General features: G+C 43.5%; 2 protein-coding genes across 3 annotated transcripts; one reads left to right on the top strand and one right to left on the bottom strand.

The window, feature by feature from the left end:
- Positions 1–33453: 33453 nt before the first annotated feature.
- Positions 33454–46639, top strand: LOC101872447 (microtubule-associated proteins 1A/1B light chain 3B). Of its 2 annotated transcripts, XM_034073683.1 has the most exons (5): positions 33454–33597; positions 36918–36973; positions 41621–41727; positions 44808–44868; positions 45987–46639. In XM_034073683.1, the coding sequence occupies exons 1-5, from the start codon at positions 33558–33560 to the stop codon at positions 46110–46112; spliced, it is 390 nt and encodes a 129-aa protein (XP_033929574.1). In that variant the 5' UTR covers positions 33454–33557; the 3' UTR covers positions 46113–46639. The 2 variants fall into 2 exon arrangements, with proteins under 2 accessions (XP_033929574.1, XP_033929575.1); XM_034073684.1 differs by having other exon boundaries at positions 44808–46639.
- A 1874-nt stretch (positions 46640–48513) lies between these two features.
- Positions 48514–132423, bottom strand: LOC117438195 (zinc finger CCHC domain-containing protein 14-like). Its single transcript, XM_034073677.1, has 13 exons — positions 131860–132423; positions 104228–104351; positions 70166–70239; positions 63114–63185; positions 62822–62931; positions 59277–59371; positions 59125–59179; positions 57769–58042; positions 56293–56384; positions 55293–55420; positions 54554–54694; positions 53022–54467; positions 48514–51734 (listed from the first exon to the last, which is right to left on the bottom strand). Exons 1-13 carry the CDS (start codon positions 132421–132423, stop codon positions 51679–51681), a joined length of 3231 nt encoding a protein of 1076 aa, XP_033929568.1. The 3' UTR covers positions 48514–51678.
- Positions 132424–144179: the final 11756 nt, after the last annotated feature.

The raw sequence follows: 144179 nt of genomic DNA, 5'->3' as shown, positions 1-144179 counted from the left end.
CCCCTTTTGTGGATCCCCTTCCCCGTGTGAAGGAGGATGTCATGGTTTGAGCATGTTTTGAGGGTGTTTTTGTTCAAGGTTTTTTCCAGCCAGGTGGAGGAGGGGAGTCCGGGAGGAAGGAGAGACAGGACACCTGACCCAGGCTAGTCAATGAGGTATTCCATACCATAGCACGTGATGCCCAGGAGGTATACTGGGAAAGAGAAAGCTGGAGGGGTAGAGCTCTGGAGAAAAATGGAGGAAGGAGCACATGGTGCTCGGCCAGGCAGGGTGGAGTGAGTTATGGGTCGGTGGCTGGTGGGGTGTTGTATTCTCTTCACTTGCTGTTTGCTGTATCATTATTATTTGTAGTAGTAAATGGCAGTAGGGGTTTTGTGTTATGCCTTAGCAATTAAACCGTTCTTATCTCAATCCGTGGGGGCTACATTCTTTGGATTCTCCTTCCTAACTCTCCGGGAGTAGGGGGACTTGATTTAAACCACGACAGAGGAAAAGAAGGAGATAGTGCAGTTGGTACAGCAGTCTCTTGCTTCTCAAGAGCTCTGAGTCTTTTCGAGAGTTGCTGCAACTGGGTGTCTCCCGGGTCCCCTGACGTCTGTCGATGGGGTGAACAACCGGATTCATCCTCTGAACCATCATCAGAGTCAGGAAGAGGAGGGTACAGGTCTGGCTCTGCCTCAGGTGATTCTGGATCTGACTCCCATTCAGACTCCGGATCATCCTCATCCTTAGCAATGATAAATCTCCGCACATTTCTGGCATTCTGCACATTATCGGGTCTAGGAGGTTTTTGGACTTGTTCACCCCTTTTAGAAAAATCAGTCACAGTCCTTTTTGGGGCACTTTGCGGCACTACAGGAGGTGCAAAGGCCATTACAGAGGCATTCTGTCCTGCAGCTCTTCCCCTGCTACCCTCTGGGTCTGTAGCCATCAGAACAGACTTGACTGCAGTCTTTTCAGATTTCACCTCCTTAACAGATTCTATAATTAACCTCCACAATGTGGAGTGCTTCTGAGCCTCTTTAGACCTGTTGCTAATCTCGTTCCACAGTGCTTGACCAATCCGGTCCCATTCTTGAACCCCAAACACATCTTCCAGTGAGGGCAAAAAGCCATGGTCGCGGGACCACTTTAACAGCATCTGAAGGGCGGCACTATCATATTGCAGACCTCTCTTAGAGAGAAAGTGTTGGAGGAGCTTCATCACTGCCTGTTCCTCTTTGGAAAGCAAGTGCCCCATCTCCTCCCCGGCCGCTCACCTGATCAGGGTGAGATTTCCAAGCATGCAGACGTCTGACTTCCAGCGCCGGGGCAGCGCTGCTTTCGGCTGGCTCATCGCCCCCTCCTTTCCTGTTGGTCCTTCCACGCTGCCTCCGCAGAGTACCGATCTGAGGGTCCCTGTTCGGGTGCCACTTGTTGACGCGGGAGTCACGGACAATGCAGAGACGATGTCGTGGTTTAAAACCAAGCCCGCACAGCTCGTTACTCACTCCCCCCCCCCTTGCTCCCTCAACTGCCGGAGAGTTAGGAAGGAGAACCCAAAGAATGTAGCCCCCACGGATAGAGATAAGCACAGTTTAATAGCTAAGGCACAACACAAATCACTACTTCCATTACTACTACAAATTATTATGATAAAGCAAATAACAAGTGAAGAGAATACAACACCTCACCAGCCACCGACCCATAACTCACCCCACCCTGCACGACCGATACCTCCTCCATCCCCCCAGAGCTCCAGCCCTTCCGGGTGTCCCCTGGTTACATCCTGGGAATGACGTGCTATGGTATGGAATACCTCTTTGGCTAGCCTGGGTCAGGTGTCCTGTCTCTCTTTCCTCCCAGCCTCCCCTCCTCCCTGGCAGAGCATGAGCTCAGAAAAAGGCCTTGGACAAAACCAAACATTAGAGCAGTAACTCAAAACATGCTTGCTATCAGCAACCGTTCTCAGCCCAAAAGTCAAAACACAGCACTGCACCAGCTACCAAGAAGGTGAAAAAATGATTGCTATTTCTCAAATAGGACCAGGACAGACGATCAATGTGATCAAGCAATTGCCATTTATTAAGCATCAGACATAGTCTTTTATACATAAATCTGCACACTGGTTACATGATAATTGGTTAACATGCCTTGCCAACAAGCTTTTCATTGGGCATCACACAAAATTTCCTAATACAGGCAATTACATATATTTCTGTCTAGCTTTAACCTCAACATCCTTACACTGCTGTTCTGCATCCTGTCTTTTGTCTTTTCTTTACAATTTTCACTTCCCCACAGCCATTCCTATATAACTTCCTCAAGGCCTGGTACTTTTCCATTCCTAGATAAGCCCGACTCATGCTAATTAAATCGATACAGTGTAGGGTGGGAGGAGTTAAACTAACTGATAAGCAGAAGGACAGGATGATTGCTATGTCTGTAATGTTAATTAAGCTGGTGCTTCAAAGACTGCCAGAAGTGTTGAAGATTGTTGAGAGAAGTAAACAACCCTCAAAGACCACCATCACATTTTTGTATGCATGCATGTGGGAAACTTTCTGGAAAATTATGTAATTCATGTGTAGCCTCATGAATATGTATGTATGATCAGTGACTATATAAGGATGGCCTGAGTAGCAGTGGAGTGATAAACATTACGAGGAGCTATCCCCCATGTCTCCCACTCCCATGTCATGGTTTAAAACAAGCAGCAGAGAGCTTGTGCAGTCACTCACCCTCCTTGCTCACCCAACTCCCAGAGAGCTGGGAAGGAGAATCCAAAGAATGTAGCTCCCACAGGTTGAGATAAGAACAGTTTAATAACTAAGGTATAACACAAATCACTACTTCCATTACTACTACAAATAATAATGACAAAGAAAAAAACAAGTGAAGAGAATAAAACATCTCAGCAGCCACCGACCCATAATTCATCCCACCCTGCCTGACCAAGCACTGACCGATACCTCTTCCATCTCCCCAGAGCTCCAGCCCTTCCGGGTCTCTCCCGGTTATCTCCTCGGTATAACGTGCTATGGTATGGAATACCTCTTTGGCTAGCCTGGGTCAGGTGCCCTGTCTCTCCTTCCTCCTGGCCTCCCTCCTTCCCTGGCACAGCATGAGCTCAGAAAAGGCCTTGGACAAACCAAACATTTGAGCAGTAACTCAAAACATACGTGCTATCAGCAACCGTTCTCAGCCCAAAAATCAAAACACAGCCCTGCACCAGCTACCAAGAAGGAGAAAAAAATGACTGCTACTGATGAACTCAGGACAAACAGAAAAGTAAACAGGAGGACCTCCCTGAAATAGAAGAAATCCTTAATCAGGTATATCTGGGAGTATGGGCACCTTAAGTTCCAGGTAAGGTGAAAAATGCTTTGCCTGTTAAAGTGGAAATAAAAAGGGGGGCCTGCCCAATTACAATAAAACAATATCCCTTAAAATTAGAAGATCAAAGGGAATAAAAAAAAAAGTCATTGATAAATTTTAAAATATATATTATGAATCAAATGTGAATTGTAATATAATATTATGGACAGTATCTGGACAGTAAAGAAATAGGATGATAAAAGTTGCAGATTGATTCAAGATCTCAGAGCAGTCAACAAAATTGCAGAGGATATTTATCCAGTAGTAGCTAATTTGTATGATTCATTGACTAAATTGAATAATAATCAGAAATGTTTTGCCATCTTGGATTTAAAGGATGCTTTCTTTTGCTTACTATTGGCCAAAGAAAGACAAAATTTATTTGCTTTTGAATAGGAAAATACTGATACGGGAAGGGAAACTCAATTATCTTGGATGGTATTATTTAAAGGGTTTAAAACAGTCCAGCAATTTTTGGAAATCAGCACGAGAACTAGAAACATGGAAGCCACCTACTCAGACGGGGACTCTGTTACAATATGTGGATGACCTATTAATTGCTACAGAAACAGAGGAAGAATGTATCCAGTGGACAGTGGAATTATTAACTTTTCTGGGACTGAACGGTTATTGGATATCCAGACAAAAGGCCCAACTAATCCAAACCCTAGTTTCCTACCTAGGATATGAAATAACAAGAGGACAGAGAGAACTTGGAGCTGCTAGAAAAGAAGCCATCTGTCAGACTTTATGACCGTCAACAAGCAAGGAGCTCCGGACATTCCTGGGAAAGACTGGATGGTGCAGACTTTGGATCCATGATTATGGTGTTCTGGTAAGACCACTATATGAACTGTTGAAGAGAAACCCTCCCTCTTTAGAATGGACTGATTCAGCAGAAGGGGCTTTTAGAAATCTAAAACCAGAGCTAACGAGAGCTATAGCTCTGTGACTTCCAGATGTAACTAAATCCTTTTGGCTATATTCCTGTGAAGAACAGGGAATAGCTTTGGGGGTCCTTGCTCAAAAACCAGGACTCTACTAAGGGCAGTGACGTGTTTTACAAAACAGCTGGATGAAGCAAGCAAAGGATGGCCCAGATGCCCAAGGGCTGTGGCAGTTGTCATTAATATTGAAGAAGCTCGCAAATTCACCTTGGGACAAAAATTACTGTGCTAGTGTCCCATGTTGTATCAGCAGTTCTGGAACAGAAAGGAGCCCACTGGTTATCTCCTTCATGTTTTTTAAATACCAGGCCACCCTTGTGGAACAAGGTGATATAGAAAGTGTGGTCACTAACGTTGTCAATCCAGCATCCTTTTTGCAGGAACAATCGACAGAACCACTAACACAAGACTGCTTGGCCACCATAGAGACTGTATATTCGAGCCGACCAGACTTGAAAGAAAAACCTCTGGAAGATGCTGATTCTTGGTTTACTGATGGTAGTAGCTTCATGAAGAATGGTAAACGAAAGGCAGGATATGCCATTACCACCACTTCACAGGTAATAGGGGCTAAACCTTTACCCTCGAATACCTCTGCCCAGAAGGCAGAAATAATAGTGTTAACAAAAGCCCTAGAATTGGCTAACGATAAAAGGATAAATACTTGGACAGGTTCTAAATATGCATTTGGTGTGGTTCATGCACTTGGTGCTATCTGGAAAGAACATGGACTTTAGAACACACAAGGGAAACAGATTAAACATGCTACAGAAATTCTACAATTACTGGAGGCTGTTCAGCTACCTGAAGAAGCAGCTGTTATGTGCTGTAAAGGACATCAGCAAGGTGACTCTGATCAGGAAATTGGAAATAATTTGGCCAATTTTGAAGCCAAACGAGCAGCTGAACGATCACAAATCATGTCCTTAATCCCTGATGGCAAACTAACAATTGAAAAATCTAAACCTAGATATTCAAAAGAGGACAGAAAATTGATTGAGGATCTAAAAGGACAGGAAAATAAAGAGGATTAGGTTCAGATACCTGATGGGTGAATTGTAATCCCCTATAACCAACTCTGGAAGTTAGTTCAGGGAGAACATAATAAAACTCATTGGGGTAGCAACTCTTTATATAGATATTTAGACAAACAAATTGTAGGAAGAAATCTATACAACACAGTTCAATCAGTGACAAAACAATGTCAGCTATGTCTTAAGAATAAGCATAAAACTGAAAATAGAAATCAAATTGGGGCAATTGTGAGAGGAAGTTACCTAGGACAGCAGTGGCAAATAGATTTTTCTGAATTATCAAGAAAAGGGGGTTATCAATATTTGTTGGGGTTAACAGATACTTTTTCCGGCTGGCCAGAAGCATTCCCTTGTAGGATAAATAATGCAAGACAACTGATTAAAACATTATTTAATGAGATAATACCTTGCTTTGGAGTACCAGCGGCAATTTCTTCCAACCGAGGTTTGCAGTTTAGTGCAAAATTGTTACAAGAAATTAGCAAGAATTGGAAATTGATTGGCAAGTATATGTTCCATACAGGCCTCAGGCCAGTGGACAAGGAGTGAACCAACTGATCAAACAACAAATTAGTAAAATATGTCAGGAAATGAAAATATATTGGTACCAAGGTTTACCACTGGCTCTATTAAGAATTCAAACTAAACCTCGGTCGAAAGAAGATGTTAGCCCATTTGAAATTTTATATGGAAGACCATAACAGTCCCAGTTTAAAGGAGAAAGTCTTCAGGAAGTGGGGGAAGGTGATCTCTGACAGTTTTTGATCAATCTGGGAAAAGAATTGGAGGAGATAAATAAGAGAGTAGCAGGGACAAGAGCAAGAGGTTTGGATTATCCAATTCACCCTTTCAGATCTGGAGACTGGGTTTATGTTAAGAATTTTTCAGAAGATCCTCTACAGGATAACTGGAGTGGACTGTACCAGATATTACTGATCATCTTTACAGCAGTGAAGATAAAGCAACAACCTGCTTGGATACATTATTCAAGAATAAAGAAAGCACCGGAACCAGAGAAGACATGGCAGATTGAACATTCAGGACCCTTACGTATGAAATTGCATCGGTCATAATTTGGACTCATATGATAACTGGTGCACAAGCTTGAGACCAGAATTTATGCCTGAAATTAATGCAAAATGTTACTGAAGTTTTAATCGTAGTGACTGTTGGGTGTGTGCACAGTTGCCTAAATCAAGAGAAAGCCTGGAACTCCCATTAATTGGAGTTCCAATTCCTAACACTGTTTCATGGACAAATCTGTGGGTGAACACTAGCAATTTGTATTCAAACGAAAGGTTAAAATTTGGAATAGTTAATCCTAATCCAGGCAATAAATATTACACCTGTGCACAAAGATGTATTACACCAGCAACCAGGGTAGGAGACTATACTTGCTTAAATGCCACAGATGTAGACCACCATTCAAATTGCAATTACACTATTAATATAGATGGTATTGTAGTTCAGTGGTGGCCTTTTCCTAAAGGGAAAGGATGGTATTGGTTATGTGGAGAAAATGCTTATAAAACTTTACCCCCCAACTGGAAGGGGGCAGGCACCTTAGGTGCTGTAATACCCAATTTTACTATTATCGACAGGTATCCTTTCGGAACCTGGATTAGAAGTTTCGTTAAACGGATTAAGCAAAGGTTTAACCCTATTATTGAACGGCACACTGCAGTTCATAGTTTTGTGAGAGGGCTAATTCCATCTTAGGGTGTAAGTGAATTAGAGAAAGCAATTGTAAATATCTCAGCAACCATAGAGGAAATGGAAAGTAAATACATTGATATAATGCAGGCAGAACAACAAGACATAACCAGCCTATCTAAGGTGGTATAAAACCGAATGGCTCCAGACATGTTATTGGCATCACAAGGAGGAGTTTGTTCCATAATCAATGAAAGCTGTTGTTCCTACATAGACCAAAGTGGCAGAATTGAAACAGATCTGGAGGAAATTTGGAAACAAACTAAGATATTTCATGAGACGGCCATGGATGACACCTCCTATGGTTTCGAAGAAATATGGAAAAAGTTAACTTCATGGTTACCTAATCTCTCCTGGTTGAGGCAACTGGTTGCAAGAATATTGATGTTAATTATTTTAATATTGATTACTTGTAGTATGATACAATGTTCCCTCTGGTGTTGTAAACTATCTATCATCAATTATGAAGATTGGAAAAGGAATGAAATTAAGCACCGAGTAGAAATGGGAAATTATTTCAAAGGACTTTGATGGTAATGGTAATATATAAAATGTTGCAAAAGAATTTGAAAAAGGACAGAAAAAGGGGGGAATTGAAACAAGGGGAACACAAAATGGAATATATAAACCTTTAGAATTAGTTTTAAGCAATGTTAAGTTCAATGGCTTTGTAACAGTAGCAGTGGAAAATTACTGAGGTGCATAATACATAGAAAAAAAATAGAGTACAGATAGAGAACATACTGGCACAAGATAAATCATTACAGTTTATGTGGTCTTAAGAAAAACAGTCTTGAAAAACAGGACACAGGGATAAGGAGTATCTGGGAATAGCAGGTGTCCAGGATAGGCTACGGGTATACTAACTGATAAGTAGGAGGATAGGAGGTCTATTATGTCTCTGGTGCTAACGATCCAATCAGTGGAGTGCTTTTGCCATTTCCTTCCAGTCAGGCTGATTTCAGCCTCCAGTACAGTCAATTCTTGGGATCCTCCTGTCACTCCAGAAATATAGATGGGTTCCACCCCTTGACAGCTTGATGGCATCAGGGTACACTGTGCACTGGTATCTACTAGAGCCTTATGCTTCTGTGGGCCTGGTGTGCCAGGCCATCTGATCCACACAGTCCAGTAAACCCGATTGTCCCCTACCTCCACCTGGCTGGAGGTAGGGCCCTTCTAATAATCATCACAACGTTGGACACTTAAGTCTTGTAGAAAGGGATTATTCTTCTTTATCACAGAAGTTGGAGTAAATTAATCTCTTCCACTTCATCTGGGAACCTGCTCACCAGAGACTGAAGCTGCAGTTTTCATGGGATGATCAGTCTTGGCCCTTGCTCCCCTCTTCAATTTGCTCACATGTTCCTCCAAGGCTAAAGTAGGTTTTCCATCCCACTTCATCATGTCTTCTCCGAGATCCCGCAGGTAAAACCGTAGGGTGGCCTGTGGCGTATGCCTTCTATATCTTCTTTCTCAAACAATAGGATGCCTTTTGTTAATAGCTGAGACGTGTTGGTACACATGATTAGCTGGATAAATCAGATAGATTGTCCCTCAGTTGTTTGAGATTCTGGGACAGTTTTTCCACAGCTGAGATGATGGAAGGGGTGAGATTGTCTTCAAACTCTCGGAGTATATGAATCGTTTCATCCACTGTTAGTGGTACTATGTCATTCCAGATTACTGTTGCCAATGAATGGGCATATGATGACAGTGCATTCCGGGTAATTTTTCGCCACATGGGTCGTGTACGTTCTACTGCAGCTGGGTCTATGGGTATATCCCCGTTATTTGGCTTGATGTGATAGATCATCTCTACCATGGCTGATTCCCTCAGAGACTGGATGCCTTTGTCTAAAGTAGTCCACTTGGCCGAACAACTCATAACATTGTCCTTGTATGGAAACCTTATTTCACAGCTACCAAGAGCCGCCTCCAAAGACTGAGGGACTTTTTCTCTCTTGCAATTGTTTTGTCAGTTCCCCCTTCTCTAGCAAGTGATCCCAGCTGCTTGGCTTCTGTACCTTCTAGTTCACGACCATTGGCCCCATTATCCCAGCATCAGAGAAACCAGGTGATGATGTGATCCCCTGGTTGACGGGTAAAATCTTTTTGCATATTCTGTAGCTTGGTTGAGGTCCGAGGTCGAGAAGCCACCTCTTCTGCTTCTTCTTTGTCATGTGATGATGAGTCCTGATCAAATGCTGGACCGCGTGGTGAATACATTGTTTCTTCATCTTGCTTCACCCTTCTTGCCTCTTATGGAATACCCCTTTGGCTAGTTTGGGTCAGGTGTCTTGTCTCTGCTTCCTCCCACCTTCCCCTCCTCACTGGCAGAGCATGAGACTGAGAAAGTCATTGATCGGAGTAACCATTACTTAGCAACAATTAAAAACATAGGTGTTATCAGAGTTGTTCCTAGGCTGAAATTGAAAAAACACAGCCCTGCACCAGCTACTAAGAAAGAGAAAAATGACTGTTGTAGGTGAACTTCAGACACAGCCTTTCAGGATTGGAGAGACAGTGTGTAGTCTTGGATTCTTGCCTGGTGATGACACTGCTGAGCTCATCTGGTTTCATCAAAGTTCATTCTTTGTTGGGATGATGATTGGATGGAAGTCAGGGTCAGTTGATGGTTGCCTGAGGAGAGTTCTGCTGCTGCTGCTGTCTTTTCCCATGAGTTTATTCTCTGCTCATGTTTATGACAGCACATATCTTCTATTTAAAGCCCAGAGTGGTGGAGATGGACATCTATATATATAGAAGTGCTATATAGCAAGCAACAGCATATAATTGAGTTTATTGGCTGTTTTTCCCCAAAATTAAATCCCCTTGAGGTAAATATTGGATTTCCCCATCTTCCTGCATTACCCGCCAAGTATATCTGGGTCCCTGATTTGTAGAAAAACTCTAAGAACTTGCCAACAAAGTTTAAGTGGAGAAGCAGGTATTGCGGTGCAGGTAGACATGGGGTATAGCTCCTCCGAGCGTGTCTCCTTCAAGCACCAAACAAGCTGTGATTATATAGTCATCAAACATACATATTCATTGCATTGTATGCATATTCAGAAAGCTACTTATACATTACGTCACTCTAGAAAATTCCTCCCGCATGCACACAATAATGTGGTACTGGTCTTTGGGACCCCTGGTGGTCATTTCTTCCTCATCTTCTTCTTCACCTCATCCTTTGGCTGAACTTTAGGTTTGGAAAGTCCCGTTGTCATGCCAGGAAACACTAGTTTGATTCTACCTGGTTATTGTAAAACATTTCCCTAAGGTAGTTCTTCACTGTCATCTACCACAAAGCTCTTACCCATTGCTGTTGTTACAAATCTACCAAGCTCAATGTTACTTAACCATAAAGCAGAACTGATTTTACTTATTTACAGAAGATTATACTTCATTTTGTATTTCTTTGTTTCAATACCCCCCTTTTTCTGTCCTCTTGCAAATTCTTTTGCAAGACCCCTTTAAATTGTTCCATTGCCATTTAAAGATTTTCTGAAATATTTTCCTGTTTCTACCTGGTGCTTAATTTTGTTTCTTTTCCATTCTTCATAATTTATCATTGACTGTTTATAATATCAAAAGAAACATTGGATTGAAATATAAATAGCTACAACTATAATTATCAATATCATTATTCCTATTAACAACTGCCTTAACCAGGAGAGATTTGGTAACCAAGATGTCAATTTTTTCCAAATTTCCTCAAATTCCCATGAGGCATCATCTTGAGCAACCTCATGAAACACTCTAACCTGTTTCCATATATCCTTTAGATCAGTTGTGATTCTTTCACTCTGATCTATGTAAGAGTAACAATTATCACTGATCACTGAACAAACTCCTCCTTGTGAGGCTAACAATATAACTAAAGCCATTCGATTCTGTATAACCACTTTAGATAGACCAGACAATTCTTGTATGTCTTGAATGGCATCTACTGTCATGTTTTCTATAGTTTCTATCATTGCCAATATATTTACAAGGGATTTTTTTAACTCACTCACTCCTGACCATGGAACAAACCATCAGGCAAAAATATGAAAAGCTGTATTTCAGTCAGATATCCTGTTTGAACTTCTTTTGGTTCATTTAACAAAAATCCTAATCCACATTCCAGAAAGATGTGTGTTAATGATTGTGAGATTAGGGACTACTGCACCCAAGGTGCATACTCCTTTTCAGTTAAAGGGTAATGGTTTATATGCATTTTCTCCACATATCCAGTACCATCCTTTCCCTTCTGGACAGGCCACCATTTCCCTGTGAACCAATCAATGTTTATGGTCTTGTTACAGCTTGAAAAGTTACCCACAAAAAACTAAAATTTATACAGTCTATTTTTTCTAATCCTCTTGGTGGATTACATCTCTGTACACAAGTACAATATTTTTTTTTTCTTTGGGCAGGGATTTACTATTTTAAGTCCTTGGTCTGAGGTATGATTTCCTGAAAATTTAGTATTTCGGTATAGATTCACCAAATATGTATTTTGGGAATGGGTACTCCAATTAAAGGGATTTCAAACCCATCTCCTGATTTAGACAGTTGAGTACAAATCCAACATTTGCTTCTATTAATGAAACTAGTTACATTTTGAACCAATGACACATAATAATTATTGTTCCAGAAGCCTATGTTTATAGTTATATAAATTCAAATTATGATCGACACAGTTTTATATGTATAGGTACTAAAGACTCGACCTGCCATATTTTCTCTTATTCTGGTGTCTGGGTTCAGCAGTAGCAGTCATTTTTCTCCTTCTTAGTAGCTGGTGCAGTGCTGTGTTTTAGCCTCTGTGCAGTGTTGGATTGTTGCCTGCTGATGATACCGCAGAACTCGTCTGGTTTCATCAAAGTTCATTCTTTGTTGGGATGATGGTCAGAGGGAAGTTGGGGCCAGTTGCTGGTGACCTGAAGACATCTAGTTGGTGGGCTATAAAAGTGCTACATAGCAGGCAACAGCTTACAATTGAGTTCATTGGCTGTTTTCCCCTAAAATCAAATCCCCTTCAGATACACACTGGACTTCCCCATCTTCCCACATTATGCACCAAGTACGTCCGGGTCGCTGAGCAAAAGCAATATCACAAGTGGGTTTGCCTTTACCTGAAGCAGGAATAACCCAGACTGTCTTCCCTAGCAAATTCTTTATGTGCACCACCAGAAATTTGTCCCCTTCTAGAGTATGTAAAAGTTCTGACTGGGCTGGGCCAGTCCTGCTGGGAGATCCTCTGGTGTTGACCAACCAGGTGGCTTTTGGTAAATGTGTATCCCAATGCTTGAAAGTTCCCCCACCCATTGCTCTCAGTGTAGATTTTAACAGCCCATTGTACTGCTGGATTTTCCCAGAGGCTGGTGTATGGTAGAGGATGTGCTATACCCACTCAATGCCATCTTCTTTGGCCCAAATGTCTATAAGGTTATTCCAGAAATGGGTCCCAATGTCTGACTCAATTCTCTCTGTGGTGCTGTGTCACCACAAGATTTGTTTCTCAAGGCCCAGGATAATGTTTTGGACAGTGGTGTGCGGCACAGCATATGTTTCCAGCCATCCTGTGGTTGTTTCAACCATGGTAAGCACATGGCGCTTGCCTTGGCGGGTTGGGGGGAGTGTGATATAGTCAATTTGCCAGGCCTCCCCATATTTGTACTTCAGCCATCATCCTCCATACCAAAGAGGTTTTAACCGTTTAGCTTGTTTAATTGCAGCACACGTCTCACACTCATGAATAACCTGGGCAATAGTGTCCATTGTTAAGTCCACCCCTCGATCACGAGCCCATTTGTACATTGCGTCTCTGCCCTGATGGCCTGAAGTGTCATGGGCCCACTGGGCCAAAAATAATTCCCCTTTATGTTGCCAATCTAAGTCCATCTGAGCCACTTCAGTCTTAGCAGCTTTATCCACTTATTGGTTATTGTGGTGTTCCTCAGTGGCCCGACTCTTAGGTATGTGGGCATCTACATGGCGTACCAGGTTCTGCACGTGGAGCGTGCAGCGATATCTTGCCACAGTGCAGCAGCCCAGATGGGTTTACCTCTGCGTTGCCAGTTGCTCTGCTTCCATTGCTGCAACCACCCCCACAGGGCATTTGCCACCATCCATGAGTCAGTACAGAGATAAAGTACTGGCCACTTTTCTCATTCAGCAATGTCCAGGGCCAGCTTGATGGCTTTCACCTCTGGAAACTGACTCCATTCACCCTCTCCTTCAACAGTTTCTTCAACTTGTCTGGGGGGACTCCATACAGCTACCTTCCATCTCTGATGCTTTCCCACAATACAACAGGACCCATCAGTAAACAAGGCACATTGTTTTTCACTGACTGACAGTTTATTATATGGTGGGGCCTCTTAATCGTGCATCATCTCCTCCTCTGGTGACATTCCAAAATCTTTGCCCTCTGGTCAATCCATGTTAACTTCTCAGATTAGTGGACAACTGGGATTTCCTATTTGAGCTTGTTGTGTAATTAGTGCAGCCCACTTACTCCATGTAGCATAAGTTTCATGATGTGTAGAGGGGACCCTGCCTTTGAACATCCAGCCCAGCATGGGCAACTGGGGTGCCAGGAGGAGCTGTGCTTCAGTGCCAATCACTTCTGAAGCAACTCTAACCCATTCACAGGCTGCCAGTATCTCTTTCTCAGTTGGGGTATAGCTGGCCTCAGATACTCTGTATCTCTGACTCCAAAAGTTGGGTCTCCCCGTAGCTTTCTGCCAGAGGCTCTAGGTAGGACCATTCTCCCTGGCTGTATTGTAGAGCACATTTTTTATATCTCGCCTGGTCCAGACTGGTCAAAGGGCTACTCCATGAATTATCTCTCTTTTAATTTGCTCAAAGGCTTGTTGTTGCTCAGGGGAAAATTTGAAATAATTCTGCTTCTGGGTCACATGATAGACAGGGCTTACAATCAGACTGTAATTTGGGATATGCATTCTCCAGAACCCCACAACACCCAAGAAACCTTGTGTTTCTTTCTTGTTAGTTGGTGGAGACATTGCTGTTATCTTGATCACATCCGTGGGTATCTTGCGGCGTCCATCTTGCCATTTTATTCCCCAAAATTGAATCTCCTGTGCAGGTCCCTTGACCTTAGTCCATTTAATGGCAAAACAGTCTTGTAGCATTATTTGAATTATCTTTCTCCCTTTCTCAAAAACTTCTTCCGCTGTACCTCCCCACACAATGATGTCATCAATGTATTGCATATGTTCTGGAGCTTGTCCCTGTTCCAGTGCAGTCTGGATCAGTCCATGGCAGATGTTAGGGCTGTGTTTCCACCCCTGGGGCAGTCGATTCCAAGTGTACTGGAAACCTCTGCACGCAAAAGCAAACTGTGGCCTGCACTCTGCTGCCAAAGGAATTGAGAAAAATGCATTGGCAATATCAAGTGTGGCATCCCACTTGGCTGCCTTTGACTCCAGTTCATACTGAAGTTCTAGCACGTCTGATACGGCAGCTCTCAAGGGTGGTGTGACTTCATTCAGGCCACAATAGTCTACTGTTACTCTCCACTCTCAGACAGATTTTTGCACTGGCCATATGGGGCTATTAAAGGGTGAGCAGGTCCTATTGATCACTCCTTGGCTCTCCAGTTTATGGATCAGCTTATGGATGGGAATCAGTGAATCTTGTTTGGTGTGATATTGCCGCTGGTTTACTGTTGTGGTTGCAATTGGCAGTTGTTGGTTTTGACCTTCAGCAATCACACACCATAAGGATCCTCTGACAGATAAGGCAAGGTCTCTCAGAGACTCTTCCAAGCCTCTCTTCCAAGGTCCAAGACTGCCTTCCAAGGTCTCTCTTGGAAGACATACACAGGGACTGTGAGAATGAAGATCCTAGGCCCACTGTAGGAGAGGATATGGTTCGAGACAGTCTTAAGAACCTGAACATATACAAGCCCATGGGACTTGATGAAATCAATCCATGGGTCCTGAAGGAGCTGGCAAATGAAGTTGCTAAACCACTGGCCATAATATTTAAAAAATTATGGCAGTCAGGTGAAGTTCCCAACGACTGGAGAAAAAGTAATATAACCCCCATTTTTAAGAAAGGAGAAAATGGATGATCCAGGGAATTACAAAACAGTCAGTCTGAACTCAGTGTCTGGCAAAATCTTGTAGCATATTCTCCTGAAAGGCATGCTAAGGCACATGAAAAACAACTGATGACAGCCAGAATGGCTTCACTAAGGGGAAATCCTGCCTGACCAATTTGGTGGACTTCTATGATGGGGCTATGGAACTGATAGACAGGGGTAGAATAGTTGGCGTCATCTACCTGGACTTGTGCAAAGCATTCAACACTGTCCCACACAACATCCTTGTCTCTAAATTGGAGAGACATCAGTTTGATAGGTGGATCATTCAGTTGATAAAGAACTGGCTGGATGGCTGCACACAAACAGTTATGGTCAAGGGTTCAATGTCCATTTGGATACCAGTAATGAGTGGTGTCCCTCAGGGATCAGTGTTGGGACCGGTCTTGTTCATCATCTTTGTCAATGACATGGACAGTGGAATTGAGTGTGCCCTCAGCAAGTTTGCTGATGACACCAAGCTGTGTGGTTCAGTTGATGCGCTGAAGGGAAGGAATGCCATCCAGAGGGACCTTGACACGCTTGTGAGGTGAGCTGATGCCAACCTCATGAAGTTTAACCGTGACAAGTGCAAGGTCCTACACCTGGGTTGGAGCAATCCCAGGCACAGCTACAGGTTGGGCAGAGAAGAGATTCAGAGCAGCCCTGTGGAGAAGGACTTGGGGGTGTTGGTCGATAAGAAACTGAACATGAGTCAGCTTCAGTGTGCGCTAGCAGCCCAGAAAGCAACTGTATCCGGGGCTGCATCAAAAGAAGTGTGACCAGCAGGTCAAAGGAGGTGATCCTACACTTGTACTCTGCTCTTGTGAGACCTCACTTGGAGTGTTGTGTGCAGTTCTGCTGTCCTCAACATAAAAAGGACATGGAACTGTTAGAACAAGTCCAGAGGAGGCCACGAGGATGATCAGGGGACTGGAGCACCTCCCGTATGAAGATAGGCTGCGAAAGTTGGGGCTGTTCAGCCTGAAGAAGGCTGCATGGAGACCTCATAGCAGCCTTCCAGTATCTGAAGGATGGCTATAGGTATGCTGGGGATGGACTATTCATTAGGGACTTGTCGTGGTTTAAACCAAGTCTGCACAGCTCGTTTCTCACTCCCCCCCCCCCCCCCCCCCCCCTTGCTCCCTCAACTACCGGAGAGTTAGGAAGGAGAATCCAAAGAATGTAGCCCCCACGGGTTGAGATAAGCAGTTTAATAGCTAAGGTATAACACAAATCACTACTGCTACTACTACTACAAATAATAATGATAAAGCCAATAACAAGTGAAGAGAATACAACACCTCACCAGCCACCGACCCATAACTCACCCCACCCTGCCTGACCGAGCACTGACCGATACCTCCTCCATCCCCCCAGAGCTCCAGCCCTTCTGGGTCTCTCCCGGTTACATCCTGGGTATGACGTGCTAAGGTCTGCAATACCTCTTTGACTAGTTTGGGTCAGGTGTCCTGTCTCTGCTTCCTTCTGGCTTCCCCTCCTCCCTGGCAGAGCATGAGCTCAGAAAAAGGCCTTGGACAAAACCGAACATTTGAGCAGTAATTCAAAACATACTTGCTATCAGCAACCGTTCTCAGCCTGAAAGTCAAAACACAGACTGCACCAGCTACCAAGAAGGAGAAAAATGACTGCTACTGCTCAAACCAGGACAGGACTGTAGTGATAGGACAAGGGGTAATGGGTTAAAACTTAAACAGGGGAAGTTTAGATCAGATATAAGGAAGAAATTCTTTACTGTGAGTGTGCTGAGGCACTGGAATGGGTTGTCCAGGGAAGTTGTGAATGCTCCATCCCTGGCAGTGTTCAAGGCGAGGTTGGACAGAGCCTTGGGTGACATGGTTTAGTGTGAGGTGTCCCTGCCCATGGCAGGGGGGTTGGAACTAGGTGATCTTAATGTCCTTACCAAGCCTAACTATTCTGTGATTCTATGATTCTGTCCTTGACTGGTGTTTTCCTCTTCAATTCACGCACCCGTTCCTCCAGAACTGAGGTAGGTTTTCCATCCCACTTTCTCATGTCTTCTCCGTAATCCCACAGGTACAGCCATAGGGTTCCCCATGGAGTGTACCTCCTATATCTTCCCTCTCAGGTAATAGGGTGCCTTCTGTTAATATCTGAGATGCCAGTCTGTACACGTGGGGAGCTGGATAGATCAGATTGATCGTCTCTCAATTGTTTGAACTCCTGGGTCAGTTTTTCCACAGCTGAAATGGTGGAAGGGGTGAGATTTTCTTGGTACTCTTGGAGTTGATGACTCACTTCATCCACTGTTGGTGGTGTTGCCTCACTCCAGGTCATTGATGCCAATGAGTGGGTGTATGATGATAGCGCACTCTGTGTAAATTTCTGCCTCATGGGTCATGTCCATGCAACTTCATCTGAATCTACATGTGCTGGATGTCTCTCTCCATCTGGCCTACGATAGATCATCTCTAGAACAGCTAATTCCCTCAGGTACTGGATGGCTCTTTCTGTCCTTGTCTACTTGGCCAAGTGACTCATAACATCGTCCTTGTAGGGGTACCTTTCCTTCACTGCTGCCAAAAGCAGCCTCCAGAAGCTGAAGGCTAGTTTCTCTTTTGCAATCTCTTTGTCATTTCCCCTTTCCCTAGCAAGTGATCCCATCTGCTGGCTTCCTTATCTTCTAGTTTGTGACAATCGGCCCCATTTTCCCAGCATTGGAGGAACCAGGTGATTATGTGCTCCCCTGAAAGACAGCTGAAATCTGTTTGCATTTTCCACAGCTCTGTTGAGGTCCAGGATCGAGATTCCTGTTCCTCTGATTGCTGTACTAATTTCTCTCATTCAGATATCACCCCCTCTAGTACATGCATTTGGCCTTCATCTTACTTCACTGCACGTGTTGCTCTTCATGGCTCTTGCTTGCTTTTCCCCTTGCTTATAGGGGCAAGTGATATTGGCATTAATTGGTCCTTTGGTTCAGCTGTGGTGTCTTTCACTGTGGTTGGAGTGTCTGCAGTGGCTGTTGTTGGGGTTTGAGTAGCTTCTGTCCTTGCCTCTAGAGTTGGGGGAGCTACTGTGCTTGGGGTTTGAGTAGCTGTGTTGACTGTTGCTTTGCCATCAGATCCAGAGACATCTTTTTTTTGCTCCTTACAGAGCAGGGCTCTGTAGGTGTAGGCCAAGCTGTCCTTCTCTGGTATTGCCAGGACAACAGCACACCTTGTCTTAAGTGCTCTGCTAATTTTTCTGTATTTCACACTTGTTCAGGGGTGAAGTTCCGAAGCACTGGAGGGGTCAACTGTCCTTGGAGCTGCTCATACAATTCCACACACCCTGCCACTCACGCATGTCCAGCCTCAGGGAAGATCTCTTGATGTCCCTCTTAGATAGTCATTTAATCTTAGGCAAGACCCTAGCCTGACCCTGCTTAGCTTTTGAGATCAGACAAGATCCAGCATTCTCAGGTTGATATGGCCATTGCTTAAACGCATGCAGTATTTGGGACAACATGCTGATTCCCATCAAAAGCAGCAGGCAGGTTTCAAGGGTATGCAAAAAATATTCCAAACCTTTAGAATTCTCAAATAGCCCAGTGAGGGAGCAGAGGGTGTGAGGGAACCTCTCCTTCATAGATTAACCCTCCTAGGGAAAAAAAAAAAAGATGTGTAATTGTAAAAAAATTCCAGTTACATTCCTCCCATAGTATAGAGGTCATGTCCACCCTGAGAATGCATACCAGCCCAGTTTCATGATTAATGATTCTATTGTATCACAATCTATTACCATGAAGTACAGCAAAATGAGAACTTTAGCCCAGGACCCAAAACTCTTAAGCACTAAACCAGCAAATACTGGCTGCAAGTAAGGTGTGAGATAATGAAACTCTGAGACCAAGTGCAGCAACTCTGAGAGCAGATAAATCAGCATTGTGAGGAGTGACTATTAATCCAAAACAATGAATGCTTATCACAAATACAATTAGACACACACTGGTTAGATCTGTTGTCATCTCAACCCTTTGAGCCCCACAAAGGTGGGTGCCACAAAGGACTGTAGTGTTTTAAGCCCAGCCAGTAACTCAGAACCATACAGCCACTCACTCACTCTGCCACTTCTTCCCACCTCCTCCCAGAGGGATGGGGAGGAGAATTAAAAGAATGTAACTCCCAAGGGTTGAGATAAGAACAGTCCAGTAACTAAGGCATAATAAAAAACTACTACTACCACCACTAATAATAATAGTGATGATAAGGGAAATAACAAGGGGAGAAAATATACAAATAAAAGGGAAAGGAAAAAAGAATAAGTACAAGTGATGGACACTACAATTGCTCACTACCTGCCAGCAGATACCCAGCCTGAACCAAGCAGCGGTATGGGCCTTCCAGGTGACTCCCCCAGTTTACATCCTGGGCATGACTTGCTGTGGTATGGAATACCCCTTTGGTTAGTTTGGGTCAGGTGTCCTGTCTCTGCTTCCTCCCGGCTTCCTCACGGCTTCCTCCCAGCCCCTCCTCACTGGCAGAGCATGAGACTGAAAACTCCTTGATCGGGATTGGCACTTTCCCCTCTCTGTTATTGGATGCATTATCTGAAACTACCAGATTTGTTTGTGATGATAGGGAAAACAGTAAAAGTACATTATCACTGTAGGCTTAAATTGTAGGTTTAAACTAACAATAGTGTGTGTGGTTTTAAACTAACATAGTAGAATAGGCCAGACTGTTCTAACTTACTAACATGTAGAAAGAAAGGAATGTCCGGCTGATGGGGAAGGAACATCTTGGGACTGATAACAACTAAGGAGACAGTAAATAAGACCAAGGATGCCAGCCTTCAAAATAGCAGTGTGGCACCCAACATAGAGCGAGACTGGAACAGAACAGAAGCAAGGACATACCAACTGCTAACTCAGCACTGGGACCTTGCGAGCATGTGCAAGCACTAAGGTAATTTGATAAACACATTGAGGAAGACCCCCACTCAGCAAGAAAGGGCATACATAATCAGGATGCAAATATTATCATTAGTTCCTGGAAATCTCATTAACATATATAAATAATTTCATGGAAAAGCTGTGAATATGCATGAGTATGATATATAGCTGCTGCCGGCAAGTAAAGGCTCACCTTTGCAAAACAATTTGTGTGTGTGCCCAGTGCTGCAATAAAGAATGCTGCTTTATAAAACTCCAAATTGAGTCTTAGAGAGCTTCTCTGACCACCTTTTATGGTAACATCATCATCTTTTCCTCTCAGATAGCCTTTCTTTGATTTTTTAAGCTGGAAAATAGCTTTTCTAATCCTGATTTCAGTGTTTTCTACCTTCTTCCTTTCTGTCTGGACATTGATTTTGCAGGATAAACTGATTAGTGGACAGACTGGGCTCTTCAGGGAAAATCCAGAGCACTGCAGAAAATGCTGTGGATGATTCAGGAAGTGTTTTGCATCCTTCTGCTTTAGAGTTGAGCTTGGTGCCTTCTCTTTATGAAAAAGAGTATGGTACTTCTATAACACACTGTCTTTGCAATGTGGTATTAGTTAATCCAAATGATCAGCTGTGGTCATGAGTGCCTGAGTTCACCAAAGACTTTATGGCATTTCTGCTAGAAGCAGTCATTGCTCTTTCTGCTTTGGCCACTGTCCAGCCTGAACAATTTCACTGTGCCCAACACTTCTGCCAGCTTAGTTCACAGAAGCATTATCCTGTCCAGGACAGATGATGGGACACACAGTCAGGTGTCTGAGATGCTATTACTGGGTTTGCTGCAATCACAGGCAGCTCACTGAACCTCTATGTGCCTCAGTTTCTCACAATGTAAATAAGGAGTGTGTTCACTGAAGCCACAGGCTTCAGCTTGTGAGTGTTGGGAAAAAGGAGGCTTAAATAAGTTGTAGCTAGTGATGTGAGAAATTAATGCCAAACTGCTGATGCTCTTTTTTCCTTCCATAAGTTCACTTGTCTCGAAAGCTAAGCAGGGTCGGGCTCGGTTAGTACTTGTATGGGAGACCACCTGGGAATCCTGGGTGCTGTAGAAGCAGACAAGTTCTGTGGTATCATCAGCAGGCAACAATCCTGTTGACGCAGGAGTCCCAGAAAACGCAGAGACGATCAATATGATCAAACGATTGCCAAACTTTATTAGATACAGTGCTCTTCTTATACCCTTACACCCTTACGTAACAGCCTTGGATACTGAGCTCTAATTGGTTAGCCTAGAGGTTACTATTGCTTACAGAGCTAATGTTTACAACTTGTTATAATTGTCATTAAATACCTTACTCTAAAAATACAGTGGGAAACTACAACCTTGGCAGGGATCATTGTCTGCACAAAAACATGGAAAATTACAGAGGAATAACAAGACAACTCACCTTGTTTATGCCTGCCAAGAATCTTCTTATTTTAGAGTAACAAGACTCAGGGTATCAGAATAGCTCACTATGTAGCCTTGGCTCTTTAAGAACCCCACACAATCCAACACTGCACACCATCTCTCCAGCTCTGAAAGACTGTTACAAGAGATGGAGCCCAACATCATGGACTACTGAAGATATCATAAACTCCCATGTTACAGTATCTATTTTGTTGAGGGTATTTTGGTTTTCTTCTGGAGTGATCAGCTCTCAAATCCCTGAAACAAGTCAGCCAGGATAGGCTATTTGGAAAACTAAAGTTCTCCTTAAAACCTCTTTGCATCTAATAATATATTTTATTACCTCCCAGTACAGGTCTATTAGCTTCAGTAAAACCACAGCTATTTATGTCCTCTGGAAACCTGACTCACTGCATGCATAAGGCTGTCTATCATAGACTATTCAACTAGTGTCTTGAGCAGTTTCCTTTCAAGTCAGCCTGCACTTTATCTGTGCCCTGGCCACTCACTGCCATCTAGTAGGTAGAGTTTCTGCAAGTCTGAAGGGGAGTTGTAGTGACTGTATGTCAGGACTTGTTCTGCTCTTTGCTGCTGTTGATTATTCATCAGGTTGAACTGTGTTGCCATGGTCATCTGGAATGGGTTGCCCAGGGAGGTTGTGAATGCTCCATCCCTGGCAGTGTTCAAGACCAGGTTGGATGAAGCCTTGGGTGATATGGTTTAGTGTGAGGTGTCCCTGCCCATGGCAGGGGGGTTGGAACTAAATGATCTTAAGGTCCTTTCCAATCCTAACTATTCTATGGTTCTATGATTCTATGTGCGCAACTGTTGTGGTTTAAGCCCAGCCGGCAACTCAGAACCATGCAGCCACTCACTCCCCCCCCCCCCCCCCCTTGCTCCTCCTGCTCCTGGAGGGATGGGGAGGAGAATAGAAAGAATGTAACTGCCACAGGTTGAGATAAGAACAGTCCAGTAACTAAGGTATAACACAAACCACTGCTGCTACCACCAGTAATAATAATGATAAGGGAAATAGCAAGGGAAGAGAATACAACTGCTCACCACCTGCTGACTAATACCCAGCCCGACCTGAGCAGTGATCTAGCCCTTCTGGGTGACTGCCCCCAGTTCTACATCCTGGGCATGATGTGCTGTGGTATGGAATACATCTTTGGCTAGTTTGGGTCAGGTGTCCTGTCTCTGCTTACTCCCAGCTTTCCCTCCTCCCTGGCAGAGCATGAGACTCAGAAAGTCCTTGGTCAGAGTAAACATGACGTAGCAACAACTAAAACCATCGGTGTTATCAGCACTGTTCCCATGCTGAAAATCAAAACCACAGCACTGCACCAGCTATTAAGAAGGAGAAAAATGACTGCTAGTGCTGAACAGTAGCAGTAGCACTCTTAATATTTAAATGTGTGGAATTGCTTAAATCCTAGGAGTATTAAAAATCAGTGGAAAACTTTGTTGTATTCTGTATTATTCCACAATTTCCCTGTTATGCCTCCTGCAGTCACACTATTGTGAATTTGCTAAGAGGTTATGGATCTGTTTGAGTGAAAGGTAGTACATAAACATAAGTTGTTATTGCTTACACCAACCGATTTACTGTGTTTCCTTGTGAAACCAATGGCTCCCATTTAAAATGTGATCCTGAAGCCAAACAATATTTGCTGGAATAAAAATAATAGCAGTACCTGATGTCAGGGTTATGGTACATGGCAATGATGTCTTGGGCTGTGGGATTGCGATGAGATTTTAGCCAAACATTCTAAGAAAATGGTGGTTTTGTGGTGACATTGAACAGGTATGTTGGTTTTGATTTATCATCCAAAAAAGCATCTGTCTATTAATCTCAAAAGTGTTGTATTCCAGAAGTCTTGTGAAATATGTGGCCAGATAGATAGAAGAGAGTCAGCATTCCCACTGAGGGACAGGCTCATCTGTTGTTAGATCTCAGAGAAAACCCACACATGGAAAATGTTCTGCAAGTGATTTCTTTAGCTTCACTTTTCTCAAGTTACATTTTTGTAACTCTCAAAAAGAGAGATATTTTGTCCTTCTCATCACTTCTTGCTAGAGTTCTCCTAACTCAAAAGGTGACTTCTGCAGAGAAATGTGAAGTTTGGGAATTTGTTCACAGGGTAATCTTATCTTAGGACAAATTAAAGATCAAAAATTCTCAGAAGACTTAATTTAAGGCATTGAAAACAATTCACTACAATCTATTTCTGTCTGAAAATCTCCATATTATCTAGGTAATGGTTGCACACTGTGTTAAAAAATCAAGGCCCACATTGATCTTTACCTGAGCTAGATCAATAATGACAATTCATGTGAAAATAACTAAGGGAAGGTATTTTTTTCAGGTTTAAATTCAAGTTACTGTCAGCACAGTATCCTTTCTTCCTTTTATTTTGTGAGGATTTTCTGTCTGTGTTTCTGGTGAATTTAATACTGCTGACAGCTGCTGAGCTAATAGCCCTAGACACTTAAGTGCTGTCTTCCAGCAAGGGTGTAGCACTGCAGAGGAACAGCTTTGTGTATTTGATGCGCGGACAGACTCCACAACTAGTTAAAGTTGCAAAGTAGATATGCTTTTATTCAGCGCTGAAGTGCATGGGGATAGCTCCTCCAAAGCATGCACATCTCAGGGTTGTTCTCCCTTTACATTTATTCTCTTAAGGTATACATAGACATGAGGTTGCTCAATACGCCTATACATATTTATTATCTATCCCCGCTTCGTATTGTAATGAGCCGGAAGGTCCTTTGCGCCTGCGCAGTGCCCCTTCTGGTCATGGGCAGGGGTCTCAGGATGAAGTAAATGAGTCTTCCTCTTCTTAACCTTTTCACCTTTTAATCTTCAGACATGGACTTAGGGTTAGTCGGCGCCCAGTCTGCTTCTCCTGCCACTTATCAGTAGGAACAAACATCTGTGTTTTTGTCATGGTTTTAAGGCTTGATCACCCAGTCTGCTTCTCCCCGGCTTATCAGCAGGACCTTTCATCTGCTTTTGTCAGCAGAACTAGCATCTGCTTCTTCCCCTCCAGCAGTAATCAATGCCTCGGCAAGATGGCAATGGCAGGTATTTAGGACAGACAATACTTTTGTTTAAGCAAAGGAATTCCTTTAACTCCCTTGTACAATTTCTCTGTATTACCCCCCTGTACATTGGTTACCCGTGTATCATAACCAATCATTGTAACTGGGAGTGTGTGAAATACGAATTCACTTCTCTGAACAAGATAACAAGGTTTTATTGAAGGACAAAGTGAATAAAGCAAAAGCAAACAGCGCTGGGCGCGTGACTGTAGCCAGAGGCGCAAATGATTAGTGCTTGTTACAGGTTTATATACTTTCACAATTCCATTAGTCACAGACATATTCATAATCCCTGCATGTAGGCAGGGAACATTATCATTAAGTCCAGTAATTTAGTATCATAAGTCTCCTCCTCTTGGCATCTGCGCACTGCTCTTCAATAACTGTGGGCGGGGGTCTTGAGGATGAAGTAAGCAGTCTTCCTCATGTGAGTAGGGGTCTTCAAGATGAAGTAAGCAGTCTTCCTCACAGTGTACTTTTCACCTTTGGCGCCCCAGTCATCACACAACTTGCTAAAACCAGCCATAGCTGTAATTATTCTAATAACTAACAAAGATTTTAAACAGTGTGACCTTCCTGCAAAATTTATAGCAGGACGGGCAGACAAGGAGTATCCCAAGCTAGCAGATGGTTGGGAGGCTCTGTCTCTGAACTGACTGATAAGTACAAGGATGGTGTAAAACAACTCCTTCATGTTTAGTGGGGTCACTAAATCTTGTTATCTCACCACAGACTTACAACACAAACATTGTTCTTTAAAACTAAAGACACTTTAGAGGACCAGTGTGAAACAATTAACTCACCTTTAGTGGGGCCACTAAATTCCACAGGCTAACAACATAAACATTGTTGTCTTTCTACAGCCTAAGTTAAGCTAAAAAGTACTTTAACTCTATATTTTACAGGCATCAGCTTTTCTTCTATCAAGCATGCAACCCCCCCCCTTTTCTTCTTTTTAACTTTACAGATTCTTCTACTATACGACTCCGGTTTGCTCATCTTATGTCTTTATCGAGCTTTGGTTTTGTTACTATAACCTTGTATAGTTATATCCACATAACTGTGAAAAACTAAAGAATAAGGTATTGTTTATTAAGATATATGTTAGGTATATATATATGTTAAGCCCAATATAAAGGTTAGACAACAAAAGATATGAAATTGCTTATGCACACAGTTAACGGACACAGTTTATGCAAGATAAGATAAACCACAATCGCTTACACCAATTAAACCAGAAACCGTTTATGCAAACATAAGATGACCACAAGGTGTTACAGAAACTGGCTTGCAAGATGTTCCAGGAACTGGCAGAAATAAGACAAACCACTCCATATAAGGACATAAATGAAGGGTCAACTATGGAACAAAGGAGGAAGACTTCTTACTTCGGCCTCACCGACCACCGGGAGGCAGAGGTCGACCCCCTAGCAACAGCTGAAGCATGCGCAGAGTACCTCAACTACGTCATGAACACGGAAGTAAAAGATGTATAAGGGAGGGCTTTTTGAACTGCTCAGTACGGCAGTAGGCGGAGCGCAGACTCCCCTGCCGTCCAGCGCTGTCTTTGCTCATATTCTACTTGCTATAATTAATAAAATCCTAATTGGATTATGATCCGTTGTGGTCTCAATTTATAACAATTTCTGGTGCCGTGACTCGGATAAGGAACGGTGAGCTTTGGTCCTCTGGGGAGGCGCCCCGCGACATTTCGCGGCCCCGCGACCAACAGCTTACCTCAACCTTACCGACGAACCTAAATTCTAGAATAATGAGCAAAGGAAAAACCGGTAAAATCCCATAAAAATTCTGTGCACGGGAGTCCGGACGAAGACTCAGGACGCGTAAGTATTTTGCGAAATTCGCAGAGCGGAATTGTTCGCGGCGAAATTGTTCGCAGGTTTGCCGTTCGGGCGGGATTGGGTTTCCTGGAATATAACGAATGAGAGGTTCGATATACTGAACCAAGCGAGTGTGGACCCTTAAGTACTGCGTTTTCCATCTCCCGCGAGGGACTGGGCCAGGAACAAGGGGGAGCGAGTGAGTGTATATTTGTGGATATTCCAGAAGATGGGGGGCGAAGGGCAGCAAGCCTTCGACTCACATGAATACCCCTTAGATAATTGGAGAGATTTCCCTGAAACCCTAGGGAAAGATAAGCAAAAAATGATAGAATATTGTACTAAGATATGGGGAGGGAAGACGGGTCCCAGTAGAGGTCCCAGTCCCGGGGGCCCAGGTAGAGGTCCCCGGAGTAAGACAATGGGTCAGAGTAAGAGTCGTAATTATAACCCAGAAAAGGATCCAAGGAGAGATCCTAAGAATAAAGCAGGGAGCAGCCCACCGGATGCACCACCGGACGGTCCCCTGGGGTTAATGATAAAGTACTGGGACATTCAGCCGTCCCAGGAAGGAAAAAAAAAAAGTAAGAAAAAAAAAAATGGTCCATTACTGTATGGAAGTATGGGCAAAAGAAAAAAATTCGACCCGATATTTGGGTCCGCAAGACACAGTGGGTGTCTTGTACAAAAAGGTTTTATGCACAAGAGGCAGCGGGCGTCCTATGGTTTACAATCACAGGAGGCAGTGGGCATCTTGTAGTTAGGATCCTGCAAGACACGGTGGGTGTCTCGTAGAAAAAGTTTTGGTTTTTAGGCAGCAGACATCTGATGGTCTGAATCCTGCAAGATACAGTGGGTGTCTTGCAGAAAAGGTTTTGAGGATTTCAAAGGTATGTGCTGTATGAAAGTAATCTGACCATTCTGAATCAATCCATACTAAGCTGGGAAAACTGCAGGAGAATATGCAAAAGCTTAAAATTGTTGGAAGTGGATTGGATAAGGAGTTACTGGATGGTTCAGAGATATACTTAACCAAGGCCTTCTCCAGGTAACATGGATAGGTCTGTCATAAATAATAGAATAAAAGAATTTACTCACTTTATAGAAAAAGGGGAAACTGATACACGGGTAACCAATGTACAGGGAGGTAATACAGAGAAATTGTATAAGGGAGTTAAAAGAATTCCTATGCTTAAACAAAAGTATTGTCTGTCCTAAATACCTGCCATTGCCATCTTGCCAAGGCATTGATTACTGCTGGAGGGGAAGAAGCAGATGCTAATTCTACTGACAAAAGCAGATGAAAGGTCCTGCTGATAAGCCAGGGAGAGGCAGACTGGGCGATCAAGCCTTAAGACCATGACAAAACCACAAATGTTTGGTCCTATTAATAAGCGGCAGGAGAAGCAGACTGGGCGCCGACTAACCCTAAGTCCATGTCTGAAGATTAAAAGGTGTAAAGGTTAAGAAGAGGGAGACTCATTTACTTCATCCTGAGACCCCTGCCCATGACCAGAAGGGGCACTGCGCAAGTGCAAAGGACCTTCTGGCTCATTATAATACGAAGCGGGGATAGATAATAAATATGTATAGGCGGATCGGGTGAGCCCGGGTTTTCGCTGTATCCCAAGTTTTGGGAGCCAGGACGGACCTGCTAGGGGGGCAGGTGAAGGGTAAGCGAACCCACCAGGTTTCTGCTGTATCTCAGATTCTGAGAACCGTGAGGAGAGTAAGCGGAACCATAGTGTGAGTGGGGGATCCCATGTGTAACTTTGTGTTTTTGTGTGACTGAGACGTAGCATAGCTACAAAGCGAGTGTGGAGTCCCAGTCCGCGGTTCCGTGTCTCCGCGAGGAGAGCGGCCGGAGACGGACGAAGCGTCTATATTTTTTTTGTACCTGTGTGTCCTGTCTGTGAGCGGGGGGGCCTGGCTGCCCCTCCCGCTATCCTGTCTGTGTAACCCTGTGTGTGTCCCGTCTGTGAGCAGCTTAGAAAAGGGCGGAGGGGGAGTGTCCGGCTGCCCCTCTCGCTGCTTTTTTTTTTTATCCTGTGCATCTTCTTGTGTGTGTATAGCCATTAAATTATAGATACCCAATCGGTAATTCTCTGAGAACAGAAATAAAATGATTATTTTGTGGAAAAAGCCACAAAAGTTCTGGAGGATCCTCTGGGAGGGTAAAAAAGGAAAACTGGGAAAATATTTGTAAAAAAAAAAAAAAAAAAAAAAAAGTATCAGAAAATTTGAAGAGGCATGATTGTAAAGGAAATTTTGCTGTAACCGAAACTATGATCTAACAACAGGGGAGCTGATCTTCAGAACCCAGAGATATTATTGTACTGACCCCCTTAAGAATATCATACAACTTGTGTGTAGGTGCTCTCATTTTTATAAGTGCATTTGCAGAGCACTGGGGATGAGAAGCTATAGAGATCTATAAAAGATTGGCTGAAATGGGAGCCGGTCAAGACAAGGAAATTCTGAAGAAAAGCCCATTGGGTTACATTTTGGCACATTGGAAAGAACTGAGAGGGTCTTCTGGGGCCTCTGTAAACAAGAAAACGTTGGTAAAATATTGTAACCAATGCTGACCTTCATACACTTTAGAAGATCAGGAAAAATGACCTAAAATGGAACTTTGAATTATTATATATTGTTATAATTAATGTTGTTTTTGAGGTGATAAGGAAAATGGAATGAAGTAATGTATGCAGATATGACAGAGTGCAAAATTAATATACCTCTTCCTGATGCCTTAATTTTGACTTTAGAAAAGGACAGGAAAAACTAAAAGCTAAAGAAATGTTGTTCAGATTGTGATATTGGGGAAAGATGTTAAGAAGTTAAGATGTTAGAAGGAGAGAGCTCGAGCAGCTCCTGTGTTTGAGCATGGAATGGGTGCCGGGATAGGCAAACAAATGGAAACAGACATGTTGACAGATGGGACTGAAGGGTTGTTGGATAAATGTGGACTGGGAGTAAAGGAGGAAACATGGAAAGTGGATAAAAAGAAAGTGGTTGCTTTGAAACTGGTGGAGAAGGAATGTTGAACAGAGGTGGGGGAGTAGGCTCTTCTGTGGAACCGGATCTGTGTGTGTGTTATGAGGAATCTGGACCCTGGAAGTGAGACTGCCCTGGAGGGGAGTGCCATGGGGCGGCTCCAGTGAATGAATTAGAACTAGAATTACATAAAAGCTGAAAAGAAGAGAGTTTATCCCCTCGTTGGGAGGGACCATTTCTTGTTCTTTTAACTACAGAAACGGCGATAAGAGCTGCTGAAAAAAGGTGGACACATGCGTCTCGAGTAAAGGACCCATAAAAAAAAAAATGGAAAGTTGTGACTGAACCCAGAGACGCCAAGCTGACCCTCTAGAGGACTTGGATAAGTAACTGAGAGAATTCATATTGACTCCTGTAAATCTGATATGAGAAATGAAGATATAGTTGAAATTATTTTAAGAAACCATAGGATAAGGGCCAGTATTAGTCCATGTCCTCCTATATGCAAACACTGCAATTTGTATATTAGACCTAAGTGTCCCAATTGTTTGAAGCATATTATTACTCATAGGAGAGACCATGAACAATTTTTGACAAATCAATTACAGTTCTTTTTGCATTCAGTGTGAAATTACCACCTCGTTGGAACAGTTGTTGTGGGTCAAATACTACTGTCATAGTAGCCGACGGGGAATATACCTTTAACCTACCAGAGAGGGCAAGACCGGAGGGAGTCCGTGCTGCAGCTGAAAAGGTCTGCCGAGGGCTGCAACCCCTGGGGCTGTGACCGCTGAGCACTATGATCCTGACCGGACCTCTTTTGGTGTCGGTTCTGATAGGAACCATATGAGAAGATGCGGTGGCTTTTAAAAACATTCACAACAACTATAGTTGAATGTATTACCACAACTAGATGAGGGAGAATAACCTCTAAAACCTTGGTATATCACACTGTTTATGAATGCAAAGGAACAAAGATAGGCAGTTGCATATATAATCAAACCCAGTATGAATTGTGTCAGGAAAAACAAGCAAAACTGTGTGTTATGATCCAAAGGAACTTCCAACCTTGTATTGGGGTAGAAATGAGAACAAATTCAGAAGAAGGGAAATTAATTGGAACAAGTGAAGTTATAACCAATTTGAGTACCTCACTGCCAATGATTTTTGATGCATATGATATTATAGATGAGGATTTAGATACTAATTGTGGAAGTCTAGAATGGAGGCAGTACTACAGTAGCCAACCAAAATATATTTGCCCAGGTGGATACCAATGTCATATAAATCCTGATTATGTACCTAATCAAACAGCTAGGTATCAGTCATCACACCTCTGTGGAAGAAAAGGATGGTCTTGTGTATGCTGGGATACTGCAGGCTAGGGATGTGATTATCAATGTAAGACTTTACAAGCTTCAATAGCAAGAATACAAACAAACAATAACTGTACAACCCGTGCCTGCAATCCAATAAATTTAACTCTCATAGATTTGAAAAAAAAAAAATGGAAACAGAAGCAAGTAACTAAAATTGGACTTAAAATATATGGAACTGGGGAAGACCCAGCTGTGATTATTAGTATTAAGATCAAAAAAAAAAAAAAAAAAAACTGGAGTCCAATATGAAATTCTCACAGTTGCTAAAAATCTCCTTGTAAATCTTGCTGAAAATATATCTAAAGCATTGAATGTAACTAACTGCTATGTTTGTAGGGGAACTAACCAGGGAAAGAGATGGGCCTGGGAGGCAATGGAGAGTAATATAAGCGACCCTACAATCTGGAAAAATCGAAAAGGAAACAAAAGGAGACAACAATGGATCTTGCAAATGGGTATAATCGGAAAAAGTTGTTGGCAAAATTTAGAAAATGGTGTAAAACCAATAGGAAATTTACTTTGTGAAGGGGGTTATATGTGGAAGAGAGCAAAGAAAGACTGGGGAAGATGGGGAAATCCCATAGAAATAAATCACCAATTCAGTAACTGGACTAATGAAACTAACATACCAAACAGTTGGCCTACTCCAAATGGATATTATTGAATCTGTGGTAAAATAACTTTTGCATTTTTACCCCAAAATTGGACAGGTTCATGTATATTAGGAACGATCAGATCTATTTTCTTCTTATTAAGGAGAAAACAATATAAAAGAGAGTTACAAAATGGAAAGACAATGAGTGGCCACCTGAATGAATAATCTATTATGATTTGACAACTTGGGCAGAAGATGTATCCTGGGGATACAGAACTCCTATATGTATGTTGAATAGAATTATAAGGTCACAAACTGTGGTAGAAATAGTAGTAAATAAAACAGAAAATGTATTAGGATTAATTGCAAAGCAAAATACTAAAATGAAAACTGCAATATATCAGAATCGTGTGGTTTTAGATTGCCTGTTGGCTCAAGAAGGAGTGGTCTGTGGAAAATTTAATCTTAGTGATTGCTGTTTAGGATTAGATCTATTGTTCTTAAAAGAAGGAGGGTTATGTGTAGCTCTCAATGAAGAATGTTGTTCTTTTGCTGACCATACTGGAGTAGTCCAGGACACCATGTCTGAACTCCGGAAAAGGTTAGATCAACGTAAGAAAGATCGTGAGGCGGGCAGGTCATGGTATGAAAACTGGTTTAATGTTTCACCTTGGCTAACCACTTTGTTGTCCACTTTAGCAGGACTGCTTATCATGTTGATTTTGGGACTTATATTTGGGCCTTGTATATTATGCTATATTTTACACTTTATTAGGGAACGATTTGACATAGCTAAACTGCTTATTTTAACTATGAGGTCTGGGGCAAATTATAAGAGTGTATCTATTGATGAGGATGAAGATTGTTGTGAATATATTATGTCACGTAGGGGCTACACTGATTGTAATTGTGAGGTATTACCCTGTGAGTGTTCTGATAAATGTTGGGATTGTAGAAAAAGGTTTATTTGCAGTGCTGAGAATGAAAGCAGCATCTAATAAACAATAATAGGATAAAAAGAAAAAGGGGGGATTGTGAAAAACTAAAGAATAAGGTATTGTTTATTAAGATATATGTTAGGTATATATATATGTTAAGCCCAATATAAAGGTTAGACAACAAAAGATATGAAATTGCTTATGCACACAGTTAACGGACACAGTTTATGCAAGATAAGATAAACCACAATCGCTTACACCAATTAAACCAGAAACCGTTTATGCAAACATAAGATGACCACAAGGTGTTACAGAAACTGGCTTGCAAGATGTTCCAGGAACTGGCAGAAATAAGACAAACCACTCCATATAAGGACATAAATGAAGGGTCAACTATGGAACAAAGGAGGAAGACTTCTTACTTCGGCCTCACCGACCACCGGGAGGCAGAGGTCGACCCCCTAGCAACAGCTGAAGCATGCGCAGAGTACCTCAACTACGTCATGAACACGGAAGTAAAAGATGTATAAGGGAGGGCTTTTTGAACTGCTCAGTACGGCAGTAGGCGGAGCGCAGACTCCCCTGCCGTCCAGCGCTGTCTTTGCTCATATTCTACTTGCTATAATTAATAAAATCCTAATTGGATTATGATCCGTTGTGGTCTCAATTTATAACATAACCACACGTATGATTTGCAAAAGCCAATACATTTATGTGTTTATCACAGAGTGTACTACCTTGTAATTTTTGTGTATAAATATAATGGACGAAATCAGCATGGGGTGTGCTTGATTTGTGGAAATTCCACCTAGCACCCAGCCAGCGCTGCAATAAATAATGCCTGCGTCTTAATGATACATTGGTGTTAAGGAGTTTTATTCTTCCGACTTTCGGTGACACTCTCTGAGACAGCCATGGCTGTGAGGTTACAGTGGCAGGGCTCTCTGAGACAGTCATGGCTGTGTCACCGAGCAGGAACATGACAGAGCTCGAAGAGTGACCACGCACCCCACGGGACTATGCATCGGGGAGCACCACCCAGCCGGGCGGCGACAGACGGCCCATTCCGCCACACTCAAAATGTCTCCGCAGCCATATCTGCCCCGCCTCGCCGTGACGCGCGGCGTCAGATGACGGTGGAGTCGCAGGTCGGCATTAAGGTTGTTTGCCGTCGCTGTGTTGAGCCGCCGCCATGCCCTCGGAGAAGAGCTTCAAGCAGCGCCGCACCTTCGGTGAGCCCCCCCGGGAAGGGACGCGGCGGGGTCGGGTCGCTGACAGGGTCCGCCGGCTGTCCTGGTCCCCTCTGGGCCTCCTCGCTCGGAGGCGGCCGGCGGGGCAGGCCGGTGGCGGCTGCTGCCCTGGCTGCAGGATGGAGGGATCGGCGAAGCGGGGAGGGGACAGGTCTGAGTAGGAGCTTCGGAGATCTCCAAGCAGCCCGGGCTGGGGCCGGCTTCCGCTGACAGCGGGGCTCTGCGGCCGGAGCGGGCCCGGCCGCCCTGCTCCGATCACCGGTGTCGTCGTGCCGCTCCGCGAGGGCTGCGCGGGTATCCCTGGTGCTGGGGAGGAAGGGGAGTCACCGTCCTGCTCGGCACTGAGATGGAAACACCCCCCGGGCCGGCTTCCGCTCGCCGGTAAGACGGGCGAGCCTGGGAGCTTGTGCTACGTCTCTGTTTCGGGTGTCCGGGGGTGATGAATGAGGTGTGGAGGTGAACACAGTACTGTGTCAGGGTGAGCTCTGCTTTGGGAGAAGGGCTTGGGATGGGGAGATGGCCTCTTCACATCCATTATCGACTGCAAAATTCCCAGGAGCTTTACGTTGTGTGTCAGGAGCTGGGCCTGCCCGTCCTTCCGATGTGTCTGCTCAGCGTCCAGCCTCATCTGTGCTATTAAGAGGAGAATTAAGCTCCACTTGAAGTTTGGTATTTGGTGTGGGGTGAGGAATTCTCTACCCAGGGAGCCATGAGTGGATCAGGATGTATGCCTTCTGTCTCCGTTTAGTTATTGAAAACTATCAAGGCATTGAAAAGAGCTGTGTAATGATGGCTGGGGAAATGAGATTAGTCTCTTTCTAGAAGGAACAGCCTTGATAGAGCAGTGCCAACACTTCTTTCTGTGCTTAGGATGGGGCCAAAGCAATCAAAGAGCTTGGTATCTGTTCATGTGTGTCATTGAGGTAGGCTGAAATGCTCCGAGGATAACAAGAACTGGCAGCATAACCTATTTCTGCACGAACTATAAAATCCCATATGTAAAATGGAATTGATGGAAGTAATTGATCCAGATTTTCTGTTCCTTCTGCTTTTGGGTTAAAGTCAAGCAGCTTAAGAGAGCTTTCTGATATGCTCACCCTTTGCCATAAGCCATTCTCTGCACTGAAACAGAGAGAATTTTGATCTAACAAAGTCTCTGTTTAAGTTGCCCCTTGGAGTCTTCCAAAACTATTGTTGACCCCATTGCCTGTCAGCAGCCTCTATTGCAGGTATTAAGTTCAGCTAGGATGGCAGTCAAGCAGTTGCCACTGCAACTAATGTCATCAGAGAACAGTGTTTATCTGTGGCTGACAGAAGCCTGATTTTGAGCATGCCATATGCAATAATCTCAATGATTTGTCCGGTTTATGTTCCTGCTATTCCAGGGAGTTCTGTTGAATAACACTGCAGTGAACAAACCTGTTTCAGTTGCAAAGTTAATTAAATCCTGTGCTTTCTAGGTTGATGGTTGGTCTCATTTCTCTCTGTATCTCTTGTGTTTCTGGTTGATCTTAAAAATTATTTTAATTAGCTAGTAATCTCTGCCTCTGCCCTTGGAGTGTTAATGCTGGTCTGTAAGAGCATGGTCTGCACTGTGGGATGTGAAGCAGGATGGCTTTCAGGTTCTCAGTCCTGCAGTCAGGTGAAGGATTTACATGCTCCTTGCCTTAGTTCAGCTTGATTCATCTCCAGCTCAAAACTGTGATCCATGTGAGTTGCATATCCTTAACCAGGCTTGTAAAAAGGCACATGGATGTATTTCATGCACCCAAATTTAATATGGACTAATGGAGAGCTGAGTGATGTTACTGCTGAGCAAGGGGACAGGTAATGTGTCCTGTGCATTAGCATACCAGCAGCAGGTTGGGCTGATGGGTGCTGATCTAAGCTCTTCCTCTCCTATGAGAAGCACTTCTCCCTAGCTGAGTGTTTGTTAAAACTGTGATGCAACATTAAATCTCCTCTCTGAGAAGTGTTTATAAGATGGAGATGACCTGGAAAGCCCCGACCCACTGAAAAAGACTGGTGAGGTTAAAATTGAGTTTGCTGAATCTGAAAGTAGTCAGTGTATAAGCAGATGCAACTGACTTTAAAAGCAACTGCACCTATTTACTTTGTCTGGGACATGTACTTTAGCCTGGTTTATAATATCTGTGCTGTGTTATTAATATTTATGCTTGAGAGGTAAACTTTATCCTGAAAACTGGCACAGGGAGTAGTGCAATGTCTAGGTACAGAAGAACCTACCAACGGCTTCTGCAACAATGGGTGCAGCATAATCAAAACAGAAAACTGTAATTTGATAATACCAGAATGCACAGGGTAAGTTGATGCTGCCAGGCTTCGGCTGGTCTCAGCTGTCACATAATTGTTTACTATTTCCTCTTCTGGAATCTCATAGAAATTGTACAGAATACTTAGTCATTAACTTGGTGTGCTGGGTTCAGCAGTAGCAGTCATTTTTTTTTCTCTCCTTCTTGGTAGCTGGTGCAGTCTGTGTTTTAACTTTCGGCCTGGGAACGGTGCTGATAGCAGATATGTTTTTAGTTACTGCTCAAATGTTTACTCTGGTCAAGGACTTTGTGAGTCTCATGCTCTGCCAGAGAGGAGGGGAGGTCGGGAGGAAGCAGAGACAGGACACCTGACCCAAACTAGCCAAAGATGTATTCCATACCACAGCACATCATGCCCGGGAAGGTAACTGGGAGTTCCCTTGAAGGGCTCTCTCTCTTCCAGGTCAGGCTCATTTTGGTGGGTAGTATCGTATTCTCTTCCCTTGTTTATTTCCTCTATCATTATTATTATTGGTCATAGCAGTAGTGATTTGTGTTATACCTTAATTACTGGACTGCTCTTATCTCAGCCCATGGGAGTTACATTCTTTTTATTCTCTTCCCCATCCCTCCAGGAATGGGGGGGGGGGAAAGACCGGGGGGGGGGGTGAGAGAGAGACTGTGGTTGGGTTTTAAACCACGACACTTAGGTGGTATAATTTGGTGCCATAAATTTGAGATTAAATGTTTGCTTTAGTGTGCAGAAAATGAGGGGGGTGCGGGGAGGAAGCTGTCTCCTTCAACACTTTCTAGGATAGATAGTGTGCATGTAGTACTTGTCACATTGGGTTAAGGAGCAAAGTGTCATCAGTCACAGGAGAGGTTTTACTTGTGACAGTGCTGTTCCATTTGAAAACTACTTTGCCTGAATTTGCTTTTGCTAACATGCAGTTTTCAGTGGTGGAGAAATAAGGTAATAACAGCATTAAGTGTGGAATTTTGAACAGGCTTTTTATAAATCTCTTACAGAGCAAAGAGTGGAAGATGTACTGCTGATTCGAGAGCAGCACCCAACTAAAATACCAGTAAGTCTGATTCTTTTCATTTTTCACTTCTATTTCCAGTCTCATATTCCTCTTAGTCAGAAACGTGTGAAAGTGCTGTCCTGATGAGACCAGATGAAAGTTTGGCTGCTCAGGGTCACTAAGCCTGGATTTCAGAAACATTCTAAAATGAGTAGCCAGCAGTTGGTGTAGCAGAGCAAGGTACTAGATGGGACTGGAGGAAGTGGGGTTTCCTGTGTATTGCAGTTGTGTGTTGTAACTTCAAAGAAAACTATACCCTTGCTTGGTTCTGAGATTCCATTGAATGCTCAGCTCTCCTCATCTCTGTTTTTCTTCTCCAAAAGAAGATTCTGCAGGGGCTAACCAAGGAGAATACACAGTAATGTAGAGACAGATCCACCTTTTATCACCAATATGTGCTGAGACAGAAATGTTTGTCTTCTGGGAAATGGGCTTGTGCTTGAGGGCCCAGAAATGCTGCTTGGCTGTTAAACCCCTCACCTCTAAGAGATCAGCCCTTACCTTCTTATTCTTTAGCTGGTCGTCTCCAAATGCTGCCTGAATATTTGTTTTCTTTTACTTATGGCACCCTAGAGGTTACAAATGCAAAGTAAAGCATCCTAGGAAGCAAAAGGCATGGATCATAGAATCATAGAATAGTTGGGATTGGAAAGGACCTCAAGATCATCTAGTTCCAACCCCCTGCCATGGGCAGGGACAGGACCTTGCACTTGGCATGGTTAAACTTCATGAAGTTGGCATCAGCCCACCATGTTCTGTTGATGATGAGTTCTTTGCAGCTGGTGGGCTTTGTGTGATGGGTGTCACTGGAGTAAGCAATAAATACATATGGCTGGAACAGGGATGGTCTTAGGAGATCTTGGGGGATGGAAGAGAGAACTGTATTGGATGCATCAGCCTTTAGTACTCAGTGATGAGAGCTGATGATCCCTGTGAGTGTAAATTCTGCTGTGAGCAGACTGCTTGCAAACTGTCTGCACTTCCAGTACAGCTTCATTAACAAAGCAGCTGTTGCTTCCATGTTGGATAGAAACCAAAAGGTTTTCAGCTTCTGTTCAGCTTTAAACTGTTTCATCTCAAAGCTGCTGCTGCTGTTTTACTGTGCTGTTAGGCATGGGAACAAGTTCTGTTTTGCAGCAGATTTTTTTTTTGTTTTTTACTTTTCTGGAATGTACAGTTTTCCCAAAAGGATGTTTCCTGACCAAAGATTGCTTTTATAGAATCATAGAATAGTTAGGGTTGGAAAGCACCTTAAGATCATCTAGTTCCAACCCCCCTGCCATGAGCAGGAACACCTCACACTAAACCATATCACCCAAGGATCTGTCCAACCTGGCCTTGAACACTGTCAGGGATGGAGCATTCACGACCTCCCTGGGCAACCCATTCCAGTGCCTCAGCACCCTCACATTAAAGAACTCCTTCCTTATATCCAATCTAAACTTCCCCTGTTTAAGTTTTAACCCGTTACCCCTTGTCCTGTCACTACAGTCCCTAATAAGAGCTCCTCCCTGGCATCCCTGTAGGCCCCCTTCAGATACTGGAAGGCTGCTATGAGGTCTCCACGCAGCCTTCTCTTCTCCAGGCTGAACAGCCCCAACTTTCTCAGCCTGTCTTCATACAGGAGGTGTTCCCAGTCCCCTGATCATCCTCGTGGCCTCCTCTGGACTTGTTCCAACAGTTCCATGTCCTTTTTATGTTGAGAACACCAAAACTGCACACAATACTCCAAGTGAGTTCTCACGAGAGTAGAGGGGCAGGATCACCTCCCTCAACCTTCTGGTCACACTTTTACACCCACCTTTCACAGATCACTGTAGCCCCCAAGCTCTGTGACCACAGATGGAAAACCACTGATTTATAGCAAAACTCTCATTTTAAGTCAGCCATGGACATACTACTTGCAAAAATCCAAAGGGACCTACACAACTTGGTGAAAGTACAGTGATGCAAACTCCCAGTGATGACAGAGGCCTACTGGGATCCTTGGAGTTGCCTGTCTGTGTCCTAGCTTTGAGATAAGATGGCAGTGTCACGCTAGCTGGTAAATCCCTCCCATGCTGTCAACATCTTTCATTTTGCTGTTGGAAATGTTATCTATTGGTTATGGTCTGCCTTTTGAAAAATAATGGTGTGGGGTTTTTTTTCCCCAGAATGAGCCAGCATTTATTTATACTGCTGTAAGGAAGTCTTACTCCAAAATAAAAAAAAAAAAATAATTGGCTTGCTATCTCTTAATCTGTGCAGATTCTGAATATCGACACAGCCAGGCCCTGTAAGCACGGAAATGTTCCAAACAGATGGTGTCACGTTGCGACCATTGCTTTAAAAGCAACAAACCCCACATGGCTGTGGAAGCGGGAATGCACAGATTCTGAGATCATTTCTTAAAAGCAGGAGCTATATACAGTTGCTGGGCAGGGTGCTGCTTAAATTGGCAAATCTGCAACTTCCTTGTGAATTTGGTAGTTACTATCTAGAAATCTTGAATTAATCATATCAACTGAATCACACAGCTTGGTGTCATCAGCAAACTTGCTGAGGGCACACTCAATTCCACTGTCCATGTCATTGACAAAGATGTTAAACAAGACCGGTCCCAACACCGATGCCTGAGAGACACCACTCGATACTGGTCTCCAGCTGGACATTGAGCCTTTGACCACAACTCTTTGCGTGCAGCCATCCAGCCAGTTCTTTACCCACCGAGTGCTCCACCTATCAAATTGATGTCTCTCCAATTTAGAGACAAGGATGTTGTGTGGGACAGTGTCAAATGCTTTGCACAAGTGCAGGTAGATGACGTCAACTGCTCCACCCCTGTCCATCATTTCCGTGACCCCGTCATAGAAGGCCACCAAATTGGTCAGGCAGGATTTCCCATGAGTAAAGCCCTGCTGGCTGTCACCAACCACCTTGTTGTTTTTCATGTGCCCTAGCATGCCTTCCAGGAGAATCTGCTCCAAGATTCTGCCAGGCACAGAGGTGACACTGAGTGGTCTGTAATTCCCGGGTCATCCATTTTCCCCTTCTTAAAAATGGGCGTTATATTTCCCTTTTTCCAGTGATCAGGAACTTCACCTGACTGCCAGGATTTTTCAAATATGATGGCCAGTGGCTTTGCAACTTCATTCGCCAGCTCCTTCAGGACCCATGGATGGATTTCATCAGGTCCTGTGGACTTGTGTACGTTCACGTTCTTAAGATGTTCTCAAACCAGATCCTCTTGTACAGTGGGCCCAAGGTCTACATTTTCACAGTCCCTTCGTCCGCCTTCCAAGACTCAGGTGGTGCTGTCAGAGCCTTTGCCAGTTTGAAGACAGGCTGAGAAATTTGGGGCTGTTCAGCCTGGAGAAGCTGCATGGAGACCTCATAGCAGCCTTCCAGTATTTGAAGGGGGCCTGTAAGGATGCTGGGGAGGGACTATTCATTAGGGACTGCAGTGATAGGACAAGGGGTAACAGGTTGAAACTTAAACAGCAGAGGTTTAGACTGGATATAAGGAAGAAATTCTTTACTGTTAGGGTGGTGAGGCACTGGAATGGGTTGCCCAGGGAGGTTGTGAATGCTCCATCCCTGGCAGTGTTCAAGACCAGGTTGGATGAAGCCTTGGGTGATATGGTTTAGTGTGAGGTGTCCCTGCCCATGGCAGTGGGGTTGGAACTAGATGATCTTGAGGTCCTTTCCATCCCTAACTATTCTATGATTCTGTGATTCTATGAATCTATGTAGGTGTCCTTGTCCATGGCAGGGGTGTTGGTACTAGATGATCTTCAGGTCCTTTCTAACCCTAACTATTCTATGATTCTATAATGAAGGATAGCTCGTTGTATATAGAACGAACCTTTTGCTTATAACTAAGTGACCTCGATCCCATGTGAACTCTGTAACAGTGGTAATGAAGAGAACTCTTCAGGCAATGTTTAGGGAAACCAGTTAGAACCAACTAAGGAGATGGCAAACAGACAGCAAGGCTGGCCAACTCTGAAGTTCAACAAAAGGACAAAGTGATGAAGAGGAAGATGAAGAAATAACCACCAAGAGTCCCAAAGACAAGTAGCACATTATTGTGCGCATGCGGGAGGAGTTTTCTAGAAGAGTGATGTCATGTATAAGTAGTGTTATGAATATGCATGTAATGTCATGAATATGTATGTTTGATGACTATATAATCACGGCTTTTTGCTCTTGAGTGAGACACGCTTGGAGGAGCTATCTCCCATGTCTCCTGGAGCCACATTAAAGAATACCTGCTTGTAGACTTAAACTTTGTTGGCGAGTTCTTAGAGTTTTTCTACAAATCATGGATTTCCTTGTTGCTGGGCAATTCAATGCTAGATTAAATGATTCCAGCAAATTAACTGCAGTTGTAAAACTGCACTGAAGCTGTGAATGTGTGCTGCTAAATCCCTGTTTGTTCCCCCTTTGAGCAGTGACTCTTGTGAGCATAACAAGGGGAGCACATGAAGACAATAGTAATTGTTTCTTTTCAGATGTGAGAGGCTGCATTCACAAAGGAGGGGAAATGGAGTTTAGCATAAATGCTCATACTTTGTTGTGTTTAGAATGGTGGGGGGAGATAAGAGCACCAGACATGGTTTCTGCCTTTCACATATTTTGCTCCTTTCTTTTTGTGTTTTTCCTTAGGTGATCATTGAAAGATACAAGGGAGAGAAGCAGCTTCCAGTTTTGGATAAGACCAAGTTCCTGGTGCCAGATCATGTCAACATGAGTGAGCTAATCAAAATTATCAGGTAGTATGCTGTGATTTCAGTGTAAGTTGCATCAGCCTAAGACTGTTTCTTTGTTAATTCCCCATCTGGTGCATGCATTTGGGAACTCTTTAAATAAAATTTCATCTAATGGGCCCTTGGTATCATCACTAGGACAAATTGGTACTTTGGCTTTGCAGGAAAAAAAAAACCCAAACCTCTGAAAATTGCTGAGCTGTTAGTCTACTCTCAAGAGAAATAACTGTCTCCCTGAGACATATGAGAGAGTCTCTGAATCCCCATCTAACACTGGTGCCTCGGGCCCAGGGCTTCAATGCTTCCTGCTTGGCTATTTTAGGCTGCCTTCTTGGTGTTCGGCTTGGGAGTCCCTCTCTGGAGTTCCTGCCTCTTCCCACCCACTCGAGGGGGAGTGTGAGCTCACAGCCAGAGCTCTGAGCTATTGCTCAGGGTAAATGTTGGCACCCTTTGATCCTGAAATGAGGTTTCCCTCAATGATGGTGTTGAGGCCTGAAGAAACTACCCCTTCAGGCCAGTGTCTTTGTCCCAGCTGTTTGCACAGACTGTGGCTTGAGAACTGCTCAACTCTGGTGCTGCAGCTTTACTTACAAGAGCAGGCAAAATAGCCATGGAGTGGAAGTTGTGTGGTCAAAATTTCTGCTAGAAGTGCATTTCTCCTGGTTTAGAAGGAATAGTTATTGATTAGTAAAAGTTCTCAAGTGGTAAACTTGGAAGTTAGCAACAAACCAGAGTTTGCTTTTTGTTTGTCATGGTGTAGCAGGGAGCTGGTTCCTGGAGGCCATAAGCTGTAAAAACTGAGAGTTATCCAGGTTGTCCAGTCCCCTGCCTCTAAGGCTTGTACAGAAACTGTCTGTTGCGAACAAATCCCAGCTCTTACACGAGTAAGAAAGTGAGATAGGGTTTTGGAAGCAGGATCTAGATTGCCCAAGTTTTCTGGAATTTCTCATGAACATTAAAGGCCCTGGGCAAAAAGGTTAACAGCAACCTGAAGGATATTTCCCAGCTTTTTGCTTTGGCTTTATTGTTAATAGATAACTTGGTACCAGCTGGACTTGGTCCTCTGCCAGCCCCTCTTGTGCATAGCAAGGTCTGTCCTTCCCAGCCCTCAGGCAGCTGCTGCCTTTTCCCAGACTGGTGTCTTTGGGGTGATGAGAGATTGGGTTTGGAAGGGTCCCTTTCCAGGGCTGTGTCTGGAAGGCTAAATAAAGCCTTGTTCCCAGCTGCTGCTGCCCCTCAGCAGTGAGCAGAAGTGACAGGAAGCTTTTTTTGATCTGTTGTTCTTTCCTTCTTTCTTTGCTTGTACCTCCACATAGAATCATAGGATGGTTAGGGTTGGAAAGAGTTGCGGTCAATGGCTCAATGTCCAGTTGGAGATCAGTAATGAGTGGAGTCCCTCAGGGATCGGTGTTGGGACTGATCCTGTTCAACATCTTTGTCGCTAACATGGACAGTGGGATTGAGTGTGCCCTCAGCAAGTTTGACAGTGACACCAAGCTGTGTTTCGTTTGACACACTGGAGGGAAGGAATGCCATTCAGAAGGACCTTGACACGCTTGAGAGGTGGGCCAATGCCAACCTCATGAAGTTCAACCATGCCAAGTGCAAGGTCCTACACCTGGGTTGGAGCAATCCCAGGCACAGCTACAGGTTGGGCAGAGAAGAGATTCAGAGCAGCTCTGCGGAGAAGGACTTGGGGGTGTTGGTTGATGATATAATGAACATGAGCTGGCAGTGTGAGCTTGCAGCCCGGAAAGCCAACCATATTCTGGGCTGCCTCAAAAGGAGAGTTGCCGCGGAAAGGACTCAGTCAGAGACCAATATGATCAGACAAGAAGCCATCTATTACAAAGCATTAACTCCTTATATACTATTGCTTACACACACCTACAGCACTTTGGCATATCATGATTGGATACTTGTCTTGAAGACCCTTAGTGACTAACATATAATTGGTTAAGCACAGGTGTGAGAACTTGACCTCGAACACTTGCCAACAGTCCACAGTTCTCATAACTCAGTGAATTACAGCTTCTTCTTATCTTGCTTGTTTAGGCTTCCTTGAGCCTCCCATGGCCTTGCTGTATCCCTCGGAGTTATTCAGAGCTCATGTACCAAATATCCATTTTCCTGTCAGAACACTGTCTCCAGAGAGAGTGACCAGCAGGTCAAAGGAGGTGATCCTGCTCCTCTTCTCTGCTCTTATGAGACCTCACTTGGAGTATTGTGTGCAGTTCTGGTGTCCTCAACGTAAAAAGGACATGGAACTGTTAGAACAAGTCCAGAGGAGGCCATGAGGATGATCAGGGGACCTGGGTACCACCTGTATGAAGACAGGCTGAGAAAGTTGGAGCTGTTCAGCCTGGAGAATAGAAGTCTGCGTGGAGACCTCATAGCAGCCTTCCAGTATCTGAAGGGGGCCTACAGGGATGCTGGTGAGGGACTGTAGTGACAAGGGGTAACAGGTTAAAACTTAAACAGGGGTGGTTTAGATTGGATATAAGGAAGAAATTCTTTACTGTAAGGGTGGTGTGGCACTGGAATGGGTTGCCCAGGGAAGTTGTGAATGCTTCATCCCTGGCAGTGTTCAAGGCTGGATTGGATGGAGCCTTGGGTGACATGGTTTAGTGTGAGGTGTCCCTGCCTATGGCAGGGGATTGGAACTAGGTGATCTTAAGGTCCTTTCCAACCCTAACTATTCTATGATTCTATGATTCTATGAGCTAAGGTGTGAGCCAAGGTGCCTGAAGGCCTTGTGTGTTCCCTGGTTGTACTGGGATCACCTTGGCTTCTCCTTTTCCCTTCAGTTTAAAGTCCTTGTCAAGTGGAGCTTTTCCAGAGGAATAAGGGCTTCTGCCAGTGGATACGTCTGACTGGGCTGAGTAGTTGAACTTAGTAGAACTTTGCGGTGGGAAGCAAATGACTTCTCCAGTGGTGGGGTTGCTTTGGGTGGGGTCATCTTACTGCTGCCAGTGGTGGAGGACTGTTTTGTCATCTGTTGTAAAGCCTTTATGAAGTCTGTGGAAATGCCAAGTCATCACTGTCACACTCCTTCCCCCTCTGCTCCCCTAACCTCTCCCTCACAGGCGACGCCTGCAGCTGAACTCCAACCAGGCGTTCTTCCTCCTGGTGAATGGACACAGCATGGTGAGTGTTTCCACACCCATATCCGAGGTGTACGAGAGCGAGAAGGATGAGGATGGGTTCCTGTACATGGTGTATGCCTCTCAGGAGACTTTTGGAGTGTAGTCTTCCATCTGTGACATGCAAGTGGCTTCTAGCCTAGCATTCTGATTTGCCCTTGGCTTTCACCCCCATTCTTCCCCACACACCCCCCAGGAAAAGAAACATATGTCACCTATGCTCTCAGTACCTTAGCATAATCTTGCTTTAGCAGGTGTCTCATCTTACTTTACTTTTTTTGTGACTATTAAACAGTACAGACGAGCACCTCCAGCTTTGAAACCTGCTGTAATATTCCACACAGGCACATTTCCATTTCTGGACTTTATGAATGGAACCCGATTGTGCATGTGACCATTGCAAATAAAGGGACACTTGATTAACTTTTAACAAGCAAACAGGCACCAGGGAGTACCTAAAGTGTTTTGTGACAGTTTTCTAGAAAATCTACCCGATTCCTTAAAGCTTTCTTTTTTTAAATAATGGGAAGGCTTCTTATGAGAGCAAATATGTTTTAATGTTCCAAAGTGGAGCTTTGTATTCTGCAGCTCGATCAGACTCATGTCAGTGCTGCAGTGATTTAAGGCAAGCGCTTGAAGTGAGCTGGGGGAGTCCAGCTCTTTTTGTCTCTGTTTTTTGTGGCACCTCAAATGTAGGAATGGTGCCAGTTTCTGAAATACTCATACCAAACACCACAGCTTTTTTGTAGTTTTAGGAAGTGTTTAACTGTAAAATACACACCTGGACAGGTAACATTGAAATAAACTCCAGTCTGTTATGAATTTCCAATTCCTGTGTGTTCAGTGAAACACTGTTCATATGAGCTTGCTTCCTAAAGACTCCCCCCCCCCCCCCCCCAGCCTGAAGGTTTGACCGTTCCCTTGCTCAGAAAAGCCTGCCAGGAGGAGTTAGTGGAGGGACCTGCCAGCACCACTGGGGCTGCTGGGATGTGTGTGGCTGGCCATGGAGCAGGCCCGTGCTGGCTGACACATGAGCAGCACCTGTCCTCGCTCCTTCTGTTGGCAGGGCTGGCATGTTCAAGCCCTCCAATGGCTTTGTTGTACCCCTCCTGTTCTACCTAGTGCTGGACTTGGAACTGCCACTGGAATTACCAGCCCATGCAGCTTAACCAGTCTGGCACTTGTTTTGGGTCATGGAGAACGGCTTTCGGAAGCAGCTCAGCCCCAGGAGCTGCTGTCCAGAGATGAGCAAATAATTTTTGCTGTCACTGATGTTTCCTGCCACTTGCATGGGGTTGGGAAGATCCTGGTATTAGGCCTGTCCTGAGCAGAGAAATGGTATGGTGTAGGACCTGTTTCTCCTCTAGAGTTGCTGTCAAGTGAAGCATATCAGGATGAGATTACTCATATATATTATGTGTCTGTGAACTAACTGCATCTTTTACTGGACACTAATTTACTATAATGGGGGGAAAAGAAGCAATACTACTACTGCGCCTCAGCACTCTAGCTCAGCAAGGTGTACACTTTGTACTACCTACACATCTCTGCATGCATCACCTTCACAAGGCTGACTGACTTGGGATTTTTTTTATTGTTTTGTGTTTGTACTCTAATGTAAACTTTTAAATGCAGCTTCTTCTATATTTAGTTTTGTGTAAGAAATTGTTTAACTCATAACTGACAACCATACTTGTAATTACATGATTGATACTCCTGTACAAACTGTTTTTTTAAACTTAATACAGTGCCAATACAGATTGATTACATCCCAATGGCTCATGTGGTTATTTCTAGACAGCTTACTTAGGTACAGGACCTGATGGTGCTGATCACTGAGCCCAGGGTGTATCTGCATATCTCCATTTTGCTGCTCCTGCTTGACCTACCTCTCCCTCAAAGCTTCTGAATCCTTATGCTCTCACAAGTGGGATTTTGCTCCTCGGGAATGAGCCCAGGCACCAGCCACAGAAGGTTTAAGGATACAGCAAGTTGGCAATTCCTCTTGCTCACTCCCATGCAGTCAGCACATGAGGGCTGACAAGAGATGGCTGAGTGGAGCCCAGAGGCTCAGCTGCCACCTTCTTACAGAACAGGGGCCAAAGCTTTCCTGCTTGTCCCCCCATAATGCTGCCTTGGGTAGGCACCAGAGCTGGGCTACAGATACTCTTGGCAACAAACCCTTTCAGAGAAGCTTGGCTTCCTTGGCTCAGCTGGGAATGGAGCATTTGCAAGCACAATATGTCTGTGCTTCACAACCAGATGTCTATGGGTGGAGAGACAGCAGCAGCAATTAAAGGAATCAGTAAGTGCCAGGCAGGAGAAGCCCCCACACAGATGAAGCCCCTTTAAACAAACCAACCCCCCCCCCAAAGCAAAACAAAAATACAAAGGGATTCTGTTTAACTCTTTATTTTCCATACATTAAATTTACTCAGATAGATAAAAACATTCTAAAAATGTACAATTTTACTTTTAACAAAGTATAATAAAACATAAAAATCCCAATACCAGAATACCTGACATTTACAATTCAAAATCAAATTAGCTGAATATTAAATATTTCAAAAACTATTTAAAATATTTATAAAGTTACATGCGCAATTTGTAATACTAGAATTGACAGAAGTAAAAGAAACAAATGGCTCAAATGGAACAGGAGTTTCATTCCTAGTGGAAAGTTATGTCCAAGAGAAGCTGTTAAACTGCACTTGCAAATACGCAGGATTTGCTTTCTGCTTCAGTACCAACATGGTTCTTCCTTATGTTAAGAAAAATGGAAGGGAGCAAAGGGGTAGTTCCAAGGGTTTGGTACAGGAGGTGTTGTTGGGCCATGGCCTCACCCACCCAACATATTTCTGGGCCTCTTGAAGTGCTCAGTCACAGATTTCTCTGCCCACATCCCTCTCATTTAATGGCATTCCAGACTAAAAACCAGGCAGTGAACCAATGCTCTGGGGGTTCAGACGATGTCAGGTTTATTTTGGGGAGGAGCATTGCTCTGAATGCCACCAGGCCCTGTTTCATTTCCAAGTACCCTCTCACCCTGCAGCTTGCCAGCCAGCAATAGCACAGAATGGAACTGCGGTAATGGTAAAGGCCTAGCATTAGTCCGTTATTTTTGGAAGTCTAGCACTTAATTTGCTAAGATTTACTGACCATGGTATGAAAAGGTTTCACATAAAGGGGAGTGCAATATGCTGTTTGAAGAAGTCTCATGGAACTCTGATCCATACCCCACTTGCTAACATAAGGCTTCCTTCTTCACCCTCCTGCTGTTCAGTGGCAACCCTAGCCTATTTATTAATGCTTAACTTGCAGGCTGCCAGTGCAAGGAGGAGCTTGCTGGAAATTCCATCCTATTTAAAGTATTTCCATCACCAACACTCCCAAATGGAAACCACTTCTGAGAAGGCACCGCACATCACTCACTCATAAAATCATAGAATAGTTAGGATTGGAAAGGACCTCAAGATCATCCAGTTCCAACCCTCCTGCCATGGGCAGGGACACCTCACACTAAACCATATCACCCAAGGCTTCATCCAACCTTGTCTTGAACACTGCCAGGGATGGAGCATTCACAACCTCCCTGGGCAACCCATTCCAGTGCCTCAGCACCCTCACAGTAAAGAATTTCTTCCTTATATCCAGTCTAAGCCTCTGCTGTTTAAGTTTCAACCTGTTACCCCTTGTCCTATCACTACAGTCCCTAATGAATAGTCCTTCCCCAGCATCCCTGTAGCCCCCATTCAGACACTCCCTTGAGCACTAACTTTTATGTGCCCCTGCAGGAGAGAACTCAGGAGTCCTTTCCACCTTACATTTAAAAATCACTTCTCTTCCACAGTGAAATCCATTTTGAGAATTAATTCTTTTGATACTTCTAGGACAGACAGGAATAAATAGCTTTCTTTGAAATCTTCATCTCTCAATGTATAAAAATAGGCTTTAAGAACTGTTTCTTTCAGCCAATGAAGCTGGAACTACAATTCTAAACCAAGCTGCCTTGCTTTTTGGAAGTAAAAAGATGGATTTGTGCCTTTAAAAACAGTTGTAAAGATTATTCTATGGAACTAAAGTGCTCTGTTCAGACTTACCAACTTGGGATGTTCTTGGTACTTTAAAGTGGACAGCATTTGCTCACAGATCTGGAACTTCAGCTCACTGGGTATAGGGAAGGCTTGGGAATTGCTGTTGGCTCATCAAACACTCATGCTGATTTAAGGTACTTGAGACCTCTGATGTTGAACTTACTCTAAACCCAGACTCCATCACTTAAAACTGTTACCTAAAAGTACACAGAAGCCAGTTTAAGAAACATCAGGCTTAACTTTACACAAAGGAAACTATCCCAAAAGAAAGCTCGGAAGAAAGGAATGAAAGTTTGCTGAACAGAAGTTCAGTTTTACAGTCCTTTTGTTACAGTTTTGAGACTGTGATAAATATTAGTCAAGACACTGTTCCCAGCCTTAGGCATTAAACCAAAATACAACTGGCACAGAAATTAGTATTAATTTTTTTTGCTGTTGATTTTTGCTATTTTGAGAGGGATTGTAACACTTGCTTGTGTGTTGAAATACAGTTTATTTAAACACAATTCAGTTTTAAAATATTGTTTAAAAAAAAGTGAATCCCCCCCAATAAAATAAGGTTTAGCTTTCAGCACATGTTCCAGGCCACTGGAGAGACCCTCCAAACTGTAAAGAGTAAACATCACCACTGAAAACTGCATGTTTCCTTAGCATAACACAATACGACAGATTGTTCCTACCATTGTCTCAAGCTCATTAAGGCAAAGTAAATTGCATTGTCAGTTTTCATCACTTCAGTGTTGTAGGTCTGAAGGTTGGTTGTTAGAATTCAGGGAACCTCCTCTACGACGGGCAGAGTGAAGGAAGAATCTCCACAGTGCATGCAGTATTGCAGGACGTGAGCTGAGCTGGGGATACACAAAACTTTCTTCATTGCATAGGAATAAAAATGAATCTTTTTTTTGTTTGTTTTAAAACTGAATGTTAGGCAAATTTAGATTTGGGTTTTCATGAAGCCAAATCCACTACAAGCCACAGATCACTACCTGGACTGAGCCTGCTTCTTGGCCATTTCACGTTGCTGTGCCTCTTCAGCAACGGTCCTTATTCTTGCTCACCTCCCTGGTGAGGCTGACAACCACTCTCTGAGAACACAGGACTAAAGGATGGCCCAGAACATTTCTTTCCTATGAACATGGTCCAGAAAGGTCTCAGCTGTCAAGCTAGTGCGTCACCCCCTCACATGAATGTTTCATTGCTAAGGCCGCTCAGGGCAGCTCTACAACCTTCTCCAATACAACTTCCCTTGCTTCCAAGCAAACCTGGCTGCACCACTACAAATACTCTTTGTCCTGGTGTGGTTTAAATGGGTGTAAGAAATATCTCCAAGTATAAACAAAGCTTCAGACTTTCAAGGTGTCTTCTCAATTACAGTAAGCAAATGTCGATATTATGTCAGATGTTTTAAAGAGAAGGCCTCACCCATCTAATGCCATCAGATTCCCTGGGTGAACCATGAGGATTAGTATCTTCTTTCAACCAGACAGGACCAAACTGTTTCAAATTAGCAGTTCAAGATTTGTTTGGCTTCTTCTCAAGTCCTACTTTAGATTTGTCACCCACAAATGATGTACACTAAGTAGTTAGCACCAAAGTTAGTCATCTACAATCTATTGCAACGGAGGCTGATGAGTAATCCTCCAAAGTCTTGATAATAATGTTTACTACCTTTTACATGTTTGACTTCTACCACTTCTGAATCCTGTAGCAAAAGCCTCAGGGTAGGAGTCAAAGGGGTATTTTTTATATAAAGTAAAGCAAAAGCTTACAAACTGCTGCCAGAGGGTTTGTGGTTTTTGGTTTGTTTTTTTTTTCCTTTTAGGATGGTTTAAAATTCATTTACAAAAGCAGAATAATAAGGTTTCTGTGAAAGAGACCTAAATACAGTAACAGGACACAAAGGTTTTGTGTATTACAGGAATATATCCTTGAAGCCTTTATAACTCTGGAGTCTCTGGGACTTGGACCCTTGAAAACTAAGCTTATTCCACTGCTGGGAACCTAGCACTATCTAGTAATAAGTGAGACAATGAAGTACAAGTTTGTTTCCAGAAGGAACCAAAACTGCCATGTGTGTTCTGGAAGGGAAAGGAGAGACTTCAGATTGTGTGGTTAAGTCACATAGCTTGCTGGTGCCAACTGTTGAAAGTTGGAACTTTTGCCTCTTGCACTGGTCTCAGAGTGACACTGCTAAAAGTGCAGAAAGCTTTAAGAGTTTTACATTCTTCTGTAGTGTAATCCTTAAAAATCCCAGAGATCAGTGCCTGATCACTTTTGAAAAAAAAGTAGACATTTTACCTAGCCCAGGGGTGCCAGAGTCCTTCTGGCAAAAAGCCACTCCCACCTTCAGCCTCCAGCTTCCATTTCAGAATGTAGCTGCCCTGGATTTTGACGTTTCACCTTCGGAAGTCTGCATATGGCAATGTGCTCCAGCAAAAAGAAAGTACCTCGGATGTTGTACTTGCATCAGGCCAGCTCCACCATCCATCAATCCTATGACATGTACTCAGAAGTTCCAACAAGATCCCAGTTTGAATTTGGCAATCAAAAATGGGTTTGATGCACCCTTAAGCTAGATTTTCTACCTAGTCTAATAAAGTAAAGCACCTTTGAATAAAAAAAATACATCAAGCTTAACAGCAACTGGAAGTTTCAGCTTTGTTTTTCAGTCTCCTTATATCTCCATGGCTTACAGTATTTTCTTGCCAGTTGATAAAATATCAGTCAGTGGAGTCAAGACCTTCAGAGGGAGGAGCATAGTTTAGCCTAAACGTACCTGGGGGAGAGGAAACAGAGGAATTAAACAACATCAACCCCCTCACATCCACTACTTCTCTGCACTTTCTAAAACAATCTGCTTCTTAGACACAGAACAATATTACAGTAGAACACTGGCTTGCAGCATGTCACTGAAGCTGCAGAAGAGGCTGATAAACATCTATCTGCAGCTGGTGGAGCTAAAAATCAAAGCCTGGTTTTACACAGTCAGCGTCACTGGCTTAGATATAGTTTTAGGGCTAGCAAAAATTCATTTGGGATAGTTTAAATGGAAATTTAATTTATGAAATAAAATTCAGCTTAATAACGATTGGACTGTGTTTCTGAATTTCTCTGAATTAGGACTGATGAGGCAGTGTCACTTCTTCCCCACTGGCCACTATCAAAATATTATCCACAGAAACACCATTAATTATGTACATTTTAGCAGTGCTCTCAATTGCTGCCTCAAAATTAGAGTAACTTGTTAATTTATAGTATTCAAATACTTGTCTGCACCATATAAAACCAAATACAGACACCCACTACAGACAAGACACTGTGTAAAATGAGCACCTCAGTGCAGTTCCCTCGAGTCAAAAGTTCATATTTCATTTTTTAAACCTATACCACATGCGAATTATCCCACCACAGTATGTCAATCAAAATAAATTAAAATGGGACTAGAAAGTGCTCTCAGCAAAAGTAATGTTTCTCTCTTAGTGGTTTCCCACCTGGAATTAAGGATTGCAGCTCTCTCCTGAAGAAGCCTGGGCTATAACTGTGTAAGCAATATGCCCTAAAAAATAATTATAGCAGCAAACACAGGACCTTCAGGAACATCTGAACAGTAATTCTTTAGGTTACTATTTTGGGGAGGAAGGGAAAGGGGGAACAGAGCTGTTCAGCTGGTAAACTTCCTGGGGAACTTGCCATTAGAACCAAAGATGACCTGGATGGCAAGGTACAAGCAGCAACAGTTCAGCTGCAACCTGTCGACAGAAGCTCCTTTCCTCCCTCCATGCTTCTCCCCTTGCCTTGCAGAGCACCCAGGTCTGACCCTGGACCTTACTTGGGCCCTATGTCCTTGCACTGGGTCTGCAGAAAACCAAGTTCAATTTACAAATACAGCTAAACCCCACCAGCTTTCAAGAACAAGATTTTTGCTTATGCAAATCAGAAGTTAAAGACAGGGCACTGCCATCAGCCTCCCTCCAGCCCTCAGGGCATGCACCCCTTCCCCTTGGCTAAGCACAGCACTCCATGTGTAAGCCATGTCCTGCATCAGTCCCTCTTTCTGTTTTACCTTGTCGATTGAAATCCATCGGAGGCTGTTTGCAGTCCTGAGCTCTGTGACCACTGGCCCCGCAGTTGTAACAGGAGAGATTCCCATTTTTTTTGTAACTTGAACTGTTGCTGTTTCCCATCATTCCCTGTGCCTGATACACCCCTGCTGTCCCTGCCATAAAGTTCTGCATTGGCGGTACTGCAAACGTCGACTGTCCAGTCATCACAGAGTCCACTGCTATACCGCTGTTGTAAGTGGTGTGGACCATGGGGAATGCTGTGCTGCTGTTGTACTGCTGCGTGTTGATGTAGCTGTTACTACACAAAGGGTTGAAGGGCAAAAATGGAAAAGTAAACATTGATGGGCCTGAAAATGGATGCTGAAAATAGTTAGTGTAGCTGATGGTCATACCACTTGATCCACAGTTCCCAGTACACCCGCAGGAGCTGCACACCATGCACCCAGGCGGCTGCAGCTGCTGGTGGTGATGGTGGTGGTGGTTCTGGTTTGGTACTGGGATGCTCCCTGCGGATCCGCTGCTGCTACTGCTGCTGTAGAAGTTGTTCTCGGCAACAGAGGAGAGCGTGGGGCTGGGGCTGGAGCTGGGTGTGGGGCAGCTGGGCAGATTGGCCGTGGTCACAAAAGACATGGAGGGGTGGCTGCTGGAGGAGGCTGTGTTGCTGTTTGCACAGAAGCTGCCTTTCATTGGCACCACTGGCACATTGCTCATTGCAGAGAAGGCAACTTTGGTGTTGGCTGTGTACAGAGCAGTTCGAGGATTTATTATTGAAGGAGACACTGTTATTTGCATATTACTGGAGCAGGAAGTCTGTCCAGCAATGGCAGAATCAGTAGGAAGAGATGAAGACACCAGGAGTCTGATGGGTGGACGAGCCACATGGAAGACTGTGCTGGATGTTACAGTGGCAGCAGTACTAGTTTCTACTATTAATCCTGGCTGCTGAGCTGTTTTTATCACTCTGTCCAGAGTTGAAGCATGCACAGCTTTGGTTCGAGGACCAAAGTTAATAGTAGAAGTGGGTGAGATGTTCTCAGTAGCCCCTGACAGCACTTGCAAGGGCTGGTGGGGAGAAGATGTAGACATAGCATCCACCACTGTATTTCCAAAGCTCTTTTCCACTTTTATGCTGCTCCTAGATCCAGGAGAAACTTTATTTCTCTCTTCTAAAGATAAAAGAGAATGCATTGACGATGAAAGTAGCTTCATGTCTGCATTGCCATGCTCTGATTTATGCACTGAGTTTAGCATCCGAATGGGGGTGATGTGAGTAGAGGCTGCTGACATCATTTGCATGGGCAGAGCATGGTGGCTGGACAGATTGGAGCCCGTGTCGTTTTGCACTGGTAAGACCTGAGCTGTGGGTCTGGCAGAGCTGGAAGTGAAATGGTTCAGCAACATCACTGACTTCTCCTTTTCTGAACCACCTAAGTGAATCTCTAAACCTAGGGACAGAAACATCTATAAATACAATTATTTCATTAGACAAAGCTGTGCAACACAGGCACCCTCTTTGGTTGGTTCTGCTTACGTCTGTCGTTCTCCTCGGCGCTGTCCGAGCTCTCCTCCCTTGTCTGGATCCCCATGGGGCTGGAAGAAGAGCTGGAGTACTCAGAAGAGCTGCCCTCAGGGGGCAGTGGGTGGGCTGGCTGATCCACATCCACTCTCAGCTCTGCAGATAAAGGATGTACAAGCCATCAGGGAGCACAAACAAGAATGGTAACACCTACTTGGCAGTACCTAATTACAATTGTTTCATGACACCATCTAACATACAGTGATGGTCAAGATTTACAGACACATGCATCAGCTAAGGAGCAGAAGTCTGGAGGCAGGAAGTTGCTGACTCGTGCAGCCAGCCATTCACATGAAGCCACAAGGAGGAAACTACTTTTTATTGCACTACATATACACAGAATCTCAGACTGGTTTGGGTTGGAAGAGACCTTTAAGCTCATCTAATTCCAACCCCCTGCCACAGGCAGGGACACCTTCCACTAGACCAGGTTGCTCCAACCGCTGTCCAACCTGGCCTTGAACACTGCCAGGGATGAGGCAGCCACAGCTTCTCTGGGCACCCTGTGCCAGTGACTCACCACCCTCACAGTAAGGAATTAAACTTTTTGATTGCTCCCATTAAGCCAATGACATTTTGGAAGAAAAAGCTTATGGCAGGTTGGTGAAAAAGCACAGTAAGAATGAGCTTACTCTTGTGCAAGGACACATTCAGCCTTGAGAGCAGAGCAGTGTCCTCTGCTCCTCTTTCTTACCTGCAGCATGGTTGCCACGAATACTCTGGATTTGCCCTATGCGTGTAGTAGGGGGAACCCTTGCCACGCCACTGCTGGTAACTGAAGAAGGTGTTGTGGGGTTTAGGCACCGTTTCTCTGACTTTTCTCTATAGGGTAATGGAGAAACATATGAAGAAACAAACTGGCTAAATCACAATAGATAAATCAATTTCGGAATGAAACTGAAGCAGACAGAGACCACTAAATAATACACTAAATGCTATGCTAATTTGAACTGAAAACATTTGGAAATCACATCAATCTTGGTATAGTCCAAATATAACTGCTGGCAAGAAGCTACTAATGCTTTTATTTGTACAAGGGAAAATATTATCCAACAGTGACTAAGTTCTACCACATAAGCACATCCTAAAGCCTAGCCATGCACACCAAAACCAAAGAGAAAAGCCAAATGCAGCCCAAAGTTTTCTTTTCGTAAACACACTTTGGAAAAACTGAAACTGATGAAAAGTGCTGTCAAGGAGCTTTGATAAATGGGCATGGATTTGGGTTTTTAATTACTTTTTAAGTAACTGCAGTAACTTCAGAATAAACATTTCCCTCTAAGAGGAGATGCAAAAAATAGGACAGTCTGTTGCATCAGTTTCCCCAAAGGGTTATTAATACTGCACAAAGCACTGGCAATATTATGTCACCTTCTTTATATCACCTTCACCACATGAAGCTGTGGTCTTCCTGAGACCAGGTGACAACAGGTATTTATGTTACAACTGGGTCGTTGTATCCTTTTAAAACAGAGTTCACAAATTCTTTCCATTTGGTGATTCTTACCACAACCCTGAATAGGCAACAGTAAACCACTAAGTACTAAATATTATCTAGTAAGAGCTTTTCAAAGTAACCAACACAACTTCAGAGGAAGGGAGATAAGCATTACCTATATTTACAGCTGTGAATCCTGGTAGGCTTATGCACTAGAAAGCAAAGACCATCACAGAAATCTTACTTCTCCACTTACTTCTCCAACTCTAGCTGGGTCTTGAGCTTCTTCTTTGCTCCCATGGTGAGGGATTCAAACTTATTCAGATCTTCCTCAGTAAGACTCAGAAACTTGTAAAGAAAAAAATGTGAGCTTAGTTTTACAGCCTGGAATATTCTTATGTACATTTTCAGTAGAGATGAATTCTGAAAAGCAACTTTAAAGCAATTTTTTTAACATGTGTTAATTCAAAAAACTCTCTAGTTTTTAACTATAGAATCAATGTAGAAAAAAGTGTGGGGGACCAGAACAAAAGAAAGAACATATGTAGATTAATTAGGTATGTGCTTATATTAACTACTCACAATAAAGATGAAGTAATTTGTGTACATAATTTAAATAGAACTTTGTGCTATAAAGGGTTTAAGGATATGATTCTCTGAATACAAAACAAAACCAAACCAAAACAAAAAAAACCCAAACAAAAACACTCTAGTTTACCTAGTTGTGTCATTTAACACAGAAATCAATGTGCAATCATCTCATCAGCTTAATTAGAAAATATACTCCAAAATTAAATCTTAAAATAAAATATAGACATAGAATATGAAATTGAAATATACACATTTATAATATAATGTAATGAAAATTAAAGGCAGCAAAGTATGCATAACAACACATGCTTTTTAAAAACATGCTAGAATATGCACAGTTTTGCTACTTTATTAGAGAAAAAAACCCTATATATTTCCCTCACATAATGAAGAAAATTGAATCAGAACTCTGGTAACAGATTAGAATTAAATCCAAACATACTACAACCAGCAAGCACAAAGCCACCCCAATTTAGACTTAGCTCAACCTAAGCATTTGCTCCACTGGAGGGCGTTCAAGACAGTAAGAGGACATGAATTTTATAGATGGAGCTGGGTAAATGCTGTAAAGGTATTCCATTTAGATAAAAGCCAGCACACAAAGATACCATTTGTGACTCTTACTATGTAAATACAAAAGTGATTGGTTTTCCACAAGAATTTCTGCAGAAAAAAAACCCACCTCACATTCACTTGCAGGTACATGCCACACTAATGTTCATGTCAAAAGTCTATGAATTTATTCTTTTATAAATTGGGATAACCAAATATTTTCAGAGAAAAATCCACAAAGAAGCAGAATTAAAAAAAAAAAACTTTACAAATTTTAGTTATGCACTGCATATCAAAGGGATGAACAGGGAACCAAAGCATAGCTCCTAAGGCTGCATGCAAGTTGGATCTTCAAGCAGTTTTCTAAATAGGAGGCAGCTGTGGAACAGCCCAGGTCCCAGACACAACACCGAGCCAAAATAGAAAGGCTTTCATCAAAATATTATTGCTTCAAGAGAGCAAAACCTTCACAGTATTTGCCAATAACTCCTGCAATTGTTGATGCAGATGTTTGCAGCCTCTGTCTCTGCACTAGAGAACATAAGTATGATTTAAAAACTGGCTCCCTTTGCTTAATCTACTGCCCTACCTTTTCCATTGTGAGCTGTTTGAAGACAGGATAGTATTTGTGCAACCGCAGTTTCCTGAGCCAGTCTAAGATCCCATTTTGCTCCTGTGTCTGAGGGGTCTGTGGACTGGAAGACATTAACATGGGTGAAGAAGAGGTGTCCATTCGGGTGCGATAGGCCAATGATGAGCCAGTACCTCCTGCATGGGAACAGTGGGGTAGTGCAATGGCAGCAGCAGCTGAGTGCTGAATGTGATTCTGAGAAGACTGAATGCCAGTCACTCCACATATAGGTCTGCAAAACAGTAACATAATTCAGCTTAGCACATTGAATCCATCTCACCCATAGTTCAGCTACTATGGCCATACAAATCTACCACTTCAGGATTTCTGGTAAAACCTGCACTGTTGGATCCCAGTTACAGATTTATCTCTCTGCTGTTCAATAGCACAATAAAACCAGTGCAACTTAGGGCAAATAGTGTTATCTTTAGCTTAAGCAGAGGTTTCCTTCTATAATCACAGATAGTGTATGTTCTACTACCTCTGCGATTTAAAATAAGTTTAGAGATAATGGCCATGGTTCATTGCAATTCTTTGCATTATTAAAAAGAAGCCCAAATATAATCCTGTGGGAATTTTTACATGTGGAGGTAGCAAAATAACCCACAATATTGGCTCCTTGGAGGGTCCTGGGTTTTGTTGGAGAAAATTAAAATTGCCTCTTAAGAGGCAAGTTAAGTTCTAAGTTTGCTAAATCTTAACAAAAGGCAAAAGAATTTCTTTCCTCCTTTTCCAAAAGCTGATTTCTACCTCCCTTGGAAGAGGTCTCCTCCTCCCTCTGAAATGAAAAACCCCGATGTACAAGGAAACATTCAAATATGCTCTACAGAGAAAAAAAACCTCTCAGAGATGCTCTAGTCTCCCTTTGCCCACAAAGACCCGTACTAGGGATGACACACGCCTACAATTCGGATTCAAAACAATTCTTTCTAAGTATGCAATTGAGACCATTACAACTTCTGCAGCAAGTAGTGTATCACAAAGACATCATCCATCACCACAGCTCAACACTGAAGTGTTAAAGCTTTAACACTTTAACTTTAAAGTGTTGAAGCTTTAAAACTTCAGAGAAAAGCTGCTTAGAGCAAGGTCTTCATAGGCTTTTTCTGTCAGCAGGAACACTGCAATCCTCTGATCTCATCTCCCATGTTAACACTGGTCAAAAGGTTTCCCTAAATTCTTCCCTCTGAATATACACATTTCTTAGGGCAAGAGAGACACTGCTGATTTCATAACTGCCAGTGACAGATAGTTCCTGAGGCGATGGGGTTTTACAACTAATCAGAACAATTTTAAACATAAGAAATGTTTCACCGTCCAGATGTTCCCAGTGAAGCTCCTACTTTATAAAGGGAGGGGTCACCAGGATCTAAAAAACAGGAAACAGAAGTTACAAGTGGCATTGGTTTATGAAATGTGTATCAGTACCAAAAAAAATTAAACATTGAAACTTTATTTAAACTTACTTGAACTCTGTAGTTGCTGTGAAGGAGATGAAGTGCTGAAGAACATTCTAACGTGGTCATTTTTCACCACATGGGAAGGTAATGGTGCCAAACACCTGCATGTTCATCAAAAGCAAACAAACCCCCCCATTCTGTTATATTTGATTTGCAGCCGCCTATACAATCAAGATTACAGAATGTACATGACATTTTGAAATTGAATTGGAAATTTTAAAATTAAAACATAAAAGACCTTTCAAATTAATATCACCATGTAATACTGAATCAAAGTATGGATATTCTTATGCTGAATACTACTTAAACATGTTACCATTGTGTTGCTTTCAACTCTGTTGAGTATTTTGGTAAGATGCTCAATTTAGGAACACTGAACACCTGTAAGGCAGAAAATGTTCAAATATAAACTTGAAATTTTCCTTTCAAATTCATGAATCTGACAACCATAAATTATAGATAGATCTGTTATTTAATTTTCTCCTCTTGGAGATAAAGAACAGAGGCCCAGTCTGGCAGTGTAGGGAAAAAGTCTGTAAAACTTATGTCACATTTTCTCTGGGATTACCATGCCTCTTCTAGGGGAAAATATCCTAAAACTTTGCAAAGTACAAAGTGTGTTCTATCAACATGACTAAACTTATAGTCATGCAAAAACTCAGGCCAAATCTTCTATAGATTTAAAAAATATATAGAAAAATGTTTTAAAAAAGGGACAATTTTGACCATATCTTTGTCAAGTTTAAAAAGACTTTGAGTAAAAAGTAATACAACTATACACATGCACACAAATGTGCTTTCCAACTTGAAAAATCACAGTTCATTTCTGAATATTTCAAATATGTAGCATTTAACAGAACAGCTTCTTTCTCTGCTCCAGAGACACAACCATCACCCTGTGAACATAGACTGCTTCTCCATTAACCTAGATTTGTAGAAACTGTTGCTTGTTGAACTGCAGCAACATACATTCTGTCTTACCCTCCCTAATTCTTATCAATAGGCTGTGATCATCAAAGCACAGAAAGTACTATTTAAAATCATAGAACCATAGAATGGCTCAGATTGGAAAGGACCTTAAGATCATCTAGTTTAAACATTCCTGCAATGGGCAGGGATGTCTCACATTAAACCATGTCACCCAAGACTCTGTCCAACCTGGCCTTGAACACTGACGGAGCATTCATAACTTCATAGGGCAACATATTCCATTGCCTCACCACCCTAACAGTAAAAAACTTCTTCCTTATATCTAATTTAAACGTCCCCTATTTAAGTTTGAACCCATTACCCCTTAGTCCTATCACTTCAATCCCTAATGAAGAGGACCTCTCCGGCAACCCTGTAGGCCCCCTTCAGACACTAGAAGGCTGCTATGAGGTCTCCATGCAGCCTTCTCTTCTCCAGGCTGAACAGAATCACAGAATCCCAAGGGTTGGAAGGGACCTTGAAAGATCATCTAGTCCAACCCCCCTGCAAGAGCAGGGAAACCTAGAGTACATCACACAGGAACTTGTCCAGGAGGGCCTTGAATATCTCCAATGTAGAAGACTCCACCCCAACTTTCTCAGCCTGTCTTCATACGGGAGGTGCTCCAGTCCCCTGATCAACCTTGTGGCCATCTGGACTTGTTCAAACAGCTCCATGTCTTTCTTATGTTGAGGACAGCAGAACTCCAAGTGGGGTCGCACAAGAGCAGAGTAGAGGGGCAGGATCACCTCCATTGACCTGCTGGTCACGCTCCTCTTGATGCAGCCCCAGATATGGATGATTTCTGGGCTGCGAGAGCACACTGAAGCTGGCTCATGTTCAGTTTCTCATTAACCAACATCCTCAAGTCCTTCTCTGCAGGGTTGCTCTGAATCTCTTCTCTGCCCAACCTGTAGCTGGGTTGATTGCTCCAACCCAGGTGTAGGACCTTGCACTTGTCTTGGTTGAACTTCATGAGGTTGGCATTGGCCCACCTCTCAAGCATGTCAAGGTCCTTCTGAATGGCATTCCTTCCCTCCAGTGTGTCAAACGAAACACAGCTTGGTGTCACTGTCAAACTTGCTGAAGGCACATGCAATCCCACTGTCCATGTTAGCGACAAAGATGTTGAACAGGATCAGTCCCAACACTGATCCCTGAGGGACACCACCCGTTACTGGTCTCCAGCTGCACATTGAGCCATTGACCACAACTCTTTGCCTGTGGCCATCCAGCCAATTCTTTATCCACCAAGTGCTCCATCCATCAAATTGATATCTCTCCAGTTTAGAGACAAGGATGTCATGTGGGACAGTGTTGAATGCTTTGCCCAAGTTCAGGTAGATGATGTCAACTGGTCTACTCCTGTCTCTCAGTTCTGTAGCCTCATCATAGAAGGCCACCAAATTGGTCAGGAAGGATTTCCCCTTAGTGAAGCCATGCTGGCTGTAACCAACCACCTTGTTGTATTTATGTGCCTTAGCATACCTCCTAGGAAAATCTGCACCAAGATTCTGCCCAGGCACAGAGGTGAAACTGACTGGTCTGTAATGCTATTTGCCATGAAAAATAATCTAGGCATGCACCTGCTGGCTCTGACTGTGGAAAACCAATATCTGTGGTGGCTCTGCCAGTGGTCTGTCATAACTTAGGGAACATAGATGTTCAGCAGAATCTCTAATAAGTCAGTATTTTAAAATGCCATTTAATACTTTGCATAGATACAGACAGTAGTAGATGAAAATAATTAAGTCCCTCAAATTTTCCTAGCAAAACTATTTCAGTATTTAGAAAGAGAGAACTGATGTGACCTGCCACAGATGAAGATTTTTTTAAACAGTGATTTAGATTAGATAATGGCCAAATGATTTGTGATAATTCGAGAAGGTACTAATGCTTTAAAAATATCTGTTAATGGCTCCCACAAATGTAATGCTATTACATATACATACATACCTATCTTTTAAAAAGTAAAGTAAAATAAATACCATGACAGCCTAAAACAACTGAGATAAAAAGACAAAACCAAACCAACCAACCAACCAAACCAACAAAAAAAAAACAAAGAAAAAAATCCCACCTCTCTAAAGGGGTGGTGGTGGAGGAAAATCCCCACAACCCATCCCTCAATACAGAAGGATGACTATTCAGGAAGCTATCTTTTTACTGAGTTTTGGGGTGTGGGTTTGTTTGTTGTGGGTTTTTTCTGTTTGTTTGTTTTGGGTTTTTTTATTAAAGCAGTTTGGGCTATTTTTTGATCCCAAACCAAGCTTCTGCAAATCCCATGATCCTCTATTTGTTTTGGACAAGGAATGAGAACATGTCAGCTCTCCAGGAAGCTTAATACTGAATATTATTACCATCTATGTTTCTGAAGAAAGAATTTCTAGAAAATTCTCCTGCACTGGAATTAGTAGAACATCAAGAAATAATGCTTAGGATCAGGCTGCAATTTCTTGAGAGTAACTTAGAATATGAATGTATTATTTCTATTTCCTGGTTGTTTGTTGTTTTTTTTCTTTCAGTTGGTGAAAAAAGTCAAGTGTCAAGAAAAACCCACAACAACAGAAATCTTAGCATACCTAAGGTCTGATTCCAGGTCCATGTGGTTCCGTTCTAGGTAAAATGAATCTGGACCAGCTAGGCAAGGAATGCATTTCTCCAAGTTTTCTTCTGGATACAGTTGAGATAGCTAAATGTATAAAACAAATAAGTGAAAAGAAGACTTGTTACTCATATGAGATTAGATGCACAGTAACTTTTAAGTCAAACATTTTATGAAATTCAATCTAATTTAAAAATGTCATTTAACAAAACTACATGCAGGAATAAAACATCTTTCCATGTTCAAAGTACTTTTCATATTGCCTTTACCTTTGAAATAAATTCAGTCACTTCAGTGGAAGATTTGGTTACCAATGTCATTGAAGAATCAGACCACAGGACCTTAGGAAGTAAAAAGTATTCAGTTTAGTAACTAATGGTCAGGGATTTAAATTTGGTTTCAAAAGATCAATAATAGGTATCAAATGTCACCCCCCAGACTGCAATAAAGTTTGCAATGTGTGACAGCAATAAGGAAAATATTTTTTTTTTCTTTGTGGACAAGTAACTATTACTCAGTTCTCCCTCACTGCCCTGTTCTTGCTGTTATTATACGTAACAGCTATTCTAAATGCTTAAAAAAGCACTCCATAGTTTACACAGCTATTGCAAGTTGCAGACGTTGGATTAAGCAACAGACTACTAAGTAATAGATTTTTCCTCTCATTACTATTAAAGAAAACACCTGCTTTGTAGAATCTGATATACAATATGAACCACTCTGTGGAGACAGTGTTCTCACAGGAGAATGGATATTTGGTACATGAGGCAATTAGGACAGCTAAGGCCTCCTTGGAACTTAATCTTGCAAGTCGGATTAAGGACAATAGAAAGGGCTTCTTCAAATACATAGCAAATAAAACTAACACAAGAGGCAATATAGGCCCACTGCTGAACAACGTGGGTGCCCTGGATGCAGCGGATATAAGGAAGGCAGAGGTGCTGAATGCTTTCTTTGCCTCTGTCTTTACTCCTGCAGACTCTCCCCAGGGGCCCCAGATTCCTGTAGCCCCAGAAGGAGTCAGGACAAAGGAGGAGTTTGCTTTGGTAGATGAGGACTGGGTTAGGGATCAGCTATGCAATCTGGACATCTATAAATCAATGGGTCCAGATGGAATGCACCCACAGGTGCTGAGGGAGCTGGTGGAGGTCATTGCTAGGCCACTCTCCATCATCTTTGGTAAATCGTGGGAAACGGGAGAGGTGCCTGAGGATTGGAGGATGGCAAATGTCACACCAGTCTATAAGAAAGGCAAGAAGGAGGACCCGGGTAATTATAGACCGGTCAGCCTTACCTCCATCCCTGGAAAGGTGATGGAACAACTTATTCTTGACTCCATCTCTAGGCATATTAAGGATGAGGGGGTTATTAAGAACAGCCAACATGGTTTTATGAAGGGGAAGTCATGTTTGACCAACCTTACAGCCTTCTATGAGGAAGTGACTAGGTGGAGGGATGATGGTAGAGTGGTAGATGTGGTTCTTCTTGATTTCAGTAAGGCATTTGATACTGTCTCCCACAGCATTCTCATAGATAAGCTAAGAAAGTGTGGGCTTGACGATCAGGTAGTGAGTTGGATCAAGAACTGGTGGAAAGGAAGAAGGCAGAGAGTTGTGGTCAATGGCACGGAATCTAGCTGGAGGTCTGTGACTAGTGGAGTCCCTCAGGGGTCGGTGCTGGGATCAGTGCTGTTTAATATTTTCATCAACAACCTGGATGAGGGAACCGAGTGTACCCTCAGCAAGTTCACTGATGACACTGAACTGGGAGCAGTGGCTGACACACCAGAAGGCTGTGTTGCCATTCAGTGAGACCTGGACAGGCTGGAGAGTTGGGCAGGGAGAAACTTGATGAAATTCAACAAGGGCAAGTGTAGAGTCTTGTATCTGGGGAAGAACAACCCCATGTACCAGTACAGGTTGGGGGTTGACCTGCTGGAAAGGAGTGAAGGGGAAAGGGACCTGGGGGTCCTGGTGGACAGGAGGGTGACAATGAGCCAGCAATGTGCCCTTGTGGCCAAGAAGGCCAATGGCATCCTAGGGTGCATTAGAAAGGGTGTGGTTAGTAGGGCAAGAGAGGTTCTCCTCCCCCTCTACTCTGCCTTGGTGAGGCCGCATCTGGAATATTGCATCCAGTTCTGGGCCCCTCAGTTCAAGAAGGACAGGGAATTGCTTGAAAGAGTCCAGCGCAGAGCCACAAAGATGATTAAAGGAGTGGAACACCTCCCTTATGAGGAGAGGCTGAGGGAGCTGGGTCTCTTTAGCTTGGAGAAGAGGAGACTGAGGGGTGACCTCATCAGTGTTTACAAATATGTAAAGGGTGGGTGTCAGGATGATGGAGCTAGGCTTTTTTCAGTGACATCCAGTGACAGGACAAGGAGCAATGGGTGTAAACTGGAGCATAAGAGGTTCCACATTAACATCAGGAAGAACTTCTTTACTGTGAGAGTGACAGAGCACTGGAACAGGTTGCCCAGGGAGGTTGTGGAGTCTCCTACGTTGGAGATATTCAAGGCCCGCCTGGACAAGTTCCTGTGTGATGTACTCTGGGTTACCCTGCTCTTGCAGGGGGTTGGACTAGATGATCTTTCGAGGTCCCTTCCAACCCTCGAGATTCTGTGATTCTGTGAGCTCTGAATAACTCCGAGGGATACAGCAAGGCCATGGGAGGACCGAGGAAGCCTAAACAAGCAAGATAAGAAGAACTGTAATTCACTGAGTGATGAGAACTGTGGACTGTTGGCAAGTGTTCGAGGTCAAGTTCTCACACCTGTGCTTAACCAATTATATGTTAGTCACTAAGGGTCTTCAAGACAAGTATCCAATCATGATATGCCAAATTGCTGTAGGTGTGTGTAAGCAATAGTATATAAGGAGTTAATGCTTTGTAATAGATGGCTTCTTGTCTGATCATATTGGTCTCTGACTGAGTCCTTTCCGCAGCAAATGGCGCCCGAACAGGGACCCTCTATAAGTTCACATTGAAACGGAAGAGGGTGTGAATCGCTGGGCCACAAAGAAATCGGCTGGAATCGATCTGGCTGGACCAAGATCGGGAGGCAGAAGCCTCAGAGGAGGGAATCCTCGGATCAGAGCCTTGTGAGCCCGGAAGACACTGCACAGTGCAAATAAGGTGAGCAGCCGGATGGTTGGAAGGGAGCTTAAGGATGGGAAACCAGTTAAGTAAAGAAGATGAAGTAATGCTTAAGCTCTTCCAACATATCCTTTCTGTGAGAGGGACAGACTATGATGAAGCTATGCTAAAAAGATTGTTGCTCTGGAGTAAGGAGAAGGAGTTAATTGTGGGAGTCAGCGAAGCTTTTAATTTCGAGACTTGGGAAAATATTACTAAGGAAGAAGCCTCTGATTTACGGATGTTTTCAGTCCTTCTTAAGATGAAGGGAGCAACCCTTAAAGAGACAGACTTAATGTTGAAATGGTCAAAGACATGTTACACAGAGATTGATGAGTCTACCGGATTTGAGATATCCTTGTGGAATGGGGCAGGAGTTAAGCTGTGGAATGCAGCCACGAAAGGCAATGATGCTGTGAAAAGTTTGTTACTCATTTGGAGAACTGTTTTAGAGACATTAAAGTAAAAAAATGAGATAATGAAGACCAGCGCGCCCCTCCATCCCCCCTGTCCTCCCTCACCGAACCTCCACTGGTTGCCGTCACAGCTGTGAAGACTGAGGACAGGGATGAAGACGATGCTTTTGACTCAGACCCTATGGACACTGAGAAGGAGCCTGTGCACGTTCATCAGTTTGCTGTTGCTGCTTCTGAGATTCTGACACCTGATCATTCCGATGCTGACCTGGATGGTGCTTTTGACCTGGAGCCTATTCATCCAGAAAAGAAGCCTGATTTATATCCCCCAGATCCTCGTGATAAATGGGCATCTGTAAAGGGAGAAGTGAGATGGGTGGGGGATGTAGATGTACTGTGCAGTTTCCCGTGGTGTGTGTGCTTCCCACCCGAGATGGGAAGGTCTTTTGTATGCTCTTATCAGGGGTATCGGGCAGAATGTGTCAGACCGTGGAGTAGGGACCCCATATACAACTCCTTTGATACAGTCTCTCTGTGATACTCATGTACTAGAAGTTGGTAAATATAAGTATGTCCATGTTTCTATCAACCCTTGGAAACCTTTATAGATATTGCTGGCAACTTCTACCAACATAGGCTGGCCACCTGTGTCGGAATGAGTGTGCATTTTGGTCAGTATAAAAGCCCAAGCCTCATGCGATGTGAGGGAGGCAGAGCCTCTGTGGGGACGCCCGCTAGGTTGAGCCTGCCACCTCGCACTGCAATGATGCTCCTCGGAGCTGGTTTCCTGATAGTCTTCACAAGGTCCTTGTGCTATGCTCTCTATGTGGGACTGTGTAGTGGGAACAATGATTGTCTGGATTTTGTGTTTCAAATATTGTAGTTGTGTGGAGTGTGCTTGTGGGATCCCATATGTGCATATGTGTGTGTGTGTGTGTGATGAGGGCAGACAGTGTTCTATGTATTTTTTGTTGTCAGGTTCATGTAAAAGGTTTAACAGGTAGCAGTTCAACATTTCGGGCAAGAAAGGGTTAATGCAGAAGTGCGGCAGGTATTTATAGTTGCTGCTGCTAAGGAGGCTGCTGCCGATAGGCCGGTGGTTTTAGCTGTGCAAAGCAGGGTGAGTGACTTTGAAAAAAAGAAAAAAAAGGGCAATGATAACTCACTCTAGCTGTTATTAATGACTGTAGTTTTGATGTGTATTGCTTCAAGCTTGTTTTCCAGACAATATGGTCTGAGTCATAGGGGTTAGATAGGGGTTAGAAAGTATTGCTTTTGATTCTGCATGTGTGATTAAAAAAAAAAAAGGTAATGCTACAGCAAACTTGACTGTTAACACTGTAGAGTCTATTTCTGCAGCTGCTTCACATTCTGACTGAGTCCTTTCCGCGGCACCACTCACCACAGCAGAACACAGCCCATTTATAGTTAAACAACTCCATATGCCATGCAAAGTTGAAGATAGCAGTAAATCACCCCACTGCAAAGAAAGGTATAGCCTTAGAAAGGAAACCTGCAGTTCCTGCTCTAGCTATGCTCTTTAGACACCATCTTGTATATGTCCTAGAAGAAGGAAAAGGTTCAGTATCTCTTCCCATATGTATTAAGTCATTACATTCTTGGATACAAAGGCATTTATTGCTTGGTAGATGATTAGTTTAACTGAGCCAAAGCCAGGATTTCTTGGCACAAAGGATATCAACATGAGACTGGCCAATGATAAATGCCTTCAGACTTCAAATATCTGTTCATGGCATTTGGGAAGCATATGGATCTTCAGCAGTTAGAACTGCTAGGGGAGAAAGCTGGGTTTATATGTTAAGAATCAGGAGACCATCTTCTCAAACGACACTAGTTTCAACAATAACTGAAAACATACAGAAAGTTTTTCCACCCATCAGAATGCTACCAAAAAGATTGGTGAGAGAAGAGTATTTCAAAATACATTACATAATGGAGGAATTTCCTCTCTAAAGAGCTGTTACAAAAAAAAAAAAAGGAAAAGATAAAGAGAACTTAAGCAGTTTCTGGTTTTACAAATCCTGTGGGGGTTTTTGTTGTTTGGTGAGGGTTTTTTGTTTGTTTTCTGTTTTAATATTCATGATAAATTAATGCTTTTTTAGATTCATGATAAATATCAGAAAAAATAGAACTTTATAGATTTGTAATAACCCAATATTTGTTATGACTTCCATTTTGCCAATTTGTTATAATTTTTAATACTTATAAAACAAAAATATGAACCATAAATGCAGGGAAGTGATGCTGAAAACACTAAACTACACTATTGACCTTCTATTCCCAAGCTGCTAAGCAAAACATTTAATAGTTGGGTTTCTAACAAAGCAAACAGCAATTTATTAGCTTAACTAAACTACACACTGTTCTTTGAGCTATAAGCTGTCAAGTGAAATGCTGGTAAAAGTGATTTCTGGTATTTATAGAAAAAATTATAATAGGAAAAGATTCTTTACAAGATGCTAATATGCAACTGGAATCACCAAAACTGCATACTTCATAAAGACTTTTAAAAATCCCTTGAAAAACTCCTTTCTAATATTGATATTTGAAACAATCATGGGATTTGGAAAATTCAGAACTTTATCCATGAACCAAGTCACAGAGTTTAACACTGTCAACACCACAAGCAGATGCTGAACTGATGCTCTATCTTGGGTGGTAGTTTTAGCTAATAACTTTTTCTTTTTGGTAAAAGTTGTAGAGAATTGAAATTCTGCTGTTTGCTTTTAGGCTCTCCTTTTCTCACCAATTGTTTGGTACCACTGCCTCATTAAGCAAACCAAAGACATTTTCTGGGCTTTGCATTTTGGATTTTGGAATACATCATTCCAACTAGATGGGAGACAAGCAGTTTGTCATTCTTGCTTGCCAGCACCCAGAATTCAGTCTCCACTATTAACACAAGGCTTCACAGAATGAAGTCATCCTTCCACAGAAACTGTTAGCAATGACCGGACCTCCAAAAGCTGAGTGAAAAGGGGGGGGGGGGGGGGGGGGGAAGCCATTTCTAGCAGCTTGTGGCTAACCACCCTCATTCAAAAGAAACTATTCTCATTTCCAGTTTGAATTAGTCTGACTTCAATTTCCAGACCACAGTTCCTGTTATGCCTTTTTCTGCTAGATTAATGCCCCCTTTACAGTATAACATTTTCTTACCTTTGAAAATGTTTTTATATGATACTGAAAATCATCTTTCAGTCAAGTTCTTTAAGTTTCTCACTACATGGCATTTTCCTCAAGCTTTGAATAATTTCCAGAGCTATTTTCTGTACTCCTCAACACCCCTTTTATAACCAGTAATGCCTGAAGGATACACCAGTCTCACATTCCCCTCAGCGCTGCATGCAAAGCTAAATGACCATCCCACCTCTTTCTGTATGTGCAGCAGTGCCCAAAGTGCCTTAAATTTGCATTTGTCCAGATTAAGACTTAAATTCTTTCCAGTTTCAGCACATAGATAACTGTTCTATAAGTGTGGCATATTTTCCCCTAAATATATACTTATACTTGCTGCATTAGAATCTATATCTACTTTGCCTGTATCCCACTAACCAATCTCTGCATCATCCACATATGTTCATAACCAGCATTTTATGACTACTTCCAAATCATTGATTAAAAAATACTACCATCTATCTCATAGAAGCTCCACTAGACCAATTTCTGGGATCTAGCAATGAGGTCTGAGAACTTAAATTCTCCTTAAGTATTATTATCCTCCCTTCTTTAATAGTAAAAAAACCCAAACTTACCTCAAAGGAATATTCAACATTTCTTTCATTCTTCTTGTGTGCCAGTCCCTTTAGTTCTACTTTTTCAACACTCACTATGAAAAAACAAAGAGATCAGAAGAATGAAGCAGATATTCTTAAATGCATGCGAAAGTGATGTCTCTCTGAGAGTGCCAGGACTTGCTTTGAGAGCACCTGATGCTTGTGGAAGTCCTTCAGGTGCACAGCTCAGGATTACTTCGCTCAGCAGACAGGAACGTTGACAAGACCACTATGTGATGCTTTCAACTCCAGCCTTAGCAAGGCTTAATCTCAACAAGCACCCAAATAATACACTAAACACAAAGTTCCTCATGGCCTTATCATATCACTCATCTATATAATAGAGTGCTAATCAAAAGTAACAGGACACTCTTACAAAACCTATGACCTGCGGACTTTGCTGTCACCATCCTAGCTAGCTAGGCCGTGGCAGTTAAACCTCAGGTGTAAAGGGTGGGGCCAGTTCTGCGCATGCTGTGCCTCACCTAAAAAATCCACTGCGCAGCCTGGAAGGGCTTACTCTCACTTGTCTGTATGGACAGGCGAGGGTCGAAATGGCAGGTGACAAGGTGCATTGGTAGCTGCAGATCCAACCTTGCATGCGGGCAGACTAGGGTATGGGTTGCTTGAGATTGCCCCAGGAGATGACAGTCCTAGTTGGACACTTCCTGATTGCCTAAGAAGCCTTTTTTCCAAACAGATTTGCATATCCCACTTGCCCTTGGTCATCCTGCTTGTAGTATGTGTGGGTAAAGCCCTTCTCAAATCTTTGCTTGCCAAGCCAAGCCATCAATCAAACGTGCATGGACTTATCTTAATAAAATCAAGAAGCAAACACCAACCCTCCAAGTGTCCACTGTTAAGTCCACCCCTCGATCATGAGCCCATCTCTATGTTGCATCTCTGCCTTAATGGCTTGAGGTGTCATGGGCCCACAGGGCTAAAAATAATTCACCCTTATGGTGCCAATCTAAGTCCATCTGAGCCACTTCAATCTTAGCAGCTTGATCCACTTGTTGGTTGTTCTCATGTTCCTCAGTGACTTGACTCTTGGGTACATGAGCATCTACATGGCATACCTTCACTACCAGGTTCTGCACCCAGGCAGCGATATCTTGCCACAGTGCAGCAGCCCAGATGGGTTTACCTCTGCATTGCCAGTTGCTCTGCTTCCATTGCTGCAACCACCCCCACAGGGCATTTGCCACCATCCATGAGTCAGTACAGAGATAAAGTACTGGCCACTTTTCTCCTTCAGCAATCTCCAAAGTCAGCTGGATGGCTTTCACTTTGGCAAACTGACTTGATTCACCCTCTCCTTCAGCAGTTTCTGCAACTTGTCTTAGGGGACTCCATACAGCTGCCTTCCATCTCTGATGCTTTCCCACAATACAGCAGGACCTATCAGTAAACAAGGCATACTGCTTTTCACTTTCTGACGTTTTATTATACGGTGGTGCCTCTTCAGAGTGTATCACCTCCTCCTCTGGTGACATTCCAAAATCTTTGTCCTCTGGTCAATCCATGTTAACTTCTAGGATTCCTGGATGACTGGGATTTCCTGTTCTAGCTCACTGTGTGATTTATGTGGCCCACTTATTCCATGTAGCATCAATTGCATGATGTGTAGAGAAGACCCTGACTTAGAACATCCAGCCCAGCATGGGCAACTGGAGTGCCAGGAGGAGCTGTGCTTCAGTGCCAATCACTTCTGAAGCAACTCTAACCCATTCATAGGCTGCCAGGATCTCTTTATCAGTTGGGGTATTGCCTCTGTATCCCTGACTCCAAAATCTGAGGGGTTGACCTCAAGCCTCCCCTGGAGTTTTCTGCTGGAGGCTCCAGGTAGGACCATTCTCCATAACTTCTCAGATTCCTGGACTGGGATTTCCTGTTTGAGCTTGTGTGATTTGTGTGGCGCACTTATTCCATGTAGCATCAGCTGCATGATGTGTAGATAAGACCCTGCCTTTGAGCATCCAGTCCAGCACTGGCAACCGGGGTGCCAGGAGGAGCTGTGCTTCAGTGCCAATCACTTCTGAGGCAGCTTGAACCCCTTCATAGGCTGCCAGTATCTCTTTCTCAGTTGGGGTATAGCTGGCCTCAGATCCTCTGTATCCCTAACTCCAAAAGCTGAGGGGTCGACCTTGATTTGGAGAAACTCCAGGAACAAACTCGCCAACAAAGTTTTTAAGTTGACAAGCACGTATTCTTTATTGCAGTGCCAGGAGACACGGGGGATAGCTCCTCCCAACATATGTCCCTGTATTGCTACACAGGCCATTCTTATATAGCCACTGGGCATACATACATATTCATGAGGCTACGTATAGATTACATCATTTTCCAGAAAGTTTCCCCTTATGCATACAAAAATGTGGTGGTGTCTCTGAGGGTCGTTTACTTCATCAGTTCTGGCAGCCTTCGAAGCACTCCCAGTAGATGTTTATACCAGTTTGTTTCGTTAACACCACAGGCATAACAATCATCCTGTCCTACTTATCAGTTAGTTTAACTGCAGCCCATCCTGGACACCTGCCATTCCCAGATACTCCTTATCCTTATGTCCTGTTCTTCTAGCCTGTTTTTCTTATACTCATTTTGTACTAAGGTCATAAGGGCCTAAAACTACATCAACTACAATGGTTTATCTTGTACAAGAATTCTAAGTATGTTCTCTAGATGTACTCTTTTTTTTCCTGTGAATCAGGCACCTCAGTAATTTTCCACTGCTACTGTTACAAAGCCATTGAACTTAACATTGCTTAAAACTGATTCTAAAGGTTTATATATTTTATTTAGGGATTTTGTGCCCCCCTTGTCTCAACCTCAAGTCTCCCATGGAGCTTTCTGCCAGAGGATCCAGGTCGGACCATTCTTCCTGGCTGTGCTGCAAAGCAAATTTTTCACAACTTGCCTGTTCCGGACTGGTCCAAGGGCTACTGCATGAACTATCTCTTATTTAGTTTGCTCAAAAGCTTCTTGTTGCTAAGGGGCCCATTTGAAATCATTCTTCTGAGTCATGTGATAGAAAGGGCTTGCAGTCAGACTGTAATTTGGGATATGCATTCTCCAGAACCCCACAACACCCAAGAAACCTTGTGTTTCTTTCTTGTTAGTTGGTGGAGACATTGCTGTTATCTTGATCACATCCGTGGGTATCTGGCAACCTCCATCTTGCCATTTTATTCCCAAAAATCAGATCTCCTATGCAGGTCCCTTGACCTTACTCCGTTTTATGGCAAAACCAGCTTTCAGCAGGATTTGGATTATTTTCCTCCCTTTCTTAAAAACTTCTTCCGCTGTACCTCCCCACACAATGATGTAATCAATGTATTGCATATGTTCTGGAGCTTGTCCCTGTTCCAGTGCAGTCTGGATCAGTCCATGGCAGATGTTAGGGCTGTGTTTCCACCCATGGGGCAGTTGATTCCAAGTGTACTGGAAACCTCTGCACGCAAAAGCAAACTGTGGCCTGCACTCTGCTGCCAAAGGAATTGAGAAAAATGCATTGGCAATATCAAGTGTGGCATCCCACTTGGCTGCCTTTGACTCCAGTTCATACTGAAGTTCTAGCATGTCTGGTACATGTCATGGTTTGAGCATGTTTTGAGGGTGTTTTTGTTCAAGGTTTTTTTCCGGCCAGGTGGAGGAGGGGAGGCCGGGAGGAAGGAGAGACAGGACACCTGACCCAGGCTAGGCAATGAGGTATTCCATACCATAGCACGTGATGCCCAGGAGGCATACTGGGAAAGAGAAGGCTGGAGGAAAATGGAGGAGGGAGCACATGGTGCTCGGCCGGGCAGGGTGGAGTGAGTTATGGGTCGGTGGCTGGTGGGGTGTTGTATTCTTTTCACTTGCTGTTTGCTGTATCATTATTATTTGTAGTAGTAAATGGCAGTAGGGGTTTTGTGTTATGCCTTAGCAATTAAACCGTTCTTATCTCAATCCGTGGGGGCTACATTCTTTGGATTCTCCTTCCTAACTCTCCGGGAGTTGGGGGACTTGGTTTAAACCACGACAGTATGGCAGCTCTCAAGGGTGGTGTGACTTCATTCGGGCCAAAATAGTCTACTGTTACTCTCTACTCTCTGCTGGACTTTTGCACTGGCCATATGGGGCTATTAAAGGGTGAGTGGGTCCTACTGATCACTCCTTGGCTCTCCAGTCTATGGATCAGGTCATGGATGAGAATCAGGGAGTCTCGGTTGGTGTGATATTACCGCCTGTGCACTGTTGTGGTTTCAATAGGCACTTCTTGTTGTCTGACCTTCAGCAACCCTACAACAGAAGGATCCTCTGAGAGACCAGGAAAGGTGGACAGCTGCTTAGTTTTCTCTGTTTCCAAAGTAGCTGTACCAAAAGCCCACCGGTACCCTTTTGGGTCTTCGAAGTACCCTCTCCTTAGATAATCTATGCTCAGGATGCTTGGAGCTTCTGGACCAGTCACAATGGGGTGCTTTTGCCACTCCTTCCCAGTCAGGTTGATTTCAGCCTCCAGTACTGTCAGCTCTTGGGTTCATTCTTTCATTCCAGAAATACAAACGAGTTCCACCCCTTGATAGTTTGATGGCATCAGGGTACACTGTGCAATGGTATCTACTAGAGCCTTATACTCCTGTGGGACTGATGTGCCAGGCCATCTGATCCACATAGTCCAGTAAACCTGAATGTTCCTCTCCTCCACCTGGCTGGAGGCAGGGCCCTTCTAATAGCCATCATAAGATCTCCACTTACTTCTTGTACAAAGGGATTAGCATTCCTATTCATAGGAGTTGGAATAAAATCAGCTCTTCCACTCCATCTGGTAAGCTGTTCACCAAAGACTGGAGCAGCAGCTTTCTTGGGAGGATCATCATTGACCGTTATTTTCTTCTCCAATTCACACACCTGTTCCTCCAGAGCTGAGGTAGGTTTTCCATCCCACTTTCTCATGTCTTCTCTGTGATCCCACAGGTAAAACCATGGGGTGCCCCGTGGAGTGTACCTCCTATATCTTCTCCCTCAAACAGTAGGGTGCCTTCTGTTAATAGATGAGACGCGGGTCGGAACATGTGGGGAGCTGGATAGATTGTCTTTCAATTGCTTGAACTCCTGGGACAGTAGTTTTTGTACAGCTGAAATGAAGGAAGGGGCTAGACTGTCTTCAAACTCCTAGAGCTGATGACTCTCTTCATACACTGTTGGTGCCACTGCCTCCCTCATTCTCATTGTTGCCAGTGAATGGGCATATGATGGTAACCCAATCTGTGTAAACTTTGCCACATGGGTCATGTACATTCAACATCATCTGGATCTACGGATGCATTCCCGGCATCTGGCCTACGAATTATCTTCTCTAGAATGGCTGATTCTCTCAGGTACTGGAAGCTTCTCTCTATCCTGGTCCACTTGTCTGGGTGACACATTACATTGTCCTCATAGGGAAATCTTTCCTTCACCGCTGCCAAGAGCCACCTCCAGAGGCTGAGGGCTCATTTCTCTTTAGCAATCGCTTTGTCAGTTCCCCCTTCCCTAGCAAGTGATCCCAGATGCTTGGCTTCCCTACCTTCTAGTTCATGACTGTTGGCCTCATTGTCCCAGCATCAAAGCAACCAGGTGACAATGTGCTCCCCTGGAAGACAGTTGAAATCTTTTCACATATTCCGCAGCTCAGTCAGGGTCAGGGATGGAGAAGTTACCTCTTCCTCTGATTCCTGTACTAATTCCTCTCATTCAGACGTCACCCCCTCTAGTTCATGCATTGGGTCTTCATCTTCCTTCACTACACAAGTGTCCTGGGTTCAGCTCTAACAGTTCTTTTTCTCCTTCTTAGTAGTTTGTGCAGTGCTGTGTTTTCACAATGATGATAACACATTGACGTTTTTAGTTGTTGCTAAGCTGAACCCAGGACAACGAATTGCTTTTTGTGCTTCTCATTTGCTTTTCCCATTGCTTATAGGGGCAACTGATATTGGCATGGATTGGTCCTTTGTCTGTCACTGGGGTTGGAGTGGCTGCAGTGTCTGTTATTGGCTTTAAGTAGCTGCTGTGCTTGTCTCTGGGGTTGGGGTAGCTGATGTGCTTGTTACTTGGGATGGAGCAGCTTAGTTGTCTGTTGCTTTGCCATCAGATCCAGAGACATCTTTTTCCTGCTCCTTAGAGAACAGGGCTCTGTAGGCATAGGCCAAGCCCCAGCACATTGCAGCAAGTTGTCCCTCTGCTTTTGCCAGGACAACAGCACACCTAATTTTTCTGGATTTCGTACTTGTTCGAGGTGAAGTTCCAAAGCACTGGAGCGGCCAACTGGCCTTGGAGCTTGCCCATATGATCCCACACATCCTGCCACTCATGACTGTGCAGCCTCAGGGAAGATCTCTTGGTGGTATTCTTAGGTAGTGTTTAAACTTAGACAAGAGCTGAGCCTGACCCTGCTTAGCAGGGTGGTATGGCTGTGGGTAAAACACAAGCAGCATACTCAGCAACATGCTGTTTCCCAGCTAAAGGAGCAGGCTAGTTTCAGGGGCATCAAAAAGATATTCAAAATTTTTAACATTTCTGAAATCTACTGTAAATAGCATGGTGGGGGAGAGGAAGGTGGGGGAGGATATCTCCTCCATAGGTTGGGCCTCTGGGGGAAGAGATCTAATTGTTAACAATTCCTATTACATGCCTCCCAAAGTACAGAGGTGATGGCCATGCTGAAAATGCATACCAGATAAGTTAGATCAGTTTCATGATAATTGATTCTATTGTATTACAAGCCATTATCAAAGTACAGTAAAATGAGAACCTTACCCCAGGCCCCAAAGCCCATAAACACTAAACCACTCAATACTGGCTGCAAGTAAGGTGGGATATAATGAAACTCCAAGATGAAGTGCAGCAACTGTGAGAGCAAAAAAATCAGCATTGTGATGAGTGACTATTAATCAAAAACAATGAATGCTTATCACAAATATGATTAGACACACTCCGATCAGATCTATTGCTATTTTAACCCTTCAAGCCCCATAAAAGACTGTCGTGTCTTAAGCCCAGCCCATAATTCAGAACCACGCAGCCGCTCGTTCATTCTCCCACTTCTTCCTCTCCCCATTCCCAGAGGGATGGGGAGAAGAATTGAAAGAATGTAAATCCCATGGTTGAGATAAGAACAATCCACTAACTAAAGTATAAAGAAAAGTACTACTACTACAAACAATAATAACAGTGATAAGGGAAATAACAAGGGGAGAAAATATAAAACTAAAAAGGGAAGGAAGAAAAAAACCCCACAAACCAGCAATAAACACAAGTGATGCACAACACAATTGCTCACCACCCACTGATTGATACCCAGCCCAACCCAAGAAGCAATCTGGGCTTTCTGGGTAGCTCCCTCCAGTTTATATACTGGGCATGATGTGCTGTGGTATGGAACACCCCTTTGGCTAGTTTGGGTCAGGTGTCCCATCTCTGCTTCCTCCCAGCTTCCCATGCCCCTCCTCACTGGCAGAGCATGAGAGACTGAAAAGTCCTTGATCGGAGGAAGCATTTCTTAGCAATATCTAAAACATTGGTATGTTATCAGATTAAAGTTGAAAACACAGCACTGCATCAGCTACTAAGGAGATAAAGAACTGTTACAGCTGAACACAGGACAAAAGTAAAAACAACCAAAGAAACAAAAAAAAAACCCACAGAGAAACAACTTTTTTTTTTTTAACTATATGTACTATTAAAAGCATGGGGAATTGTTCAAACAGCTGTCTGTACCCAGTATCACTAAAAATGATTCCTTGACCAGAAAAAGCCTTTATATGGAATTAAGGACACATGATGCTATTGTTTCTCAGGATGCTGAATTCAACAAAAAAGTTACTGCTTCTAATTCAGGAGATAGTCAGAGATAGTATATCTGCATTACTTGACATTCAAGCTTTAGTTCTGGAACTAATCAATGGGAACTCATCCACAAGCAGTCTAACTACGTTCTCCACATTAGGCTTTGTTGTTGTGCATGAGGCAGGAACCACTCAGAGCAGCTTGGCAGGGCATTAGTCACAACACAAGATCTCAGAGACATACCTTCCTGTCTGCTCTCCCAGAACTTCCCTGTAAAATGATCCAAGAAAAGTGCTTGTGTGTCAGTGTACACACCTTACTTGCTACTAGGCTTTCTAAGCTGCATTGGCAGAGGAGCACAGAAGACTTTTCATCACAGAGATTTAACCATAATTATCTAGGAATTAAGGCAGGCAAGTGAAAGTGTCAGATGAGAACACACATGACATATGAAAGTGGTAGAGAAATACAAAGGAGGCTGTGGCACCCTTTGGGTTACAAGTGCCTTGTAGCATCATTCAGCAAAAGACAGAGTACTGCAAAATACCCACACATAAATATTCCACACCCTATGCACCCAGGAGGAGTCAGATATTTCAATAGCTGAGCATCTGTCATTTGCTGAAGTCTAAAGCACAAAACATCTTCATTCACTCATGCATTTTCTGTAATAAAATTTCCAGAGTGTGTTTTGTTTGGTTTTTGTTTGTTTGTTTGTTTTTTACTGTATTTGCTGCTTTATTTTAAACACAAAAGAGAAACCTTATTCATGTAGTTTTCAATTGTACATAGAATTGTATTAAGTATGGAAGCTTGCATTTTGAAATACTACAGCAGACTGGAAGAAAACATACCCCCTGGAGAAACTACATCTTTTCTCCTTAATCATAGAATCATAGAATAGTTAGAGTTGGAAAGGACCTTAAGATCATCTAATTACAACCCCCCTGCCATGGGCAGGGACACCTCACACTAAACCATATCACCCAAGGCTCTGTCCAACCTGGCCTTGAACACTGCCAGGGATGGAGCATTCACAACTTCCCTGGGCAACCCATTCCAGCACCTCACCACCCTAACAGTAAAGAATTTCTTCCTTATATCCGATCTAAACCTCTGCTGTTTAAGTTTCAACCCGTTACCCCTTGTCCTATCACTACAGTCCCTAATGAATAGTCCCTCACCAGCATCCCTGTAGGCCCCCTTCAGATACTGGAAGGCTGCTATGAGGTCTCCACGCAGCCTTCTCTTCTCCAGGCTGAACAGCCCCAACTTTCTCAGCCTGTCTTCATACAGGAGGTGCTCCAGTCCCTGATCATCCTCGTGGCCTCCTCTGGACTTGTTCTAACAGTTCCATGTGCTTTTTATGTTGAGGACACCAGAACTGCACACAATACTCCAAGTGAGGTCTCATGAGAGCAGAGTAGAGGGGCAGGATCACCTCCTTTGACCTGCTGGTCATGCTTCTTTTGATGCAGCCCAGAATGCAGTTGGCTTTCTGGGCTGTAAGCGCACACTGAATCTGGCTCATGTTCATTTTCTCATTGACCAACACCCCCAAGTCCTTCTCTGCAGGGCTGCTCTGAATTTCCTTATTGCCCAACCTGTAGCTGTGCCTGGGATTGCTCTGACCCAGGTGTAGGACCTTGCACTTGTCATGGTTAAACTTCATGAGGTTGGCATCAGCCCACCTCACAAGCGTGTCAAGGTCCCCCTACTCCCTAGTCCAAAATGTCCAGGTGAAAGAAATTGAGCAGGTTTGAAGACATTTTATTCAGTTCTGTTTTCTTATTCTAGCCTGGGATTTTTACCCATTTGGCTGGTATTAGTGCATTTGTCATCAATCAGTTGAGTGTTTCCATGAAGACACAGACAAGTCCCCTTTCCTCACAACCAGGCATTCAACCCTCTGGCTTTCTTGATGCCAGCCACTGACCAGCCTCTCCATCTGAAAGAGCAGGATATTGGACCTCCTCCTCCCAAAATATCAGCAGCTACATAAAGTGAAAGACTGAGTCAAACATTTTCAGATTAGCCATTCCTGGCAGGTCACGGTAAAACATGCAGTGGATATGAGCAAGAGCAGAAGAGATATCATTTGTGGAAGACACCTTAATACCACATTGTAGGTTGGGTTTTTTTGTAACTCTTTTTTTCAACTTCCAGATCAAGCCGTTAAGCAGTAAAAGGAACCCTGGATAATCAGTAAAAGGACTGGATAGATCAATGTCTCAGACTACACTGAGATTATTTTTCATTCCTCCTGAAAAAGTAAAAATAAAATTGAGATAATCACATAAGTGCTGATCAAAGGCTACCTTTTTTTCATAACATCCAATATTTCAGCTCTAACATCAGCACTCTAGAATTAAATCAAACACCCATTCCAACTTCCACTAGTTTTACTGTGCATATCAGTATAATTTGTACCAGTATGTTTTATCTTTGATCTCATGAATAGCTTTACAACAGCACCTTTCTTTAAGCCATTTTCTTTACCAAAAGAAAACATATATGAGAGTCTAGAGCTTCTTCTGTACAACACTAGATGAAAACCACAGAAAAGACTGCAAGCCAGGAGCACATCACAAGAGCTGAGCAACTGGATTAAAGTGAATGACACTGAAACTACCAGGAAGAATTTACCACACCATCTGAAAGAGTAATTATACTCCATATCTGTCATGGTTTGAGCATGTTTTGAGGGTGTTTTTATTCAAGGTTTTTTCCAGCCAGGTGGAGGAGGGGAGGCCGGGAGGAAGGAGAGACAGGACACCTGACCCAGGCTAGGCAATGAGGTATTCCATACCATAGCACGTGATGCCCAGGATGCATACTGGGAAAGAGAAGGCAGGAGGAGAGAGTGGTAGAGGAAAATGGAGGAGGGAGCACGCGGTGCTCAGCCAGCCAGGGTGGAGTGAGTTATGGGTCGGTGGCTGGTGGGGTGTTGTATTCTTTTCACTTGCTGTTTGCTGTATCATTATTATTTGTAGTAGTAAATGGCAGTAGGGGTTTTGTGTTATGCCTTAGCAATTAAACCGTTCTTATCTCAATCCGTGGGGGCTACAGCAGAGGTTTAGACTTGATATAAGGAAGAAATTCTTTACTGTTAGGGTGGTGAGGTACTGGAATGGGTTGCCCAGGGAGGTTGTGAATGCTCCATCCCTGGCAGTGTTCAAGACCAGCTTGGATGAAGCCTTGGGTGATATGGTTTAGTGTGAGGTGTTCCTGCCCATGGCAGGGGGGTTGGAACTAGATGATCTTGAGGTCCTTTCCAACCCTAACTATTCTATGATTCTATGATTATTACTATTATTAGTGGTAGCAGTAGTGATTTGTGTTATACCTTAGTTATTAAACTGCTCTTATCTCAACCTGTGGGAGCTACATTCTTTGGATTCTCCTTCCCAACTCTCCGGGAGTTGGGGGAGCAATGGGGGGGAGTTGGTTAACGAGCTCTGTGTGGCTTGGTTTAAACCACGACAATCAGAAACAACACATTTGTAACATGACTTTAAGTGACAAATTAATCCTCCTTTAAGTTAAAAGGCAGACTTAAGACTACTAACTGCAATATTCCACAGGAAATAATTGCACATCTTAAAAAAAATAAAATCAAGGACACCAGTTTGCTTTTGGCAGCATATAGGAAGCAGCAATACACTGGAATTCTATCACCCAATCAAACTAGTAGTTTTAATGTTCCTGCTATTTCCTCAATTTGTCTTATTTAACTTTCCAACTAAGTGACCTTCTTAGGATTCTCAAGAAAAAAAAATATTTTTTAAAATGTCTGTATTTTAGCTTTTAATATTTAATTGAATTCATACATTGTTTTGAGCCTACTGAACGATACTGTCAGCACTTCAGCGAACCACAAATGTCAATCAACCTAAAGAATGGTTTTGCAACTTCACTGGATTAAAAAAGTTTAAATAAAAAAGCTGTCTGCACTGAAGGCTGGAGAAGACTCCCATCTGGACAAGAAAATGTAAACCCCAGAAGAATCAGTCAGCTGCTTTCAAAATCAAGCTACAGCTTCAAACACTAATTTGAAGTTTTTTCTTACTTCAGGCCAAGAGCACTAGCGTTTGCATTACTGCTACCAGGCTGTCTGCATTGCCACTGAAGAGAACTGCCTTACAATTTGCCTTTTTTCTTTTCTATGGCCAGAAAAAGCTTTTGCAGAATAAGTTATCCAGAAAGAGCTGCTGCATTGGACATACTCGTGCAAAAGCTCCACTGCCTTACCAAATCTGAGCACCAATACATGGCACTAAACAGGTGCTGTGCCTTGAAACGTATACTTACAAGGTGTCCTGGATTCAGCAGTAGCAGTAATTTTTTCTCCTTAGTAGCTGATGCAGTGCTGTGTTTTTGACTTCCGGCCTGGGAACAGCATTGATAACATCGATGTTTTTAGTTACTGCTCAAATTTTTAGTCTGACCAAGGACTTCCTGAGCCTCATGCTCTGCCAGGGAGGAGGGAAAGGCAGGAGGAAGCAGAGACAGGACACCTGACCCAAACTAACCAAAGAGCTATTCCATACCACAGCAAGTCATGCCCAGGATGTAAACTGAGAGTATGAGGGCTGTGTATTGAGGGGTGGTATTGTATTCTCTTCCCTTGTTATTTCCCTTATCATTGTTATTATTGGTGGTAGCAGTAGTGGTTTTGTGTTATACCTTAGTTACTGGGCTGTTCTTATCTCAACCCGTGGGAATTACATTCTTTCAATTCTCCTTCCCGTCAATCTGGGAGAGGAGTGGGGGGGGGGGGGAGTAAAGAAAGGGGGGGAGTGAGTGAGAGGGCTGCGTGGTTCTGATCTACAGCCTGGACCTAAACCACGACACAAGGATATGCTGCTGAAATATATAAAATAATGCTTTGGGCAAAAGGAGAGCTATGATACAGAGACAAGAGTCTGCAAGAGTTTGACATTAGCTAGGGACAACTGAGCAACAGGTAAAATCTATTCCTTAATTTGAGCAGATCTAATCAAGCAAAGCTGTATCTCTTTGTAATATCAGGCAGAACATATCCAGAAAGGAACACTTAATTACGTTTTTTAATACCATGGAAACACTGGCATTTTCAAGCATGATTTTAGGTAAATACTTGCAACACTGAAGGCTTAAAGGTATCCTACAACAAATTCAGACTAGTCGCAGTGGATGGCTCCTATGACTGGAGTGTTGGAATGGAAGGTTACAGGCTTTTTAGAAAAGACAGGCCTGGTATAAGGGGAGGGGGAGTTGCCCTTTATGTTAGGGATAGGCTGGAGAGTATGGAACTCTGTCTGGGGACAGGTGAGCAGTTAACAGAAAGTTTGTGGGTCAGGGTTAAGGGGAAACCAATGATGGGACACATTACTGTGGGGATATGTTACAGACTGCCTGATCAAGAGGAACCTGTGGATAAAGAACTCTACAGACAAATAGGAAAAGCCTCACACTCTCAGGCCCTTGTTCTCATGGGGGACTTCAACCACCCTGACATCTGTTGGGGCAACGGTACGGCCCGGCACAAGCAATCCAGATTTCTCGATTGTGTGGAAGACAATTTCCTTCTGCAAGCAATAGAGAAGACGACAAGGAGAGGTGTCGTGCATGACCTTGTGCTCACGAACACGGAAGGGCTCGTTGGAAATGTGACTCTCCATGGAAGTTGGATGCAGTGATCATGAGATGGTAGAATTTGCGATCCTCAGAACAGTGAGAAGAGCACACAGCAAGCTCACTGCCCTGGACTTCAAGAGAGCAGACTTTGGCATCTTCAGGGACCTGCTTAGTAAGGTTCCATGGGACTTAGCCCTAGAGGGCAGAGAGGCCCAAGACTCTTGGTTAATATTCAAGGATCATCTTCTACAAGCTCAGGAGTGTTACATCCCGACTAGAAGGAAGTGCAGCAGGAGGGACAGGAGACCTCCTTGGATGGATAAGGAGCTGCTGAGAAAAATTCACAAGAAAAAAGAGGCTTAGAAAAGGTGGAAGCAAGGACAGGTGGCCTGGGATGAATACAGGGATGTTGTCTGGGAAGCTAGGGACCGGGTTAGGAAAGGTAAGGCCCAGTTAGAGCTACACTTCGTTAGGGATGTTAAAGATAACAGGAAGGGATTTCATAGGTACGTAGTGCCTAAAAAACAGACTAGGGACAAAGGAGGTCCCCTCTGGAAGCTTTAAGGAGAACTGGCTACCCTGGATTTGGAGAAGGTTGAGGATCTGAATGACTTCTTTGCCTCGGTCTTCACTGGCAAAGGCTCTGACCGCACCACCCAAGTCATAGAATAGTTAGGGATGGAAAGGACCTTACAGCCTGGCTTCACTAAGGGGAAATCCTGCCTGACCAATTTGGTGGCCTTCTATGACGGGGCTACAGAAATGATGGACAGGGGTGGAGCAGTTGATGTCATCTACCTGGACTTGTGCAAAGCGTTTGACACTGTCCCACATGACATCCTTGTCTCTAAATTGGAGAGACATCAATTTGACAGATGAACCACTCAGTGGATAAAGAACTGGCTGAATGGCCTCACACAAAGAGTTGTGGTCAATGGCAAAATGTCCAGCTGGAAACCAGTAACGAGTGGTGTCCCTTAGGGACTGGTGTTGGGACTGGTCTTGTTTAACATCATTGTCCCTGTCATGGACAGTGGGATTGAGTGTGCCCTCAGCAAGTTTGCTGATGACACCAAGCTGTGTGTTTTGGTTGATACGCTAGAGGGAAGGAATGCCATCCAGAGGGACCTTGACACGCTTGTGAGGTGGGCTGATGCCAACCTCATGAAGTTTAACCATGACAAGTGCAAGGTCCTACACCTGGGTGGGAGCAATCCCAGGCACAGCTACAGGTTAGGCAGAGAAGAGATTCAGAGCAGCTCTGCGGAGAAGGACTTGGGGGTGTTGGTCAATGAGAAAATGAACATGAGCTTCAGTGTGCGCTCACAGCCCAGAAAGCCAACTGCATTCTGGGCTGCATCAAAAGAAGCATGACCAGCAGGTCAAAGGAGGTGATCCTGCCCCTCTACTCTGCTCTCGTGAGACCTCACTTGGAGTATTGTGTGCAGTTCTGGTGTCCTCAACATAAAAAGCACATGGAACTGTTAGAACAAGTCCAGAGGAGGCCACGAGGATGATCAGGGGACTGGAGCACCTCCCATATGAAGACAGGCTGAGAAAGTTGGGGCTGTTCAGCCTGGAGAAGAGAAGGCTGTGTGGAGACCTCATAGCAGCCTTCCAGTATCTGAAGGGGGCCTACAGGGATGCTGGGGAGGGACTATTCATTAGGGACTGTAGTGATAGGACAAGGGGTAACGGGTTGAAACTTAAACAGCAGAGGTTTAGATTGGATATAAGGAGGAAATTCTTTACTGTAAGGGTGGTGAAGTACTGGAATGGGTTGCCAAGGGAAGTTGTGAATGCTCCATCCCTGGCAGTGTTCAAGGCCAGGCTGTATGAAGCCTTGGGTAATATGGTTTAGTGTGAGGTGTCCCTGCCCATGGCAGGGGGGTCGGAACTATATGATCTTAAGGTCCTTTCCAACCCTAACTATTCTATGATTCTATGTGCTCAAATTTTGTTGCTTGGTGCCTAGGGGACTGGTGCATTTTTAAAGGACTTCAGAATTTAATTCCCCAAGCTAGCTAATGTACATGTAACAGTAGCTAATTTACTATTTTCATACAACTGTTCAAAGCATGTGAAAGTTATGAATACAGCTGTGAATTTGCTTGGAGATCCAGCCCCGTGTCTGACTCGTCTTCCTTCTCCGATTTATCTAGAGTAGACTTCACTTTTGAAAACTATTCCTTACAAAGTGACCATAAGCCCAAACACTCAGTTCAAAGGCAGCTTCAGTAACTACTGACATACATTCTTGTACAGGCAATTAAAATAAGCAGGCTGCCCATATCTAATTACACAGCCCATGGTAGTAAAAATATCTGTGTAATCAAGAGAGATGTTCAAGTTAGTATATAAATACTTTTACTTATTAATAGTTTATTGTATATTTAGTCTAGTTTTATCTGATTATTTTATTTGCTGTTCTTGGATTCCTTTTGAAGAAAATATTGTCTTTCTTATTTTTTAAGATGTTAGCTTATCCTAGAGAAGTTTTATACTTCCCTAGAAAGAATTTTCTCTGGCACGTAATTCACAAACCCCCGCAAACCCAAGGCAAGCCAGATGATTAGTTCTAATCCAAATGCTATATTTGTTAGACAGATTGGTTGAAACAAGAGCTGCTAACTGAAAAAGCGAGAGGGGAAATGCAACCACAAGCTTTTCAGCCATCACCTAAGCAGCATCAGGGTGGCAGAGAAAGAAAGGAAAAAAAAAAGTGGGTAACTGTACAGCAAACCCCTTTGATTGTTACAAAGGTGCAGTTTTGCAGCTGCTTCACATTCCTTTTGCATCAGAATGTTTCTGCCTTAAGGGATCACTTTAACCTGTCAAGAACTGATAACCTTGGGAGAGGAGGTATATTTGTGTCCTCCTACCTACAGGTTCAGGGTGGCTGCCTGCAGAGTTTGTCAAGCCTTGCCATGAGCTGGACAGACAAGTGGAAGAACTCGATGCCTCAGCTACAGGAGCTGATCATGAATACCCCAAACAAAATGAGATAAAGGAAGAGAAAAACGAATTATTACAAACATCACTTGCAGGTAACTGAAAAGTAGCAACTTGAATATGTGTGCTTGTAAATTATTAGAGGTTGTGATTTTGTATAAAACCACCTATATTTACTAGCCAGTTGGTAATAGGAAACTACTTGTAAAAGAGATGTTAGAGCATGCAAATTTACAGCAGCTGCTAGAAAATGCTAAGGCAAAAGCTAGAAAGATTCTAAGATGATGGCAGTGTTATAAAGCAGGTAATGGAACAAATTAAGAGGATAGGAGAACCCCACTGTAAGAAATTTCTTTGGTTAGTCACTCACTGCCATCAGCATCTTCAACATGCTGATATACTCTGTAATAGTTACTCTGCTAATGTAAATCTGTGTGTGCTTTGCTATAGTAGTGACTTGTTACTGGATGAAGCAGGTGAAACTCTGCACTGACAACAGGACTGATGTTGACCAAATGCCTGCTACCACAGTCAAGGGCAAGACTGGGTTGGCCCCTGTGTTTGCCACCAAGAACCTTTAGCTCTGCTGCTGGCTGCAACCCATCAGGCATGGAGCAGTGGGAACACATGCCATGCCAGACCTTGATGTGAAGGATGACCTCCCTGTTATCAGAGAGCCATCCAGGGAAAATGGGCAGGCTCAGAAGCCTGTGCGTGGCATATGTAGGAAATAGGACCTACTAAATACTTCAAATTTGTCTGGTTTTGATTCTCTTTCCGCAATATAGCAATTGTGACATCTGAGAATAATAATGTTTTCACTTCCAGAAATTAACAAAACAATTGCTTGTCAGGAAAAAGATAACAAAAATTTAACAGTGACAGAATATCAGAAGGAAGGTGTTTTCGGAGTTTTGGTATCAAAGTCATTATGTGGAAAAATTAAATTCTCAGTTTACCTCTATAAGAGGAGAATTGGAACGATGTATTTATGATAAAGAAACTAAGGTAAACAGACAAGTAAAAAAGGTGAATAATTCAGAACAAGGTTGGGACACAGTTTGGTCAATGAGTATTCTGCAGAAATTCCAATATATTGGAAACACACCTTGGTGTTTTAAACGGACAGGGAAACAAAATGCAACAGGAGACATAAATGCCTTGCTGTCCATGGATAAGGTTAGTCGAGATATTATCAGAAATATGCCCTGGTGGAATTGTACAAAATTTTGGATTGTGATACTGACCCTGAAAAGATTACAATACTCCCAGTTAAGATTGCTTTAATGGCCGGGTGTGCATGTCGGGGACTAGAAAAACAAGTAACGTCCCAGATAATTATATAGGCTGTAGGTATTCAGCAGTGCATAGTATGGGACATTTTGTCTGGGCAGCTAGTGATGGAACCTGGACTACCCATCTATCCATGGAAGGTCCAGCTAAAGAAATTACTCTGGGACTACCTACTCTGTCCAATTTGGAAGAAATCACCATTTAAAGGCAAATTGGAAACCCTGCAAATTCGAACAAGAAGAGATATAAATTATGATGATGAAGACACTTGGCAGGAACCCTCCATGGGAGTTAAAGTAGGATGGGTTTTAGAATCCCTATTTGCCCAAGTGGCAGCATATCGAAATAGAGAAATGATTGACAAGTTGATTGGTCAAACGGAAAGATTAGCTAGAATAACGAAGAAGGGATTCAGAGATTTCAATTTGCAATTACAGGCGACAACCAAAATGACCGTGCAGAACAGAATGGCATTAGACATGTTGTTACTTAAAGAGCATGGTGTCTGTGGATATTTAAAAGACAGAGTGGACCATCGCTGCGTTCATGTTCCCAATGTGACTGCAGATATAGAGCATGATATTTCCCAGCTGACCAAAACTGAACAAGAAGCAGAAAAGGGAAGATATTGAACAAAATTGGATTGGAGCATTATTTGATAGTCTAGGCCTTCATCTTACTGGATGAGTTCGTTCCCTCATACAAACTGTAATCATGATATTAATTGTGTTTTTGATGATATATCTGATGTATATTTGTATCCGAAGGAAAATAGCCTGCAGCAGTGCATGGACCCATCGAATTATAGGAGCAGTAATGAGAGTATCCAAAATACCCAACACCCCCACCTACCTATCAGGAAACAGATACTTAAGTTCAAAGAAGTGAAAATACTTGCTGAAGATGAAGTATTTTCAAAGGGGGGAAATGTTAGAAAAGGGTGAAATTTTATGTTAAAAATAATTATATTTGAAAGTTTGTAAATCAATAGAAGGCCTTTATATATTGTGATTTTGCTGTTCTGTACCTTAGTTAATCGTTTTGTACCTTAGTTGTAACTTTGCTGTTCTGTACCTTAGTTGTAATTTAGGCATGGGTGGATTTAAGAAAGTATTGTAAAACCTTATCCAAGCAGAACATGCAGACTGACCAGAGGCAGCCAAGTGAAAACAAGAGAATGCTGGCATCCACATAATGGTTGGGTCCTGTCCAAAGAATGGACAGGTGAAAAGGACAAAGTGAGGAAGACTTCTTACTTCATCTGAAGAAGACTCCTTACTTCATCAGGACGAACACCAGACGGGGACTACGCAAGCGCAGAAGAGGCTGATGTCCTAATAGACTGATGAGGCAATCCCTGATGCATATGTATGAGTTAAGGTAGAAATTTAGGTTTAATATGCATTAATTGCGAAACTTTTGATGTATAAATTGTGAGTGCGATGTGATGGGGTCAAAGCCAGATTTGGGCAAGTGCCCCTGGTTTCCCAGCGCTGCAATAAAGCACCTCATAGAACCATTCCGGTGGTTATGTATACATTCTTACGCTAACATATTCACTGTCAAAACTAAAACTGCAAAGTCAGTTTTCCATGTAAAACACTCTTGGTAGTGTAGGCCCTTTCCTAATGACAGATTTTGTGCTAAAGTGTGGCAAACCCCAGAAATGCCAGGCTTCACTAAACCTCACTTGAAGTACTGTGTGCAGTTCTGGTGTCCTCAACATAAAAAGGACATGGAACTATTAGAACAAGTCCAGAGGAGGCCACGAGGATGATCAGGGGACTGGAGCACCTCCCTTATGAAGACAGGCTGAGAAAGTTGGGGCTGTTCAGCCTGGAGAAGAGAAGGCTGTGTGGAGACCTCATAGCAGCCTTCCAGTATCTGAAGGGGGCCTACAGAGTTGCTGGTGAAGGACTATTCATTAGGGACTGTAGTGATAGGACAAGGGGTAACAGGTTGAAACTTAAACAGCAGAGGTTTAGATTGGATATAAGGAAGAAATTCTTTACTGATAGGGTGGTGAGGCACTGGAATGGGTTGCCCAGGAAAGTTGTGAATGCTCCATCCATGGTAGTGTTCAAGGACAGGTTGGATGAAGCCTTGGGTGATATGGTTTAGTGTGAGGTGTCCCTGCCCATGGCAGGGGGGTTGGAACTAGATGATCTTAAGGTCCTTTCCAACCCTAACTATTCTATGATTTTATGATTCTATGTTCTCATCCTTCCTCTCCACCCATTTCTTCATTTCCAAACCAGACCAGTATGTCATGTCAGTGCTCAGTACCAAGGAAAATGCATCTCCTCCTTGACTTACTGCCATACTTGAAACCAGAATTTGTTTCCAGTTTCCAGTATCACCAATTCCTCTAATGTTAACTCAAGTCCAAATGCCTGGTATCTTTTCCTTACTGTAGTCTGATTCTTTTGAAAACAGCCTCTCATGCCTGCAGAGAAAAGCTACAGTATCAGAATTCTGACATCAAAAGTCAAGCAAGAAGCACAAGATTTACTTTAAGCTCTCATGAATTTTCCGATGGACACACACACACAGAAAAATCTGTGGGGGATGTAAACATTTCGAATTTGTATATGAAACTACCAGTAAAAACTCCAGCTACTGATACAATTACTGTACTTTAAGCTTATCACCCTCAAAGAACCACCTTTTGGAAAAAACAATCTAAATGTAAAGGTATGTGAAAATGAAAAATATGCTCTGGAAAATGGGGGATTTAACAATAAACTGATATGGGAAGGGAAAGAATATCTACCAGCTAAAAATTAACCACCTATAAAAGTTTATGAAGCACGCCATACACAAGAAAGTTGCCATTTTGTCATTAGTACACTTGTGACAGCATGTAAAAAAATGGGCAAGGACATTATGGTTTTCTAGGAACACATGAATCACTTATTTTCCTCTTAAAAGTGGTTTTTGGTTTTTGTCCAATTCAGTTTGTAAGGATAAGTAAACCATTTATTTTAAATTCCTGTATCCCTCTGTTTAACATGGCAGTGAAAAGGGTTATTTAAACAGACACTTCCAGATGTTATAAGGGGTGCTAAGTTCTGAAGAGATAAAATGAACAGCTGAGCATTTCGGAATGTTTCACACAGCCCTTAATCTTCAAGCAGCAGACATAGAAATGTCCAGTCCTAGAGAGAGCTATTTGCCATCAGGTTGCAGCAGGAAATGCCAAGAGAGAAGAATTAGCAGTTAATATTCACCATCATTTTTTCTTGAAAATGTTTTCTATCCTTCAATAAGTTGTTAGATTTCAAATTTCCTTTCCCCCACCTCCTCACTTTATAAAGGATTTTCAGTATAAATGCAGGTTTAAGCATTAGTGCCAACAGGTAAAGTTTTCACAACTCAATTTATTCTGACTCTGCTACATTTTTTCCAGATGTGCTGCATTAAGCCATTACCTAAAGATGAGAAAAACTGGATTTTCTTATTTAATAGAATTTTAAATAAAAGCTCAAGTTGTTTATGCTGTTTCCATTACTGACAGAAAGTCACGCTATTGTTTCCATAGCTGTTGTGGTAATGGCTCTTCATTTCATCTGTATTAGCAACTGATGTGCTATAGCAGGCACTTCCAGGACTTCATAAACATGAACTGCTATACAAGAGAGTCCATCTAGGAATGTACATGCCTCAGTGTTGCCTCCTGTGCTTCTGAAGAGACACAAAAAAGGCAAATAGTAATAAATATGAGTTTAGAGTCTCACATTAGATATTGACAACTACATTGCATTATCCAAGATCAGGAATCTGTCTGAAGAATGCATTACAGTGAGGCAAAATCCTTGCCATGGCTGAATTTACCAGCATACTATTCAGAAAATTTTCTTTTTTCCAGAGTTGCTTGATTCTGATTCATTATAAACAGAAATATCATCCAACTCCCACTAAAGCAAAATTCAACAGGCTTCACAGTACTAAAAAATTAAGTACTTCATTAACAAACCTTACTTTAGCAGAAAGCTGTTCATTTTCTAGTGTTTCATAAGAGAAATATATTGCACAGTACACATATATAGAACAAAACTTGATACAAGAATAAATAAAAGCAAGATGAAATCATAAGGAACAAAGATTCCTTGTCCTCATGGGGGACTTCAACCACCCTGACATCTGTTAGAGGGACGGTATGGTCAGGCACAAGCAGTCCAGGAGGTTCCTCGATTCTGTGGAAGACAATGTCCTTTTGTAAGTAATGTAGCTGACAAGGAGAGGTGCCATGCTTGACCTCGAGCTCACCAATAGGGAAGGGCTGGTTCGAAACGTGATGCTCCAGGGGAGTCCTGGTTGCAATGATCATGACATGGTAGAGTTTGAGATCCTCAGGACAGTGACAAGAGTGTGCAGCAAGCTCACTGCCCTGGACTTCAAGAGAGCAGACTTTGGCCTCTTCAGGAACCTGCTTCATAAGTTTCCATGGGATATAGCCCTAGAGGGCAGGGAGGCTCAAGACTGTTGGTCGATATTCAAGGATCACCTGCTACAAGCTCAGGAGTGTTGCAAGAGGGCAGCAAGATGGCCAGGAGACCTCCTTGGAAGGATAAGGAGCTGCTGAGGAAACATTAAGGGGAAAAAGTGGCTTCTAAAAGGTAGAAGAAAGGACAGGCCGCCTGGGAAGAATACAGGGATGTTGTCTGGGAAGCTAGGGACCAGGTTAGGAAAGCTAAGGCCCAGTTAAAATTAAAGCTGGCTAGAGATGTTAAGATAAGAGGAAGGGATTCTATAGGTACATTGTGAATAAAAGACAGACTAGGGACAATGTGGGTCCTCTCCAGAAGCTATCAGGAGAACCGGCTACCCTGGATTTGGAGAAGGCTGAGGTTCTGAATGGCTTCGTTGCCTCAGTCTTCACTGGCAAAGGCTCTGATTACACCAACCAAGTCTTGGAAGGCAGATGTAGGGACTGTGAGAATGAAGACTTTGGGCCCACTGTAGGAGAGGATCTGGTTCAAGACCATGTTAAGAACCTGAACGTACACAAGTCCATTGGACCTGATGAAATCCATCCACGGGTCCTGAAGGAGCTGGCGAATGAAGTTGCTAAGTCACTGTCCGTCAAATTTGAAAAATCCTGGCAGTCAGGTGAAGTTCCTGATGACTGGAAAAAGGGAAATATAACCCCCATTTTCAAGAAGGGGAAGATGGATGACCCAGGGAACTACAGACCAGTCAGTGTCACCTCTGTGTCTGGCAAAACCTGGGAGCAGATTCTCCTGGAAGGCATGCTAGGGCACATGAAAAACAACAAGGTGGTTGGTGACAGCCAGCAGGGCTTTACTCATGGGAAATCCTGCCTGACCAATTTGGTGGCCTTCTATGACGGGGTCACGGAAATGATGGACAGGGGTGGAGCAGTTGATGTCATCTACCTGGACTTGTGCAAAGCATTCAACACTGTACCACATGACATCCTTGTTTCTAAATTGGAGAGACATCAATTTGACAGATGGACCACTCAGTGGATAAAGAACTGGCTGAATGGCCTCACACAAAGAGTTGTGGTCAATGGCTCAGTGTGCAGCTGGAGACCAGTAACGAGTGGTGTCCCTTAGGGACTGGTGTTGGGACTGGTCTTGTTCAGCATCTTTGTTGATGACATGGACAGTGGGATAGAGTGTGCCCTCAGCAAGTTTGCCAATGACATCAAGCTGTGTGGTTCAGTTGATGCGCTGAAGGGAAGGAATGCCATCCAGAGGGACCTTGACACGCTTGTGAGGTGAGCTGATGCCAACCTTATGAAGTTTAACCGTGACAAGTGCAATCCCAGACACAGCTACAGGATAGGCAGAGAAGAGATTCAGAGCAGCCCTATGGAAAAAGACTTGGGGGTGTTGGTGGATGAGAAAAAGAACATGAGCCAGCAGTGTGCGCTTACAGCCCAGAAAGCCAACCATATCTTGGGCTGCATCAAAAGGGGAGTGACCAGCAGGTCAAAGGAGGTGATCCTGCCCCTCTACTCTGCTCTTGTGAGACCTCACCTGGAGCATTGTGTGCAGTTCTGGTGTCCTCAACATAAAAAGCACATGGAACTATTAGAACAAGTCCAGAGGAGGCCACGAGGATGATCAGGAGACTGGAGCACCTCCCGTATGAAGACAGGCTGAGAAAGTTGGGGCTGTTCAGCCTGGAGAAGAGAAGGCTGTGTGGAGACCTCATAGCAGCCTTCCAGTATTTGAAGGGGGCCTGTAAGGATGCTGGGGAGGGACTATTCATTAGGGACTGTAGTGATAGGACAAGGGGTAATGGGTTAAAACTTAAACAGGGGAAGTTTAGATTGGATATAAGGAAGTTCTATACTATGAGGGTGGTGATTCACTGGAATGGGTTGCCCAGGGAAGTTGTGAATGCTCCATCCATGGCAGTGTTCAAGGCAAGGTTGGACAGAGCCTTGGGTGTCATGGCTTAATGTGGGGTGTACCTGCCCATGTTAGGGGGGTTCAAACTAGATGATCTTAATGTCCTTTCCAACCCTAACTGTTCTGTGATTCTATGATTCTATGACACTACTGTAAATAAAACCTCCAAATACCTCTGTCAATTGTCGTGGTTTAAACCCAATCACAGAGCTTGTTCACTCACTCCCCCCCCTTTCTCCCCCAACTCCCAGAGAGCTGGGGAGGAGAATCCAAAGAATGTAGCTCCCACGGGTTGAGATAAGAACAGTTTAATAACTAAGGTATAGCACAAGTCACTGCTGCTACCACCAGTAATAATAATAATAATGATAAAGGAAATAATAAGTGAAGAGAATATGACACCTCACCACCCTCCGACCCATAACACACCCCACCCTGCCTGACCGAGCACCGACTGATACCTCCACCAACCCCCCAGAGAACTAGCCCTTCTGGGTAACTCTCCGTTACATCCTGGGCATGACGTGCTGTGGTATGGAATACCTCTTTGGCTAGTTTGGGTCAGGTGTCCTGTCGCTGCTTCCTCCTGGCTTCCCCTCCTCCCTGGCAGAGCATGAGGCTCAGAAAGTCCTTGGTCAGACTAAACATTTGAGCAGCAACTAAAAACATACTTGCTACCAGCAACCGTTCCCAGCACAAAAGTGAAAACACAGCACTGCACCAGCTACCAAGAAGGATAAAAAATTACTGCTACTGCTGAACCCAGGACACCAATTTTGATTAATTAACAGGTTCAATAGTTAATAAAGTAGGGACTGACAGAGATGCCCAAGCAGTATGATTCTACCACCTTGTTGTGGTTTAAACCAAGTCCCCCAACTCCCGGAGAGTTAGGAAGGAGAATCCAAAGAATGTAGCCCCCACGGATTGAGATAAGAACGGTTTAATTGCTAAGGCATAACACAAAACCCCTACTGCCATTCACTACTACAAATAATAATGATACAGCAAACAGCAAGTGAAAAGAATACAACACCCCACCAGCCACCGACCCATAACTCACTCCACCCTGCCCAGCCGAGCACCATGTGCTCCCTCCTCCATTTTCCTCCAGAGCTCTACCCCTCCAGCTTTCTCCTTCCCAGTATGCATCCTGGGCATCACGTGCTATGGTATGGAATACCTCATTGACTAGCCTGGGTCAGGTGTCCTGTCTCTCCTTCCTCCCCTCCTCCACCTGGCTGGAAAAAACCTTGAACAAAAACACCCTCAAAACATGCTCAAACCATGACATTATCCACCCCTTATTCCATACCATTCACGTCATGCCCAGATCTCACATTTCCAATACACAATCACTCTTAAGTCCACCCCTCGATCATGAGACATCTCTATGTTGCATCTCTGGACTGATAGCCTGAAGTATCTGGGCCCACCAGGCTCAAAATCATTCACCGTCCCCTTCAGCAGTTCTACAGCTTGCTGCTGGGGACTCCATACAGCTGCCTTCCACTTCCAATGCTTCCAAAGGACTGGAGGGGCCCAGTGGATCAGATACCTGGCCATACTGTCCCACATGCCCTGCCACTCATGACTGTCCAGCCTTGGGAACAGTCTACTGGTGCTCCTATGTACTTGTCTAAACTTAGACAAGACCCAGACCTGACTCTGCTTAACTTTTGGGATCAGACAAAATGGTTGTGGATGGAACACACTCTGTGTGTGTGCCACCATGCCGAAAACCATCACAATCAGCAGGCAGGTCCCAAGGGCACCCAAAAGCCATTCATAACCGTCAGAACTCTCAAATGATGCTGCTGCACTTGTCACTGGGGCTGATGTAGCTGCCGTGCTTGCCAGCTCTCCCACTATCAGCTTCTCTTCTCCCGAGTCCAGATCTTCCTCCTCTGCCTTGCTGGGAAGTGCTGCCTGGTCTCCTGTATCCTGCTGGGGATCGGCGGGTGACTTCCGGGGAATATTCTCGGATGCTGCGGGGTTCGGAACGGCCGCGGGACTCGGTTCCTCCACTGCCTTGCTGGGAAGTGCTGCGTAGTCTCCTGCATCCTGCTGGGGGTCGGCAGGGGACTTCCGGGGGACACTCTCGGCCATCGGAGGGTCGGGAACGGCCGCGGGACTCACCTTCCCCGCTGCGTGATCCCCCTGCTCAGCTACCGCCCTGCTCCGCTCCTCCCCCGCCTGCTCCCGCTGCTCTGCCACAGCCGTTTGGCTCCCCGTGCCGCTCTCCCTGGCAGCCTCAGCTGCCGGCAGCTCCCGGGGCCGCTCCTTCCTGGCTTCACGCAGCTCCACACAGACGAGGACGAGGACAAGGACGGCGAAGAGCAGCGGGACGGCCTGGTACAAGTCCAAGTCCACGGCCACGTCCATCCCCCCCTGCTGCCGGAGCCCCACCGTATTACAAGCCTCCGACACAAACACAAACACATCCAATCCATACACCAAGTACCCGGTAAAATCCCGAAACAGCGAGATCCAGAGAAAAACCTCTAAGAGCCAATAAATCAGCATTGTGACAAGAGACCATAAATCCGCTCAGATCTGTTCTTATCTCAATCCCTCGGGCCCCACGTTGGGCGCCAAAAATGTCGTGGTTTAAACCAAGTCCCCCAACTCCCGGAGAGTTAGGAAGGAGAATCCAAAGAATGTAGCCCCCACGGATTGAGATAAGAACGGTTTAATTGCTAAGGCATAACACAAAACCCCTACTGCCATTCACTACTACAAATAATAATGATACAGCAAACAGCAAGTGAAAAGAATACAACACCCCACCAGCCACCGACCCATAACTCACTCCACCCTGCCCAGCCGAGCACCATGTGCTCCCTCCTCCATTTTCCTCCAGAGCTCTACCCCTCCAGCTTTCTCCTTCCCAGTATGCATCCTGGGCATCACGTGCTATGGTATGGAATACCTCATTGCCTAGCCTGGGTCAGGTGTCCTGTCTCTCCTTCCTCCCCTCCTCCACCTGGCTGGAAAAAACCTTGAACAAAAACACCCTCAAAACATGCTCAAACCATGACACACCTTTACTGAGTCAAAATAAGCAAGAAGCCCAAGCAAGACTAAAGAAAAGGAACCACTCAGCAGCTTCAAGATAATGCCCTTAGGCATATGCTTGATATAAACATTATTTTAGGTATGTGAACAAGGCATATGGTATATATACAATTAAAAGTGCTTATGTGAGTCATGAACTCAAACTGGAGCCACTGGTAACCATACGCAGCATGACTTTCCACTGAAGTCAACTCACTGCAGCTCTTGGTCAAGCCCTAGACCTTTTGGTCTTCATGTAAAGTGCCGGTGAACCACAAAAGGGCTGCTCTCATGAAGGAATCTAAGCCTTGACTTCCAAACATCAGTAACAAGCACCTTTGAGTATTTGCACAAAAAAGTTATGACAATTATTGCATGAGTAGGCAGATCAGAACCCTCCTTTTCATTCAGTTACAAGAGCCACAGAATCATAGAATCCCAAGGGTTGGAAGGGACCTCGAAAGATCATCCAGTCCAACCCCCCTGCAAGAGCAGGGAAACCTAGAGTACATCACACAGGAACTTGTCCAGGCGGGCCTTGAATATCTCCAACATAGGAAACTCCACAACCCCCCTGGGCAACCCACCCCAGTGTTCCGCCACTCCCACAGCAAAGAAGTTCTTCCTGATGTTAACGTGGAACCTCCTATGCTCCAGTTTACACCCATTGCCCCTTGTCCTATCACTGGATATCACTGAAAAAAAACTAGCTCCATCATCCTGACACCCACCCTTTACATATTTGAAAACATTTATGAGGTTACCCTTCAGTCTCCTCCAAGCTAAAGAGACCCAGCTCCCTCAGCCTCTCCTCATAAGGGAGATGTTCCACTCCCTTAATCATCTTTGTGGCTCTGCGCTGGACTCTTTCAAGCAATTCCCTGTCCTTGAACTGAGGGGCCCAGAACTGCTGCTCTGCTTTCCTCCCCCCTTTGCATCTTGTGATAGCAATCCTTGACCTCACTTGACAAGTCTTGTTATGTGAAAAGGGCTGTAACAAGGAAGACAGTATGTAACTGACTCTGATCTCTAGAGAGTACAAAAGTTAACTTATTAGCAGTTAACAATATAAATTTGCCAGAGTTCAAGTGCAACCCCAGGAATGTGGAACTCCCAGCTGTGACACAGCCCAAAGGTGAGCTACTACCTGGTTTCAGGGGGCAGATAATGGGCTTCAGTGCCTGCCTACATAAGCACAGAGTACAACTGCACAGTCAGAAAAGACTTTGAATGAAATGCAATGGTTTTGATTTTTTTAAAACTAAATTAAAAACTCTTGAGTATTGTCTTTATTGCCAAATCAGACCTGCAACCTTAAGTGAACTACAACTCTAGAAGACCAAGCTGCGTGATTTATGCAACATACAGGCTTCAAAAAAATTCTTAATATACAATAATCTTCTAGCACAGGGGAAGCATCAAAACATCTTTCTTTTAGAGTATCTTGGATACTTTAAAAATCAAATCCTTGGATTTGATTGCTAGAATTAACTCTAAATACTTGATACTCATAAAACAACCACTGTGTTTGAGGCAGTAAGTCGGGAATACAATGCCTTGTGTTTGATCGAACAACCTACATTGCTGAAGTTTAGCGGGAGAGTTCTACTTCAGAGAAAAGATGAAGGAAAACATATACAAACAGCTAAAAAAATACATACAGTTAGTAGAGGGAGATTTTTCCTGAAGGATTAACACAGCCTAAATATTTCTTTAAACCCTACCGCAACAGTAGTTGACCCAATATTATTGGAGACGATGTATATAATTTAAAATAGAATAATCCAGCTACACAACTGATGCAGAACAAGGTACTATAAAGTCTGGACCCTGAACCAAAAGGATTTCATAGCTTTTTTTCCTCCACCTGTATTTTCTCCCTGCCTTCAATAGGCTGAACAACTGGTGACCAGTATTTCATGAGAAAAAGACTGCTGATTGCCATTAACTAAGAGAGCTCCTGCAGTCTAGCATCTTGTAAAAAAGGATGAGTCAAGGAAGTGGGAGACAAAAAAAAGGTGCAAGATCATACAAATACATTTTGCCAAGAAAAATAAATCAGGTAGCAAAAACAGTGGTTCAAAGTTCTGGACAGCTTATACCACACATTTCTGCTGACTACTGTAACAAAACAATTCAAATACTAAAGCTTGCAGCACATAATCAGTTTAACCTACCTACAACTTGTATCCTACCCAAGGTCAACAGGATTGCTGCAAACAAGGATATATTTTGCAACCTGATATTAATCCAAAATTATATCAATACATTACTGAGATGCACTTTCTCTCAAGTTTGTTTTCCTCACGTCCACAGACTGAAGCTCCTTTTGTCCAGTATGTCATGTGCTATTCTATGTATTTATTCTAAACTGGGACACTGTTGAAGCTTTGCAGGAACCTGTACATGGACTAACAGCATACCTTCAATTAAGCAAGAAGTTTTTAGTACTCCTTCTGAGCATAGTAATGGAAGAAGAGATTGTAGAATAAAGCCTACTGCACCCACTTCACATCTAAAAGCTTTATACCTCTCCATCCACAGAAAGCAGTTTGTGCCTATCATTAGATATGTGTTGCAAGAATTGTGATTCAGCTTCACTATATAAGGATCATATTTCAACAGTTGCTTCATTTGAAGTCAGAGTGGCTTTTAAGGTTTTGTGTTGCAACAGCAGAAAGGCAAGATAAATATACAGGAAAGACAAGAATAGGGGATTTTTTTTCACTTTGCACAAAATGAGACTTGTTCAGTTGAGAAAACCATCTTCCAGATTGCTTTACGGACGAAAGTAGTAGTAAGTGCCACCTGCAAAACTTCACAGCAGCAATGAGCATCTTATAAATACCAAGACAGAACTTCCACTGCAGAAAACTTAAAACAGAGGCTGTGAGAAATCAAAACTTTACTCAGTATTACAATAAATTACAGTATGAAGACTGCACAGTAATATTTTGCAACTTACACTGCCTTTATAATAAAGATTCTTTTGTTCTGCACTTCAACATCTGGTCTAATATACTTTATTCCACTGTGCTTTTGGAAAATATGCTGTGGTCACTGAGCATGTTTAATACATTGCTAAAATATGTCACATGCACAGAGTAGTACTTGCCTACAGTGCTATTTATCTATTGGCCAAATTGTTCTGCTTGGAACCATAAAGTAATTAATGACAACTCTGGGGGAGAGGAAATTCCTATCACTTTTGTATCTTAAAATACAAAATAAGCTGAATTTTTCATTCGTCCTTGATAACTACTCTCTTTTGGGAATTGCCACACAAAGTCAGAAGAACTCTACTTCCATAGGCTTGGTACAAATTAGCTCTGTGAATGGGACTTCCCCTAGGTCTGATAGCTCCTTCTGGACTTTGGCATAGTAATGTCATTTCCTTTAGCTACCAGCACAGGATTGCCCACAAAACAGAAGTTGCTAGTGAATATACTATTTTTAATCAGTGACCTTTAACCACCCAGGTCACTTGCTACTGGGAAAAGGTTTGAGATGGCTCTCCCTAAAATGTAAGGTAAAATCCTAAGTTTCAGACAACCAGAATCAGAATCCCTCCAATAAGTCTACTGATTTTGTTTGCATTGTGCTGGGAAACATAAGCATGCCTATGGAAGGGACCATCACTACACAGCTGCATTGTTGCTAAAGTATGTGCCTATAAGACAAGCACTTGCAAGCACGAAATCTCATCTTCATGTCAGAAAGGTTGATTCCAGTTTGACACATGTAGCTTTATTTGCACTGATTCAGCTCTTGTAGGGAGAGGGGGTTTTAACTAAGACCGAAGGACCAGCATAAAAGAATTGATGAATTTTCCTAAATAACCATATGCTTGCCCCCAGCTGGTCACCACTCCCAACAATTTGGGCATAATGGCATGGATCCAGGAGCCCAATGCTTGAGAGTGTTCCCACAGTTAGCTGGGCCTCTGAGATAAAGGCTTCTCAGTAACACTCATTGTATAAATTTGTTTCCCAAGGCAGTAATATTCTGTGCAGATAGGATGGTGAAATTATTCAGAAGTTATGTATTTGACAAGTCTCTACATGAAGCATGTATGAAAGTTTCCAGCTAACCACTTAATACAAACAAGTGCATACAGACCTCCACCATAGCTTGTTAAGGAGTATTCAGCAATATACTCCACTCTTCTCATCTCTCTCCAATGTAGAAACTGGAAATACCTTATACTAAAAGCTACTTTCAAAGTGTGGTTTAGGGAAGATATAGCCACTGACAGCTTTCAGGTCCAAGCTTACTACAAACCCGTTCACTGTTCAACTACATACAGAGTATGTTAAATTACTAACATTTCTGCAAATCAGGATTAAAACCATTCACTGGATTAATACAAACTGTCTCTAAGTCAGCTAAGGACATGAATACTGCACCTTTCATGAGCTGCCCATTTTTCTTCTGTTTTAGCTACAGCCTTTTTAACAGAGACACTTTTAGTTCCAGCACTTTGCCAAGAGAGGATTGATGAACTTGGGCAGCTCACTACTTCTGATCGTGAGAAGAAATCCCATCCTCTCAAACTGTCAACATGTCCATCCCATACTCTCACAACTGAATTTCATGTACTCTAGGTTAAAAAGTTTGTGGGTCCTTCTAAATTAAGAGATGTGTCTATTTGCTATGAGAATCAGAAATCTGTAAGTAAGCAATGGTGGCTCCAGGCAGGCAAATGATCTTCAGCTGTACTCCAACCTTAAGAGGCAGAACTCCCTACTGGAAAGATCATACATCATGGAGAATTCAACACTCTGCTGGTGAACCAGAGAGTATCAGTTAGTAACAAAATTGTATTTGCTCCACGACTCCTTTTATCGCTATTACTAAGGCAATCTATGAATAATTTGTAAAACTCTAAATTCCTCTAAAATTCTAATTCTTCTAAAATCTATAAAAGCTACATTCTCTGAAAACTAAGCAGGTATTCTACAAAGAAAAACAGATCAGAGGAAAACATACCGAAAAGCACATCCTTCACAACAAGGGCTAGACAGAAAGATCACAGAATGCTACCCATGACTAAACTAGGCATATATGGTATTGGAATAGCAATCACTGAGTACAACTGAAAACAGTGTTGAACCCTGTCCTATTTTTAATCAGATGGAAGCCACAAATCTTAGCCATGCTTTTGCTTAGTGCTGCATTTTCTTCTACCCAGATAGCTTTTACAGCTGGAAAAATAGCTACTTAGAGCACTATTCTGCTGTAAAAAATGATTGCTGCTTATAGCTTCTGGGATTCTAGTTGAGTATGTCACAGAAAATGAGGTCTGGTGCAGGCAAGCTAAGAACATTTTCTTGAGACATGTAACACTTTCCAATCCATATCAGCTTCTCTGAGTGAAGATATGCTTTGAAATCATTCATTGCCATTTATACAGCATTAAACAGTGCAAGGTTATGCAGCAAGCCAGTGGCAGAGAAGGAAACAGAACTCTGAAGACCAATTCCAAATAAAAAAATTATATGGTCCATGGCAGAATTTTTTATGACATTTAAAGGCAATATACTAGTGATGCAGCTATGATGGTGCATTTCCCCTTGTCCTGGGTTCAGCACTAGCAGTCATTTTTCTCCTTCTTAATAGCTGGTGCAGTGCTGTGGTTTTGATTTTCAGCATGGGAACAGTGCTGATAACACCGATCTTTTTAGTTGTTGCTACGTCATGTTTACTCTGACCAAGGACTTTCTGAGTCTCATGCTCTGCCAGGGAGGAGGGAAAGCTGGGAGTAAGCAGAGACAGGACACCTGACCCAAACTAGCCAAAGATGTATTCCATACCACAGCACATCATGCCCAGGATGTAGAACTGGGGGCAGTCACCCAGAAGGGCTAGATCACTGCTCAGGTCGGGCTGGGTATTAGTCAGCAGGTGGTGAGCAGTTGTATTCTCTTCCCTTGCTATTTCCCTTATCATTATTATTACTGGTGGTAGCAGCAGTGGTTTGTGTTATACCTTAGTTACTGGACTGTTCTTATCTCAACCTGTGGCAGTTACATTCTTTCTATTCTCCTCCCCATCCCTCCAGGAGCGGGGGGAGGAATGGGGGGGAGTGAGAGAGAGGCTGAATGGTTCTGATTTACCGGCTGAGCTTAAACCACGACACCCCTACATTAGCTCTGCCACACAGAGCTGTTTTTATTAATACCACAAAGAGTAGCTATTTGCTACACAAAGAGCTCACAGTTCAAAGGCTTTCCTCACTTAACAGTGCTTTTTGTATGCATTATAAAAAAATACTATTAATCACTTTTTCACTTCAATATTTCAATATCTGTAATCATAGCCTGGAGTGTGGAAATGGAATGCATACCTGTGAACTCAAATTTGCTAAGCCCAGGTTTTAGCCAGGTCAGGATGTAATACAGCATTACAAAAATAAGACTTATTTTGTAACAATGTTCAGGGTGCACACATGTGCAGAGAAAGGTGCAAGTCTTCTCTCCTGTCTTCCACTCCTCTTCCCTCAGCTTCTCACACATTCTTGGGAACCAAGAGAAAGGTAGAAGTAGACGCCTAACTGCTGTTTTAAACATCTTCTCCCCAGTAAAGCAACACTCACCATCATATGCTTCATCCAAGAAATAACCTGCTACTATAAGAATGAGAGGTGGAGTGTCAGATATTCACTCTGAGAATATTTCATGAGAGCTAAGCTGTTATTTCAGCTCATAAGGAAACTTCTTGTTTATTTCCCCAACAGAAAAATAAGCATATTTGTCTCTTGCTGACGATTTTTTCACTGATAGCCTTACTGCAAAACCTCTTCTGTGACTTCCTTTGTTGAGAAGAAGCAAGATTCCAGTCTCTAATCACAATTAAAATAACACCAATTGCCACCAAGAGATAGGAGTTTGCTACCCCATTGGAAGTGTGCATGCGGAAAAGGACATACCTTTGGAGTGCTTCCCTGAAGGCCTCTTGGGTAATGACTCCTCAATGGAATGTGCTGATGTATGTAGTACATTTTCTAAACTAGTACTGACACTGTTGATGGGGGTCTCGGATCTTGGAGTGACCTGAAAAAAAAAAAAAACAAAACACAAAAATCCAATAAAATAAACTGAAGGAATGTGCAAACAACACACCTTCCTCCAGAGTGAGCAGAACCACTTGGATGGCAGTTAGAAGTTTTTTTCTTCTAAAACCAAGGGGTGTTACTACCGATATTCCACAAGTAACAGTTCAGGGAAGTTGTTTTAGTCAGCAGCTATTCACAAATTTACATTATTTTGGCTAATCTATAAAGCTACTTAAAGTATAAATATTTTTTAAACAATAGTCTGTCATGGGTTCAGCAGTAGCTCATGCTCTGCCAGGGAGGAGGGAGAGATAGGGCGCCTGGTCTGGGCTAGTCGGGGAGGTATTCCATACCACAGCACGTCCTGCTTGGGGAGGGGACTGGAAGCTGGCCAGGAGGGGAGGGGTTAGCTCTCTCTTCCGGGCTGGGCTCGTGTCGGCGGGTGGTATTGTATTCTCTCTCCCTGTTTATTTCCTCTAACATTGATTTGTTAGTGGTAGCGTAGTGCTTTCTATTATACCTTAATTGCTGGACTGATTTTACCTCAATCCGTGGGAGTTGTATTCCTCCGGCTCTCCTCTCCATCCCTCCGGGAGTGGGAAGGTGGGGGGGGGAGGGAAACAAAGGACAGTTTTTTGGCGCCCAACGTGGGGCAGGAACCCACGAAATAACAACAAATCTGACAGGATTTATAGTCATTTGTCACAATGCTGTTTTATTGGCTCTCACAGTTTTTTCTCTTGATCTCACGGTTTCAGGATTTTACCAATTACTTTCCATATATATTAGCTGTGTTAGTGTTCATCAAGTATGGGGTTTGGGCTAAGGTTCTTGTCTCATTGTACTTTATGTTAATGACTTGTAATACAATAGAAGCATTGATCATGAAACTGATCTGGTTTATGCTCCCGGTATGGTCACCAACTTTATATTTTGGGAGGTATATAATAGAAGTGCTTAGCAATTAACACATCTTTTTTCTCCTTCTCGGGTGGTCAACCTGTGAAGGAGACATTCTTCTATCCTCCCAGTGTTCTCTCCAGATGGTCTACAACATCATTTGAGGGTTTTGAAGTTTCTGAATGGCCTTTTAATACTGTTGAGACTTGTACGCTGATTGTGATGGGGATCACTATAGTAGCACGCATACAGAGTGTGTTTTGCCCACAATTATTTCATCTGATTTCAAGAGTTAAGCGGAGTCAGGTCTGGTCCTGTATTGGGGTTAAACGACGACATAGGAGGATGTCATTGTTTGAGCATGTTTTGAGGTTGTTTTTGTTCAAGGTTTTTTTCCGGCCAGGTGGAGGAGGGGAGGCCGGGAGGAAGGAGAGACAGGACACCTGACCCAGGCTAGTCAATGAGGTATTCCATACCATAGCACGTGATGCCCAGGATGCATACCGGGAAAGGGAGAGCTGGAGGGGTGGAGCTCTGGAGAAAAATGGAGGAGGGAGCACATGGTGCTCGGCCAGGCAGGGTGGAGTGAGTTATGGGTCGGTGGCTGGTGGGGTGTTGTATTCTTTTCACTTGCTGTTTGCTGTATCATTATTATTTGTAGTAGTAAATGGCAGTAGGGGTTTTGTGTTATGCCTTAGCAATTAAACCGTTCTTATCTCAATCTGTGGGGGCTACATTCTTTGGATTCTCCTTCCTAACTCTCAGGGAGTTGGGGGACTTGGTTTAAACCACGACAGAGGACCAGGAGATCTTCCCAGAGGGTAGCACCACTAACAGTGGATGAAATGGTTCATAAACTCCGAGAATTCGAAGACAATCTTACCCCTTCCATCATCTCAGCTGTGGAAAAACTATCTCATGATCTCAAACAGTTGAGGGATGATCTGTCTGATTTATCTAGCTCCTCACGTGTGCCAACACGCGCTTCAGCTATTAACAAAAGGTGTCCTATTGCTCGAGGTCGACCCCTTGGTTTTTGGAGTCAGGGATACAAAGGCTCAGAGGCCAGCTATACCCCAACGGAGAAAGAGATATTGGCAGCCTATGAAGGGGTTCGAGCTGCTTCGGAAGTGATTGGCACTGAAGCACAGCTCCTTTTGGCACCCCGCTTGCCAGTGCTGGGCTGGATGTTCAAAGGCAGGGTCTCCTCTACACATCATGCAACTGATGCTACTTGGAGTAAATGGGCTGCACTAACTACACAACGAGCTCGGATAGGAAATCCCAGTCATCCAGGCATTCTGGAAGTCATCATGGACTGGCCAGAGGGCAAAGATTTTGGAATGTCACCAGAGAAGGAGGTGATGCGTGATGAAGAGGCACCACCGTATAATAAATTGTCAGAAAGTGAAAAGCAGTATGCCTTGTTCACTGATGGGTCCTGCCGTATTGTGGGAAAGCATCAGAGATGGAAGGCAGCTGTATGGAGTCCTCAGCGACAAGTTGCTGAAACTGCTGAAGGAGAGGGTGAATGGAGTCAGTTTGCCAAGGTGAAAGCCATCAAGCTGGCCCTGGACATTGCTGTGCGAGAAAGGTGGCCAGTACTCTATCTTTATACTGACTCATGGATGGTGGCAAATGCCCTGTGGGGGTGGTTGCAGCAATGGAAGCAGAGCAACTGGCAACGCAGAGGTAAACCCATCTGGGCTGCTGCATTATGGCAAGATATCGCTGCCCGGGTGCAGAAGCTGGTAGTGAAGGTATGCCATGTAGATGCCCACATACCTAAGAGTCGGGCCACTGAGGAACACCACAATAACCAATAAGTGGATAAAGCTGCTAAGATTGAAGTGGCTCAGATGGACTTAGATCGGCAACATAAAGGCGAATTATTTTTGGCCCAGTGGGCCCATGACACTTCAGGCCATCAGGGCAGAGACGCAATGTACAAATGGGCTCGTGATCGAGGGGTGGACTTAACAATGGACACTATTGCCCAGGTTATTCATGAGTGTGAGACGTGTGCTGCAATTAAACAAGCTAAACGGTTAAAACCTCTTTGGTATGGAGGATGATGGCTGAAGTACAAATATGGGGAGGCCTGGCAAATTGACTATATCACACTCCCCCCAACCCGCCAAGGCAAGCGCCATGTGCTTACCATGGTGGAAACAACCACAGGATGGCTGGAAACATATGCTGTGCCCCACGCCACTGCCCGGAACACTATCCTGGGCCTTGAGAACCAGATTTTGTGGCGACATGGCACCCCAGAGAGAATTGAGTCAGACAATGGGACTCATTTTCGGAACAACCTTATAGGCACTTGGGCCAAAGAACATGGCATTGAGTGGGTATATCACATCCCCTACCATGCACCAGCCTCTGGGAAAATTGAACGGTACAATGGGCTGTTAAAAACTACACTGAGAGCAATGGGTGGGGGAACTTTCAAGCATTGGGATACACATTTACCAAAGGCCACCTGGTTGGTCAACACCAGAGGATCTGCCAACAGGGCTGGCCCAGCCCAGTCAGAACTTTTACATATTGTAGAGGGGGACAAGGTTCCTGTAGTGCACATGAGAAATTTGCTAGGGAAGACAGTCTGGGTTATTCCTGTTTCAGGCCAAGGCAAACCCACTCGTAAGATTGCTTTTGCTCAAGGACCCAGATATACTTGGTGGGTAATGCAGGAAGATGGGGAAGTCCGATGTATACCTCAAGGGGATTTGTTTTTAGGGGAAAACAGCCAATGAACTTAATTATACGTTGTTGCTTGCTGTGTAATATTTTTATAGTCCATCAACTAGATGTCTTCAGGTCACCAGCGACTGGCCCTGACTTCCCTCTAACCATCGTCCCAACAGAGAATGAACTTTGATAGAACCAGATGAGTTCTGCAGTAAAGGGATGATCAACATCAGGAGGCAACAATCCAGCACTGCACACAGACCCTCCTGCTACAAAAGACTATTACAAACCTAACACCATGGACAAAATGGACTCAATAGCATTATAGGGATTGGTCCATGTATTAAGAAATGATTTATTTCTATCTGTCTGGGTGTATGCAGATGTGTATATATATATATATATGATGGTATATTGAAAATGTGGGATCTGAGCATGACGTGAATGGTATGGAATAAGGGGTGGATAATGTCATGGGTTCAGCAGTAGCTCATGCTCTGCCAGGGAGGAGGGAGAGATAGGGCGCCTGGTCTGGGCTAGTCGGGGAGGTATTCCATACCACAGCACGTCCTGCTCGGGGAGGGGACTGGAAGCTGGCCAGGAGGGGAGGGGTTAACACTCCGGGCTGGGCTCGTGTCGGCGGGTGGTATCGTATTCTCTCTCCCTGTTTATTTCCTCTAACATTGATTTGTTAGTGGTAGCGTAGTGCTTTCTATTATACCTTAATTGCTGGACTGATTTTACCTCAATCCGTGGGAGTTGTATTCCTCCGGCTCTCCTCTCCATCCCTCCGGGAGTGGGAAGGTGGGGGGGGGGAGGGAAACAAAGGAGTGTGTGGACTTTAAACCACGACAAGTCACACCACAGTCAATTGTAGAGATATTGCAATATCCTTAACCTCTCCACACTGCAGTTTTAACTCTTCAAGAAAAAAACTAGGGGAAAAGGGCTCTTGGGAAATCCCATTTTTATGTTATGGCACTGTGCTGACTGTGGCTGTGATAATTTCCTTCACAGTAGCTGGTATGGAGCTGTGTGTTGGATTTATGCTGGAAACAGTGTTGATAACAGGGATGTTTTAGTTACTGCTGAGCAGTGCTTACACAGAGTCCAGGCTTCTGCTCCTCATCCCACTAGCAAACAGGCTGGGGGCACACAAAGATTTAGGAGGGTACACAGCTGACCCCAAATGATCCAAGGGATATTTGAGACCACATGATATCTTGCTCAGCATTATAAAAGCTGGGGGAAGAAGGAGACATTCTGAGTAATAGTATTTGTTTTCCCAAGTAACCATTAGCATGATGAACTCCTGCTTTCCTGGAGATGGCTGAATACCATTGGCCTGCCAATGAGAAGTGGCGAACAAATTCCTTGTTTTGGTCACTTCAAATTATTTCCATGAAGAATACAAGAACTTAATTCCAATTAAAAAAAAAGTCTCTGCAATTTAAAAGCCTGCTATCATGACTGTATTTCAATGAAAAATTGCACACTAAAAATGCCCAAGCAGAAAGCTGCATCATCAAAACAGACTTCATGGCCTTCACCTACCTTCTTAACTTCATTTATCATAAGAAAACTTATTTTCACTATTAAAGCTACAGAAACAAACAGAAGTCACTAGAAAAAGCAGAACTGAACATTGCCCACAAACTGCTGTCCACAAGAGCATTCACAATTATGTAGCAATAAAACCACATCTATTACTTGTAGTATAATATTCAATGCCTGCCTCATAAGCAAGGCAATTACTCTCGTTTTCTAGGTAATGAGAAGCAGAAGTTGATGAACAGTTATATTAGCAGTATTAAACACAAGGGTTTAAGTATCATAAAGAGGAAAGTGTACTTTAAAGACATAGTTAAGACTAACAAAAGCACTCATGCTAATTCATGCATCACCTGAAATTCAATTGCCACATTTTGAATCAATGCAAAATCCTGGTATGGAGAGCTATAAATAGAATTTAGCATCCATTTTAGCCTTTCACAAATCACAAGAGAAAATCTGCATCTCCACATCACAAGAAAAGCTATCCTTTATTCATTGTAACCAAAACCAGTGACTACAGCTCCCTGTAAGGAAAAAGGCTCACTCAGACCCTGTTTATGTGAGACTGGAGTGAGTTTGGACAACTTAAGCTGAAAACAATACTTTGCTCACCCTACCATTAGACTTACACACTGACATCAGGCAGAATACATAAAGCAAGTTAAAAAGAGCACATCCTTACTCTAAAATTACCTATTGTAAGCTCCATTTTAAGACTGACATTTATAGATTTATACACAGTATAAATATACACAGTAGCACAAGTAAAGACTTGGTATACTTGACATCCATAAGAAAACTTATATGTGCAAAGAAATAAATCCAGAAGGACAGATTAGTTTCAGAAGAAAGCAGGATTACAAGTACCCACTTTCCTTTTCAACACTATTTTTTGATCAAAAAATAAAGTTTACTTGTATGCTTCTTCAACACAGCTTTCCAGCAGTAACAAAAACTTAGTATTAAGCTTTCCCATTAGGAAGACCAGCCATAAAATATCAAGCTTGGGGGGAGGGTGTGATACAGGGGTAACCAATGTACAGGGGGTAATACAGAGAAATTGTACAAGGGGGTTAAAGGAATTCCTTTGCTTAAACAAAAGTATTGTCTGTCCTAAGCACTTAACATGCCAAGGCACTGATTACTGCTGAGGGGGAGAAGCAGATGCTTAGTTCTACTGATACGGGACAAAAGCAGATGTTTGGTTCTACTGATAAGCGCGGGAGAAGCAGACTGGGCACCGACCAAACACTAAGGCCATGCCTAACAACCCACGGATTGAGGTAAAATCAGTCCAGCAATTAAGGTATAATAGAAAGCACTACGCTACCACTAACAAATCAATGTTAGAGGAAATAAACAGGGAGAGAGAATACGATACCACCCGCCGACACGAGCCCAGCCCGGAAGAGAGAGCTAACCCCTCCCCTCCTGGCCAGCTTCCAGTCCCCTCCCTGAGCAGGACGTGCTGTGGTATGGAATACCTCCCCGACTAGCCCAGACCAGGCGCCCTATCTCTCCCTCCTCCCTGGCAGAGCATGAGCTACTGCTGAACCCATGACAGCCTGAAGATTAAAAGGTGTAATGTTTAAGAAGAGGAAGACTCATTTACTTCATTTTGAAGACCCCTGCCCACAAGAGGAAGACTCATTTACTTCATCCTGAGACCCCTGCCCATGACCAGAAGGGGCACTGCGCAGGCGCAAAGGACCTTCCGGCTCATTATAATATGAAGCGGGGATAGATAATAAATATGTATAGGCGTATTGAGCAACCTCATGTCTATGTATACCTTAAGAGAATAAATGTAAAGGGAGAACAACCCTGAGGTGTGCATGCTTTGGAGGAGCTATCCCCATGCACTTCAGCGCTGAATAAAAGCATATCTACTTTGCAACTTCAACTAGTTGTGGAGTCTATCCGCGCATCACTTCGGCGAGCCAGGCAGGAGGCCTCTGTCCGGCTGCAGGATCGGCCGAGGGGTGCACATCCTCGGTGCCACCGCTGCTTGCCTGGAGGAGCTCCGCTTCCCGTCTGCTCACTGCGGGGACAGACAACAACCTGTGCCGGCTGCGGAGAAACGGTATGTTTGGGATTTAGGTAATTTAGGGGACCTGTAAGGTGTACGCGTGGCCCGGGGCTGCTGGTAAGGCGCGCAGAGACATCTGGCGCACAGCGAAGTTCCCCTTGGGAGGTAGGGCTTGCAAGCAAGGGACTCATTGACCGATGGAGCGGCTGCTAGTGATCCTGAGAGCTGATCGGGCGATCCCGGGTTTTCACTGCATCCCAGGTTTTGGGAGCCAGGACGGACCTGCTAGGGGGGCAGGTGAAGGGTAAGCGAACCCACCACGTTTCTGCTGCATCTCAGTTCTGAGAAGCAGGACGGACCTGCTACCATAAGAAGCAGGAGAAGGGTAGGCGAAACCATAGTGTGAGTGTGTGGGATCCCATGTGTAAGTTTGTGTTTCTGTGTGACTGAGACGTAGCATAGCTACGAAGCGAGTGTGGAGTCCCAATCCACGGTTCCGTGTCTCCGCGAGGAGAGCGGCCGGAGATGGACAAAGCATCTACATGTTTTTGGTGCTGTGTGTCCTGTCTGTGTGAGCAAGGGGGGCCTGGCTGCCCCTCCCGCTGTCCTTCCTGTGTAAGCTTGTGTGTTTTGTCTGTGTGAGCAGCTTAGAAAGGGGGGGGGGGGGGGCTGGCTGCCCCTCTTGCTAAGTTTTTCTGTCCCGTGTATCTTTTTGTCTGTGTACAGTCATTAAGTAGCTCAGAAAGTCCCTGTGTGCCTTGTGGGAGTGAAAATGTATGTAACGGGTAGCGTTTTGCGTGGATATTGCGGCAGTGCTCCCGGTGCAGATTCCACTTCAACAGCCATGTAGGGTGCCAGTGGGGCAGATATTGCCCGGTGTGTCTTATGAAACACTGGCGGGTGGGAAATTATAGTTATCTAATCAGTTATTTTTGGACCAGAAATAAAAAGATTACTTTGTGGAGAAAGCCACAAAGTCCTGGAAGAATTCCGGGAAGTTAGAAGGAAAAAAAAACTGGGAAAGGGTTTGTAAAAAGTATCAAAGACAATTTGAAGAGGCGTGGTTGCAAAGGAAATCTTGCTGTAACTGAAACTATGATCTAACAACAGGGGAGCTAATCTGCAGAACCCAGAGATATTATTTTACCGATCCCCTTAAGAATATCATGTGTAGGTGCTCTCATATTTTCATAAGTGCATTTGCAGAGCACTGGGAAAGAGAAGCTATAGAGATTTGTAAAAGATTGGCTGAAATGGGAGCCGGTCAAAACAAGGAAATTCTGAAGAAAAGCCCATTGGGTTACGTTTTGGCACATTGGAAGGAACTGAGAGGGTCTTCTGGGGCCTCTGTAAACAAGAAAACGTTGGTAAAATATTGCAGCCAATGGTGGCCTTTGTATAGTTTGGAAGATCAGGAAAAATGGCCTAAAAAAAAAAAACTAAATGGAACTTTGAATTATGATACATTGTTACAATTAATGTTGTTTTTGAGGTGGCAAGTAAAATGGAATGAAGTAATGTATGCAGATGTGACAGAGTGCAAAATTAATATACCTCTTCCTGATCCCTTAATTTTGGCTTTGGAAAAGGACTGAAAGCTAAGCTGAAGAGATGTTGTTCAGATCGTGATACTGGGGAAAGGAAAACCAAAGGGAAAGAAGGGGAGCTCGAGCAGCTCCTGTGTTTGAGCATGGGATGGGTGCCGGGGTAGGCAAACAAGTGGAAACAGACATGTTGACAGACAGGACTGAAGGGTTGTTGAATAAATGTGGACCGGGAGTAAAGCAGGAAACATGGAAAGTGGATAAAAAAAGAAAGTGGTTGCTTTGAAACTGGTGGAGAAAGAATATTGAGCAGAGGTGGGGGAGTAAGCTCTTCTGTGGAACCGGATCGGTGTGTGTGCTATAGGGAGTCTGGACCCTGGAAGTGAGACTGCCCTGGGGGAGTGCCATGGGGCGGCTCCAGTGAATGAATTAGAACTAGAATGACATAAAAGCTGGAAAGAAGAGAGTTTATCCCCTCGTTGGGAGGGACCATTTCTTGTTCTTTTAACTAGGGAAACAGCGATAAGAGCTGCTGAAAAAGGGTGGACACACGCGTCTTGAGTAAAAGGACCCATAAAAGAATGTAAAGTTGTGACTGAACCCAGAGACGCCAAGCTGACCCTCAAGAGGACTTGGGATAAGTAACTGAGAGAATTCATATTGACTCCTGTAAATCTGATATGGGAAATGAAGATATAGTTGAAATTATTTTAAGAGTCAAATGTCCCAATTGTTTGAAGTATATTATTACTCCTAGGGGAGACCACAAACAATTTGAGGAATCAATTACAGGTCTTTTGCATTCAGTGTGAAATTACCACCTCGTTGGAATAATTGTTATGGGTCAAATACTATTTCAGTAATAGCCGGACCAGGAATATACCTTTAACCTACCAGAGAGGGCAAGACCGGAGGGAGTCGGTGCTGCAGCTGAAAAGGTCTGCCGAGGGCTGCAACCCCTGGGGCTGTGACCGCTGAGCACTATGATCCTGACCGGACCTCTTTTGGTGTCAGTTCTGATAGGAACCATATGGGAAAATGCCGTGGCTTCTAAAAACATTCGCAACAACTGTAGTGGATGCATTACCACAACTAGACAAGGGAGAGTAACCTCTCAAACCCTGATCTATCACACTGTTTATGAATGCAAAGGAAAAAATATAGGCAGTTGCATATATAATCAAACTCAGTGAGAACAAATTCAGAAGAAGGAAGATTAATTGGAATAAGTTATAATGAAGTTATAACCAATTTGAGTACCTCACTGTCAAAAATTTTTGATGCATGTGATATTATAGATGATGATTTAGATACTAATCGTGGAAGTTTAGAGTGGAGACGATACTATAGTAGCCAACCAAAATATATTTGCCCAGGTGGATACCAATGTCATATAAATCCTGATTATGTACCTAGTCAAACAGCTAGGTACCAGTCATCACACCTCTGTGGAAGAAAAGGATGGTCTTGTGTATGCTGGGATACTGCAGGCTGGGGATATGATTATCACTGTAAGACTCTACGACCTTCAATAGCAAGAATACAAACAAACAGTATCTGTACGAACCGTGCCTGCAATCCAGTAAATTTAATTCTCATAGATTTGAAAAATTGGAAACAGAAAGAAGTAACTAAAATTGGACTTAAGATATATGGAAGACCCAGGTGTGATTATTAGTATTAAGATCAAAGAAAAATACAGAGTCAATACAACATCATTTATTATCATGAAATGGAAACTGGAGTCCAATATGAAATTCCCACAGTTGCTAAAATCTCTTTGTAAATCTTGCTGAAAATATAGCTAAAGCATTGAATGTAACTAACTGCTGTGTTTGTGGGGGAACTAACCAGGGAGAGAGATGGCCCTGGGAGGCAATGGAGAGTAATATAAGTGACCCTGTAATCTGGAAAAATCGAAAAGGGAACAAACAGACCAGGCCAACAATGGCAGATTGACTTTACGGAACTGCCAAGGAAAGGGGGGTATAGGCATTTGCTGGTACTAACAGACACCTTTTCAGGTTGGCCAGAAGCCTTTCCAACTAGAAGTGCAAAAACCCAGGAGGTAATGAAAATATTGTTACAGGAAATAATATGGAGTTCCAGCCACTGCATCTTTGGACAGAGGACCACATTTTATTTCAAATGTGGTACAACAAATTAACAAACAACTAGGTATTGATTGGGAATTTAATACTCCCTACCACCCTCAGTCAAGTGGTCAGGTGGAGAAAATGAACCATCTAATTAAACAACAAATTGTGAAACTGGGACAGGAGGCCAGTTTACCTTGACCCCAGTCACTTCCATCAGGTCTGCTAAAAATTTGAACTAAATCAAGGACTCAAAGGGTTGAGACCTTTTGAAATTCTGTATGGAAGACCATATGGAAGACCATATGGGGTCCAACAGGGAATGTCTCTCCAAGTGGGAGAAGAAACTATGAATAACTATATAAAAGAGTTAGGAAAACAACTCAGGAAAATTGAAAAACATGTGGCTGGAACTCAAAGCAGAGGACTGGATAGTCCTGCACATAATATACAACCTGGAGATTATGTGTATATAAAATCTTTCAGACTCACAGGGAAAAGCTGGATTCATCATACTTGAGTCAAAAAGGCCCCAAATGCTCCCTGAAAAATCACACTGAGCGGTAATAACAGACTAACTCGCGAAAGATAGAGCGATCCATGGGTGTTAACACAATGTTGCAATTGTAATCAGAATATAAATCCAGGTATCACTTACTACCTGAATATGAGATAAGGGTAGTGCAAGTGCTGCACATACTGCATGAAGCTTGGCCCAATTAGGCGTATACCAGGCTGCTAGCATCCGCTTGGCATACACCCACAAGAAGCAGCGGGCATCTTGTGGTTTACAGTCACAAGAGGCAGCAGGCATCTGGTGGTTTGGGTCCTGCAAGACACAGTGGGTGTCTTGTAGGAAAGGTTTTGGTTTTAAAATTAAATCCTTTATATCTATACCATGGTATAATTACCCATGGACATGGATGTGAGGATTTCGAAGGTATGTGCTGCATGAACTTATCTGACCATTCTGAATCAATCCATGTTAAGCTGCAAAAGTTGCAGGAGAATATGCAAGATCTTAAAATTGTTGGAGGGGGATTGGATGAATGGCTAAATAACCTAGGAGTTACTGGATAGTTCAGAGATATACTTAACAAAGGCCTTCTAATCTTAGCTATAGTACTACTAATTTTACTGATTGTATGTATATCAAAATCACTTCATAAATCTATAGAAGGAACATGGATAGCTCTGTCATAAATAATACAGTAAAAGAATTTACTCACTTTATAGAAAAAGGGGGAATTGATACAGGGGTAACCAATGTACAGGGAGTAATACAGAGAAATTGTACAAGGGGGTTAAAGGAATTCCTTTGCTTAAACAAAAGTATTGTCTGTCCTAAGCACTTAACATGCCAAGGCACTGATTACTGCTGAGGGGGAGAAGCAGATGCTTAGTTCTACTGATACGGGACAAAAGCAGATGTTTGGTTCTACTGAGAAGCGGGGGAGAAGCAGACTGGGCAAGGACCAAACACTAAGGCCATGCCTGAAGATTAAAAGGTGTAATGTTTAAGAAGAGGAAGACTCATTTACTTCATCCTGAGACCCCTGCCCATGACCAGAAGGGGCACTGCGCAGGCGCAAAGGACCTTCCGGCTCATTACAATACGAAGCGGGGATAGATAATAAATATGTATAGGCGTATTGAGCAACCTCATGTCTATGTATACCTTAAGAGAATAAATGTAAAGGGAGAACAACCCTGAGATGTGCATGCTTTGGAGGAGCTATCCCCATGCACTTCAGCGCTGAATAAAAGCATACCTACTTTACAACTTCAACTAGTTGTGGAGTCCATCCGTGCATCAGGTGAAGAATAGTTTAAGTCTCCTTGCCAAAGTCAGTCTTCACCCAAGCTTATCCCACACCATCTCTCTCCTGGAGCTGATTAAACTCTCACTCCTTCTGAGAGGAAGTTCCAGCAGACTGAGCAATGACACCATCATCCTCCTGGCCAGAGGAGATTTCATGAGAGCAAGCGAGTAACAGAAAGCTAGAAAATTAGATTCAGGCAAGACTATGTTATCCTGAACAACCAGGTTCTAAATATACAGAACAATCAGCAAATATAAACAATTACAATACATGAAAGGGAGTAAGAACTCAGTAAGATCCACATGGATCAGAAAAATCTCTAAACAAGCAGTTTGTTACAATACATTGCCTCTCATCTTGTATTCCCTTCTCTCCACCATCCTTACAATAGGCATCACGTGCAGTTTAAAGTTCACATTTTGTTTATACATAATCTCCAGTTCTCTCCATAAAGACTTAATTTGTATATACTTGGTAAAGATTAATTTAGCCCATATGTCTTGACTGACTGAGCTCATATACTATCTGATTCAGCCACACAAAGGAAAGCAGTTTCAAATTGGCCTAGAAAAATCACAAAGCTCTGATTAGTTCCAAATGGAGCACTTTGTTAGTGAGCTGAATGGGGTTGATGTGAGGGGCTAACCGATGCAAGGGAGTTAGAGTCAAGGAATGATTTATTAGGGGCTGCAGCTGCTTGCTAAACAATGTATGCTGCTTGCTTAACATTTACTGTGCTCGCCAAAACAGGATGGGAGAATGCAAGGCTATTGATAAGAGGAAGGAACAGTAGCCGTAGCTGCTTGCTAAACAATGTATACTGCTTGCTTAACATTAACTTGGTTCCTGTTCTCTGGACCAAGAGACCAGGGAGCATGCATGACGACTAGAGGTGAAAAGTTCAGGCTTGAGGAAGACTCCTTTACCTCATCTTGAGACCCTTGCCCACGACCACCAGGAGACACTGCGCAAGCACAAAGGACCTTTTAGCTCATTATAATATGAGGCGAGGATAAGACATGATTATGTATAGGCATATTGTATAACCTAATGCATATGCAGTATTTTAGGGGATAAATATAGAAGAGAACAACGCTGGGATGTGCATGCCTTTGGAGGAGCGATCCCCCATGCTCCTCAGCGCTGAATAAAGCATACATACTTTACAACTTTAATGAGTGGTGGAGTTTATCTACATATCAGGGTTATAACCCGTGAATCCGACTGCTTGAAACTTTCATTCCAAATTTTAAATATTTTTGTTTCCACTGACTTAAACATGCAAATACTGCAAAGGTTTGGATTTGCTTAGGAAAAGTAAAATAATGAAAAATGTTTTGCAAATCAAAGTTTTATTTCCAAAGTAGTAACAGCTTTTTTTTTGTTTTAATTTGAGGCCAAGCAAACCAGAGGAACAATAACTCATGAGCTACAAACTGCAGAAGACAGTGTCCCAGGAGAGTTAGGAGAACCACTGGCAAAAGCTTAACAGTAGATAAATGCCCAGGAAGAACTTGTACAACTTGTTCAACTTAAGAAACTCAGTGTCATATCAGTTCTGGGAGGAATGTTCACCATACCTGAACATTACTGTAATCCCATAGATTTGGCTCAGCACAACTACTAATAAGCAGTCACTAGATTCTGAATAAAGAACAAGGCATTCCAGTGAAATAAAGATACTGAGAAGTCGCAAGTAAATTGCTTTGGGCCTTTTGGGATAACATCTTTGAAGAAAGCCAAGATGCCATTAAAGAATAAGCATCTGGTGTTCAGGAACTGTTAAAGGCTTGTTTTCTAAAGAAGTAAGAGTCCACAGTAAAGGTGGATAAGCTGGCCTCACAAACCAGAAAGGCACAGGCTATAAATCATAAAACCATAGGAGTGACATGTTTATAAGTGCAGAAAAATTCATCAATCATTTAAGGTCTGAGAGGGTACAGCATCAAACATCTGAACAGAAGACTTTGGATTTTTCAACTGAAATTATTTGAGAACATCAGCAGAAACAGTCCATGAAGACTAATCAAATACAACAGCAACCCCAGAGAGTTAAAGGAATAGAAATATTCTTCACTATGCCTAATCTTACCCTTAGCACAGCATTTTGTAGAGGAAAAGGGAGAAGGAAAGCCCTCTGTTCCACCTAGCCCTAGTTTCACTAGATTATTTATAAATTGTTTTAACACAAGAGTGGCTTATTCAACAACTCCAGATGTACCACTCAAATGAATGCAGAAGAGATTATCAAACTATTTTTACTCAACTCTAAATGTTGTGTCTACTCCCTCCATAGCAAAGCATCTGGCTCACAGACGAACAGCTGATTGTTCAGATTAAAACCTAGATTGTCTCTTGAATTTCAAGTTAAAGTAGTAGTCATAACTGAAAATAACTGTCCTGGGTTCAGCAGTAGCAGTCATTTTTTCTCCTTAGTAGCTGGTGCAGTGCTGTGTTTTTGACTTTTGGCCTGGGAACAGCACGGATAACACCAATGTTTTTAGTTGCTGCTCAAATGTTTACTCTGACCAAGGACTTTCTGAGCCTCATGCTCTGCCAGGGAGGAGGGGAAGCCAGAAGGAAGCAGAGACAGGACACCTGACCCAAACTAGTCAAAGAGGTATTCCATACCACAGCATGTCATGCCCAGGATGTAAACTGAGAGTTACTTGGAAGGGCTGGTTCACTGCTGGGTTGGGCTAGGTATTGGTCAGTGAGGTGTTGTATTCTCTTCCCTTATCATTGTTATTATTGGTGGTAGCAGTAGTGGTTTGTGTTATACCTTAGTTATTGGACTTTTCTTATCTAAACCCGTGGGAGTTACATTCTTTCAATTCTCCTTCCCATCCCTCCAGGAGCAGGGGGAAGAAAGGAGGGGGGGAGTAGACTGAGTGGTTCTGATTTATGGCCTGGGATTAAACCATGATAGCTCGTTTTGGCGCCCAACGTGGGACATGAAGGGTTGAGATAAAGAGAGATCTGACTGGAGTGTGTCTAATTGTATTTGTGATAAGCATTCATTTTTTTGAATTAATAGTCACTCATCACAATGTTGATTTATTGTCTCTCAATTGTGTTGCTCTTGATCTCACAGTTTCAGCATGTAGTGACTTACTTGCAGCTGGTATCTGCTGTGTTAGTGTTTATTGGCTGGGGGCTTTGGGCTAAGGTTCTTGTCTCATTGTACTTTATGGTAATGACTTGTAATACGGGCAGGCTCCAGCAGCAGGGTGGGATGGACATGGCAGTGGACTTGTACCTGGCCATCCCACTGCTCTTCACCACCCTGGGCCTTGTCCTCGCCTCTGTCTTCGTGAGGCTGCAGGGAGCTGAGGGAGAACAGCCCCAGGGACCAAACGGCGGCGAGAGTGGGGCCGGAGGCCGGGAAGGAGCAGCTGCCGGTGGTAAGGGGTCATCAGGGCAGAGATGCAACAAAGAGATGGATTCATGATCGAGTGGTGGACTTAGCAATGGACACTTCTCCCCAGGTTATGCATGAGTGTGAACACTGCACACAGCCTCTCCTGCTCTGAAAGACTGTTACAAGAGATGGAACCTGACATCATGGACTGAATGGACTCAGCAGCACTATAGGGATTGGTCTATGCACAGACTTTCTCTGTCTGTGTATGTGTATGTATATCTTCTGACCACACCACCCAAGTCTTGGAAAGCAGACGCAGGGCCTGTGAGAATGAGGACCTTAGGCCCACTGTAGGAGAGGATCAGGTTCGAGATCATCTTAGGAAACTAAACATGCACAAGTGCATGAGACCTGATGAAATCCATCCACGGGTCCTGAAGGAGCTGGCGAATGAAGTTGCAAAGCCACTGGCCATCATATTTGAAAAATCATGGCAGTCAGGTGAAGTTCCTGATAACTGGAAAAAGGGAAATATAACCCCATTTTCAAGAAGGGAAAATGGATGACCCAGGGAACTACAGACCAGTCAGTCTCACTCTGAGCCTGGCAGAATCTTGGAGCAGATTCTCCTGGAAGGCATGCTAGGGCACATGAAAAGCAACAATGTGGCTGGTGAGAGCATGGCTTCACTCAGGGGAAATCCTGTCTACCAGTTTGGTAGCCTTCTATATGATGGGACTACAGAACTGATGGACAGGGGGACAGAGCAGCTGACATCATCTACCTGGACTTGTGCAAAGCCTTTGACACTGTCCCACGTGACATTCTTGTCTCTAAAGTGGAGAGACGTCGATTTGACAGATGGACCACTTGGTGGATAAAGAATTGGCTGGGTGGCCGCACGAAAAGAGCTGTGGTCAATGACTCAATGTCCAAGTGGAGACCAGTGATGTCCCTCAGGGGTCAGTGTTGGGACTGACCTTCTTCAACATTTTTTAGTGCCATGGATAGTGGGATTTAGTGCACCCTCAGCAAGTTTGCCAATGACACTAAGTTATGTGGATCAGTTGATACGCTGGAGGGAGGGGATGCTGTCCAGAGGGACCTTGACACACTTGAGGGGTGGGCTAATGCCAACCTTATGAAGTTTAATCATGCCAAGTGCAAGGTCCTACACCTGCGTTGGGGCAATCCCAAGTACAGTGTCCTGGTTTGAGCAGTAGCAGTCATTTTTCTCCTTCTTGGTAGCTGGTGCAGTCTGTGTTTTGACTTTCAGGCTGAGAACGGTTGCTGATAGCAAGTATGTTTTGAATTACTGCTCAAATGTTCGGTTTTGTCCAAGGCCTTTTTCTGAGCTCATGCTCTGCCAGGGAGGAGGGGAAGCCAGAAGGAAGCAGAGACAGGACACCTGACCCAAACTAGCCAAAGAGGTATTGCAGACCTTAGCACGTCATACCCAGGATGTAACCGGGAGAGACCCAGAAGGGCTGGAGCTCTGGGGGGATGGAGGAGGTATCGGTCAGTGCTCGGTCAGGCAGGGTGGGGTGAGTTATGGGTCAGTGGCTGGTGAGGTGTTGTATTCTCTTCACTTGTTATTGGCTTTATCATTATTATTTGTAGTAGTAGTAGCAGTAGTGATTTGTGTTATACCTTAGCTATTAAACTGCTTATCTCAACCCGTGGGGGCTACATTCTTTGGATTCTCCTTCCTAACTCTCTGGGAGTTGGGGGAGCAAGGGGGGGAGTGAGTGAACGAGCTGTGTGTGGACTTGATTTAAACCACGACACACAGCTACAGGGCAGGGTTACTAGAATTAGATGATCTTAAGGTCAAGTCAACCTAAGTCAACCATAACTATTCTATGATTCTAAAATGCTCCAGCAGGAGCTTGATGGCAGTGACACAACCCTGGCATTCTTAGGCAAAAAAAGCTGCTATTTCCCAATGGAGGGACACAACTCAAGTTCCCAAATAATTTGTGTCCTGGGTTCAGCTTTAGCAGTTATTTTTATCCTTCCTTGTAGCTGGTGCAGTGCTGTGCTTTCAACTTTAGTCTGAGAACAACACTGATAACAGCAACGTTTTTAGTTGTTGCTAAGTAATGCTTCCTCCGACCAAGGACTTTCTCAGTGTCATGATCTGCCAGGGAGTAGGAGAAGCTGGGAGGAAGCAGAGACAGGGAAGTGAGGGAGCGGCTGCATGGTCCCGAGTTACCAGCTGAGCTTAAACCACTACAGTCCTTTGTCATGCCCAACATAATGTGTCTAATCATATTTGTGATAAGCATCCATTGTTTCAGATTAATAGTCACTCGTCACAATGCTGACTTATTGGCTCTCAGAGTTGTAGTGATTGATCTCAGAGTTTCAGCATGTCACACCTTACTTGCAACCAGTATTTGCTGCTTAATGTTTAATGGCTTTGGGGCCTGGTCTAAGGTTCTTGTTTCACTGTACATCAAGGTAATTACTTGTAATAGGTGAGTATCATTGATCATGAAAATGGTCCGGCTTGTGTTCTCAGCGTGGTCATCACCTATATACTTTGGGAGGCATATAATGGGAATTTTTAGCAATTACACATCTTTATTTAACTCCTCACAGGGTCAACCTATGAAGGAGACATTCCCTCACACCCTCCGCTCCCCCACCATTGAGGGACAAATCACGGCAACATGCTGGGGGTTGGCCTATGCCTACAGAGAGTCTCTGGAAAAAGATGTAACTGGATCTCATGGCAAAGCAACAGACAACACAGATACCCAACCGCAAAGCACAGCAGCTACACCAACCCTGACAATAAACACTACAGCCACTCCATCTCTGCTGACAAAAACTGCAGCCACTCCAATTACAGTGAAAGACACTGCAGATAAACCAACAGACCAATCCGTGCCAATACCAGTTGCCCCTGTAAGCAAGGGGAAAAGAAAACAAGAGCCACAAAGAACAACTCATGCAGTGAAGAAAGACCCACTGCATGTGCTACAGGGGACCTTCTGATTGAGAGGGATTACTACAGGAATCAAAGAAAGAAAGAAGAAGAGGAAATTTCTCAATCCCAGACCTCAACCAAACTGCGGAATACCTGAAAAGATTTCATCCATCATCCAAAGGAGCACATCATCACCTGGTTGCACTGATGCTGGGACAAAGGGGCAGAGAGCCAAGAACTAGAATGTAGGGAAGCCAAGCAGCTGGGATCACTTCCTAGGGAAGGGGGAACTGACAAAGAGATTGCAAAAGAGAAAAGGACCCTTAGCCTCTGGAGGTGGCTCTTGGCAGCCGTGAAGGAAAGGTTTCCCTACAAGGATGATGTAATGTGTCACTCAACCAAGTAGACCAGGATAGAAAGAGCCATCCAGTACCTGAGGGAATTAGCTGTTCTAGAGACAATAGAATCATAGAATAGTTAGGGTTGGAAAGGACCTTAAGATCATCTAGTTTCAACCCCCCTGCCATGGGCAGGGACACCTCACACTAAACCATGTCACCCAAGGCTCTGTCCAACCTTGCCTTGAACACCGCCAGGGATGGAGCATTCACAACCTCCCTGGGCAACCCATTCCAGTGCCTCAGCACCCTCACAGTAAAGAATTTCTTCATATCCAATCTAAACTTCCCCTGTTTAAGTTTTAACCCGTTACCCCTTGTCCTATCACTACAGTCCCTAATGAATAGTCCCTCCCCAGCATCCTTAAATGCCCCCTTCAGATACTGGAAGGCTGCTATGAGGTCTCCATGCAGCTTTCTCTTCTCCAGGCTGAACAGCCCCAACTTTCTCAGCCTACCTACATATGGGAGGTGCTCCAGTCCCCTGATCATCCTCCATAGATGATGATCTATCGTAGGCCAGATGCCAGGAATGCATCCGTAGATCTAAATAAAGTTGAATGGATATAACCCATAAGGAGGAAACTTACATGGTGTGTGCCATCATCATGTACCCACTCAATGGCATCAATGACCTGGAGTGAGGCAACACCACCAACAGTGGATGAAGTGAGTCATCAACTCCAAGAGTACCAAGAAAATCTCACCCCTTCCACCATTTCAGCTGTGGAAAAACTGACCCAGGAGTTCAAACAATTGAGAGACAATCTATCCAGCTCCCTACATGTACCAACCCACATCTCAGCTATTAACAGAAGGTAACCTACTTCCTGAGGGAGAAGATAGAGGAGGTACACTCGATGGGCCACCCCACAGTTTTACCTGTGCGATCATGGATAAGACATGAGAAAGTGGGATGGAAAACCTACCTCAGCTATGGAGGAACGGGTGTGTGAATTGGAGAACAGTGGTCAAGGATGATCCTCCCAAGAAAGCTGCTACTCCAGTCTTGGGTGAGCAGCTTCCCAGAAGGACTGGAAGATGTGATTTTACTCCAGCTCCTGTGATAAGGAATTCTAACCACTTTCTACAATATGTAAAGTGGAGAATCTTAGGATCATTATTAAAGGGCCCCTGCCTCCAGCCAGGATGCCATCAAGCTATCAAGGGGTGGAACCCATCTATATTTCCAGAGTTACAGGAGGATCCCAAGAGGTGACTCTACTGGAGGCTGAAATCAGCCTGACTGGGAAGGAGTGGCAAAAGCACCCCATTGTGACTGGTCCAGAAGCTCCAAGCATCCTGAGCATAGATTATCTAAGGAGAGGGTACTTCGAAGACCCAAAAGGGTACCGGTGGGCTTTTGGTACAGCTACTTTGGAAACAGAGAAAACTAAGCAGCTGTCCACCTTTCCTGGTCTCTCAGAGGATCCTTCTGTTGTGGGGTTGCTGAAAGTCGAAGAACAACAAGCGCCAACTGGAAACACAATACTACACAGGCAGCAATATCGCACCAACCGAGACTCCCTGATTCTCATCCATGACCTGATCCATAGACTGGAGAGCCAAGGAGTGATCAGTAGGACCCACTCACCCTTTAATAGCCCCATATGGCCAGTGCAAAAGTCCAGCAGAGAGTGGAGAGTAACAGTAGACTATTTTGGCCCGAATGAAGTCACACCACCCTTGAGAGCTGCCGTACCAGACATGCTAGAACTTCAGTATGAACTGGAGTCAAAGGCAGCCAAGTGGGATGCCACACTTGATATTGCCAATGCATTTTTCTCAATTCCTTTGGCAGCAGAGTGCAGGCCACAGTTTGCTTTTGCGTGCAGAGGTTTCCAGTACACTTGGAATCAACTGCCCCATGGGTGGAAACACAGCCCTAACATCTGCCATGGACTGATCCAGACTGCACTGGAACAGGGACAAGCTCCAGAACATATGCAATACATTGATTACATCATTGTGTGGGGAGGTACAGCGGAAGAAGTTTTTAAGAAAGGGAGGAAAATAATCCAAATCCTGCTGAAAGCTGGTTTTGCCATAAAACGGAGTAAGGTCAAGGGACCTGCATAGGAGATCTGATTTTTGGGAATAAAATGGCAAGATGGAGGTTGCCAGATACCCACGGATGTGATCAAGATAACAGCAATGTCTCCACCAACTAACAAGAAAGAAACACAAGGTTTCTTGGGTGTTGTGGGGTTCTGGAGAATGCATATCCCAAATTACAGTCTGACTGCAAGCCCTTTCTATCACATGACTCAGAAGAATGATTTCAAATGGGCCCCTTAGCAACAAGAAGCTTTTGAGCAAACTAAATAAGAGATAGTTCATGCAGTAGCCCTTGGACCAGTCCGGAACAGGCAAGTTGTGAAAAATTTGCTTTGCAGCACAGCCAGGAAGAATGGTCCTACCTGGAGCCTCCAGCAGAAAACTCCAGAGGAGGCTTGAGGTCAACCCCTCAGATTTTGGAGTCAGGGATACAGAGGCAATACCCCAACTGATAAAGAGATCCTGGCAGCCTATGAATGGGTTAGAGTTGCTTCAGAAGTGATTGGCACTGAAGCACAGCTCCTCCTGGCACTCCAGTTGCCCATGCTGGGCTGGATGTTCTAAGTCAGGGTCTTCTCTACACATCATGCAATTGATGCTACATGGAATAAGTGGGCCACATAAATCACACAGTGAGCTAGAACAGGAAATCCCAGTCATCCAGGAATCCTAGAAGTTAACATGGATTGACCAGAGGACAAAGATTTTGGAATGTCACCAGAGGAGGAGGTAATGCATGCTGAAGAGGCCCCACCATATAATAAACTGTCAGAAAGTGAAAAGCAATAGGTCTTATTTACTGATGGGTCCTGTTGTATTGTGGGAAAGCATCAGAGATGGAAGGTAGCTGTATGGAGTCCCCCCAGACAAGTTGAAGAAACTGCTGAAGGAGAGGGTGAATGGAGTCAGTTTCCAGAGGTGAAAGCCATCAAGCTGGCCTTGGACATTGCTGAATGAGAAAAGTGGCCAGTACTTTATCTCTGTACTGACTCATGGATGGTGGCAAATGCCCTGTGGGGGTGGTTGCAGCAATGGAAGCAGAGCAACTGGCAACTCAAAGATAAAGCAGTCTGTGCTGAAGCAGGCTGCTGGGCCTGGATGATGATTCAGGGGTAATTGGTGATGTACTTCTTCTTAATCTCTATTCTCTCTATACAGTAACGACCTATTGCTAACTTACTTTGGTACTTATATACCTCTATCTCCGATTTGCCTTATTGTACTTATTCACTATAGAGATACTTACCTAATTCGCATTAGTGTGTTTGCTTTTAGTGTGCTTCTTTAATAAACTCTGCATATTATACAGCTAATGTGTGGTCATTTTGTGGCCTACCTTGTCTGTCAGCAGAACAGGGATACACATTTACCAAAAGCCACCTGGTTGGTCAACATCACCCAACAGGGCTGGCCCAGCCCAATCAGAACTTTTATGCACTATAAAGGGGGGACAAAGTTCCTCTGGTGAACATAAAGAATTTGTTGGGAAAGACAGTCTGAGTTTTTCCTGCTTCAGGTAAAGGGAAACCCACTCGTGGGATTGCTTTTGCTCAGGGACCTGGACATACTTGCTGGGTAATGCAGGAAGATGGGGAAGTCCAGTGTGTACCTCAAGTGGATTTGATTTTAGGGGAAAACAGCCAATGAACTCAATTATATGCTGTTGCATGCTATATAACACTTTTATAACCCATCAGCTAGATGTCCATCACTACTCTGGGCTTTAAAAACAAGATATGTGCTGTCATGATGATTAGCAGAGAATAAAGTCATAGGAAAAGCTAGCATCAGCAGAACTGCTGATCACCATCATCTAAGGTCACCATCACCTGAGCCTGACTTCCCTCTGATCATCACCCCAACAAAGAATGAACTTTGATGAAACCAGAGGAGCTCAGCAGTGACAATTTCAGCGGTATCGTCAGCAGGCAGCAATCCAACACTACACACTGTTTCTCCTGCACTGAAAGATGGGTACAAAAGATGGGGCCTGACATCATGGACTAGATGAATTCAGCAACTTTATAGGTATTGGCCCACAAACTAAGGAATGATATCTCTTTCTGTGTTGGGGGGTGTGTATTATACATACATATGTATATGAGACAAGAAGTGACGGCATATAAAAAAAAATGGGATCTGAGCATGACATGAATGGTGTGAAATAAGGAGTGGATACAGTCCTCAGTTCAGCTGTAACAGTTATTTTTCTCCTTAGTAGCTGGTGCAGTGCTGTGTTTTTGACTTTAGCCTGAGAACAATGCTGATAATACAACAAGGGTTTTAGCTGTTGCTAAGTAATGCTTACACTGATCACAGACTTTCCCAGTCTCATGCTCTGCCAGGGAGGAGGGGAAGCTGGGAGGAAGCAGAGATAGGACACCTGACCCAAACTAGCCAAAGGGGTATTCCGTACCACAGCACATCATGCCCAGTATATAAACTGGGGGGAGTCACACCAAAGCCAGATCGCTGCTCAGGTCAGGCTGGGTATCAGTCAGCGTGTGGTGAGCAGTTGTATTCTCTCCCCTTGCTACTTCCCGTATCATTATTATTATTGGTGGTAGCAGCAGTGGTTTGTGTTATACCTTAGTTACTGGACTGTTCTCATCTCAGCCCATGGGAGTTACATTCTTTCGATTCTCTTCCCCACCCTTCTGGGAGCTGTGGGGGAAGAAGTCAGGGGAGTGAGCAAGCAGTTGCATGGCTCTAAGCTACCAGCTGGGCTTGAACCATGACAGAGGCATTTCCCCCTTCTCAGTGGGTCACAAATTCAGCAGTGGCAATTTGCCTACCAAAGGACACAGATGTATATGTACAGCAGCAGACATTTGGCTGCTGGTTTTCATGTGGCATGATGCTTACAGTTCCCCCTCCACTACGAAGAGAGTAGCAGTTTGCAGCTCTAAGCACTGTACATCAGCAGAAGAATGAGATGCTTGGGTCAAAGTACTGGCCAGAAAACCATTCCATCTCCTTTGTGGCAAAGGTATAAGACCCCTGAACAGACATCGTAAGGTACAAAACCAGCCTGAAAACTCAGTCACATCATTTCCAATTAAAAATAAATCTGTCACTGTTAATCTCAAGAGCAAAAGCATTTAAATAATTGCTTCTTCAGACATATGCCTGTCCCTCATTTGAAGACAATTTGCTGCACTGTTTCAATCTTCAAAAATCATACAACCACTTTAGATTTCATACCTACAAGCAAATAGTTTGAAGAATCCACAACTCAAGTCCTGCAAGCATTGGCACCATTCAAAACCAGAAAAAAATTAAGGATCCACTGAAGGAGAGGATCTGGTTAGAGATCATCTTAAGAACCTGAATGTGCACAAGCCCATGGGACTTGATGAAATCCGTCTGCAGGTCCTAAAGGAGCTGGCAAATGAAGTTGCAAAGCCACTGGCCATCATATTTGAAAAATCATGGCAGACAGGTAAAGTTCCCGGCGACTGGAAAAAGGGGAACTATAATCCCCATTTTCAAGAACGGAAAAATAGAAGATGCGAGAAAGTACAGAGCAGTCAGTCTCATCTCTGTGCCTGGCAAAATCCTGGAGGCAGATCCTCCTGAAAGGCATGCCAAGGTACATGAAAAACAGGTGATTGGCGACAGCCAGCATGGCTTCTCTAAGGGGAAATCCTGCCTGACCAATTTGGTGGCCTTCTATGATAGGGCCATGGAACTGATGGACGGGTAGAGCAGTTGACATAATCTACCTGGACTTTGGCAAAGCATTCAACACTGTCCCACACAACATCCTTGTTTCTAAATTGGAGAGACATCAATTTGACAGATGGACCACTCAGTGGATAAAGAACTGGCTGAATGGCCTCACACAAAGAGTTGTGGTCAATGGCAAAATGTCCAGTTGGAAACCAGCAATGAGTGGTGTCTCTCAGGGATCAGTGTTGGGACCGGTCTTGTTCAACATCTTTGTCAATGACATGGACAGTGGAATTGAGTGTGCCCTCAGCAAGTTTGCTGATGACACCAAGCTGTGTGATTCAGTTGATATGCTGGAGGGAAGGAATGCCATCCAGAGGGACCTTGACACGCTTGTGAGGTGGGCTGATGCCAACCTCATGAAGTTTAACCGTGACAAGTGCAAGGTCCTACACCTGGGTGGGAGCAATCCCAGGCACAGCTACAGGTTGGGCAGAGAAGAGATTCAGAGCAGCTCTGCGGAGAAGGACTTGGGGGTGTTGGTCAATGAGAAAAAGAACATGAGCCAGCAGTGTGCGCTCACAGCCCAGAAAGCAACTGTATCCGGGGCTCCATCAAAAGAAGCATGACCAGCAGGTCAAAGGAATGATCCTGCCCCTCTATTCTGCTCTTGTGAGACCTCACTTGGAGTATTGTGTGCAGTTCTGCTGTCCTCAACATAAAAAGCACATGGAACTATTAGAACAAGTCCAGAGGAGGCCACGAGGATGATCAGGGGACTGGAGCACCTCCCTTATGAAGACAGGCTGAGAAAGTTGGGGCTGTTCAGCCTGGAGAAGAGAAGGCTGTGTGGAGACCTCATAACAGCCTTCCAGTATCTGAAGGGGGGCTACAGGGATGCTGGGGAGGGACTATTCATTAGGGACTGTAGTGATAGGACAAGGGGTAACAGGTTGAAACTTAAACAGCAGAGGCTTAGACTGGATATAAGGAAGAAATTCTTTACAGTGAGGGTGGTGAGGTGCTGGAATGGGTTGCCCTGGGAGGTTGTGAATGCTCCATCCCTGGCAGTGTTCAAGACCAGCTTAGATGAAGCCTTGGGTGATATGGTCTAATGTGAGGTGTGGCGGGGGGGTTGGAACTAGATGATCTTAAGGTCCTTTCCAACCCTAACTATTCTATGATTCTATGAAAGGAAGTTTTTTTCTGGTTTTAATTATACACTTCTGCATGAAATCTATCCTTCTATATTTTGTTCACATGGAGGTTTAAACTGTAGAAAAAGGCAATCCCATACCTTGTTCTTTCCCCTTAAAACAAAAGGTCAGGAAAAAGCACTGTTTTTATGTCTTTAACATAGGAAGGGAAGATTAAGAGAAATATAAAGTTTAATACCCATTTAAATTTTACAATTAAAGCAGCAGTACTCAAACGCAAAATTAGAAAAATATGTATTCAGGGGAAGACAGAATAGATTTCTATCTCAGTCTGAAATTCAGTACTCAACAGAATCTGTACTGAGCCCTCTGAAAAAACTTTATTTAGGATCCTACTCCAACACAGGGATTTTCATAGCCTTTAGGTATACACCACCTTTCCCAATAGAAGGTTAACACAGTTATTTATTGACTGATATCATGTATCCTCAAAAGCTAGAGACTGTTTAAGTGATCACATACCCCACCTCACTGGTACTTAGCTTGAACCTTCAAGCAGGTTAAATTCAGTCAAAAAGACAGTTTAACTCCCTTAAGTTGCAGAAGGCCAAGAGCACTTGAGCACTCAGTAATATATGTAATGATTAGCAAAACATCTTAAAATAATACTGTCTAGCTTAATTGCTGGCAGCTGAATGTACAAACAGCAATTTAATGACAGTGAACCACTAAGCTCCAGAGATTCAGGGTGATGAGCAACCACGATAGTTCTTCAAGTTTAGTATCAAAAACTCAAAGCATTTGCCATCAGTTGTTTAAACAGAACTCAGACTTGCCAAGATACCTTTGCCACGGGAAAGCTACTCCCAAAGCTAATCCTCCTTTCCAACTTCTTCCAAGAAAACTATTAAAACAGATGCTTGCTCCCAAATCTAAAGATACTACATGTTAGTTTCCTCTACTAAATCACTGGTCTTCCACACAACTGGCAGGACTGTCCCCTCAACAGATGTACTGCCAGAAGCAATCAGTTAAGGTTTGCACTGCTGCCTGTTGATCAGCTTGTGAACCCCTTCCCATTTAAATGTCACAAGCCCATAAAAACCCCATGCATCCCCTCTTTTTGCACTCAATTGACCATCCCTATCATTAACCAAGTCTCTTAGGCTGCCATTTACCACTAGAATGCCTGCACTAAAAGAACGGTTTAAAATCATAGCTGAAGACACAATCTACTGCCCTGCAGCACTGCCATCATGGTGTGCAAAAGCAGCATACCCACCTTATGGCATCCAGGATAGGTTGGCATAGCATCAAGGGTAGAGGTGCTGGGATTCTTGCTGGTGCTGGCCATGATATTCTGGATCTGGGTGAGCTCTTGCCTCAGGACCTGTTTCTGGTGGAAGCTGAAAGCAGGATGGTTGGATGCCATTGTAAAGAGCAACAGGAACTCATCCCCTGTGCGGCCCTCGTTGAGTTGTAGCCCATAGTTGTTAATGACCGAATCGATGTGGGTGAGGGTACGGAAGAGGACCCCGGCCGCCTCTCGGTGGGCAGACCCGAGCAGGGCAAGAGACACCAGAAGTTTGCTGCGTATCACCTCGTCCGTCAGGTTAGTGAGGCTCCCCAGGTCTGCGGGGTTGTTGGCCTTGATTTCAGAATCACGTAGGGAGTGATAATCCTTGCGGGCCAGGTCCTCCAGGCAGGCGCCCAGGAAGCGCAGCTCCAGCGGGATGCACAGGTCCAGGAGGCCGCACAGGAACTCCACACGCTGCGGAGAGGGCAGCTCGGAGAACCAGCGGTACACACCATCCCGCTGCAGCCTCGGGCACCGCTTCTCCACCATGGCGCTCCGCCTTCCCCCGGCCCGGAGGGCGCACACCCTGCTGGAGGCCGCGCAGGCGAGGGCAAGCAACAGCGCCCCGAGGATGCGTAAGGCCGGGACCTCAATACTCCCGAAGAGTCCCCCTTCGCGCTCCCGCCCCCCTGACAAGCCTAGCCCCTGGGGGGAGAGGGGGGCCGGCAGCGAGGAGCCCCAAGGGCAGCCACCGGCGGCGCAAGCCCGAGCGCTGAAGCGTGGCCTGGCCGCGGGGTCCCTACCCGGCAGGGCCTGGAGGCCTCCAGCAGGTCTCTGCGCTCCCACGCTCTCCCTCCCTCACTGGGTAGCTCTTTCTCTCAACCGGGCGCCAGCTGCCTCCATTCGCCACACTTGGCCCCACCAAAACCGCCCCACCGCCACCACAACCGCGGGAAATAATCCCTCGTAGGAAGGCAGCAAGCAGACGGAGGGAACAGTGGCTGAACGCTCACAGCCGGCTGGTAGCGGAAGGATCCCGCAGTGAGAAGTCACAGCCGGAAACGGAGCGGGAAGAAAAAAAAAAAAAAGAGCGGTAGAGCACCTTCACTCCCGGCCTGACCTTACGGAGGATCACACCCACCCCCTCAGCGATTAGCTGAGCCGTCTAGGCACACCTGGTGCTTGGCTATCAGTACACAGGCCCTACACTCTTCCTCGCGTACAGAAACAGGGTTTCGGAGATTTGTCAATCACCACCTTATAGACCCCCGCCCCCCCTTAATCCCGCCCCTGGCGCTGATTGGTGCAGGGGTGCGGTATAGCCAAGCTGCTGCTGGGTGTGTAATGCCAAAATCCTGATAAAGCTTTTGGTACCAGCATTTACCTGAACAGCCTCTTCAAACCAAGTCGTGCTATGCAGTCAAAGCCAATTGGGCAGTTGACTTCAGATTATCTTTAAAAATGTGGAAATTAGCGACACTGAAGGGCTCTTAAAATGGTGATATCCCCGCACATACACACCCCTTCCCACTCTAAGCTGGGATTCTGGTTAACATTTTGTAACACCTTTATCATCTTCAGATTTGCCTACGGGTTGCATGGATGGTATTGTGATAAACACATAAATGTATTGGCTTTTGCAAATCATAGGTGTTGCTGTGTGGATATGAGTTCACAATGCTCACTAAAGATTAAGATTAGACAACAAGTTGAAAATGGACAGAACTCTTGAGCAAAATAGAGTCACAGCAAAAGAATTGGTAAAGAAGGGGGGGAGCTTGATATGAGGAAAGCTAGTGCCTGGACAACATAGGGTTAAAGTACTTTTAGCTTAACTTCGGTTGAAAATAAAGAACAATGTTTGTGTTGTAAGTCTGTGGTGAGATAACAGAATTTAGTGGCCCCACTAAACATGAGTGAATTATTTCACTCCATCCTTCTACGTATCAGTTAGTTTAGAGACAGTGCCTCCCAAACATCTACTAGCTTGGGATACTCCTTGTCTACCCGTCCTGTTTTGCTTGCAATAAATTTTGTACAAAGGTCACACTGTTCTAAATCTTTGCTAGCTATCAGAAGAATTACAGATATGTCTGGTTTCAGCTGTGTGATTACTGGGACATCCAACTGTGCCAAAGGTGAAAAGTACACCATGAGGAAGACTGCTTACTTCATCCTCCAGACCCTTGCCCACAATCACCGGACAGCAGTTCACAGACGCCAAGAGGAGAGGTATGTTAATAAGTTCCTGGAGCTAGTTATAATATTCCCCGCCTATACATGGGAATTATGAATATGTATATGACTAATGCAATAGTGAAAGTTTATAAACCTGTAACATGCTAATCAGTGCACCTCTGGCTACAGTCACGTGCCCAGTGCTGTTGCTTTTGCTTTATTGACTTTGTCCTTCAATAAAACCTTGTTATCTCATTTAGAGGAGTGAGTTCACATTTCACAGTATCCAGCAACCAAGAGGCTGACACATAATTTATTTTTTTCCTAGACTGTTTTTCTATGGGACTTGGCTGTATGTCTGCTGCAGCCCGGTAACCAGACTGCGCATCAGATAGATAAATGATATGGGTGGTGATCTTTAAGTGGAGCAGGCCAGGAACAACATTTTTAAATGCCGCCTCAGACAGGCAAAGAATGATTCCAGACTTGATTTTTATATGATGGCAATCTTGCAAGACAGAGCATGTGTTTTAGTTTAACAAGTGCAATATTTCTGCAAGGCAGATAAACAAAAGAGCTAACACTAATGTTTTTAGGAGCACAATTGTATTTTTGCCTTGAGTTTATCTTTGTGGGATGAACACGGTGCCTAAATGCAGACTGCTTTTTGTCACGAGTTATATGAACATTTGTGTTGGTATCATATAAGAGGAAAAAGCTTATTCCTTTGGGTGATGGCTTATTGTATACCTCATTATGCACCTTGCTAAGACGAACTGACACACCACAAAAATTCCAGATGCTGGTAGTTTATCCTTTTTTATTTCCCTGTGGAATATTTTTACACCATCAACTGCATTTATTGAAGCCATACTGAAATGCAAGAGTAAACAATCAAAGGATGCTAACTGGGTCTGCAAAATGTCATATATTGTAAAGCTACACAACTCTGCTTATGTGTGGCAGACTCCTGCCATGAGAGGGTCCTTGAAAATCCCACAGCCTCTCTGTGTCCTTCCCTTGTAGCGATCCGAAAATTGAATGAAAACCATGTGCTTCCTTTTCCTGCCATGCCCTGTATTGTCTACTGGAGGAAGGGATAATGAAGAAAACAGAGTGCTCTCAGTCCCTTAGGAAAGGTTTGCATTGAATTGCAGCAGTAGACATAAGGACACCAAGTTCTTTGGTGGCTTTTCTGTTTATATTGATGTCTTTACCCAGGATTAATCCATCCTGAAAGTGCTGCACTGTGCTTAAAGTCAGGTATCTGATTATTACCTTGTAGGCTTAAATTATAGGTTTAAACTAACAATAGTGGGTGTGTCTTTAAACTAACATAGTAAAATACAGCAAACTGTTCTAACTTGCTAACACATAGGGAGTAAAGAATGTTCAGCTGACAGGTGAAGGAACATCATGGGACTGATAACAACTAAGGAAGCAGTAAATAAGACCAAGGATTCCAGCCTTCATGATAACAGAGACTAGAACAGAACAGAAGCAAGGACGTACCAACTGCTAACTCAGCACTAAGACCTTGCAAGCATGTGCAAGCACTGAGGTCATTCAATAAACACAGTGAGGAAGACTGTTGGTGACAACCAGAGAACCCTACTCAGCAAGAAAGCGCATGCGTAATTAGGATGCAAATATTATAATTAGTTCCAGGGAAATCTCATTACTATAGAATCATAGAATAGTTAGGGTTGGAAAGGACCTTAAGATCATCTAGTTTCAACCCCCCTGCCATGGGCAGGGAAACCTCACACTAAACCGTGTCACCCAAGGCTCTGTCCAACCTGGCCTTGAACACCGCCAGGGATGGAGCACTCACAGCCTCCCTGGGCAAACCATTCCAGTGCCTCATCACCCTTACAGTAAAGAATTTCTTCCTTATATCCAATTTCAACTTCCCCTGTTTAAGTTTAAACCCATTACCCCTTGTCTTATAACTAGAGTCCCTAATGAAGAATGCATCCCCAGCATTCTTACAGGCCCCCTTCAGATACTGGAAGACTGCTATGAGGTCTCCACGCAGCCTTCTCTTCTCCAGGCTGAACAGCCCCAACTTTCTCAGCCTATCTTCATATTGGAGGTGCTCCAGTCCCCTGATCATTCTCTTGGCCCTCCTCTGGATTTGTTCCAACAGTTCCAGGTACTTCTTATGTTGAGGACACCAGAACTGTACACAATACTCCAAGTGAGTTCTCACAAGAGCAGAGTAGAGGGGCAGGATCACCTCTGATTCAAAGAAAACTCCAGGAACAAACTTGCCAACAGTTTTCAAGCTGACAAGCAGGTATTCTTTATTGTGGCACCGGGAGACACGGGGGATAGCTCCTCCTAACATGTGTCTCTATATTGCTACACAAGCCATCCTTATATAGTCCCTGGGCATACATACATATTCATGAGGCTACGTATGGATTACATCACTTTCCAGAAAGCTCCCCGCATGCATACAGAATTGTGGTGGTGTCTCTGAGGGTCATTTACTTCTTCCAACAATCTTCATCACTTCTGGCAGCCTTTGAAGCACGTGCAGTAGATGCTTGTACCAGTTTAGTTGGTTCGTTAGCACCAGAGACATAATAGACCTCCTATCCTCCTACTTATCAGTTAGTATACCCGTAGCCTATCCTGGACACCTGCTATTCCCAGATACTCCTTATCCCTGTGTCCTGTTTTTCAAGACTGTTTTTCTTAAGACCACATAAACTGTAATGATTTATCTTATGCCAGTATGTTCTCTAGCTGTACTCTATTTTTTTTCTATGTACCATGCACCTCAGTAATTTTCCACTGCTACTGTTACAAAGCCATCAAACTTAACATTGCTTAAAACTAATTCTAAAGGTTTATATATTCCATTTTGTGATTTTGTGTTCCCCTTGTTTCAATCCTCACTTTTTCTGTCCTTTTGCAAATTCTTTTGCAACATTTTATATATTACCATTGCCATCAAAAGTCCTTTTGAAATAATTTCCCATTTCTACTCGGTGCTTAATTTCATTCCTTTTCCAATCCTCATAATTGATCATAGATAGTTTACAACACCAGAGGGAACATTGTATCATACCACAAGTAATCAATATTAAAATAATTAACATCAATATTCTTGCAACCAGTTGCCTCAACCAGGAGAGATTTGGTAACCATGAAGTTAACTCTTTCCATATTTCTTCGAAACCACAGGCGGTGTCATCCATGGCCGTCTCATGAAATATCTTAGTTTGTTTCCAAATTTTCTCCAGATCTGTTTCAATTCTGCCACTTTGGTCTATGTAGGAACAACAAACTCCTCCTTGTGATGCCAATAACATGTCTGGAGCCATTCGGTTTTATACCACTTTAGATAGGCTGGTTATGTCTTGTTGTTCTGCCTGCATTATATCAATGTCTTTACTTTCCATTTCCTCTATGGTTGCTGAGATATTTACAATTGCTTTCTCTAATTCACTTACTCCCAAACATGGAATTAGCCCTCTCACAAAACTATGAAATGCAATATGCCATTCAATAATTGGGTTAAACCTTCACTTAACCCGTTTAACAAAACTTCTAATCCAGGTTCCGGAAGGATACCTGTCGATAATAGTAAAATTGGGTATTATAGCACCTAAGGTGCATGCCCCTTTCCAGTTGGGGGGTAAAGTCTTATAAGCATTTTCTCCACATAACCAATACCATCCTTTCCCTTTAGGAATGGGCCACCACTGAACTACGATACCATCTATATTAATAGTGTGATTGCAATTTGAATGGTGACCTACATCTGTGGCATTTAAGCAAGTATAGTCTCCTACCCTGGTTCCTGGTGTAATACATCTTTGTGCACAGCTGTAATATTTATTACTTGGATTAGGATTAGCTATTCCAAATCTCAGCCTTCCCTTTGAATACACATTGCTAGTGTTCACCCACAGATTTGTCCATGAAACAGTGTTAGGAATTGGAACTCCAGTTCATGGGAGTTCCAGGCTTTCTCCTGATTTAGGCACCTGTGCACACACCCAACAGTCACTACGATTAAAGACTTCAGTAACATTTTGCATTAATTTCAGGTATAAGTTCTGGTCCAAAGCTTTTGCACCAGTTATCATATGAGTCCAAATTATGACTGATGCAATTTCATACATAAGGGTCCTGAAGGTTTGATCTGCATTGTCTTCTCTGGCTGTGGTGCTTTCTTTATTCTTGAATAATGTATCCAAGCAGGTTGTTTCTTTATCTTCACTGCTGTAAAGGTGGTCAGTAATATCTGGTACCGTCCGCTCCACTTCTCCTGTAAAGGATCTCCTGGAAACTTCTTAACATAAACCCAGTCTCCAGATCTGAAAGGGTGAATCGGATAATCCAAACCTCTTGCTCTTGTCCTTGCTATTCTCTTATTTATCTCCTCCAATTGTTTTCCCAGATTGATCAAAAACTGTCAGAGATCACCTTCCCCCACTTCCTGAAGACTTTCTCCTTTAAACTGGGACTGTTATGGTCTTCCATATAAAATTTCAAATGGGCTAACATCTTCTTTCGACCGAGGTTTAGTTTGAATTCTTAATAGAGCCAGTGGTAAACCTTGGTACCAATATATTTTCATTTCCTGACATATTTTACTAATTTGTTGTTCGATCAGATGGTTTATCTTTTCTACGTGCCCACTGGCCCGAGGCCTGTATGGAACATATACTTGCCAATCAATTTCCAATTTTTGATAATTTCTTGTAACAATTTTGCACTAAACTGCAAACCTCGGTTGGAAGAAATTGCCGCTGGTACTCCAAAGCAAGGTATTATCTCATTAAATAATGTTTTAATCAGTTGTCTTGCATTATTTATCCTACAAGGGAATGCTTCTGGCCAGCCAGAAAAAGTATCTGTTAACACCAACAAATATCGATAACCCCCTTTTCTTGGTAATTCAGAAAATTCTATTTGCCACTGCTGTCCCAGATAACTTCCTCTCACAATTGTCCCAATTTGATTTCTATTTTCAGTTTTAAGATTATTTTTAAGTCATAGCTGACATTGTTTTGTCACTGATTGAACTGTGGTGTGTAGACTTCTTCCTACAATTGGTTTGTCTAAATATTTATATAAAGAGTTGCTACCCCAATGAGTATTATTATGTTCTCCCTGAACTAACTTCCAGAGTTGGTTTTAGGGGATTACAACTCACCCATCAGGTACCTGAACCCAATCCTCTTTATTTCCCTGTCCTTTTAGAACCTCAATCAATTCTTATCCTCTTTTGAATACCTAGGCTTAGATTTTTCAATTGTTAGTTTGCCATCAGGGATTAAGGACATGATTTGTGATTGTTCAACTGCTCGTTTGGCTTCAAAATTGGCCAAATTATTTCCAATTTCCTGATCAGAGTCACCTTGTCGATGTCTTTTACAGTACATAATAGCTACTTCTTCAGGTAGCTGAACAGCTTCTAGTAGATGTAGAATATCTGTAGCATGTTTAATCTGTTTCCCTTGTCTGTTCAGAAGTCCTCGTTCTTTCCAGATAGCACCATGTGCATGGACCACACCAAATGCATATTTAGAATCAGTCCAAATATTTATCCTTTTGTTCTTAGCCAATTCTAGGGTTCTTGTTAATGCTATTATTTCTGCCTTCTGGGCAGAGGTATTCCAGGGTAAAGGTTTAGCCCCTGTTACCTGTGAAGTGGTGTTAATGGCATATCCTGCCTTTTGTTTACCATTCTTCATGAAGCTACTACCATCAGTAAACCAAGAATCAGCATCTTCCAGAGGTTTTTCTTTCAAGTCTGGTCGGCTCAAATATACAGTCTCTATGGTGGCCAAGCAGTCATGTGTTAGTGGTTCTGTCGATTGATCCTGCAAAAGGATGCTGGATTGACAACGTTAGTGACCACACTTTCTATATCATCTTGTTCCAGAATGTTAGTGTTAGTTAGTGTCCTGTTAGTGTCCTAGATTTCGAGCAAGGACCTCCAGAGCTATTCCCTGTTCTTCATAGGAATATAGCCAAAAGGGTTTAGTTACATCCGTAAGTCACAGAGCTGCAGCTCTCATTAGCTCTGGTTTTAAGTTTCTAAAAGCCCCTCTGCTGAATCAGTCCATTCTAAAGAGAGAGGGTTTCCCTTCAACAGTTCATATAGTGGTCTTACCAGAACATCATAATCATGGATCCAAAGTCTGCACCATCCAGTCATTCCCAGTAATGTCCGGGGCTCCTTGCTGGTTGATGGTCATGGAGTCTGACAGATGGCTTCTTTTCTAGCAGTTCCGAGTTCTCTCTGTCCTCCTGGTATATCATTTCCTAGGTAGGAAACTAGGGTTTGGATTAGTTGGGCCTTCTGTTTGAATACCCAATAACCATTCAGTCCAGAAAAGTTAATAATTCCACATACATTCTTCCTTTGTTTCTGTAGCAATTAATAGGTCATCCACATATTGTAACAGAGTCCCCATCTGAGCAGGTGGCTTCCATGATCCTAGTTCTCGTGCTGATTTCCAGAAATTGCTGGACTGTTTTAAACCCTTTAGGTAATACCGACCAAGTTAATTGAGTTTCCCTTCCTGTGTCAGTATTTGCCCATTCAAAAGCAAATAAATTCTGTCTTTCTTTGGCCAATGGTAAGCAAAAGAAAGCATCCTTTAAATCCAAGATGGCAAAACATTTCTGATTATTATTATTCAATTTAGTCAATAAATCATACAAATTAGCTACCACTGGACGAATATCCTCTGCAATTTTGTTGAGTGCTCTGAAATCTTGAACCAATCTGCAACTTTTATCATCATATTTCTTTACTGTGCAGATAAGAGTATTATATTCCAATTCACATTCAATGAATAATCTATATTTTAAAATTTATCAGTCTTTTTTTATTATTCCCTTTGATATTCTAATTTTAAGGGATATTGTTTTATTCTATTTGGGCAGGCCCCCCTTTTTATTTCTACTTTAACAGGCAAAGCATTTTTTGCCTTACCTGGAACTTCAGATGACCATACTCCCAGATATACCTGATTAAGGATTTCTTCTATTTCAGGGAGGTCCTCCTGTTTGCTTTTCTGTTGAATTAAAGATAAACTCAAAACTGCAATTAACTGATTGTTTTTAACTCTAAATTCTGTTTTGCCTGCTTTAAATGTTGCTTCTCACCCTAATCAAGATTTTAGAGAATTTGGCATGCATAAAAATTTATGCATTCCTATTTGTTTTCCCAATTTGTACTTTAAGGGTTTCAGAAAGAATGCCTCGGGTTGTTTGTGAGTTGGTTTTTTTTCTGTTTTTCTTGGTGGCCAGTAGCTCCCACATCTGAAACAAATTCCTTTCTCTCAGATTTAACACCGAATAAGTTGCTCCTCTATCCACTAAAATTCCACTTTATTTCCTCTAGTCCCTAGTTTTCATTTAACCAGTGGATCTGCTAGGGTAGATTCCCCAGGTCCCTGTCAGTCTAGTTCCAATTCAGTCGCTGGAGCCACACCATGGCACTCCGCCCCCCACCACGAGTTTCAAAGCAACCACCCGTGGCTATAGCACGACCCAGCTTTTTCTTTTCTACCTGTTCCCGATTCCTATACGCTCTCCATGCTTCCTCCTGTACACATTTATTCAACAGCCCCTCAGTCCCGTCCGTGAACATGTCTGTTCCCACTTGTTTGCCTGCCCCAGCACCCATCCCATGCTCAAACACAGGAGCTGCGCGAGCTCCCCCCTCCTTTCCCCCTTGGTTTTCCTTTTTTTTCCTCACAGCTGCTCACCCTGCTCTGCAGGGGCTGCAGATGCCTCTGCAACAGCACTGCTGCTTTAACCCTTTCTGAACCGGGAATGTGCATCTGCCGCTTGGTGCCAGTGACAGCAATGTCTTGATCCTTATCAATATCAGATAGGACAGATGCAGAGGGTGCTCCTCGGAGGTACCTGTGATAGATAATTTTACAGCCTATCTTCCTGATCACTGTTTTTAACTTTAAACATCTTTCCCCAGTGTCACAGCTGAACAACAGCTCTCCATCCATCTTAACTTTCAGGTTTTCCCTGTCCTTTTCCAAAGCCAAAATTAAGGGATCTGGTGGAGCCACATTAATTTTGCATTGCGTCTGTCACTCCACGTGGTTTCTTAAAGTGAAAAACATATTGGCATACATTACTTCATGCCATTTTCCTTGCAGCCTCAAAACAACATTAATTGTAACAATGTATTATAGTTCAGAGTTCCATTTTTAGGCCATTTTCCCTGATCTTCCAAATTATACAAAGGCCACCATCAGTTACAATATTTTACCAACATTTTCTTATTTCCCGAGCCCCCAGGAGACCCTCCCAGTTCTTTCCAGTGTGCCAAAATGCACTCTAAAGGACCCTTTTTCATGATCTCTTCACTCTGCTGATTTTCCATTATCAATCTCTCACTCACACACACACGGGATCCCACAGACACATCCCACACAGTTACAACGCTTGAAACAGAGATAGAGACTAAAATTCTATCAAACAAACCACAGTTAATAACACAGTTATAATATCCTGTCACCAATACCAAAATCACAAGACCAATATTATTAATGTAACAAACCACAACAAGATCCAAAACCATTTCCACGAGACACCCCCTGCATCTTGCAGGACCCAAACCACAAGAAGCCCCCTGCTTCTTGTGGGTGTATACCAAACGGACGCTAGCAGCCGGGTATACGCCTTTACCTATGAGATTTCTTATCTCGATTTACGGAAGGCTTCCAAACCTTGCGTACGCTTACCAAACCAACCCAATGACCAATGCAGTCTTTATGCAAGATGCCCCCTGCACCTTACAGACTATACAAAAGAAAACAATACCTTTTATGAAGATGGTCCTTGTCTGCTCCTGCAGTGACCCGAATGAGTCGAGGGGTCCCTCCGGGAAAAATTCCCGAGGGCCCTGAGGAGCCCTGTCCTCAGCGGGTCCTGCAGCCGAGCAGAGAGGGTCCCATCTGGGTCGCCAAATTGATTCAGAGAAAACTCCAGGAACAAACTTGCCAACAGTTTTCAAGCTGACAAGCAGGTATTCTTTATTGTGGCACCGGGAGACACGGGGGATAACTCCTCCTAACATGTGTCTCTATATTGCTACACAAGCCATCCTTATATAGTCCCTGGGCATACATACATATTCATGAGGCTACGTATGGATTACATCACTTTCCAGAAAGCTCCCCGCATGCATACAGAATTGTGGTGGTGTCTCTGAGGGTCATTTACTTCTTCCAACAATCTTCATCACTTCTGGCAGCCTTTGAAGCACGTGCAGTAGATGCTTGTACCAGTTTAGTTGGTTCGTTAGCACCAGAGACATAATAGACCTCCTATCCTCCTACTTATCAGTTAGTATACCCGTAGCCTATCCTGGACACCTGCTATTCCCAGATACTCCTTATCCCTGTGTCCTGTTTTTCAAGACTGTTTTTCTTAAGACCACATAAACTGTAATGATTTATCTTATGCCAGTATGTTCTCTAGCTGTACTCTATTTTTTTTCTATGTACCATGCACCTCAGTAATTTTCCACTGCTACTGTTACAAAGCCATCAAACTTAACATTGCTTAAAACTAATTCTAAAGGTTTATATATTCCATTTTGTGATTTTGTGTTTCCCCTTGTTTCACCTCTTTTGACCTGCTGGTCACACTCCTCTTGATGCAGCCCAGAATACAGTTGGCTTTCTTGACTGCAAGCGCACACTGAAGCTGGCTCATGTTCTTTTTCTCATTGACCAACACCCCCAAGTCCTTCTCCACAGGGCTGCTCTGAATCTCTTCTCTGCCCAACCTGTAGCTGTGCCTGGGATTGCTCCCACCCAGGTGTAGGACCTTGCACTTGTCACGGTTAAACTTCATGAGGTTGGCATCAGCCCACCTCACAAGCGTGTCAAGGTCCCTCTGGATGGCATTCCTTCCCTTCAGCGCATCAACTGAACCACACAGCTTGGTGTCATCAGCAAACTTGCTGAGGGCACACTCAATTCCACTGTCCATGTCATTGACAAAGATGCTGAACAAGACCAGTCCCAACACCAGTCCCTAAGGGACACCACTCGTTACCGGTGTCCAGCTGCACACTGAGCCATTGACCACAACTCTTTGTGTGAGGCCATTCAGCCAGT

This window comes from Melopsittacus undulatus (genome assembly GCF_012275295.1).
Source record: "Melopsittacus undulatus isolate bMelUnd1 chromosome W unlocalized genomic scaffold, bMelUnd1.mat.Z SUPER_W_unloc_1, whole genome shotgun sequence".
NCBI classification, from domain to species: domain Eukaryota; kingdom Metazoa; phylum Chordata; class Aves; order Psittaciformes; family Psittaculidae; genus Melopsittacus; species Melopsittacus undulatus.
The sequence above is the reverse complement of the archived record's forward strand: the minus strand, read 5'-3'. Positions and strand labels throughout refer to the sequence as shown.

Coding starts and splice junctions, on each gene's coding strand:
- LOC101872447 (XM_034073683.1), top strand. CDS start 33,558: ATGCCCTCGGAGAAGAGCTTCAAGCAGCGCCGCACCTTCG. Junction 33,598..36,917: donor CAAGCAGCGCCGCACCTTCG/GTGAGCCCCCCC, acceptor AATCTCTTACAG/AGCAAAGAGTGGAAGATGTA. Junction 44,869..45,986: donor TGGTGAATGGACACAGCATG/GTGAGTGTTTCC, acceptor TGTTCTACCTAG/TGCTGGACTTGGAACTGCCA.
- LOC117438195 (XM_034073677.1), bottom strand. CDS start 132,423: ATGGTGGAGAAGCGGTGCCCGAGGCTGCAGCGGGATGGTGTGTACCGC. Junction 62,932..63,113: donor TGACTGAATTTATTTCAAAG/GTAAAGGCAATA, acceptor TTATACATTTAG/CTATCTCAACTGTATCCAGA. Junction 55,421..56,292: donor ACCCAGCTAGAGTTGGAGAA/GTAAGTGGAGAA, acceptor ATTACCCTATAG/AGAAAAGTCAGAGAAACGGT.